At 35.1% G+C, this 144,179-nt stretch overlaps 5 protein-coding genes and 1 long non-coding RNA gene across 11 annotated transcripts in view; 2 read left to right on the plus strand and 4 right to left on the minus strand.

Annotated features, from left to right (window-relative positions):
- Positions 1-5,544: 5,544 nt before the first annotated feature.
- LOC146138153 (uncharacterized) lies at positions 5,545-20,178 on the minus strand. The gene is made up of 14 exons (XM_083393578.1): positions 20,041-20,178; positions 19,247-19,320; positions 16,938-17,034; positions 15,598-15,708; positions 11,446-11,482; positions 9,886-9,934; positions 8,688-8,862; positions 8,469-8,620; positions 8,248-8,388; positions 7,680-7,779; positions 7,482-7,535; positions 6,970-7,107; positions 6,747-6,847; positions 5,545-6,571 (listed from the first exon to the last, which is right to left on the minus strand). The coding sequence occupies exons 1-14, from the start codon at positions 20,093-20,095 to the stop codon at positions 6,086-6,088; spliced, it is 1,770 nt and encodes a 589-aa protein (XP_083249704.1). The 5' UTR covers positions 20,096-20,178; the 3' UTR covers positions 5,545-6,085.
- Positions 20,179-29,967: 9,789 nt separating this feature from the next.
- Positions 29,968-30,684, minus strand: LOC146138154 (uncharacterized). Its single transcript, XR_014501435.1, has 2 exons — positions 30,542-30,684; positions 29,968-30,402 (listed from the first exon to the last, which is right to left on the minus strand). It is a non-coding gene; the product is annotated as an uncharacterized LOC146138154 (long non-coding RNA).
- Positions 30,685-32,836: 2,152 nt separating this feature from the next.
- LOC146138155 (androglobin-like) lies at positions 32,837-57,335 on the plus strand. 6 transcript variants are annotated; one of them, XM_083393774.1, is made up of 38 exons: positions 32,837-32,875; positions 34,227-34,303; positions 34,937-35,045; positions 35,177-35,296; positions 36,720-36,806; positions 36,923-36,999; positions 37,065-37,197; positions 38,160-38,299; positions 38,629-38,724; positions 39,552-39,632; positions 39,689-39,765; positions 40,721-40,813; positions 40,872-40,981; positions 41,293-41,470; positions 41,596-41,752; positions 42,243-42,328; positions 42,388-42,452; positions 42,508-42,584; positions 42,653-42,769; positions 42,986-43,061; positions 43,429-43,579; positions 43,648-43,770; positions 45,093-45,241; positions 46,534-46,698; positions 47,290-47,416; positions 47,586-47,811; positions 48,837-48,971; positions 49,092-49,245; positions 49,381-49,568; positions 49,633-49,714; positions 49,777-49,876; positions 49,951-50,027; positions 50,095-50,257; positions 50,318-50,487; positions 50,551-50,712; positions 51,950-52,031; positions 56,727-57,019; positions 57,099-57,335. In XM_083393774.1, exons 2-38 carry the CDS (start codon positions 34,275-34,277, stop codon positions 57,267-57,269), a joined length of 4,626 nt encoding a protein of 1,541 aa, XP_083249900.1. In that variant the 5' UTR covers positions 32,837-32,875; positions 34,227-34,274; the 3' UTR covers positions 57,270-57,335. The 6 variants fall into 6 exon arrangements, with proteins under 6 accessions (XP_083249900.1, XP_083249899.1, XP_083249902.1 ...); XM_083393773.1 differs by lacking the exon at positions 32,837-32,875 and having other exon boundaries at positions 33,938-34,303; XM_083393776.1 differs by lacking the exon at positions 32,837-32,875 and having other exon boundaries at positions 33,938-34,303; positions 42,511-42,584.
- A 108-nt stretch (positions 57,336-57,443) lies between these two features.
- On the minus strand, positions 57,444-102,668 carry LOC146138156 (autophagy-related protein 2 homolog B-like). The gene is made up of 30 exons (XM_083393772.1): positions 102,511-102,668; positions 99,729-99,910; positions 98,360-98,519; positions 98,126-98,275; positions 86,499-86,697; positions 86,274-86,434; positions 82,590-82,839; positions 81,681-82,313; positions 81,295-81,518; positions 80,423-80,558; positions 79,626-79,722; positions 79,491-79,563; positions 79,238-79,424; positions 77,223-77,478; positions 76,555-76,747; positions 73,918-74,016; positions 73,755-73,842; positions 73,541-73,695; positions 72,228-72,472; positions 72,036-72,157; positions 67,044-67,255; positions 66,101-66,216; positions 65,319-65,379; positions 64,895-65,251; positions 64,410-64,827; positions 64,233-64,342; positions 63,733-64,033; positions 60,605-60,713; positions 58,977-59,133; positions 57,444-58,621 (listed from the first exon to the last, which is right to left on the minus strand). The coding sequence occupies exons 1-30, from the start codon at positions 102,592-102,594 to the stop codon at positions 58,436-58,438; spliced, it is 5,721 nt and encodes a 1,906-aa protein (XP_083249898.1). The 5' UTR covers positions 102,595-102,668; the 3' UTR covers positions 57,444-58,435.
- A 3,348-nt stretch (positions 102,669-106,016) lies between these two features.
- On the plus strand, positions 106,017-110,925 carry LOC146138157 (dnaJ homolog subfamily C member 8-like). Its single transcript, XM_083393779.1, has 6 exons — positions 106,017-106,429; positions 106,604-106,714; positions 108,117-108,231; positions 108,694-108,860; positions 108,925-109,092; positions 109,965-110,925. Exons 1-6 carry the CDS (start codon positions 106,358-106,360, stop codon positions 110,088-110,090), a joined length of 759 nt encoding a protein of 252 aa, XP_083249905.1. The 5' UTR covers positions 106,017-106,357; the 3' UTR covers positions 110,091-110,925.
- Positions 110,926-143,896: 32,971 nt separating this feature from the next.
- The window catches only part of LOC146138158 (akirin-2-like), a 9,490-nt gene continuing 9,207 nt past the window's right edge, over positions 143,897-144,179 (minus strand). The window contains exon 6 of the mRNA XM_083393941.1: positions 143,897-144,162. Coding sequence (XP_083250067.1) covers positions 144,152-144,162 — 11 coding nt within the window. The 3' untranslated portion in view covers positions 143,897-144,151. The remainder of the gene's footprint in view (positions 144,163-144,179) is intronic.

Consider the following 144,179-nt stretch of genomic DNA (forward strand, 5'->3'; position numbering starts at 1 on the left):
AATTTTTTTTATCTAGCTCGGCAACAAATCAAAGTTATACCACTGGAAGTATATATTATTGAAATAAAGAATAAAACACAACTTTTTACATACCTACAACCTAAGCTAGTTTTGCTCAAAAATTAACCAAAATTTACTAATTTAACTACAAGCTAAACAACCTGACCGGGTACAACTTCAGTTGCAGACGTACAAAATGGCGAAAATCACCGAAGCGCGAAACCACGTGGAAGCTTAACGCTCAGTTGAACTTAAAAAGTCGAATATCGGGACAATGCACTGAATGCAGTATTATGTGGGAAGTATTTGTAACTTTAAGTAAGTATAGGTGGCGCGTGGGACACATATGTCCCGAGAGTCTCGAAAGGGTTAAAGCGTGACAAAAACGAATAAAAACGATAATATCACTTGCAAAAAGGGGAATAAGAAACCCCTAACCCCTGGATACGCCACTGCGGGCAATGGATAATGTATAATATTTTTAACCTTCATTAGTAATACATATTACACTTACGAATAATACTAATAATCGCATTTTTAAATTCCAGGGGGGCAAGTGCCCTTCCTTGCCCCCTCGTGGGGGCGCCCATGGCTATAGCCGTGTTGAATATAGTGGCCTGGTTGTTCATTTTGCTTTTTAAGAAATGACGTAAATTTTGAGCGGAAATCCAAGCTGGCGAAGTGCAACAGCAATCAAATATTCACAGCAGCATTACCGTACGACACGTCGATTCAACGTTGGAACAGCATTTTGTTTTGCTGCATTGAACGTTTACAGTCTAAATTGGCTTATGTAATATTTTTATTTTGCATTTCTTTTAAATTATTTGTGCATTAAATATTTTATTTGTGTTCAAACATTTTGGGGCAAACAGAGGTAAATGCAGAATGTGACTCTGTACCTCTGTCTATAGCGTTAGCGGTTACTGTCAAACCATATTTCGGTTGCATCCTAGCAATCGCCCCTTTTTCTCGTGCCTGCTTAAATGTTTTATATCCACTCTGATAGAAAGTGATCGCCTTCATCTCTCGCCCAGGTCACAACAGCCCATATTGGTTTCCTCGCTTCCCTTCCATTATACGACCTTATGTGATGGAATATCAGTGTTTTAATGACTTGAGTCATTGACTTGACTTAAGTGCACTTAAGTCACTGTTTTCAAATGACTTGACTTGACTTAAGTCCTTTGACCAAAATGACTTGACTTGACTTAAGTCTTTTGGACAAATGACTTGACTTGAAATTAAGTCATTTTGTCAAATAACTTGGGAGTAAATTAAGTGTTTTTCATTTAAATTTATCTCAAGTTTGCACATTAAACACTCTTATTGCTGTATATTGCGTTTGTGTGTTTTTTTAGTTAAACTGTTGCTTGTAATCGAACGAGTTTACCAATTTTAATAGTTTAACAATTTACTTTTATGTTAATGACATGACTTGAAATTGACTTGCTCTCATAATGACTTGACTTGGGCAACCGATGACTTGGACTGGGACTTGACTTGTTATTTTTCAAATGACTTGACTTGGACTTAAGTTATTTCAAAATGACTTGTTTACAACACTGTGGAATATACTAAGCAAGATAACAGTAGCCTACAACGAGTGGTCGGCTATACGCAAGAGATGCCCTCATGGTTAATTATAGAGCTCCATTGTCACATTGCCAACAACAACCGGGAGTATGTAACCCGGACTTCAGCCATTAGACCGAAATTAGAACAACATAATTATAGCGTTTTAATATTATTAATGCTAACATGCGGCATGTGTGGAAGAGGTATCTACAGTATTGAGGCTTGAAGCCATATATGCTACAGCCGATACTTAGCTATAAGCATGTCATACATAGCCTATTTTTAGTAACGAAAACCATTGACATGTGTCAATCAAAATATTTCTCAGACGTAAAACTTTAGGTTGTAACAGCAATTGCTTAAGACTTGCACGCTAGCGCGATATTCAAGCAAATACGTAGTCCCGGTGCTAAACTGCGTCAAACGTGAAAAATTTGCCATTGAAAATAAAAATTGCTTACTGTCAAGCAGCTGCAATAAAGGCAATATTTTGCACTGCCTAAATTTTGCGTGGTTAAACATATTTTAAGAAGCCATTAGGCTCTGGTCAAAATTATTATCAAATTGTCCTCCGGAAGGTTGTTGTACGATATTCGTGAACGTTTTTCCAACAGTAAATTGCTTAGCCTATCCGTGACCAGTTTGCGATGATCGACGCTCCCTTAAGGTGCGCGATTTGGGTATTTCACCTTCCTGATTACAAAACGAGGAGTTTTATGTTATATTCTTTGCACTATAGTCTTTAAGACTATGTAATTCGCTTATCCCAGAAGACACTCTAGCCATAAGATAAAAATAAGAACAACCTCAACATCGGAGCAGGCTAAAACACAGTTCGGAATAAGACCAAAATAGCACTAATATCTAATAGTCGTAGTAGCCTATCGCCCAATAGGAATAAGTCCTAAAACTGTCGGAATAAGACCTTAAGGGCATGAATCATCCCTACACAACATTTAACCTAACCCCAAACCCATCCCTAAGTTCATCACTAACTTCCCTAATCCATTTTTAAATCTCACCCTTCCACACCAATAACCCCAAACAGGGTCAAAAAATCCGGTGCCAAAACAGCGGCGCCCTAATGGCGCTATTCAAATAAGGGCGCCCAAACGTTGACACTAAAACGGCCGACGCCATACCCATGGCCCCTGATCGTCCCATATACCCTCTCCCTAAAGTTTCAGTAGAGATGGCGTCACGCAGTCATGTTAAATGCAACATAACAAGGTAAGTCAAAACATGGCGACATAAAGAAGTAGGCCTAAGCTTAGAAACAACACCACGCACGGTTGGAGTGCTACATTCAATACGAAAGTTGTATTATAAAAACGGCATTTGACCCGCGCAAAGCGAAAATACGCCCTTTTTGTACCTTTTTAGATGACAATGTTCACTCTAGGTCAGTGCTTCTTAAACTTTTTTAGTTTTGTTCACCCCTAGCATCTATCACCAGATTTCATTTACCCTTGTCTCATGATATGATAAAACTATCTCGTTTATATATAACAGCACAAAATGACTTAGATTGTTTCGATTTTTGCTGGGATCAACTCAAGCTAAGTTTTACCATTGCAAATCTACGATTTTTTCAGAAAATATAAAGCAACAAACAAAGTCACCGAACTTTTGTACTTATACTAGGGCCACCATATTTTTAGCACCCAAAAAGAGGACATTTTTTTGCCTGCAAGTAAAACGAAAATAAGATTGATATGTTTGAGAAATAACGTGCCATATCCACACCTTTTTTACCAGCGGCCCCCTTTGGTAATTTTCCTATGCCCTACGAAAAGTAATTCGGCATTTTCAATGAAATATCACGCACTGAGACAACTTGAAAATAGTGAAATCTGTTGTCGGTCGCGCGAAGCGCGAACAAAAATTGGTTGAATTGGCGCTAAACTGTTAAATCAGGAGGCTTTTCGTAAAACATTTCGTCCCCCTGTTGCTATCCTGTTATCCAATTATATAAAATATGGATAAAAAATAGTTCAAACAGTGGATGACTTTTATCGTTTATAAAATAGTTAGAAAAATTTTAGTTAAATAAGGCCGTCGATGCTATAAAAACATGCAATGGCACTCAAAGAGACTTTGTGCTCAACAAAGAAAACAAAATTAGATAACAGAAGATTCGCAATTTTTTTGGGGCTGTTGTAGGCCTAATGTTAAAGTTGGCAAAAACAGAGTTTGTACCAGGGCTGGGGAGCCACCATAAAATAGCATTAGCTCCGGAGCCATCAGGCAATTATTAAATGGCTCCGGAGTCGTAAAACGCAATCCTTTGGCTCCGGAGTAGTAAAACTCATATCCTTTGGCTCCGGAACCATCAAACACACACCCAATGGCTCCGGCTCCAGCTCCGGTGCCACCAGTCACTTATTTAATGGCAAGTTTTAAAAATTTATTTTGGCTAACTAACGTTGGAGATGGAACAAAATATAATTTCTTAGCTTGAGCACCACAAATTGAAAAATGGCTCCAGCTCCACAAAAATAATGAAAAGGGCTCCGGCCTCGGCTCCAGCTCCACAAAAATAATAAAAATGGCTCCGGCTCCACAAAATTAATAACAATGGCTCCGGCGAAAATGCTTAGCTCCGGGCTCCAGCTCCGCCTCCCCAGCCCTGGTTTGTACAGCGCTGTAGGAGTGGTGTACAACCAAAGCGAAACTATTAAAATCATAGCAAAGGAATTAAATATTAACTTAGAGCTACCCCCCCCCCTACGAATTGCTTGGAGCCCCCCTAGCCTAAACGTCTTGTTAAAAGTATAAGCAACTAACTCGAAATGCGAAAAAGAGGACATTTGAACATTTTTGAGCGACCTCGGGGGACCATTCAGTTTTCTCGAGAAAAGAGGACATATGGTAGGCCTAACTTATACGCTCAGTGCAAACCAACTGAACTATTAGCCTTCAATAAGCCAAAAAAAAAACAGTTTAGTAGTCGATTTACTTCAGAAATTCATTTATTAGTGACTAGGGGTGAACCATTCACCAGTTTAAGAAACACTGCTCAGGTGATTCGATGAGACGCATTTAAATTTCGCGTGGATTGAAACAATTTTTGGATTGGCCTAACTGATTTCGGTAATAAAATAACCTTTAGGATGACACACGTTATATTATAATATTAGGCAGTCTAAGACAGAGGTGGCCAACACGCGGCTCTTCACCCAGTTATGTGCGGCTCTTACGTTCATGTTGCATTTATGATTTGGTTTCGATTTTCTTTGGTTAAGTTATGATTTTTTGTCGGTTTCGACTCCGATTTTATTTTTAGTAACACTTTTGAAACAAGACTAAATAAAAAATTTTGCATATTCAACTAAATAAAGGCAATTTTTTCGCGCGATTGCTATGTGGAGTGAGTAAAAAATGGGTGATAGGCCGATTCATTTCGTTATTATGTGTGTTAGGTGTAGCCCTTAGCAGTTAACCAAGTAACAAACGCGACTCTTGGTATCTGATTGGTTGGCAACCACTGGTCTAACAGTATGCCGTAATGGTGCAGATCCTTCAGGCAGGCTATTTACAATATGTATACCCACGAAAATGCCGTTTTTTTATATCCTGAATATTTACAATACTTATTTTATATAATTACACTGATTTTCGGTTTGCTAAGTTCTATACTTAGTTTAATCTTTATATAATTACTAATATCAAAAATATGAAAAAGTTACTGTCAGAGGGGAGTTATACTTAAAAGAGTTGGACTTGATTTTTATAGATAGGGTAGGGTTGGCGAAAGAGTGTGAGAAGGGTTGGAGAAATAATTGGAAGGCGAGTAAAAGTGGTAGTTGGAAAAAGAATTAAGAGAAGATTGGAAAGAAGAGTAGGAGAAAACGGCGTAGAGAGTTGAGGAAGAGTAATAGACGAACGGTCAGAGAAGAGTTGGAGGAAAAAAGTAGATGAGATAGAGTTACAGGAAGCTATTTGAAGCAAGAAAATAGGCCTTAAATATCCGCACCTTGTCTAAAAAAGCTCACATCCCCGTTTCACAGTATCTTGGTTGAAAAATGTATTGTAAGTTACTATTTACAGTGTGCAGTCATTTCAGTTTAGGTAGTCATATCTAAGTCTTGAAGTCCAAAACAAGCCAAATAAACTACGTGAGTTCGGCTCCAATATTTTCTTACGTCACTGAAAGCGCGTTTACATTTTTTAATAAAAACAAGGAGTTTGTCACAAACTAAAAATGCATCATCGTATCTCCAACATAGCCTACAATTTACTGATTAGTTATTTAATAATGGCAGGATCCTATTAGTTCTACTTTTAGATTATGGGCCGCGAAATTGATTAATATATTCCATTTTCCGCTGTAACCTTAAGAAGTTGATTGTTAAAAGTAATGTTAATGTGCACCACTATAAGTAGAATTAAAAAAACGCACGTTGTTGATTATAAATCCATGCCAGCAATTTGCGAATTTCTTGAAAAGTCACACAGAACATATAAAACTTTTTCCAAGTGAACTTTTATACACTATTTACCGACATCACGATGAACTTCTGTCGGAATCTGACCTACGGCGTGTCCTACTACGAGAATGTTTATTTTTACGATATTTCTTTTTAGTAGATTTTCTTTCAGGACTGTAATCGTTACGACTCGGTTTTCTTGGACGAGTTTCTTTTTCATAATGCCTTCGTTTGTGTTCCGACTTCCACTTTTTATGTTTTTGGTCGTCGGAAGAGTAATAACGTTCCGATTTCTTTTTACGGGTTGTTTCTTCATCAGACGAACGAGATTTTTTGGCGCGTTTCTGTCTTTTTGAACCATGCTCACGTTTAGGAGACTTCTTACTGATGTAAGCACTCTTGTGTTTGTTACTTTGAGATTTTCGCAATTTCTTGCTATCTGAGACGGGTTGTTCAGTGGCTAAACTTTTAGTGGTCATTGCGGGAGGTTTTGCTGAATTGGCAAACATAGGAGTGTCTTCGCTGGCGTCTCCTTCGGAGCTCATGTCATCCTTGCTAGCTATCTACAAGATAAATATCAGGCAGCAGATAAATAGTCAAGATACCAGGAGTTTCGTTACTTTGCATATAAGGGTAATGGTTACAAGCCAAAAAAGTATGCAGAAAAACTATAACGTTTTTGGTTGGTAAATATCAGATGCAGATTCCCGAAAACAAAACAAAATTAAAAATAAATACCTCTGGTATGTCGCCCTTCTGCAACAACGATTCTTTATGACTTACTTGACCTTTACTATCATGATGGGTTGCTTCTTTTTTCTCGGGGCCACAATTTCCTCCTGTAAACAAATTGCATTTTTAGTAAACGCAGCTACACATCCTTTAAATGTCCAATGGTGGACGTTTGAAACAGTAAATGGTACTATACACAACAGTATTTATATATTTGTCACTTAAAAACCTGTTTCGAAATCTCCAAGTCGTTGATTTTGTAGGTCACTGAAGGTCTTCATTTTTTTGTTAAGGTCCTCATCCTCGATTAGGCTTTCTTCCGAGTCTGACTTGTCCTCTTCATCTGAGCTGTACTCCGGCACCAAACCTGCATCATATCGACCATTAATTAGAAGTTGTTGTTTTTTCAAATTAACCTCCAGTATGACAACTTTTTTAATCCATGAGGATGAAAATTTTAAATACGGAAAACCAGGCGGACTTCTAAAAAGCGATAAATGTTGATTTTTTCGACCTTGGGCAACGTTGAACACTTACACTTTTGAATAATCTTTAGATGGAGTTCTTGGTGTGTAAACATTATATTAACAAGTCGGTATTACACTAGCAGAAACCTCTCCTAATTAAGGCACATTGCCATATAAAACTAACTTCTTCACGAAAACAATTTTTAATGCATGCTTTCATAAGACAGGTGGATTTATTAGGTCTTACTAACATAGAATAAAATATAAAACTCACCAATACCACCAATCGATGCAAGAGCAGTGGATTGCACTAAAGGCTTAGCTGGTGCTTGTTTCAAAAAAGATAATGTTAAAAGTATAATCACATATCGGATTGACTTTGTCATAATAAAAATAATTGTACCAACTTTGTATATAGGTTAAATAAAAATATTGAAAAGCAATGGATGAAATTTCAACACTTTTATACTACCTTTGGTTGCTTTTTTATAAAAATCAACACAAATTTCTAAAATTTCTTGATCCGTAACTTCAAGCAATATGCTGGTGAGCATTCGACGCATTTTCAGCACCTACCATACATATCCATTGTAAACAAAACAATGATCAAATATTAAATAACTCAAATATTCAATGTCACTGCACAAATGTCAGTCACATTTGCAAAACGAATATAAAATATTTATAAACAGAAAACCACATAAATAGATATATTTAGAACAGAAAAAAGAGAAGTTTCTAATAAAGGTCATGTTCCTTTTATACTTGCCAGTCATCACAAAAACTAAAAAAATCATAAAAAACTAATTTACAAAAAAGTCTTTAGCTCTGCACTGAAATTATTAGGCATGTGAAAATTGTATAAATACTTGCAGAAATGTGAAATTATATTAATTATATAAATACCTTGAACTTGAAAAATATTAATCTTGAACTTGAAAAATAGGATTATGGTTTTTGCTCTGCATTTATTATGCACTGATACAACTGACAAATGAACAAAAATAGATATGATCTATTAAGGGACCAAGTTGTGTTACCCTTTCTTGCTCCTTATCTTCCTCATTTTCTTCTTCTGTAGTTGGTTCTGGATCCATATTTCCAGCTTCATCTTCACCCTCATTTTCATCTTTATCTTCAGTGTGGTTTTCCTCAGGGAGTTCTGCATCCGATTCCTCTTCCTATAAGAAATTTGTATAAAAAACATTGCAGATGTTTGACAATTTTAGAATTCTACTTTAAAAATAATTTTGATTCATACATCTTTGATATCTTGTAGATTTTCCAACCTTGAACTATCAAAATTATTCTTAATATTTTCAAGTGAAGCATTCGACTTTTTTTGCTTTTCTTGTTCCATACGTTCCAAACCTTCACGAATCCAAGCAGGAAGAAGTTTTCTCTGGCGGACATCTTTATGCAAATTTAATTTACAATACACATAGTAGGTAACACAGTGGGTTTGTTAAAATCGTCTAACCTGGTGGCTTAGCACATGAAATCTGGTTCTGGTTCAAGTTAGATTCATTATGTTGCCATTGGTTTGAAAACATCCCCATATTTTGAGGAAAATGGCCATTATTTTCTGCTGTTGGCATGTTTGGAGGAGGATAATAGTTGTTCCATCCTTGATTATGGGGTATATATGGCCGTTCCTAAAAAACATAGCTGTAGGAAAGAATTTTTTTTCAAAGTAACACCGGAACAATAAATTATATATACCAGAGGCTCTCAAACTGTGCGTCAGGACACCTTGGTGCATCAGTCTACTTTATTGCAGTAATAAAATGCTTCCAGATACTATTATTCCCTAACATACACATTTAACTCTTTATACAAAACTGTAGAGTGTATCTGTTGATTATGATTTAACAAATCACATTTCTTAGTTCTAAATCACTTCGGCATGTGGCAAATAAGGGTCGAAAAAGTCAGTTATATGAGTGCCTAGACACTAGATTGTAAGCACTTGTGCTAATGTATAGTGTGTAGGTTACATATGGCTACAAAAGAGAAAGCTGATTTTGCCAAAACGCAAATATACTATTAAAGGTGATCGTCCTGAAAAGAATGGTAGCCAGTAAAATAACTTTCTTCAAATTTTGTGGTTTACATTTATTTTGAAAAAAAAGTGTGTTATTTGCATAGAGGCATAGGCCAGAAATGAATGATGCCTAACATCAATCACGATAATTCCATTAGAAATTCTTAAATAAACTCATAGTTTTTTGTTTGAATGTTTAATGCTTGATCTACATGCCACACTCTTGTGCAACACTACTTTTCACACCTAATATATGTGCTCTGAATTTGCTTCGCTATTTTTTGTATATGAATTTTTTCAATATTTTGCACACAATTAAATATACCTATTTTTTATATTCTTATCGCTGGAGGCATTGCAAGATCTACAAACTTTTAGAAGGCTATTGCAAGAAAGTAGTTTTAAGTACCACTGATATATACCAATGCAATTTAGTGATATATATTTTTTCTCCAAAATTAGAAGAAAATCAAGGGAAAAAGTAATTAATTTATCTAAGTTAACTGAGACATCAACCTGTATCATAATAAGATGTTTTTGCCAGCATTTCTCAGGGCCTTGTGTTTATGGTTTATTTTAAATCTATATTTAATTCTGGTGCCAAAAATACCAAAATATAAACCATCAATATTACCTGTTCTTCGGAAAATGGTTCAGGTGGGTTAGAGGTTTGTATGTTGTTGCTGAAAACGTAAAAATAAAGGCTTCAAATAATCAAGTAACAAGCAATAGTCCCAAAAAGAAGAACATTTAGTTCCAAATACAGTAATATTCCAGATCTTGTGCGGAAAGTGTGAAATTAGTCATTATGGAGCATAACTACAGCGTTATATGCATATAGTTAGACGATACTTTATATACTGTATAAGGCATGGGTCGGCAACCTTTTGTATGCAGTGTGCCAGTTTATGAATAATGTCAAAATATCAACAACTCGCGTGCCAAACATTTCTGTGATTGGTTTTGCACTGGCAACCAGCGCTGTGGAGTTAATTAAAAACAACCCGAGCCCGAGTCCGGACAAAATGCTTTACGTAACTAAAGTAAGATGGATATTCAGCAATCCACTCATAGGGCTCATGGAAAAATATGTCACCATATGCTATTCCACCTTAACAATTTGAAGTTTGCTGCCTTATCAGTTTTAAAATTTGCATGCGCACTCCAAGTGGTTTTACCTATATTATTACTGAAATCCCGAGTCCGACTCCGCAGCCGTGCTGTGTAGCCAGGGGGACCACAGGGACCATGCCCAGCCAAATTTATAAATATTGTACTTTTAATAATTTGTTTTGTGACATTTATGAGCAGTATCACAAGAGTCGGTCACAGGCATACAACACATTCAATTGTCATGCACTGTTACGTCACAAACGATGTAGTTATTATTACGTTTGCCTTACGTAATAATGTAGTTTTACTACTTTTTTAGTCATTTTGTTTTTACTCTTTGAATGGTTTTTGAGTATTTCGTTAATACTTAGTCAGTTGCTGCTCGAAACAGTTTGCGACGCCATTAAACCCCACTGAAAAAAAACGTCACGAACACAATACTGTGCCTGCTATTTTGTAATATACTTTTTGCCTGCTATTTTGTAATATGCTTTTTTGTAATATAGACGCTTTTCAGCCGATACCTACAAGTGTTAACTCTCAGTTTGAATAATTGTTTTATGCTGTCAGAACTTTGTAGCGTCATCCCTGAAAATAGTCATGTAACTTTAGTATGCGCTTGCTTTTTTGCTTGCGGCCCTTTTGTTCAGGTCTGCTGTACATTTCTGTGGTATAAAGTGTTAAGCGTGACACATAGGGCCCATTTCATATATGAACAATGCTTGATAATAAGTTATAACAGTAATAATCAAGTTTATTTTGATAAAGTAGTTGTGAGGGCCATATTGTAAAATCATTTTAGTTTCACACAAACATCTAAAAAGTCTAGATGGAAGGAACCAGTTAAAAAACACTACGGCAAACAGAATAAATTTTATCGGATATCTAAGTTGGCAAAAACTGAAATTTCAATTAGGTAAAATTCTTCGGCCCCCCTCCCCTAACATGCTTGATCTGCCCATGTGAACAAAATAAAACACAAATTAAGACAAGATTCATCACTCTGTATGGGTTGTGTCCTTTGTTTAGAAACCAGTACACTATTAAAATATACAATAACTTCTTAATGCACTATACTAACCTTTGATAACCATTTTTATGCTCATCTGTTATAGAATCTGAAAACAGTAAAGATTGGATTAAAAGTTGCACTTGACAAATGAGCGAGTTTCTACCAATATTGCTTTTCCAGACAAATGGTAATGTCAAAAATATCTGAAAGACATTGGCGATTTTAGTTTGCCCCCTTAGTTGTTATTTTACTATTGACTTTACTTGATTATCTAAATTAGTGTGTATACATAAGTGTGTCATCTTAAATAATAAAAAAATTATCATATTAAAAGCGGTATTTTTCGATAACATATCAGTTAGACAACATGAAAACATTAAAGCTGACTCTTAATCGCGCAAAGGGCCAAAAAATTGTGTTTATTTGGTTTGAATTGGGTAAACTTTAATGTACAGTAAGAGAGCTGACGCATTGGACATACAAAAAATTGCTTGTGCTCGATATATTAAGTTTTATCAAGAAGATTTTGACAAACGTTGTGAGGGGATTTACTCCAAACAAAGGCAGAAACGTAAAAATGTCACCCGGAGCGCAAAAACTTAACTTTGCATAAAGTGTTTCAAAAGGTGTGATGACTATGGTGATTATTTTTTGACTTGTCAAAAAAAGTCCAAAGTTGTAAAAAATATTTCAAATCCAAATTGATTAAAAATGCATATAAATTGTTAAAAATTTAAAAAACTATAGTCAGCTTTTTAAAATTGTGGATCTGTTAAAATTTTATTCAATAAATTTAGTTTTGAAATAAATTTAACTATATTTTAACTGTATTATATCTTATGTGAGACAACAGAATTAACTACCCGGGCCTAGTTTATTGAATTAGGTTCAGTTTGAACTTTAGTTATAAAATGTATTTGCTGTCTTTTTCGCTTGTGATTTGCAATTATCTCATTTTCAATTTAGATAAATCTGCTTTTTCGTTAAAATTTTGCAAATTTTTGTTACCTTGTACCTTGTACACAATTTTTTTTAAATTAAGTTATTTTAAATAATCAGCGTTCTGTTTTTCTTTGGCATTTTTATACTGGTTTATCTTTCAAAAATATCAACTACGCAATTTGTGTGTTTGACTGAAGGTCAGTAAAACATCAAAAACGTGTGGTTGGCGACACCAAGGCACTAATGTAGAACCTCAAACAACAATCAGGTGTTTTAATCAATGTATATTCATTAGGTCGAAATTTTTCCCAAAAACATAATTTTAAGTCATTTCTCATTTTTTTAGGTCAAAAAATAATCGCCCTAGTAATAACATACAAAGCAATGGCCATACTGCAAACAACATTACAAATTCGAGCATAAAGTCGGAGTTCCCCGGCGCTAACCAATAGTGGTATATAAATGACAGCTTTGCGCAAAGCGCAAAACATTTTCAAAGTTTTGTTGTTAATTGTGGAGAGGGTGGCATGGTGTCCAACCCCTTAGCACAAATTAGATCGCCATCAACTATAAATACAGTCCAAATCAGCCATAATATTAAAAACACAGTCCAAATCAGCCATAAAGTAGCAAATATAGTCCAAAAACTAAAAAATACAGTTATTTTTGATATCTTCTGTTCAGGCACGTTTCCAACTTAGGGAATTCCCCTATTTTTCGGTCTGACGTTAATGAGCAATGACGTCATAAAATAGTGATTGTAATGATGTCATAAAACATTCTAATCAGAAACAACTAAAGTCCAGCAAATGCAAACAGGTGCATCGTCGACACTCCTGCCAGGCGAAAAACTAAACCAAAGACCGTAAAATATGTGTGATTGATTTTGGAAGAATCCTAAACTATCACCAGCGCAGTTTCCTAAGTTCCATGTATGGGACTAGCGTTAAATTACAGACAAGCCTTTCGCCACGTACATTACTAAACGAAGATCGTTTTTCCGGGGTGTTATCATGCCACAATTAGCACAACATCTGCGCCAAGCAGTGTGCCAAGTCAGTTAAAATACAAGCTGCGGTTGAGGGGAAATAAGTTGTGTCAACTGCACACTAAACACGTGGTCTTAGACTTAGAATATGCTTATAGAGAATAATTTTGCGTTAACTAACATAACTTAAAAGGGCGACTTTGAAATGCGCACGACAGTCATCATTATACCACCTTTTAAGAATCTGTTTCAAAAAAAAAATAATAATCCGTTGTTAACCAATATCGAATATTAGAGCAGACAGCAAACAGAGAGGAACATTAGCTGCGCCTAAATTTGACGTTTTAGCGAGAAAAAAGAAAAACGGTTTGTCTTAGCGTTGTTAATTGTTGAATTCACACTTGATAATATAATCAGCCAACCTAAACAAATAACGAAAGAGAAAAAATATACTGCATTTTACGGTCGACCAAAAAAAAGATAAAAACGAAGTTTTGCGTTAGATTTTGGTTACGCATTAGCTTAAGACGCATGACCCAAACACATTAAGAACATTGCCGCTTCGGACAGTTCGCTAAACCCTGACCAAATCGAACAACAAACAACAATATTACTCACAAAATGGGGGTAGCAAACCCCGGCCCCCTGCATACGCCACTGTGTCACATGATCAGTAACTTAAATCACCTGGGTGGGATAGGTGGGTCTGGGTAGGTGTGTTATAAACTCCCCGGGTATGGGCGGAGCCTGAAAAATTTTACGTTTCGTGTATTCTAGACGCTAAAAACGGCGTTTAGTTATTATGAGCTTACGATAGAAAATTTGCAACACCTCGTATTCAAGTCCGAATGTCTTATTCACTTCCGATTGTCAAGTGATTTTAATTGCGCGTGAAACGCTATGGAATTGCGGTGTCAGAACAGCCTCTGTGACATATCAATCACAAACTGTTGCATTTCGTTGTCAGCAAAATTAACGATGCTTATCAACAAATTTGGTGATATTTGTAGGTTAAATTTTGCCGATGGTATGAAGCATGGCTTTAAAATCGCCCTTTTTGAACTCATAATTAGTAAATTATTCCACTGAAACTGTGCAAGAAAAACACAAACATGGCTTGTTACTGAAGTTAAGACGGCGATTTATTATCAGTTTATCGGGCAATGGTTCGTTGACATTTTAATCCACGTTTCAAAATGCGACGGTCAAGCAGTTCTTTTCGAGATTTAGGCTAATAAAAACATCAAATAGAGCGACCTGTGGTGAAGACGTTTGCTGTAGCTTACACGCTTGTTTTCTTTAGGTCGTTGAGAAGACGGTTCATTTTATCAATAAAATATATATTCGTTAACAGGCGTGCTTGAGATTACTTGAGTCGGTGACAAGCAACTGCTAAATGAAACAAACATCAATAACAAGCGTGATTAGGCGTTGGCGGCGATAAGCACCGACAACTAACATGTTTTCAATGTTTCCGATGTAACATTGCAGCAATCACGGTTTTAGTTTTGTGATAATTGTTTACTGAGATTTCAAAGGGGGGTGTCAAGACTCCTAGACAACCCCCCCCCCACGCTAGCCCCTGCTTCTGTTTTTAATAAGGCCCAAATACAATTTCAAAATTTTCCTTGGTTTGTCAGACCAATGGTGGGATGTTTGTTACAGGAGATAGATAAGAGATGCAGCTCAAGCGAGAGGCTCCAAAATACACAACGGATAGAAGTTCTATGGTCATGGCCTGAACTTTATATGTATAAAAAAGTCAAATGTCAGCTGTCTTTAAGGGCTGTGTATTGTTTTTGATGTTTTTTTTTCTGATAATTCAAATTTGACGATATATTAAAAACGTGATGCGCTAGAGAAAAACCAAAGGCATATTCAAAATCAGCGCAAAAATACATCAACGATTAAATACTCACGTTCTGGATTAAAAAAAGTGAAATTTAGTTACAAATGAAATTTGAGCATTATTTTATTGCATGTAGCTCGTAAAACTTATTTAGGCACTTAGTTAGTCGTACTTAACTTAAAAAACTAAGTTAGGATTTTTTTTTATATGTACGTAGTTAAATTGAAACTCATTTGAGAACTTTTTTGGTCGTACTTAGCTCAAATTTTGGTTGTACAAAACTCAAATAAAAGTATAAAGCAGTAAATCGGTTAAAACGATTTGTAAGAAGTGCATATATGTGTCAATACAAAATATAATGCATATATGCCTAAAATCACCTTACATTGGTAATTACTAGCTAAAAAGGGATACATAGAGAGATATAAATGAACAAAGGCACCTTCTTCTGGTGGTAGAGGGGGAAGCACAGCATTTCCACTCATGTTTGGTGCATGGAAAGCCGGTGGGTTTCCTTGATTTTGTTGCCAATATTGATGAGTTGTATGTTGCTCTAAATTATTATTTGGACATTCAAACATGTAGTGTATTACTTCTTTCTAAAATCTTAATACAGTGGTTCTCAACCTGGAGTTCGCGACCCCCAAGGGGGTTGAAAGGGGCTGTCTGGGGGGTGGCCGTGTAGAATTTCAAAAAGCAAATAGTAATAAGAATTAGGCAATATGAACTAAAAGTTTAGCAGTATAGAAGGAGAAAAAGCAACCGCCAGTCTAATATTTGTCTTTGTGTGGCTTTTGCTGCATTGAACCAGTCATGTTTATGACGTCACCATTACACTTTTCAATTAATGAATCAGGAATTGCTTCAGTCAAACAACGTCTAATAAAGATGAATGGACCCTCACACCAAGGTTGCCAGATGGCCTAAAATTCGGAACAAAATGATAAATTTGTCCTAATTTTCACTAATTTTTCAGTGTCCGACGGTTTGTAAATCTTTATGACAGTAAGCTTTCTGTCCTAATTTGGCCGTATTTATTTGAAACATTGTGGGATGAAGTAAAACCACGGGCTCATGAGGCCTTCAAACTTTATTTATACCAACTTTACCAACGTAAATCCAAAAATAGTTCACGCTTTGCGCAATTGTGATGCGTATTTCTACAATAATTATGTGCAGCACAAAAGCGTCAGGTGTAATACCGGTATAGGGCGCTTTAGTTCCAAATTAAAATTTAGGCCAACTTACAATAAAATTTGTGCTAGGTTTACAGGCAAAGTATTTCTACTTTTCAGCGGTTTCATAACCTTTTACAAAGCTTTTTCCGAAACATCCACAGAATTCCGGTAATTAAATTTTTGTGTTGTAGTTTTGGAAAAAGGAAATAGAATTTAGGGAAAGCTTTATTATTGCACTGCTGTTAACGACTAACCATTTTGTAAATTTGTAAGGAATTTTGGCCACTGACCAATAACATTTAACTCCATTAATTTCCTTTTTTATCCGAATTTTACACCAACAATGTCCTAATCCTAAACCAAGCATCTGGTAACCCTGGCTCAAACCGTAATTTTAGCTTGTTGTGCATAGTACATTTTAGCCGAATTTTAAAACAATCGTAGTCTAGATTTTTTCCCTTTAAAATGTGCTTTTATATGTACTTAAGTTTATTTATTATGCACTATAATGAGGGGGGTCGCTCAAGTTAACAAAAACCTAAAAGGGGTCGCGAGAACAAAAAGGTTGAGAACCACTGGCTTAATAGAACAAGTCAAAATTCACCTGGAATTGGAGGGCGCCATGCATTGTTGCCTTGTATAGTATTGGATTGCCAAGGAAAAGCAGTAAATCCATGGCCATCAAATTGTTGGAAGTTGGTCTAAAACAAAGTATAAATTTTTAGAAATGTTTTTAATAGCAATAAACATCATTACTGATAAAGTAAAACATCAGACCTTACAGATTTATATTCAGAGGTATTTAAAAGCACCATGTTAACGCAAAAGGTTAGTTCCGATTCGTATATATCAGGAATGGGCAAACGGCGGCAAGCGAGCCACATGCGCCGGCATGTTTTTTGTGGCTCTTCTAGTTGAATCGTAAAATTCCAAAAAAATTGTAAAGACTACAAAGATACCGTTTATGAACGTTTAACTCTTTTTCTTTTCTTTATTTAGGCCAGCATTTCATTGATGATGTAACACTAGACATAGAATCCAAAGAGTTAGTTAACAGCAAGTCAACGCAATTTTATTGCTAAGGTTTTAGAGATTAGCAAATCAAACAAAAGACTGATATTAATTAATATTGTGTGTATTATTTTGTTCTTACCATTATTATTATTGTGCTAATTAAAACAGTTTTGTAATACAGTATTACAATTTTGGTATTATTGCTGAACTTACATTATGTACCATTTTTGTATTGAAATAACTTTGAGGCTCTCTGGTACTTGTATTTTCTACAAATGGCTCTTCCATTGAATATATTTGCTCACCTCTGGTATATACATAGTCCGGTGTTTTACATTTTTTTCAGGCGACCAATTATGTTTTAATTGCGACATCACTATTTTGTGTCAATCAAATGTTATTGGGTGAGCAGATATTTTATGAACTGAAAACAAGAGTGAAGGTGACTTAAAAACATGACTGGTTCACTAAAGCAAATGTCGTGAATTTAGTTATTAGACTGGCACATTCTTTTACTCCTTACAATACTAATTTGTTTCTATTGATTTGTTTCTTGTTATTTTTTGTTCGACAAATAGTACACAGCGACCTCTCCTCTTGGAACCCCAGGTTTGGAACCACTGCTATAGGGGTAACTCATGTTAACAATATGCCTTTCAACTCAGAAAAAGAAGTTTAAAAAACAAGTGCCTTCTGTGCAAGTTCTGATTTTTAGACACTCTTATGACTGGCGAGAGAAAATTTTAATTCAAGGCCAACCCGGTGTTTGAGTTAAACATTACATTGTAGTTATGTATTACACATCTTGCAAAATGGCTTTAAACACCCATTTTTTCCCATTTTAACTGTGGATGTCTGGTAATTTTGTATTGGATAAATACCCGTGTCAAGTATTAGTATCGGTTCTAGTACAATACTAGAGTGGTACGGTGCCAATCCGATACAACAATAATATAAAAATTTCAGCTGTGAAGTGCAGTTCAACACAGTAATTTGTATGCATGGAATAGTAAATTTCTTAAAAATGGTAGGTTAACAACTACAGAGGTAACTAAACAGTGCTAAAGCAATTTTTGGCATAATAACCTATATTAAAATATTGATAGCGGATTGCAATACTTTTGTCCAAAATATTGGGTATCGTTTTCTGAATAAATGTTGGTATCGCAATACAAAAAATCAATCAGACCTAATTGTAGCGATTCATAATTAATTTTTATTACCATATCCATTTGTTATGTTAACTATATTATAATAAACCCTAGTGTATTTTGTCAGAGATTAGTTTTGTCATGGATGTTTTGGTAGTTATTATAGTATATTTATTATTATTTTATACTTCAACATGAATTTGTGGGTTTGGTTACTTATTGCTTGTTCTACGTTTCTTTTTTCAACAAGCAACTACAGATTATACATTGGCCTAATAAAAATTAAAAAAAACCTTGTTCGTTCATAAATTCAAACCTCTACTAATGTATTTTGTGTTTATTTTTTACCGGACTTCTCTCAAAAATAAAACTGTACACCGGCCAAATTTAGTTTTTTTTTATCACTTATCTCGGACACAACCCTTCCCCTCCACCAAATCAGAAAAAAAATGCTCTTGAATTATATAAGGGTATTTTTGCATAAACAAACCTGCATAGAACCACCTAATCGCTTTAAGACCCCTATTTTGGGTGTACAGCAAATCTCAATATAAATCAAAACTGTACCTAAACTCATTTCTGGGAATTTGTCTGGCTTCACTTTATACAGATTTAAATAAATGATGTGCGCCTTTTTCTCAGTTCGTTTGTTTTTCTTAGGTTTTGGTGTTGGCTTTTTAATTTGGCGCTAGCGACTAAACAACCTGTCAATTACATTAGCTAATTGAATATTAATATATACACTTACTTGTGGTTGATCTGTTGGCTCAGATGTCCTGTTTTGTATCCATGCTTGGGCCAGAGCACCCCAATCCACATTGTCTGAAAATTTTATTTACATAGTTTGGAAATGCATGATCTGATGTTCTACAGTATAACCCAAGCCACATTAAAAATAGATCTAAAATAATCTGAATAGTTTATTTAGTTCACAAATAAAGGCGGAAAATAACTTGAAGCTTAGATCTTCCAAATTATAAGTGTTACACAATTCTTAATGGAGTCAGATTTGGTAAGACAGATGGATTTTAAATGTTTAGCAATTTTGTGATTTGATATGAAATTACTCAATCGTACTTATATTGGCGAGTGGGCAAGTGCAAAATCCAAAACCTGGTCAGCAAATTGAATTTAATTACTTTTTTATTTTGTCACAAAGAGGTATATATAATTATGTTTACCTTAAAAATAGTTATTAAATATTTTATGAAAAGTATACTAATATTTGATAATCTGATTTTGTTATTCTACATTTAAAACCTCCTATTTAACAACCCCTAAGAATTTTACTTTAAGCACCCCTACTCATATTTTCAGGATTCTAATCCAAAATTTTTGTTTATTTCAGAGATTGGAAAAAATATGATTTTTACAGACACAAATTTAAGTGGAAAGTTACTCCCAATTTGTTTATTAAACAATTTGATTGCCAAGGCCAGACTTTTTGTCTAGTTATGAATGCAAATCTAATATACCAAAAGTTTTAATATACATTTTTAGGTATATATGCAAAAAAAATTACAAAAATAAACATAAACATACCACTTTGACCCTGTTGTAAAGGCCATGGTTGTTGAGATTGATCTTGATTCCACATGGGATGTAATATTTACATGTATAAAATTACACAAACAAGTCTCATACACAAAATCTCTTAAAAAATAGAACAGTTACAGAGTATAAAGTAATCTTGATCTAGAAGCGGAACAAACCATAAAATTAATAAGTGGGCACTGGTCAAGAAAAAAAAACTTTAAGAAAATCTGAAAACTATGAATTATGTTGTTATGATGTTTAAACATTTTTCACTAATTTGCTGGTGTAAAGAAACTTATTTGATTTAATTAAATTTTCTTTTAGTTTGACTTTTAGGGTAACACACAATTAGACCTATAAAACAACATTATCTAAAGCTGAATTATCTAGAACACCATAGCATTAAGACTAACAAAACAATAAAGCGAAATATGCCGTATTATGTATGAAGGAATAGGACTTAAATATCACCTAAAGAGGCTATTGGACAAATTGGCGCCTCCGACCTAGCATTGATCATTTGGTTTTTTGATTGCCATGTTATGGTAATGGACAAAGTTAGAAATCTGGTTGGGCGTTCAGGTTGGAAATATTGGAAAGTTAGTGTTGAAGTTAGGGTTAATTAAAAGGTTGTTTAGATCTTATTCCAACAGTTTAATGTTGGTTTTTCATGTATCAATTATTTTACCTTCTTATGGAAATGTGTCATAATTTTTTAGTTTAGGATTAATCTTAGTAAAACACACTTCATGCTAAAAGTTACTTTAATTATTGGTCTTCTCTTTCTACAAATCGGTTATAATTATTTTTTGTGTGAGCAGGTATCGTTTCTTGTATTATTATATCTTTGCAATAATATACGCACTTAAAATCATTCAAGCACCACCACTATTGGCCACCCTAGTTATAGGACATTATTGTAGGGACAATGTTCAGATTATTAATTTTTAAAGTAATAGTTTATGCAATATTTTCCATGGTGTAGCAAAAACAGTAATACGAAAAAAATTAGACTTGGTTTAAATTCAAGGGCTCCACAAGTCTTACCCCAAAGTGTTATCACAACATTCGGGGGGTTCTAAAGTTAGTTTGCTTTTTTGCCTATTATATGTTTCAGACCTTTCGTCCATAGCTTTTTAGAAAAGTATACATTGTAGAATTTTCATATCTTTTCGGACATGTAGGTGCCCATTAGTTTGTTCCCCTGGGCCTTTGATTTTTGGGGAACTAAACCTAAACTAGTGTGATGTCTTCGTTTTAGTTGTCTGTGGCTATGGACTACGATCTAGCAGTAGAAAAACTCCAATTTATAGAATTTGCTCATATTCGCCTGCTTTGTTCAGTTGGTGAAGCAAAGAAACAACTAGCATCATGCAGCGTGCTTTATTCACCCTGGAAAGATCAGCCGCATGTGCAACATTTACTGTGCGAAGTGGCCAAGTTAGTAAAACAGCCTATTGCTCTTACAAAATAACCTATTTAATTTTCTTTTTTGGTTGGGAGGGCTGTTAAGCAAATTTTGGGTGTTTTCTGGAGGGCAAAAGCCATAAATTAAACGTGGTATCATCCTACAAGTGCTCTATAATATCCCTATCTAGCAGTAGCAATATCTGTGTATCCTTTAGCAAACTGCCTCATTGGTATCAATAAAGTTATGGTAAAAGCGCTGGGAATTGTTCGGCCCATATATATCTGTTTTTGCTAGAAGAAACAAGTCAAGGAAAAGCTTTTTTAGGTTTTAGCTTTTTAGGGGGCGGGCTGGTAAATTTTGCATAATCTTTACAAAAAAACATAAGAGAAAATGTAACCCATGGCTAACAACCCTTTTACATAACGTCATAGGTCAAATAAGGAAATTTTCGGCCCATATGTGTTTTTGCTTGGAGAAACAAGTCAAGGGAAACTACTTTCTAGTTGGTTGTTTCAGGCCATCCTGCAGAGAAAATAAGTTGCAAAATCTTAGATGACTTGTGCAGAATTTTCTGAATTTAAAGGAAGCTTTGGCCCAGGTTTGGGATTTATTCCCCGCGCAATTTGCTTGTTATGTAAAATCAACGTAAAATGTGGTCAGCCGCAAAAAATTGCTCAAACGTGTAAAACTTTCGTCGGGCTAATGGTTTTCATTACAGAACTCCATTTTCAGCCGTACAAATCTAACAAATAACGATATAACAGCCGCGCAAATTTGGGCGGAAATGTTATTAATGCCGCGCAATTTAAAGCTGCAAAATCGTTTCACCTGGCGCAAAATCCAAAGTTTCCAATCTGGGCTTTGGTGCTGGTCTAGAATCCTACCACATAACACAATATTAGGCTTAGGCCTTAGGGTGTTGGTTAGTGTTTGGGTGAGGGTGGGTCAAGTATTATTATATTTATTAATTATTAATAATGCTTAACCACGCAAACACTAACCTGGCTAACCCACTGCACCCTAACCTAAATAATGTGCGTTGATTTAATAATTGTTTGAAGCTGTGAAAATTTCTAGACCAGCGCCGAAGCTTTCCCATCAAACTCAATTTGTCAATCAAATAACACATATCGCAAGCTGTAGAACAAGTAATAGTGTTCTTGAAGATGGCGCAAGTAAAAAAACACAATTGTCATTTCGGCGAAATATTTTTTTACGCTTTTTTTAACATTTTTTACGCCGTTTACCACAATTTCACTTTCTTTTTCCTACTATAAAACTGAACTACAATTAAATATTTTCGCGTTTTTATTCTTAACAAGATAATCATAGTCTCCCACTCTGGTCATTCAGATATTTTCAGCGAAATAGGTTTTCCGTAGCCCATTTGTGCTTAAAAACAAAAAAAATTAAAGTTTGGGGGGTACATTTGGTCGAATTTTTAAAAACTATCCGCACATTTAAATTTCATAAAAATTTACATACAACTACTAGAAAGTATTCTTAACAAGATAAGCATAGTCTCCCACTCTGGTCATTCAGATATTTTCAGCGAAATAGGTTTTCCGTAGCCCATTTTTGCTTAAAAACAAAAAAAAATTGAAGTTTGGGGGGGTACATTTGGTCGAATTTTTAAAAACTATCCGCACATTAAAATTTCCTAAAAATTTACATACAACTACTAGAAAGTATTCTTAACAAGATACGCATAGTCTCCCACTCTGGTCATTCAGATATTTTCAGCGAAATAGGTTTTCCGTAGCCCATTTGTGCTTAAAAACAAAAAAATTAAAGTTTGGGGGGGTACATTTGGTCGAATTTTTAAAAACTATCCGCACATTAAAATTTCCTAAAAATTTACATACAACTACTAGAAAGTATTCTTAACAAGATAAGTATAGTCTCCCACTCTGGTCATTCAGATATTTTCAGCGAAATAGGTTTTCCGTAGCCCATTTGTGCTTAAAAACAAAAAAAAATTAAAGGTTGGGGGGTACATTTGGTCGAATTTTTAAAAACTATCCGCACATTAAAATTTCCTAAAAATTTACATACAACTACTAGAAAGTATTCTTAACAAGATAAGCATAGTCTCCCACTCTGGTCATTCAGATATTTTCAGCGAAATAGGTTTTCCGTAGCCCATTTGTGCTTAAAAACAAAAAAAATTTAAAGTTTGGGGGGTACATTTGGTCGAATTTTTAAAAACTATCCGCACATTAAAATTTCCTAAAAATTTACATACAACTACTAGAAAGTATTCTTAACAAGATAAGCATGGTCTCCCACTCTGGTCATTCAGATATTTTCAGCGAAATAGGTTTCCGTAGCCCATTTGTGCTTAAAAACAAAAAAAAAATTAAAGTTTGGGGGGTACATTTGGTCGAATTTTTAAAAACTATCAGCATGTAGAGGTGGTTGATAATGAGAATCATTTAATTATCTTTTGTGCCTCGATGTACCAAACTCACAACTACATATAGATACTGCATTCAAATTGAATTGTTCATCTTCCGCTTCATACTTCTACTATGCTTCGTATTAAACCTTAGCTCAGAAAACAATCGCTCTGTTCATTTGCTTAGACAAGACTGGGCTGGTTCAACAGCAGAACAACTTGTAAATTGATCCGGATAACTGGACATTTTTATTTAGTATGCAATCAGTTTTATACACAAAATTCAGAAGAGAAATTTCTGTACGAGAAAAAGATTATGACGCAGCAATGACACGGCAAATTGTTATAATATTTAATAATAATTACGTCACACGGGTGTTGGTTTTCCCGCCTTTCTTTCTAAACATCTCTCCTACGAGGAAGCTAGAATTTATCCATATAAGTACACAAAAACAGCTTCTCTAACAGTAAACATAATTCTGAATCATAGTTTTGAAATATGGCGATCGTGCTAGTTCTCAAACGGCCATTTAGGTCGAACATTCGAAGACAATATAAGGACGGATGTATATGTCAATTTTGCTATTCGTCATCTGTGAACAAGTAGCCAAGCTGTTTCGCAAGGCACTCGCAATACCGGAAGTTTTCAATAAAAGTGCGCACAGTTTACGATTAGTCAAACATTGCATTTTCGATTATATTCACAGAATGCTCTTTGATAAATAGGATTATTACATTTTTGGTAAATAAGCAACAGGATGTTTTTGATAAGGATGCATTATGACATTTTTGATAAATAGACAACAGAATAAAAAAGGGTTTGATAAATAGACAACGGAATAAGAAGGGTGCACGTTTTCATCATTCGGTAATTACTTAAAACGCTTAATCAAACATCTTAAAATGACCACTGTCGTTACAGATTTACTCCCCTTTTTTGAAATCATTGAACGAGTTTGCGCAATTGTTTCTTGTGCTTCAATTCATGCTTCTTCGACATTTGTTTCATTGTTTTGTGTGCCAGGTGGCACATTTCTTTAATGTTGCAACGATGATCTTGACGCCAGCATTCGCTGATTGTTTAAGCATCGTTTGCTTGCTGTTCGAACTCAATGTTCGCCATGACAGAGCAGTGCTGCATCGCTTTGTTGTCGGAATTTGTGAAGCAGCTGGGAGAAACCCCGTTCGGTGTTCTTTTGGAAAACCGTTCTGCGCCTTGCGTCTGATCTCTGTCGCGCCCAACGCTTGTTTGTGTTTGTTTCTGAAAATTAAAATAATTATCGGTAGATATGTTGTCCAAATACTTGGGAGTACTCTGCCGCAATTTTAGGTCATTCAAACACTTTCACTTTGATTGCGAACATATTCTTTACTCTTCTTTAATTTATATATATATCAATTTTTCTTTTTGGTTTTGCATTATTTATATCTTTTTTGTTTTGTTTATATATATATAGGCGCTTTAGGTTACATTTGAATAACGCACAAATTTGTTATTGCAATTCATAATTGCTCACGTTACACATATCTTGCGATTCTATACAATAACACATATATTTTATAGCGATTACACATTTACTCAATCTCCGTTATATGCGATTAATAGGCGATAAATGCAACGATTTAGGTTATAATGATTCACACAAGTGAAACATTTGTAATTAGTGATCGTGCAACGTGTATTTTTATTGAAATTGGCTTCATAATTTGATTTCTGCGCGGCAACTCATACGGTTTTTGGAGTAAGGGAAAGCGTTGGTGGAGGTAAGTCTCCAACCATTTTGTAATTGCGGCCGCATATAGGCCTAGGCGGATAAGAGTAATTTTCTTATCATGGAAATGGTAGAATTAACCACCAATAGTAGTAATAGGTTATTAGGGTCAACGTAGCAAGAACATCACGCTAGCGATGGGGCACGTGACCAGAGCAAGCAATTTTGTGACGTGAAATACATTGGGCACTTGGTGAAAGTTAGTTTACATCATTGATGCTGTGCCATGTTTTCTTTTGAAAAGATAAGTAAAATTTATCTTGAAACATAAAAATTTTGGTTTTACGTTTCTAGGTGTGGGATTTTAGTACTAGCGTCGAAAAGCACTGTTTTACTGAAACACCGCTAATGGAGTTAGCCGGATTCGCGACTTCCGGCCTTTACCAAAAGAGATTGAGTTGGCAATTAAGCCTTGTAAGCCAGGAACGCCTTGGCGTAAGATTACAGATGAACAAGCTATTTTTTAGATAGGGTTCAGGAGTCCTTACGGGGCATTCCATGTCAAATCATCAAGCCCTTGTAACCACCCGTCTCAGATTTTCATGATATTTACGTTGTGCAAAATATAGCTCGAAAAAATGGGTTTGCAAAAAAAAATTTTGAAAAAATTCCAATCCGTTAGTAAGTTATGCTATTTTGAAATTTGGCCACTAGAGAGGGTTTTCGGACACCCCCAAAATGGAAATTTACATTTAAACGCTGTAATTTAAGTAAATATGGAAGTAAAAGTATGTTTCCTACCATTTTTGGGGTCAAGAAATCCATTTTTGGAGTCAAAATTGCATTTGAATAAAGTTTAGAGGCCTTAAGGGGCACTTGAAAAGAAAAAAAATGTTTATGTTCCAAGCGAAAAGGTGAAAGACTGCAAATATTTAGAAACCCAATTTTTTATTCGTTTATCCTTTATAGCAAGATCTGTCAAATAAGCTTAAAATGAATCTTTAGACTTATTGGAAAAAGGTTTTATAGCCAAAATGGAACTCATACTATTTTGGTTACAATTCCCCTAATAAATGTATTCATAATCTGCGCTTTTGTACTTATAAAAGCTTTGTATATAATTTGTATAATTTTTTAGAAAGGATTAACAGAATATGGCTCTTCAGGAGACACTAAAATGACTTGCAGGAAATTTGTTTGAACAATATGATTCAGATGAACAAAATGTTTCTTCTAAAACTATTATATTGGCCCACATTGTTAGAGCTGTTCAATCCTTAAGACTAACCACCGTTTTTGTCCTAGATTTTTATTTACTTCATTGGTACTATCTGTCTATTGCTTAAATGTTTTGTTTTTTTAATTCTTACTTGGTTACTTGCTGTAGCCTATTTACTGATTTGTTAACAATTGAAGATGAAACCTGCTTCGGTGATTTGCTGCATGATGCATCGGAAAAGCTACCAGGGATGACTGTCACAAGTTAACATACACTAAGTCTAAGTCACTGTTGAACATTTTGGATATTGATAAAGAAAAAGGGAAGTGATTTTGTGGAGAGCTGGGTTAAGAGGAAATAAGATCTCTGCTAAGACTGTATGTAAGGATCACCGTGTAATGTTTTACGAGTGTTTTAAAAGAAAAAAAATTCTTGTTAAAATATGGAAAGGAAGAATTTAAAAACAAAACCGGCATGGAAATTCTGTGCCACATCAAAAAATGGATTCCTTGACCCCAAAAATGGTAGGAAACATACTTTTACTTCTATATTTACTTAAATTACATCGTTTAAATGTACATTTCCATTTTGGGGGTGTCCGAAAACCCCCTCTAGTGGCCAAATTTCAAAGTGCCATAACTTCCTAACGGATTGGAATTTTTTCGAATTTTTTTTTGCAAACTTATTTTTTTGAGCTATATTTTGCACAACGTAAATATCATGAAAATCTGAGATGGGTGGTTACAAAATTTCAATTTTTGTGATGATTTGATATGGAATACCCCTTACGGTACTTGTGTATCCTTGTTAACTAGAAAGGTTCTGCGCTTACTTGCGCAGATTGGTTCATGAAATAAAGTAATATAATGCAGACGTTGCAGTGTACACTCGAGATTACTCAATTTGACTGGCTTGCTTTTTAAAAGTATTTGCGAATCCGTTTCTAGAAACGCTGTGTGTTTAAGGGTGAGAAAATGCGATTAGAAACGCGGTTAGAACACAATCGTAGAGCGCCTTAAGGAAATCGCTTGATTTCCGCTTTTTTTTTTAAATTAGGGTTGCATTCGGTGAGCACTAAAGTAAGCGATGCATTGGAATTATTTACATAAAATGTTTAAGACATTACAAAAGTGAGTAGGGTTTACTCCTAAAGTCGCGTTTAAAGACTTACACGAATTGAAACATATAGTTTGCGCGTGAATGAATTACTGATTTTACGAAGTACTTCCGACTCGCGTGTCAACGCGTGCAGCATAGCCTATACGATTTAGAGTTTCCTGAACTGAAACTCAAACGCGTGAATTGTTTAAAACAATTTGGACACTATACAAAATTAAGTCTTTTTGATATATGCATGATTTGCAAAATTCAACACATTTAAATGGTTTAAGAAAAAGTAGCATAAAAATAATTTACAGACAACGCTTGTTTATATTTTGTGTTCCTTATTCCAAGCAAATGCTTTGCTGACGAGATGGAGCGTCTTTCAACGTATCTTTCGACGAAATCAATTCTTCCAAAAGGCTTCTTGCAGGGTGTCAAACATAACAGTTTTTAGGCGGTCGTTTGTGGTTGGTCCGTACAGATTAAGGCACATCTTTTCTTGAGCTTCGTTCGTCACTCGGAGGGCATCATTTTGTAGAGGTGGTTGATAATGAGAATCATTTAATTGTCTTTTGTGCCTCGATGTACCAAACTCACAACTACAATGTAGATACTGCATTCAAATTGAATTGTTCATCATACTTGTAATATGCTTCGTATTAAACCTTAGCTCAGAAAACAATCGCTCTGTTCATTTGCTTAGACAAGACTGGTCTGGTTCAACAGCAGAACAATTTGTAAATTGATCCGAATAACTGGACATTTTTATTTAGTATGCAATCTGTTTTATACACAAAATTCAGAAGAGAAATTTCTGTACGAGAAAAAGATTATGACGCAGCAATGAAACGGCAAATTGTTATTATATTTAATAATAATTACCACGGGTGTTGGCTTTCTCGCCTTTCTTTCTAAACATCTCTCCTACGAGGAAGCTAGAATTTATCCATATAAGTAGTTAGTGGTTGTAATTCCACGTCTTGGGGAACGTTAAGCATTCGGCTATTACCTCACTTGTCAGTCCAATACTTGACATGTTAAATTATATTAAACTGACAAAATAAAGATGGATATAATTAGAAAAGTTCGTGCATTAACTGAAACGCTGAATAAAATACGCGAAAACGCGAAAAAAATACGCAGGTCAACAAACGACATGAATACTCTACCTATAATTGCCGCCGAAACCGGTGTTTTTAGTGTTACTCATGCGTGACGAGACCCAGTGAGCCTTCTATGTAATGGGATGGTTTCCACCACTAGAGGCGTTGCGTGAGTCAGATGAACAGTTGCGAGCGCCTATCTTTTCCAATGGTTATTCGTGGTTTTGAATTACGTGTTTTCGCGCTTTGTTTTTGTAGAATCTATTGTGAAGCTAATTATTCGTTTTAAGTTAACTTTAATTGATATCTAGAATCAGTTTTTATTCGCAATTTCTTCAAATACTGGTAGCGAGAAGTTGTTAAACATGTACTGTTATAACTTTAATTTTGTACTTAAAATAGGGTTTCGGTACCAGGAAACATTTGCGTCAACTTTAAATTATAAATAAAATGTAATTAGAATATTTAGGTCAGCTAGTTCCAAACAAAGCTGAAATAAGCATTTTAATGAGGGAATATTGTAGTTTTTTGTGGTACTGCTGTTTTTTAACCTACAAGTTGTTTCATTCACACTTTTTAACAGACATTTTTAATTCAAAAATATATCTTCTGTATAGTATTCTAAAGGACATTGTATTGCTTGTGCATTAACTTAAAATTTTCACCAGATATTTCTTTTGTACTCAACATTAATTTAACACCTTTTAATATAAGATACCTCACATCTTAGGAAAATATTCGAGTGATCCACATCCTTTAAAAACAACTAACTATTTATACGGTTTTGAAATAGGTGTAATTTTGTAAATGTTATCTTATTATAACCTTTCTGACAAGTGACTCCATGTGGTTTTACAAAAGTTGAATAAATATAGCCTGGAGCCCTAGAGCAGACACTATCATGCAAGCTTGTGCATTTGGCTGAAAAATCAGGCACTTGCTGAATCCCAAAGAATATTTTGGCTATAGAACTGAAATCTTACATCTTGACAAAGAAACCGTATATTTGTGGAAGAACGCCAGGACAATGAAAGAAGTTTGTCAGTTTCCAATGTTACAAACAAGTCACAACTACAATGAATCTTATCATTCTTCAAATAGTAGTCAAATCTCTAGAATAATATTGTACTGATTTTAATATGAAATTTAGTAGAATGTTTTTTACTTGTGGTTTTGCAAGCATCAATTTAATTCGCAGCGTTTAGATCAACTGTAAAATTTTGTTTCATTTCGTATCATACAAAAAATAAATGCATATTATAAAGTTTGATAAAACAAGCAAAACTGTTGACTTTTTGTTAGGTGTGAACTGTAGTATGTGACATCAAGAACATGATTAAAAGTGTTTTTTTAATGCAGGCTTGTTTACATCTCCCCTCATAGAAATTATATTTCCAGATTTGTCTGTTTTGATTCCAAACCTATAAAAAAAGTATAAATAATTTTTATGAGATAATGATTATTATTTATTTCAACTAAATCAAACACTGTTAAATAATCCCATAACTTAATAAAAAATGCATATAACAAATTAATTTAATCAGCGAGCACTAGAGGTACCTGTTAGATCACTTGGAAAGCAGCATCTGCTTAAATTGTATTCCAGTACCAGTTTCTTTAGTTCCATAAATTGTTAACCCAGGGAAAGAATGCATAGCAGATTTAATATTACCAAACAAGTATTTTCTAGAAATTTACCCAAAATTCTCACTAACTTCAGAAAATTATAAACAACATTATTAGTAAAAATTGACCAATATATCTGACTTTATTATGGTAAACCCTTTCACTTGGTAAATGCATGTTAGTTTAATGCACTTTCTGGATCAATAACTAGAAGCTTACCCCAAAACATACCACAGCCACCTTGCCAAACAAATTCTCGTGAAAGATTTTCTGAGTGTGACAACAAGCTAAAATCGTGAACTAACTTAAATAACAATCCAGTCTTTGGTTCGGGGAAAGGAAAAGGCGTAAAAGTACAACAACCTATTGCCAGGACAGTTTGATGATTGGAAAAAGCAATATTCACATACTTGTCTTTGCGATAAAAATAAAATGATGGTTTGATAGTGACTACAGGGATAAACTTATCAGTTAAACCGGAATTTTTTAATCTTTGAATTTTTTGAAAATTTTTCTTTCTTTGGCCAGGTAGGATAGTCTAAAGCGCCGTGGCGAAATTTCGTTCGATTCCATCTTGAATTGAGGATGCTACAGACGTTTAAAAATTATCGCGATATGTTATGAATATTAATATCGGTTATCGTCGATTTAAACCCTTATGCCCCATACTAGTGGCATCGAGTGTGGTATCACTGGAAAGGTGCAATCAAGGTCTACAACAATTTGTTAATTAAACGGTGCGGAATTGAAAATTTAATCTTTTTTGGGGGGTGTTTTGCTGGGAGCAAAAATCGCGATATTGTTCATATTCAGTGATAAATATGGAATTTTTTAATCTTTGAATTTTTTGAAAATTTTTCTTTCTTTGGCCAGGTAGGATAGTCTAAAGCGCCGTGGCGAAATTTCGTTCGATTCCATCTTGAATTGAGGATGCTACAGACGTTTAAAAATTATCGCGATATGTTATGAATATTAATATCGGTTATCGTCGATTTAAACCCTTATGCCCCATACTAGTGGCATCGAGTGTGGTATCACTGGAAAGGTGCAATCAAGGTCTACAACAATTTGTTAATTAAACGGTGCGGAATTGAAAATTTAATCTTTTTTGGGGGGTGTTTTGCTGGGAGCAAAAATCGCGATATTGTTCATATTCAGTGATAAATATGGAATTTTTTAATCTTTGAATTTTTTGAAAATTTTTCTTTCTTTGGCCAGGTAGGATAGTCTAAAGCGCCGTGGCGAAATTTCGTTCGATTCCATCTTGAATTGAGGATGCTACAGACGTTTAAAAATTATCGCGATATGTTATGAATATTAATATCGGTTATCGTCGATTTAAACCCTTATGCCCCATACTAGTGGCATCGAGTTTGGTATCACTGGAAAGGTACAATCAAGGTCTACAACAATTTGTTAATTAAACGGTGCGGAAATTTTTTCATCTTGTCATTTATGACGAATATTAATATTGAATATTAATATTTTTCATAATTTTTATATTTTTTTTTATATTCAGAAAGTATAGCCCAGTATTAGTATTGTGGTATAATTTTTTTTTCAAAATTTTGGTCGTAAATACGTTTATTTTTACTTTATCGTTTTTGTGCTAGCGCTTTGGTGCTGTGTAGCTTCTGGTCTTCTGGTGGTGTATATGCATCACAAAGGATCATTCACAAAAATAAAAAAGAAACAAAAATTAAAGTGAATTTTTTTTGAAGCAAAGCTGACTGTCAGTTCGCGGGCCAAAAAAGCCAAACTTGCGGGCCAACTTTGGCCCGCGGGCCTGCAGTTGGACCACACTGGTCTAACTAATTCGGGTATACGACGGACAACTTTAGTATCTTACAATTTACTGAAGCAGACCAAAGAGTTTTTATTCCAAATAAAAAAAATCTTTGAGCAGACCAAAGAGATTTAAACCAAAGAGATGTTAAAGTCTCTTTGAGCAGACGAAACATTTTATTGCAACTCTCTGAAATTTTTTCAGTGCCTGCTTTTAAACTCCCGCAAACTAAAATCCTAAATTCATCGTTGCAACATTAACCGGTATAAAACGAATTACTTCTGATAGCCCGTGACAAAATAAAGTTGGACCACAATTTGTACAGTAAACACGCAATCACTTATACCACGTGAGCCGTTGTGAAGTTAGTAGTTGTTGGTTACTACCCACTCCAGTTTTTGCCTCAAGTTTTTTAGTGCAAACACTGTTTTTCATAGGTAACGCGGAAACAGAAAATCATAAAGGCTTTAAATAGTTTATAGGTAGGGTTACCATTTCGTGCTTATTTCTAAGAGTTGTTCTTATTTTTGTACAGTGTCTTAGGAAATAATAATGGGCCTATTTCAAGAAACGTGCTTTTGAAATATTTGATATTTACGCTTAGTTTGTCTTATTTTAGCTTCTAAGAATGTTTTTTTTGTCAAATAGGACACGTTGAAAGAGGATTTAAAACTTCAGAGCAACCACTTATCTGGGTGTTAATAAGTCTATTTAAAAATAAAGCGCAAATAAGCCTGTTAAGCTATTATTCAAGACTTTGGCATTTGAAAAACGTTTAACCCATTACCTTTTCCAGAAAAATTACATAAAAAATTGCATTAAAATGTTACAGGCTTTAAACATTAAAATGTTACAGGCTTTTGTATTAGGCCTCTGTCATCACCAGGGATGGATCCAGGGGAAAATAGGCCGATGCTGCCCCAAACTATGTTTCTCACCAACTTTTATGATTTAAATACAAATATTTGTAGGTTATATATTTCAGACCTGACCTGGACTTGCCTGTGTCTTTCCCAAATCTTTATTTGTCTGTTCAAACAAATATATACCCATGAGAAACAAAACCTAACTTCAAAAAATGTACCGGTACATAAAGAGTATGCCCGCCCTATTAACAGCCACTGTGGAAAGTATGGCAAGTGCACCCGCGAGATTTTTTCAACCTTCTAAAAGTGCACCCCGAAAAAATCCGAACTGCACCCGAAATATGTAAAACTTGTCCAGAATACGTTTACAGTGCAATGTATGTAATACAGAATGCATCGGAAAATCATAAAGTGCACCCGAGGTGCACTTTTTTGGCCTTTGTTGCACCAGGTCACCTAGATTTTTTCGGCCGTGCACCCGCGAGATCTGCCATACTTTCCAGCAGTGATTAACAGTATGTAGAATTTTGCCAATATTTCGTTGAGCCTGAACAACTTCTATTTTTGTAAAGCTCTGACTCCTAACCTCGAATTTCAAATTGTTTATGTTTTGCTGATATTATATAATACTCATTCTACCTGAGTCTGTTTGGAAAGTATTTCAATATTTTGCCCTTTATTTATTTTAAAATTCTAATCTTGATACTTAAAACTATTTTTATTTAACAAAAAATTTGCATTAGTTTGTTTATTTGCATTAGTTTGTTTATTTACGTTAATTGCTTTTTAGTTGCCCAGTGCCGACCATTGTTGTACTGAAATCCAGAATTGGGTAAAAATATTAGAATAATTCTATAATTGTTTTATGTTTTTAGGTTTTGCTTGTGTGTTTACTATGATAGATACATAGTGGGATTGGCATACATCTTGGTAGAGATTGTGTCTAAAAATATATTTTATTTTATAGCTGTACTGATTTGCTAAATTGTGTCGCTCATTTTGGACAAATAGAACAATGGGCGAACCTCAAGGAAGGACTAAAAGGTAAAGTGTAATATATATGTATATAAATATATATAAAGTGCTAAATTCTCAAACCTATAATTTGAGAAAGATTGTTGTTCTCACACATATAAATTTAAATTGCTACTTTTAACTACTTTAAACAAAATTAGGCAGCTCTTATTCCCTAAAGTATTTTTAAACAATATAATCAGGTATTTAAATTTATTACTATTTGGAATTTTGTGTCTTGTTGCCAATTTTTGTCTTAAAAAAACAATATTAAATAATTTTAATTACAATATATATATGTTTTTTTTTTATATAAGTCCATGTAAAAGGAAACTCTAAACTTTTCCTTTATGCTTATCTAAACAAAATTCAGGTAGGCTTTAAATTGCGCATTATGTTACATTGTATATTTGTTTGTTTGTTTTATGCCAATGATAAAGGAATATTTTGAAACATTTCTGCATAATTAGGCTCATATACAATGTAAGAGGCTTTAGGCAATTAGGCATATTTACATATTTTTATATTTATTGAAATGTGACAGCAACCATGGTTTGATATTTATATAATTTATGTTTTAAAGATATATATTAAACCATTTAGGGCATGTTTAATGAAACCAACAATTGATAAATATGTCCATCTTTAAAATTTAATTTTAAGGGCTGCTTCTGTTGTCGGAAGTGTGGTATCTGTGGATAGCAAAAATAGAACTCGTAGCTATCCTTTGTGGGCAGAATTTAATGACATCGAAATTAATGCAGAGAAATGGGTAAGACCTTTTATTCTGTGTATATGTTTTGAAGGTAACATCTATACATAGCATTATCTATTCGCTTTATTTATAAACTTTCACACTGCTTCTAAAGCATTAAGCCAGTAGGAATAATATGAAGTTTGTAGGATGGATTATCAAAAACTAAGGATAAAGGCAAAAGTCCAAGTTTGCAATTTTTTGATGACCCAGAAGGAAAAATTGACATGCCTCCCTCTCTGAAAGTACATTCCTGGAAACGTCCTCAGGTATAAGTTTTTCAATTAAGTTTATTTTATAAGATATAATCTAGCTGGGGGTGTAGCAATGGAATCAATTTAATCCAATACGAAAGCTATGAACAAACAACATTATAAATCAGTCATGCACAACTTAGAATGGCACAAAGGTTGCAACTAGCTTTTTTTACCTAATGGAATTTAAATTTAAAACAACAGTACTAACAAAAAGTTAACATAAAATAAAGTCTTTGGGGAATGGCTGGTACTCCTGGAACTGTCCCTGTTTGTGACTATGCTTTTACAAACTCACATTAAAATCATGCTTTCAGTATTGCACCAAAATTTTGTTTTAAGGAAATTCAAGTTTTTCTTTGGCACAAATGCTTACATGTACCATGGGATTCAATAACAAATTTTGGCCAAAAATAAAATTTTAGGTTTTGACCATATTCTGCTGGCGCAAAATTCTGCACATGTTAAACCACTCTATGTGACTAATTATTTAACTAGTTAATTTAAAATTCGACTCACAAGGTGAAAAATTGGCCCAATCCAGAGTTGGTTTATCAATAAATTACTATACGCCTACAGTTACTTCAACATTATGCCCATGACTAAACTATACACTTTTTTAAATCATTTTTATATGTGGGACCCCAGGTGGGCTGCATTTGAAGGTTCGGCAAGCCTCATGTGCCATCGGGGCTGTATGTTGTGCAGGCCTGCTGTATATGTATATATATATATATATATATATATATATATATAATATGTAAACCCTTCAGGTTGAAAATATATAAAGGTTCAATATTTAATTGCCTTTGAATCTAAATTAATACTAAAAACTATTAAAATTGTTGTAAAAGTGCAAAATTCCTGTTAAAAATATGATTACACTCCCGTACTTGAGTCAAGAATCTTTAAATTATTTTGGAAAGTGAAACTATTTATTTAAGTAAGTCATGTATGTTGAGTGGTATATTTTTTTTATAACATTGCATTACTTTGGTTAAATGTTCAATACCTGTCCAACGTTATCTTCAATACCTGTCCAACTTTATCCCATAGTCAAGGTAACATTTTTTGATTTAGTCTACATAGATATATTGGACCAGACTGAGAACTTTATGAACCAGTTTATTAACTTTTTAATTTTTTTAATCAACCAGAATGTTGTTAAAACATAACTACCGAATTTCAAACAATCTTAAAACCACGGCCGAAAAAGATTAATGTTTAGACATGTGTTTGATACAGAACACATTTTTTTAACCTTTGCAATAGCTGAAAATGGTTTTGAGTTGATTAGTTGTAGTGGTTTTGATTTGATTGATTGTATTGTAATACCCAAATCACATTTTTTTTACTATTATGAAATCATTTTACATGCCATATATACATGTACATGTGATTTATAGCTTTAATAGTAAATGACTTCATTGCTTAAAAGGACATTTTGGATGGCAAGGTTCCTGTTGTGTTTGAAACTGATCAGTTTGATATTATTAGCAAAAATGAACATCTTTACAAGAGTGAGGTAAATTATGTACGATTTTTTGCCAATTGATAAAAGTACTTGTAAAAATTTGTTTATCTAAGGCAGTTCCATGTAATAGTGTCATGAAAATATGTTTTTGCCTGTTGTTTTCATAGGTGATGAGGACAATAATAGGCCAGTTTGTTACGTTATGGAATATATCTGGGCCATCTTCACTAAACGCTGCAACGAAGTCAGTGGTTATAAAAAATGGAGACTGTTTCAAAAATACTTATACAAATTTTATTTCTTTAATAGTGGCAATTCTGATACCTTGGAAGACAAATGTTGGAAACCTTGGGAACATATCTATTCCCTATGTAAAGTGGTAAAAGGACACATTCCCCTGTATAATCAATATGGAAAATATGTTGTTCGCTTGTTTTGGATGGTAAGATTTTGTCTGTGTAGCTGTCAAACAACACACATAATAACAAATCCATATTTTAAAGGACACCAGGTAAAAACCTAAAATTCATAATTTGGCTTTAAACAAGCACCTACTTAAAACAATACCCCACCCTTATGAAAACCTATTTTTCTTGATGAACAGTACCATAAAATGATTTTAAATGAGAAATGCTCCAAGACAGAGGTCGCCAAACTCTTTTCATGAAGGGCCAGATAACTGTTAATGCCTGAATATCATGGGCCAGATTACTGTAAGACAACCAGAGGCGTTAAGTGTTAGCAAGAGCCCACAAAGGACTTACTAAAATAATCTATTTTATTTTTAGTTTTAAGGTTTGCGAGTACAACTACTCTTTTAAAACTGCTGTGAATGTTACATAAACTACTATTCTGGCTGTTAAAAATCAATTTCCTGTTTCTTATATTCAGGTATAGTGACCTGAATATAGTAATATGATACCTGCTTGGCATGTACAAAATATGCAGTGTTGCCAGTTGTGCAGTTTGATGAACAATTTAGCTACACAAAGTCTTTTTTTAAACATATTATTCTAAGAGACATAAGTTTTCATGAAATATGTCAAGTAGGGCACAACCAAAAAAATTTAAGAAGATATTTGCATTCACTTCCCATTTTGTTCAAACTTCCAATGTCATTGCATTTAACGTTACTATGATCCGCCGTCAATATCATTATAGCAAATGATTTGTCTCACAGATTTAGTCTCATTTTGGTTAGCTAAATACAAATGGATTATGGCTTTGTTAGTATTTAGAATCATATGTATATTTATTCCAGTGAATTAAATGCCCAACAAAACTTGTAGTTATCTAAATGGTATTATAACAGCCAATTATTTAAAATATTACTGAAGAGGGTAAATTTTTCACTGATTGAAATTTTACTTTTTAAAAATTAAAACATACCTGTTTTGTGCCCAGGGATGCTGGAGGAAAATTGTGGTTGATGATACTATTCCTTGTGATATTGATGATAATATACTTCTGCCTTGTACCACCTGTGATTATGAATTATGGCCATTACTTTTAACAAAGGCGCTTATCAAACTTGCATCAATTGAGTTAGTTACCTTACAAGTTACATACAAGTTTTATTTAGTGTACTTATATTGCATAAGTATTGTTTACTCACACAAATATAGCATAATTACATATATAAGGTCTCTGAATTAAAAAATAATAAGTTGTGCATTCTTACAACCTCCAGATTTTCTTAATATATTTTTAAATTTTAAAAATAAACAAAAATGCTATAGTTTACCAAACTGCCTCAGACTTTTTTTCTTTTTTTTAGTAAATATAGCCTTTTTGTCACACACACAGTGTTTTAGAGCTTTAACACACACACAGTGTTTTAGAGCTTTAATTTCAAGATGTGTGTATGTTGTAGGTACAATCTAAATACTAGTAATGCATCTGAAGAGCTTGGAGATTTTTTTGTAATGCAATGTCTCATGGGATGGATACCTGAAGTACTCCCTGTTCAGTATGTTTCAGTTTGTGTTTTTGTATTAATACATTGAAATATGTTGCACTGAATATGTGATAATGGAAATCACCTTGACTTTTGCAAGATAAATGTATACCTTAATTCCTGACCAGCAACAGGAGAATAATCTAGCAAAGCTAGCAATTCCAGGTCAGATACTAGAAAATATCTTAAAAGATATATATATATATTTCGCCAACAAAGGCATCTTCAGTATATCTTATTCAAATGGAACGAAGATGTCTTTGCTGAAGAAATATGTATATATATATTTATATGTTTTAAGATCTTTTAATGGTGTCTAACCTAAATTGCTAACTTTGCTAGATTATTCTTTTGTTACATTGAAATATATGGTTAAATTTTCTCACAGCTTACAAGTCGTGACTAAAAGTGTTTTTTATATATATTTCACAGCAATGTTAGAAGCCTGTAAAAATAGATACAAAGAAAACTCACTGCTAGCAGCATTTTATCTTTCTTTTGTAACAGTTGATTCGTTTAATTGATTAAGAAGTCAGAGCAATATGTACACATATAAACTTGCATTAATGTTGTTTGGGGAATAAGGAAATGTTTGGTTGCAGCAGGCTATTCAAGCATAAAAGTTTAAAGCTCCCTGTGTAGTCCAAAATCATGTCACATTTAGCATGAATGTAGCAATACCATAAAACTAAACAAATAAGTATAAAGGCATTTATTGGATAACTCAGCCTTAGTCGATAACATTGTTATGACACTGTTTAAACTGCCTTCCACCCGATTTGTGTATGTTTTGTAATGTGTTATATATTCACTGTCTAATAAATCCTTTTTTTTTTCAGTTATAATCACAAGCAAAAGTTGTGGGAAATGTTGTCTCGGATCATGCCAGAATGGAAACTTCCTCTTTCAAATCCTAATTTGTAAGTTTTTTTTTTTGTTTTGTTTTGTGTCAATATCAAAAAATTATTTTATTTAGACCGGCGGAAAGCTTAGTAATAAAACAAACTGCAAGTTCCGACAGTTCTGAATCCCATTATGAGCAACCTGAAAAAGGTAATTTGAACATAATAACTGTACACAAGAACAAAAACCATTTGTGATTTTTGCACCAGGGCTGCGGAGTCGGTTAAAACAACTCGAGTGTCCCGAGTCCAGCTCCGACTCTACAGCCTGTATTTTACCCATTTACGCCTGTATTTTACCCATTAACTAAATTAAGGTGGATTTTCTGCAATCCACTCATATTGGTGTCATAATTGATCCACTCGCATTACATGGTTTAAAAATATTTCACATTTGCTATTACACTTTTACAACTTACATTTTGCTGCCTTAACAGTTAAAAAATTTGATACTGCGCATGTACACGTCTGACTCGGGACTCGGGTAGTTTTACGCAGGCTTACTCGAGTCCCGAGTCCTACTCCGGCAAAACAAACCGACTACGTCGAGTCCCGAGTCCCGACTCCGACTCCGCAGCCCTGTGTTGCACTGCATGGTACACAAAATATTTTTAGTAACCAATATAGCAAAAACTTGAATATATCTTTCAGTACGCTTAAGCACCCGGTTTTGGGACCACTGTCATACAAAAGGATGTACAAATCACAGCTTATGAGCCGCATGTATGTTTATGGTATCACTTCAAGCAAAGAATCATATGCAAATTGACATAGAGTTGATGAGTTTGCACTGTGACTGTTTTAAAGATTACACAAAACTTTGCCAACCTTTATTTACGCTGTGTTGCACTTTAAAATACTGGGTTTTGAAATCTGGTTTGGGTGCTAAAATTATTCGCTTGCCACTGGTTTAGCATTTTGCTGCATAATGACTGATAATTTATAATTAGTGGTTAGTAAGTTAAGTCATGTAACAAATTCATAAAAAAGAACATTATTATTTTATCTTTCCTACAGGGTTGTAACAAATAAGTAATTAAAATACAACATGGCACCATTCTTATCACTTGTGTTGTGAATATTTAACAGATTTATTGATAATTTAGAAACACCAAAACACAAAGATACGAAGAAAAAGGATGATAAAGATAAACATAAATCAAGCTCATCAGGAAGAACAACTACAGCCAGATCAAGTGGTAAATAATTTTGAACTACTTTTTTAAATTCCTGACTACTAAGGTTTATATTTTTTAGATAAGGCACCAGAAGACGTGTTATCTTCAAAAAAAAGCCCAGAAGTAGTTGTTTTTGGCATGTTTAACAAAAAATATACTTTTGGTTCATTTTCTGATTTAAGAAAACAGGTAAGAAAAAAAATTATTGTTATCTTGCCTGGCAATTTTATAATTGTTGTTGGTAGTGTTATGTATAGCCAAGTTCTTTATTTCGGCGTCATCAGGTGAAGGGAAGCATTATTTAGGGCCCAGCAAGAATATATTATTTTAATCATTGGCAAGTTAACTCAAGTATTTGTTTATTGTTTTAAAATCATAAAATGTGACAAAGTGTTGTGACTACATGTAAGAGAACCACTGCAGTGACACGCCACGCTTATTGTATACTCTTTATTTTTCTAACTTTATGTGTCTAGTATCTATTTTCTCTTTTACAATAGGCTGTTGCAAGTGAATTATTACGAAAAAATGGACTGTCTCAACTTCATCCTCATCCGATAATGATAACCAAAACTAGAGCTTGTCCACTGGAACCGCGACCTCCAACTCCTGTGGTACCAAAGTGGAAACTTATTCGGCCAATTAAGAAATCTACAGTGCCTTTTGATGAGCCGCAAAGTAATAAACCGTTTTTTTAGAATAAATTAAAGTTGAGCTATTTAAGTTAAAAAAATGTGTTACATTTTAATGTGTTTATGTCTACTATAATGTGTCAATATTTTGTTCTGTATTACACATTGCAGTGGAGGTTGAGCCCCCGAAGCCTGATCAGTGGTTGGAAATATCTTCACCTTTTATTGGACATAGAGCAGACCCTTTATCAACATTGATGTCTTCAGCAAGTCCTCACTCTCATTTGGCAACTGATGAAGTTTTTCAAGAAAATGCAGAAAACAACGGGTAGGGAACAATTCATATCTTATTTTTTTTATTAAAAAGTTATTTTCCGAAAAAGTAGAACTATTTTCTTTAATGGGTTATACTTAAGATTCCACTAAACTAAAAGTGTAATGTAATATACATTCCTAATTTATGCAAAACGCAATACAGACTCAGTTTTAACCTAATAGTAGAACACTAGCTCAAAAAAAAAAATTTACTTATTATTTCTTATGGTTTAGAAGACAGTTTTTTATATAAAAAGAATAGGTGGTTCTTTAGCAGGTGGACATTTACTAGACATCCCTGTTGTCGACCAGAAAATAAAAAAATAAATTTCTTTTATGTGACTTATTTGTACTTTTTATTTGATTTGATGAATTAGTTGAAAGTTGTGTGAATGCTTGTTAATTTAAAGAAAAAAGGTAGTTAACTCTATTACCAGATGTACAATTTTTATATTACCTTTTTCTGCTTTCATTGTTATGCATATTTTAAATTTTTGTACCAGTGATGTTGTGTTATGTCACCCGGATGAATCTGAGACTGGTATCATTGACAAAGAAACTTTAGACAACAGCAAAAGCCAAATAAAAGGTTAGTTATCAATACAAAGCTGGTTAACTTTTTTTATTGTTTGGTTTCCTTTTTTATAGTAGAGGAAAGTGGAAGTCCACAAGCTGAGAATGAACCAACCAAAGAGGCTAACATCGATCAAGTGGTATGCATTATTTATTTGATTTTGCTAAATCTTATTTTAAATATGCAATTCCTAGCAGGAACAGCAGGAACCTAAGCCGAACATTATGAAGCAAAATTGGATTGATTTTGACCAGTTTTGTGACAGCTTTAAGTAAGTTAGTGATGTATAATTTGTATTTCCAAAACAATTTTCTTATTATTTTTTATATTACTTTTCAGGAGTATTGTTATTTTCCATGTACCTTCAACCTATCCACATAGTGAAAACTCATGTGATTTTAGACAATCTGTTCTTACTGTTGCACCGAGTTCAAGTTCAGGTGGAAGCAAAAAGGGGTACGTATTAAAAAAATACATGTAGTGCTAGTAAAGTATATACTAACATTATTGTAGTATTATTTGAAAACACCAATGAAAGACGGTCAAACGACAAGCAAGGCAAATTATGTAAAAAATATTAGCCTGGCACACGGTATATAGGGCTCAGCTGATTGTATTTGAACATAGCAAATAATTGCTGCACCATCATCATCATCATATGTTGTTCTTTAGATCAGCACAGTTGGCCCAAGCTGCTTCATCCACTGCAATGAAACCCAATTATTCAGGATTACCGAAGTCTTATGAAGTATGTATAAGTTTACCTTTTTATCAGTGCCTTATGTGTTTGTCCCATATTTATTTAATAAATTTTGAATCTGTTATCAAAAACGTTTGAATGTGCAATCCATCTTTTCAAAATTTTTAATTCACATTGTATGCCACATAGCGTTTTACTGTAATGTTGATGAAATCTAACTTTAGTATAAAGGATTAATGATTGACAGAATTGCATGAAAAGGCCTGTTTTTTAGGGTGGTTATCTGTTACATAAGCAGGATAAATATCTGTCACATACAACAACTTCACTTTTTTATATTTTGTCTTGTTATGAATCTTACAAAAGTGCACTCTGTTGCCAACTAAGTTCTGTTTTATTACACTGTATTTGACAGGGGTATCCAGCGGAAGATAGAAATCCTTCATTTCTCTTTATTGACAGTGTTTCTCAAAGTGAAGTTATCATCAGTTTTTCTGTGTTGACAACCTGGCCAGGGTTAGAGGAGAAAAAAACTGACCGTGAATCCACAACTGGTTCATCAGAAGGTAGGTTAAAGAATATGTGTGTGTGTTCTTTGTACAATATAAAGTTTCAACCTATTTTTTCCCTTAAGTGGTTAGTCTAAGGCCTGAGGCTACAACAGCTTCATCTCCAAGCCTAGGACTTCTTGTTGCAGAATCCTATTCATGGAAAAAACTCGTTATTGGGGAACCTGTGCTTCAGATAAGAACATCTGGTATTTGTTGTTACATACAAAAATAACCTTGTTTATTGAGTTCTTGTTAAAATAACATTTGTTTGTAAAAATGTTCTAGCTTAATGGCTTTGTTTTTTGTAAAACTTATATAGCGTAAAGCAGTGGTTTCCAAAGTTGGTGAAACAGAGATATAATTTGGGGCAAAAACACAAAAATATGGAGGGGGCGATAGAGGACTATAGCACATACACTAAATCAGGTTGATCCAAACTAAAGAAACATCATTAACCATCTGTGACCCGTGGAGCAATTAAGTGATTCCAAACTTCTTCCACTTCTTATTAAAAATTAAGGCCAATAATTAATAAATAGCAAATGTTTCTGGACGAACTGTTAAAAACGGTTAATGTTTGTATAGCATTCAAATAGCTCACAGTCAGAAGCTAATCCACGGGAAATGGGTCTTGCTCCACAAATTTAATCTATTTAAATGTAAAAATATTCATGCTATGGGCAATCCTGCTTGTCCTGTAATGTGTTTTGCAACATTGACTGTTATAATAATGAAACAAATTGCCTTTGATGGCCCACAACATAATGTAGTTGGATCGTGCTGACCTTATATATATACAAACATATTTTCACTGAATGCAAATAATTTTTAGTCCCGAGTCATAAAAAAATCTTGAAACTGCCCGCCCATGCTTGCTGTGTTAGCCAGTTGACAATTTGCAAAGAAGATTTTCATCCCAGACTTTCAGCCGTAACGCTAATTGCTATAAAAAAGAGAATAACCTGGGTGATTTTCGATTTACCTGACCAAAATGACCTTAAATATTAAACCAATGAAGTTCGGCAAGTTCATACATCTGAGAGAAAACACCATTTTCTGTAATTAGTGTTCCAGTTTAATGTATACATATTCCACCTTTTGGTGTTGTAGGGGGGGGGGGGGGATGATGATGTATAGATTGCTTTGAGGGGCTTTATACTACATATATGTTTGAGAACCACTGGTGTAAAGCACCATCTTATAAAGGTTTTATATTAGTGATTACTTTTACCTATTTTGCGTGAATAATGCAAAAAGTTTTTTAAACACTTTGTTTGTAGTGCTTAAATGAGTAAACACGTTAAAGATTATTTATTTAGTTTACCACCTTTTTTATTAACAGTTTAAATTGGCTAGAATTCTAATTAGGGATAACTTTCGGGGGGACTTGAGAACAATTGATCTAGTTATTAGCAAAAAAAAACAATTCATTTTACCAACTTTATTAAAAGCAATGTTAGCTATTCTCAAAAATAGTAGTGTTTTCTGCGTCCTTTTTAATCAAATGCATGTAATATGTTTTATTCAGGAACCCGAGCTGCTTGCTTGCTTTTGCCTCCTGGAAGACATGTTCTAAGATTTGTTTTCAACTATCCTCTTGGTTATTATCTTAACATTTGTTCCACAACACCGTTTGTGTTTGGGGATGAGGAAACTGTGCTGACATCACTTCAACAGGTCAAAGAAATTTGTGCTGTTTTTTAAATTATAGTAAAAAACTATTCGCCAGTTTAGTATAAAAAATGATTTTGTATTTTGATTTGATTAAGACACGTTGTTTCAATTTTAATAAAAATATTTTAATTGTGTTGTGCATTTACTTATTAAAAAGGGAAATGCCATAAATTATATAAAATATCTAATGTAAGAAAGTATGATTACACTAAAATATATATCTACTTTAGGTATCTGTTAGCTATTGTAAGCTTAACATAAATGTTATTGTAATTTTATAAATCATATTGGCCCAAAATTGATTTGATAAGTTTAGATATGAGTTGTATTTATATGGCGTTATTGAGGCTGTTATTTGGGGGGTCAGCATACTTTTATACAAAAATGTAATTTATGAGAAAACTGTTGAGAAATGTTTTTTTTATTTCTTAGGTGGGGTGAGGTTTGGAGGGTTCGAATATATAGGGATTTGAAAAGCAGGGGTCAGGAATATTATTAAAATTTATTTTTAGTTTAGTTTTTAAAGAGGAGACTAACCCACAAAATATAAATAACATCAAATGCATTTTTTGATTGTAAGAAAGGTTTAAAATTTGAGAACAGAAGTTGGATTTTTGATTTAGGAACATTTTTATAGGTAGGGGAATAAAATTAAAAGATTTGTTTAGTTAAGGTTTTTGAAGGGTTAGAGGGGTTAAGAGTGTTTTTTTAATGTATATTTAAATGCTGAAGGAGAGGTGGGGGTTGGTCGAACAGGCGTAAGAATAATTTTTGACCTATATCTAATTTTGCTTACAAAAACAATTCAAGGGAAAGTATAACACACAAAGTGTAGCCAATTTCAACTAACTAAAGTGAAATGAACAATATTTGAAAATTATTCCTGATAAAGTTGCTATTTTACCCACCTACTGACACTAACCAATCACCTTGCCAAACTAGCCCCTGAAATAGGCTACGTGCCATGAACCATTTTCAAAGCTTTTGGTCTAAACAGACTCTCTCAAAGTGGGCTAAGATTTACTAAAACAGTAAATAGATTTACGATAGTTTGCATTTATTTATTAAAGTAGTAATGAACCACTGCCCTAAAGAATGCCTTATACAATGCTGTTTTTAACCTTAAAGTACATTTGCCTCTTTTGACTGCATTAATTACACAATTCAATCCATTAAAGAACAACAAGCTTGTTAAATAGTTCATCAATTCAATCCATTAATGAACAACAAGCTTTGTTAAATAGACACCTTTTTTGCACAACAAATGTTTTGAGAGTCTATTTCTTTTTCAACAGGAGAGTCACAGATTTCTCTCTTGTGCCAATAATATTGTCATGAAGCTGGGAAAATGCATGGAGCTTTTTGGAAGTAAAGATTGGAACCGGTGTAGTGTTGAATTACACAAAGCACACATGCCTTACAAATCTTCAAAAGAACATTCCATGCAGAAACATTACAAGGTATATTGCATTTTATTTAAATATATAGAAATATCACTTGGGTTTATTGTACTCTACGATTAAATGGGTTTAGATCAGGGGCGGGCTACATATGGCCCGACTGGATTTTGAGCGGCCCGCAGACAGTTTCCGGTGTTACATGATAATGTGGCTCGCGGCAACAGTCTGCCGCAATCCCCCACTACTTGCTCACTTCGTCAAATAATACTGAATGTTATTTATTCTTTAGTTCTTTGTTTTCTTGGTGTTTTAGGTTCTTTGTTCGGGCTAAAAGTAGATTTAGAATTTACATTAACTGTTTTGCCATAGGTTTTGCCAAGAAGCGTAAAGTTGACAAGGAGTGTCACAAGTTTAAAGGATTAAATGCCCAAATACCTTTTCACTCAATTCGGCAAAAAACATGTTTTGCCGTGTTTAAAGAATATAACACAATACGATTTATTCCTTGTATAGGTGGATAAATACACGCCGACTGAAGAAGTTGCCCGCCCCTTGTTTAGATGCATGTCCTTATTTTTAACAATCGTCATCACAAACATATCATTGACTTCAATTACTCAGATGTGCAATTAAACCATATCTGTTATTTAGGTGTGGAGTAAAGCTTTGTCAAATTTAATCAAGTTGTGTTTGGAGGACAATAAGTCACCTGTATCCAGTGAATTTGTTGTGAAATGCCTCACACTAATGTTTTCTGCACCAAGTGATTTAGAGGAACGTATGTCAACTTGCATAGATTTGCAATTGTAACTTATTGTTTCAGACTTGTACATAAAATGTATAAAATAATTTCTTATTAATCCTTTTCCCCTATTTGTCACATGTTTTTAGTCAGTGCTTTCAAAGTTTTACTTTATATATGTCTACACTAAACAAGTTTACTATAGCAGAACCACCCACAAATGCCATCTTGGAGGATTCAGAAATTTCCAACAGGGAACGTGATGCAGCAATCTGCATTCAAAAATATTGGCGTGGCACATCCATTAGAAAAGTGCGAAGGGCACACTTTGATAGCGAATCTACAGAACATGAAGCAGTACGCTCATTTTTAAATACTGCCTGGTCAACAATACAAGCTAATACTGCACATCATGGAACAACTCTGCTAAGGTTTGTGTGTGGATTAGTAGGTTGACATATTTGTGTGCCAGACAAGAAAAAAATCTTGGCATGTCTTCTTAGAGGTTCTTCTGTTATCCTTTTTTTGGTTTCACATGTTTGTACAACTATGAATCTACCCTTCCTGAGTTACACTGGCAAAAGATAAACTTTGGCATAACATCCTGTTTGAGTTCATTTGGATAACTAAATCAGTTGGTGTATCAAGACAATTCATACAATCAAGGCAAAGCTCTAAATATCCAACCCAGTGGTTCTTAAGTTTCTTTAGTATTCCCCCCTAACAAATCGAAATAGTGATATTTTTTACCAAACAATATTGACAAAACAAATTATTATAAACATTCCACTAATTGAATATGTTTCAAATAGTGTTTTGAAGATTTTCTCTGATTTATCAAATAAAATGAAAACCTTGATAAAGAACAAAGTTACAAAAATAATTCAAAAATTAATAAAAGGATTTTACCATTTTTAAAAAACATTTTACCAGTTTTTGCCTCCTGCTACTACACCTGGGTGACAGACAACTAACCTACAGTGAAACTGGCTGTGTAGTCCGATTAACAACAATGTTTAAAGTTTCTAAAAGGATAGCTATACAATACTGTCAAAATGAGAGATCACATCGGGCACACATTCAAAAAATTTGAGAGCAAAGCAACAATCTAACATTTAGATTTTGTGCCAAAAGTGCAAGATATTTGACATTGGCTAATCCATTATATTCTAATTTTACGTCCAGGGGCGCTTAACGAACTGTAATTCAAAACTAAACCCAAATTAATTTGTAATTTTATGTTTAAATTTGTCTTTCAAGACATACCAAGATAAGTTATACAGAAAACCGATGAAATGATAATAAAAAGAATAAAACCTATATTTTTACAATGATATTTCTTTTGACCCGAGCATATTGATTTCTTATATTGGGCAAAGTCAAAATGATAAAATTAAGTTACTGATAATTTGATAAACTACAAAATAGTAAAACAATTTACTTATTTTTCCAACAGAGAAATGGTGAAACAGTACCCATCAATAATTTCACAATATCCATTTCAAACTGATGAATGGAATAAACTGAGCTTTACAGATTATCAGGGAACATACCCTGATCAACCTCCCAGGACCTGGTTTACAATTTTCAGGTATTTGATAATTTGACGCATTTTGTACACTTGTTAGTCGTATTACTATCAAAAACTATTACTATAAATAACTTTATGTGGTTTTCACATGCTAAAGATGGTTTATGCCTGTTTCGCTAGGGACGTCTTTTTTGTTGATGATGAAGTTCTTTGCGTGCCAAAGTTGTATGTACAAGTTCCAACTTACATTCTGCATGTGATAGATAATGATACTGGTATAAGGGTTAAGCAAGTTTTTCAAAAGGTTGTTCCTCATTACTACAAGAAAAACAAGGTAATACATATAACAAACATTTAAATTTCTTATGTACATCAAGAAAATGTGATCATCTTTTTTGTGACTCTATTATGAATAAAGGTTGGATTTCAATTTGCTTTAGTAGTAAAACTTGTTTTTATGTTATCAAAGCTTGGCTACACAATGGTTGCAGAGGCAAGAACGTTGGATCAACCACTTGTTGGTGGAAAATGGAGATTAAGGATTATTGGATCAACAAATAATTTACCTACTCCAACTAATGCCAACCTCACTGCAACATTTGCTGTCAAAGAAATCAGAGATTACTACATTCCTAACAATCAGAACATTTTGTTCAGGTAAAAAAGGTATTTATTTCAAGTGCTTTTCACCTGTGTAACAATATGGCAAATTGTTTGTCAGGTATCATGTGAAACCAACTTCAGATTACATGGCCAGTTTACAGTTGGAAACTTCTAAAGAAGACGTACATATTACCTTGCAGGTATGTGCAAATGTTAAATTTAACATAACTTTTGTATATCTATTTGTTTCTATTCAAATCAGATCTTGGACAAAGAAGTGGAAGTTACATCAACAAAAGGAAAAGGTCATTGTGTTCTCCCAGCGTTTTGTTTTCTTATAAACCAAGAAGAAGAGCAGCCAAGTAAAGCCCGATTTTATATTTTAGTTAAAATATTAGTTCAGTGACCTTTTATGTTTGAACTATTTGTTATTTAGCAAAACAAGAGGTTCTTTCAGCTAAATTAACTGTTCTCGCTGGACAAGGCAAGACAAGCAACGACCACACACAAGAAGCAAGTTAAAATTTATGATTTTATCCTTATTATGTATATAACATATTATATTTCATTAACTCTTTAGATCTCAAGAAAAATGAATTTGTATGAAACGGAAAATGAAGAAGAACATTATTACATTATACAAGCAAAGATTGATCGTAAAGATTGGCCCTTGTCATCTTCACAGTGGGAGCATATTCACAAGCTTAAACAGTTAGAAAAAGAAGATCTGAAGGCTTTTGCAGGTTATTTAAAGTTATTAACAAATTGTTTTATTAATTATTAATTAATCAATGTTTAAACAGACAAAGACCGCCCTGGATCGAATTCTGTTCGTGGGACTGACAAACTGGCCGGCGTTGGTCAAAAAACTGCAGCAAATGAAAAAGGAAAGAAAGGGGGAAAGGGGTCAGACAAAGCAGGAAAAGACAAAAAGGGTCAAGATAAAGATCCGGTTTCTAGACCACAATCACAGGTAAATTACATTAACAGTTTACATTAAGGTAGGAAAATTACATTTTCCATGTCTTGTACTTAGAATGCCTTTGATGGTTCTGGGCGTGCATTTTGGACCCTTCGTTTTGTGTGTGATCTTGAACGAGCTGATGAGGTGGAAGTGAAAAAGGATTTACGTAGGCCAGAAGAAATCAGGGCTATGAAACTTGCTTGGGAATCAACTGAACCAGGGCGAGCTCTAAAGGTAAATGTTTAATGGGAAATGAATCGCGATAGGATTTTTTATAGAAAATGTTAAACTAGTCGACCAGAAAATTGTTGCCTGATCTCGCTAATTGTGGTACCCCATTATAGCCTGTAGATTGCTTTTTATCATCATGTCGTTTTCCGAAGAAAGTACCTGTACTTTTTCTCGACTTCCGCAAAGTGGGCTCGGCGCTTAATAATATCAGTTTCTCTAAGTTATACAGATCAACCAAAAAGCGTTTTATTGTCGTGCGCTGTAGGCAATAGCCCGTACCCTTAAGACGCATTGCAGGGCATCCCACCATGTGAAATCGTTGACGTCTCTTATCAATTGGTCGTTCCCGTTAAACGTAGAAATAGCGAACTGGTTCTGACAACATTTTTAGTTTTGAGTGACAATATTGTGGATTGGGTTGTTTTCCAGATCAGCTTTTGTAACCATCCGAAAACATACTTGCATATAGCCTCAACTCTTGCGATAGCCTTATTTACAAACAGAAGGTGGACCTGGTCGATTGCTGATGCGTTCGTTTATACACCTTCGTATAACTTATTTTATTTAATGAAACAAGAACACACATATGTGCATGTTAACCAGTGAGATCTAGCCCCCCTTTCTGATCCCGGCTTGACCGGAGGTCGTGAGTTCGAACCTCACTACAGGCTAGTTGTTTTTCTAGTCTACTCTGCTTGCATCATTGATCGACAGATGTGGTGAGTCTGCAATGGCTTTCGGTGTACTAACATATTTTATATATGAAACTTTGTAAAAGTTTCTCATAAACTACAGCACGTTCGGTTTTGTTTTGCAATTCACCTTGATCGAGCTTTTGATTTCTGCCATTCCATATCATATTTCAATCGGAAGGTTGATTTGTTTTAGCTAGCAGTATTGCAATATTCCTGTTTTCATAGTTCGGTTACAGTGAAATAACTAGCTTTTAATCGTACATGTTATTACATTATAACTCCACGTGAAATTTCGCATTAATTAGACCTAAAAAAACATTTGTTGCTTGAAGAATATGACTAAACAACTCTGCTTTGTTGTGCGCAACAAACTATGATAGTCAGTTTTTTTGTTTAAATGTAGTCAAAAACACTCACTTAGGTAACCATTAGTTCAAGTTATGAAGTTAATGAATTTAAAATTGATGTTCCATACTAAACACAAAACAGTTTAGCAGCATTTATCAAAAGTTATGAATATTCTAAATTAATGTTTGTAATTTCAGGCAATGCAGTCCAGGATGGCTTATACTCAAAAAAACACCGATGCTAACACACAACAATCTGCCTTGGGCGACAAAATTGCTGGTTTGTTATTTTATTTTATTCTTTATATAAAGTTGTGTAAACTTGAAAACGACCAAGTGTATTTCAATTAAATATGTTGTTTTTTCAGAACGATGAACTGAAAATGCCATGCGTATCGGTTAGTGTTTACAGAGTTAGAAGTTTCAAACATATTTTAACAAACACACTTTATCATCCAACATCTATCATTTAGCACAACTAACTCGCACAGTTGCATTTGTCATTGTTGTACCAATAACTGATCACTTTTTGTGACTCATCATATCCTTCGTATTTTTTTTCGTTGGTAAAATACGATAATGATAAGATGGGAACCCACAATAAGACATAAAAAGCAACAATAGCTAAAGCAGAAAAATCTATAAAACCACAGTATTAAAACCAACGACGTAATATAGCCAAATACGCAGTAATATCCTGTACAATAAGATCAAAATCGTCTGAATAAGACCTAAATCTGCCGGAATACGTCCTAAGATCATCCGAATAAGGCCTAAATGGCCAAAAACTCGCCTGAAATCGTAGGGAGGGGTATGGGACGATCGGGTGGCGTCGGTCTGGCTTCGGCCGTTTGGGTAACGACGTTTGGACGCCCTAGTTGACCGGCGCCGTCAGGGCGGCGTGCGTTCAGCACCGGAATTTTGGTCCTGTTCGGGGTATTGTAGGGTAATGGGTGGGGTTAGGAAAAGGGTTAGGGTTGAGATTATTAGGACTTAGTGATGTACTTATGGGGTGGGGTTCGGGTAACGGTGATGTGTTGTTTTGGTCTGATTCTTACCATTTAGGTCTTATTCCGACGGATGGTAGGACTTATTCCGATTTAAACGGCATTACAACCATTAGGGATTAGTCCTATTTTGGTCTTATTCCGAACTGTCTTTTATTCTGACGTTGATGTTGTTCTTATCTCGGTCTTATAGCTGGAGTCCGATAAGATCAACATACGAACAACTTAATATCTGTGTCTGTCTCTTTATGTGAACACATGCCGGCGACCGGACACTTTATTAAGCGGGAAAGCGGCTCGATAAGCTAAAATAGAAAAAAGGTCATGTGCTCCCAGATAGAAAAAATATTATTCTCTTTCTATGAGAGAAATACTGATCAATGACCGCGCGTCTCGAGCGAGCTTCGTCGCAATACTCTTAAACATGTTCATAGCAAATTTCACTCTTTTAAAAAAGCTTATTTACGCCTTACGGTGTGTCCAACTACGCAGAAATTTGGAAGATTTCGCAAATTATTGCCTTTATTGCAGCAATTGATAAAATAGTAATATTGTTATTTTTGTTGCTCTAGAGCAGTGCTTTTCAACCTTTTTGCTGGAGTGGAACCCTATGGAAACATTCCACTGGCTCGAGGAACCCCGGTGCAATAATTCCACTGGCTCGAGAGGAACCCCAGTGTAATAAACACACCTCAATTAGCTAAACAATTTAAAAATTGCGGAACCCTTGGACTGTACTAGCGGAACCCTAAGGTTCTCTGGACCCTGGTTGAAAACCACTGCTCTTAGAGTCTAGAGTCTGGAAACTAACGATTGTTTTCAGCAACGCCAACTGAGGTTTCCGTAGGCTACACAAATACTGACCCAAATAATCGCTGTTTAATGCCATGCTATAGCGTTAGCTACTCAAGATCAACGGGGACGTCCAGCCGCTTACGCGCGGTTTAGGATTGGTTTTAAAACAATTTTACTGTGTTACAACTGGATTTCTAAGCATCGAAAGCAATTATATGTAGGCTAATACCAAAAAGCTGTTATTTATGCAACGACCTAAACACTACTATTTGTACAACGGCCGTTTTATATTCTGCAAAATCGTTTTTTTTAACTGCAAATCAATCGCTGTATGGTTACTTTGGTAATTGCTGCTATTTTGCTGAAGTTGCGAGTTTAGAATATTAAGCTCGCTGTGCGATTTTCTGAATCAGCGGCAATCAGGCAAGGGACGAACAATCACTTATTTTAGTCGTACAATTTCAAACACATCACACAACACTGCACTTTGGCTTGGTTGCATGTTAAATTGTCATAATCCTTTTTAAACTATCCGCTGCAACAATTGGTAACACACAACATTGCTTTTTGGTTACATCAAATTTGGGCATTGTACAAAAAAACTGTATAAAGAGTCATTTCAGCTCACAAGATGAAGAATTAATTTTGATTTTTTACAGTCATTTCAATGCAGCTTCCGCACAAACCTTATGTTGTGACGATGCATTTAATATTTCAGACACAATCAGCGGCAAACAGTCAAGGGACGAACAATCACTTATTTATACATGTGAATTGCCTGCTGTTTTTTAATAGGTTACACGTAAGCGCAAAAACACATCACATGTAATGAAGTTTGTATATAGCGAACGTGTAGCTGTAGCGCCACGTAGTGCAACACATTCAAGGTTTAAGGCCCATTTACAGTACAGCTGCACTGAGCTGCGCTGGGCGTGAAGTTTTATTCACTACAGCTGCACTGGGCTTAAAGATTAGCTCCAAACGTAACGTTTTTCTATAGCTGCACGGGGCTTGAGTTTAGCAAAGCGTGAAAATCGCTCCAAAGCGTATTTTTAAGCTAGCTGCAGCTGCTGCACGGGGCTTGAGTTTAGCAAAGCTTGAAACGCTCGCCACAATAGAATTTAAATGCAAATTACGCTTTGCTCAGCTCAGCTCAGTGCAGCTGTAGTGTAAACGGGCCTTTAGACTAAAACGTTCGTTGTACACCTCAAGTCTATGCGCAGAACTCTATATGACGCAAAATTTTGGTAGTAAAACGCGTCTCCTATTTGCCCACAGTTTGAATTTACACCTTGTTGCCGAAATCACCCTGAAAGAGACAAAAAAAAATGTTGCCGAAATCCAGCAAAAGTCCAATATGTTGCCACAGTAAACTAAGGTGACGGTTTTTACACCAAGGGCAATGTGTCAAACAAATTAACTCAGTCGTACGATTTCAAATATTATGCTCACCAACTATTTGGAGCAATTAGCGCCAGTTATATTCCCAGTGCCTAAGCCAAATAACAAATAGGCCTAATTATGCGCCAATATGATGTCACACGCATAGACTTAAGTTAAAACGTAGGCTTACCAAAAGTTTTGTTAAATGTAGTAAATCGTGATATCTACAAAAACGCAATAAAGCGTGATATCTACGAAAATGTAGTAAAGCGTGATATCGGCACTGCAAAACGAGCAGTATAAATACTACACAAGACGTTTACGTACACACAAGGTCGTTAATGCTGAGTGAACTGACTAGGCTACTTATGTCATCGCAGTAAATTTGACTAAGATTACATTTTACATATTGACAGCTTAATAATCTCAGGGCTGCAAAACCATAATATACACAACGCAACTTACCAAGAATAGTCTTCCGTGTAATAAATACGAGTTCTCAAAATATCGCGTTTATTGCAGCAGTTTTGATAGAAAGCAATTTGCATTTCATACGGGTTACGGGTTTTTCTAACTTTGGGCCAGACTTGGACAACTTGATATCCCAGTTTTCTAATTCAATGAGTTTGAGCAAAATGCCCTTAATTGTTATCTAATTTGTGTAGTGGTCGTGTGCTCTAATTCTAGTTTTAATCTAATTCAGAAAAACTGTAATGCTCAAATTTTAATTCTAATCTAATTTTGAAAAAAGCTTAACTAAATCTAGTTGTCCAAGTCTGCGTTGGACGCAGATTTTTCGTGATTATTAAATTTAATTTAGAGTCATCCCTTATGCGAAGTTAAGAGCTCGGTGTTTAAAAATATTAGGCGTAATCAGTAAATTTTGCGGAATTTTTTTTTGCGCACCTTTGTTAAACCTACGTGAAAATTATCGCACGTTTTCAGGTTAGAAAGTCTATTTAACCTGGGCAACGCGGGGTGTTTTATCTAGTAATAATTAAAGTGACAATTTTATAAAGTATCTTTGAATGCAAGGTTCGGTGTTAAAATTTGAGCGGCATGGCATAGATCAGAGGTGCACAAGTTTCAGCCTTAGGCGGTCGCATTAGTAGTCTTTATTTTTTTTCACGTTCACCAGTAGAAATGTTCGATAATATCTTAATTTAGATATGACGTCCAAGTTACGTCATAATATATGTAATATCTATAAGCGTGAATTTATTTAGCGAACTGATGTGCAATTTTGCAACTAAACTAAGTTAGGATTTGAAAAACATTTTACTCGGTTTCAAGTTGGCAAAATATTTCTTGGGGGCTAAAAACTATAACATGGTTTACGAGTTTATCAGTTAACGTTTTATTTTTATGACAAGGACATGAAGTTGACTTGTTAGTTATTCGAAAAGACTTTTTACGGAGGATTGTGTCATTTCAAAATGACTTGTTTACAACACTGAACATTTTATACGGGTTATGTATTGCTAAACGCCCGGTATTGGTCATTTGTCAATGTGCCAAATTTCAGATTTGATAAACAATTCATATAAAGAAGTAGGAACTAGGATTTAGCGAGCATTTGATTTCAAAGCCCGTAATAGTTCGTGCCACGCACGGGACGAGATTACCTTTCTGAACAACGTAACACACCTTGGGTGCCAGATTCAAAGCATTTTTATATTGCAAAACATGTAGATTGTAGAGTATAACAGTGTGCTACTTTTTTTGTTATTTTACACAAAAAAATCTGTGTATTTCCCCCTATTAACAAATATATTATCATGTGATTTTAGATAAAGCACCGCATAGCGAAACCGAAGAGAAGTTCACACTTGATCCTCCAAGTTACATGACTAAGCAACCCGTAAAACCTGACTGGTCGCGCTATGAACGACCAACATCAGTTGGGAAACCACCTCAGTATTATAGTGGTGATCAGCTAAAACAATTGGAGAAAGACCAGATGAACAGAAAGTTGGCAGCTTTTAACATACAGCGGTCAACAGCATTGGAAGTAAGGGAGAACAATAAAAAATACAGAACTGCAATGAAAGATTTACAGTATGACAATCTACATGACATGCAGGTTAGCAAGCAAGCGTTTCTTGTGAGCAGTCTTATATAAATTAAGACTTATATAAATTCCGTTTACATTTATTTTCCAGTTGACCTATGACAAAGCCAGAAGCAAGTTACTTGTTCGTCATAAAGAGTTCAGAAATCAATGTTTAGAAGAAAAACAAGCCAAGGAGGAAACGGAAATGCTTTCGACTCCAATTGACAATGCCAGCCCTGAGCCAAAAGCTAAAAGTGCGGGCAAGAAGAAGGGCAAATAATTTAAGCATTTGATGTGTTGCAACACTTTCTCTTAATAAAGTATATTTTTTTATCAAGCTTCAATTATGACAGGACTGTAGCATAGCGTAGGTTAACTTTTAATTAGGTTTAGGTTCGGGCAAATAATCGTCTGCCGTTGATCTTTATACATTTTAATAACTCTGAATTACTTTAATACTCAGATTAATAACTCTGAATTACTTTTATTACTGGAAACACAACGTCAACGTTCACAGTATAATTCACGATAAGTGCATATAACCGAATGGTGAAGTATTGCAAAAGAATGTCAGTCATTAGTAATATTTCTAGCCTATTAACATTAGACGATAAAAAACTGACACAAAATAGCAAAAGGAACTCAGATACCACCAAACAGCTTCAAACAACAAGAATTTGAAACAGCGTTATTATAACTGTACAAATCAGGGGTGAAAATTGAATATATACCGGAACGATGAAAAAGTTTCTTGTCTAAACACATGAAAATTTCCAGGGCTGACGTCACAACGTACGTCCTAAACCATGCAACCTAAAAACTCTAGGCTGAGCGTTTGATGCCATACACAAATATACAACTCAAAAAAGCAAACACAGTTTTGGGACATGGCCTCGTGAAAAAAGGAATAGTTTTACTGAAACAGCGTACCGGCAACAATTCTCTTACAAGAAAGTTCCGGCTTACATTCAACACTGGTAGGAATCCTAAGAAGTTTTATTAATGGAAAACAAAAAACAAACCTTAAATTACTAAAAATGCCTACATCTTACATTGTTCACATACAAAAGAAATCGCCCCGCCTTATGCAAGATATTGTTATGACTTCAGGCAAACGCGTCCAGCACTTGCTTTGATACTGAAGTGGACTGGGACTAGACTTGCTATTTGTTAAAAATGATTTGACTGGAAATTAAGCCATTTAAAATGACTTGTTAAAACTGTATTCATAAGTTTTAAAGGCGAGAATCGGTTGTAGCATTGTTGCCTACTACTGTTTGTACAATGCTAAATTGAGAAACTAAAACGTGTTTACAATTTAAACATTTTAAAGTAGAGAGACCAAACATAAGGGTAAACATATTAATACCATATTGACAGCCTTCAGCGACTTGAAGCAGTTTAACAACAATATTTATTTCCATGGATGCAACCAACTAAAGTGTATTATTTGTTATCAGTTCGCCACTTTAGATCATCTTCTCTTTTAGCATCTGGCAAAATCTGATTGCGAATTCCACTTAGTACATTTGAAGTGGCTTCAGATGCAATGATTACAGGCCTGATTAATGTTGGTGGTATTTGACGTAAAACCCCTCCTACTGCACCTGTTATTCCATTCTCTTCATGTTCCTAAAAATGGTTTATCCGATTTTTTGTTTAAATAGCATAACAATGCAAATACTATACATAAAGAGATTACGTATGAAATTGTGAAACCTTTCAATGAAGTAATAAAGCAGTGCTCTATATAACAAACTTTGTTTGGTCTATATTGTTTAGCACGTAATGCAATTGCAATTTTTTATCGTTGTTTACAGGTTCATTTTGCTATGTTAGTCTTAACTTCATTTATTCATATTAACAGTAAAATATCCTAATTGAATAATAAGATATTATGTAAGAATCGATCAAAACGATCAGCGGTTTGTATTAGCTAAAATTTTGAAGAGCACTGTTTAAAAGGCAAAATAAAACATTAATATACCTGCTGAGCTACTCTTGCTAAAGAAACTGCTGTTTCTGTTACCCCATCACACACAACATCAAATGCATTGTTGAACCCTTCACGGGCATCTGTTGGTTGTTTTCTTCGTTTAGCTTGTAATCCAAAAGTTCTCAAGTTCAGTTGCTGGTGTTTTTGTCTTAAAAGAAAATAATTTAGCAAATAAATTTTTTTGTAACATGAAAAAGCAAACAAATTTTGATGTCTCATAATTTTTTTTAGATCTAAGTTTTGTAGGACAACGTCTATGTAAAATTAATTAATTACTGTTTGCCAAGTACTTGTAAATGACGGTTTCGTTGTTACAAATACTTCTTTTTTTAACTGCTTATTGGATAATATTTAGCGCCGAAACAAACTGTACTATTTTTCAACTAGGATTAACCACTTTAAAATTCAAACTGGCTAACATTAGCGCTGCATTGGAACATCAAGTTGACATTAGCACTACCGCAATTTATCTGACAAGGATTTATTTGCAAACAAGACAATGGCTGCTATAAAAGCTACTAGCGATGAGATTCAAACACACGATTCATGACCTTATGATTCTGGGGCCATCACTCTACTGTCTAAGCTATGTAGGCTCAGAAAAAAGGAAGTGTGGCATGCGGAGCCAAGTGTTGTGTGCCGTAGCTATTTATTCGGTCCATTTCAGCGCACAACGCATACCATTGCAATTGGGTTGCGTGTTTAACCGACACAGTCTTTTTTAAATCGTCGGGTCAGCTAATGCACGTGGCGTCGGGATGGTACAACACGTATTAGTGAGTCGGTCACAATTTTTGATAAAGTTAAACCGTGCGTACTCGCGTCTATATCCTGTTTATGATGGGCGAACTCAAGGCCGGCATTTAGTTAGACCCAATACAGACAGAACACTAATTTAACGAAACGCAAAATTTTGTGAACATTTTGAGAAATGAAGGCAAATATTTAAATTCGATTTTTTACAGTCGCGCAGATAATTGCGATAATTTATACTACCCAAGTCGAAAATTGCCGCTTCCACACATGCCGTATCTTTATAACGTGATGCTCTTATCGTGGGAAGGGTTTAGTTAACCCATTTTGGACACAGTCAGAGGCAAACAGTCAATGGACGACCAGCGACTGTTTTACAATGTAAGCTACATGTTTTTAGATCACCGCGAATGCAAAAATTCGGACCACATATGAAGTTTCTATTTACCGAACGTCTAATGCCACGTAGTGTAACTTTTAGGCATATGTAAAAACGTTATATGTCATTTTAAAAATACTTTAGCATATTTATCCCTCGGGCGAAGATGTTACGCTATTCGTAACGTTACTTTTTGGTCACATGTAAGTTGCCATATAATTTTTTCATAATCATGGGCTATAACGCGAGACTAGCAAATTTACCCGGACATGTTAGAACGTAATACGCAATAGTGATGGTTGATAAAAGCCCACAGCATGATGAATTGTTTTATTTAATTCAGGAGCCTTTCGAAAATCATTGCACTAATTGCAGTTGTGATTACCTTATATTGCCGATATAAGGCCATTAGTAGGAAACTAATTACAATTTAACTGGTAATTACTCTTTCAAAACTAGGATAAACGAGGGGGATTTTGTCTAGTACCTTCTAAAAGAAGCAGGTGATACAATGTTAAACGTTGTTTCGGCAGCTGACTGAACAAGACAAACCATTCGATTGGCAAGCTCAAGAGCAGCGGTTGATGTTGAAGTGCCTAAAAATGCCAATACATTGGTTACATGCATAAGATTGCTAAAATTTCTTGGAAATATAAGACCAAATACATAGTTTTTAACTGCAGAATATAATTTAATAGATTTTAAAAAAATCACAGGCATAAAAGAATACTATAGTATGTGCATTAAGCACATTTTCTCGACTGAATCTCTGCTACAGGCTTTATTTTATTATTGGAAAATATAAATTTTCATTGTGGGATTACACTGCGTAACAAACAAAAAATGTTCCTGGGCTTTGACACTATTTCCTAATACACTGTGGCAAGCAGTGGCGTAGCCAGCCGAAAATTTTTGGGGGGGGGGGGCCAAAAAATTTGGACTTTTTTGTTTAGCTTTTGTCATTGTATCAACTGCCGTGACGAACACAAAAACAATACTAGCAAAACGTTTAGAGCATCAACTGACTGAGTGTTAAACGCAATACTAAAAACCATATAAAGAGCAAAAACTGTCAAAAAGTTGTAAAACTACCTTAATATATAGTAAACGTAATATTAACTACATCGTTTGTGACGTAACAATGCATGACAATTAAATGTGTTGAATGCCTGTGATCGACTGATGTGGTACTGCTCATAAATGCTAAAAAACAAATTATTAAGAGTAAAATTTTTATAAATTTTGGAGGGGGGGGGGGGGGGGGCATGGCCTCAGGCCCCCCTGGCTACGCCTATGGTGGCAAGATTACTAAAAGCTTGCTTTTACACCTAAGAATGAAGTTCTTTAATTGCGGAGTTTCTTTGTTAATCTAGTCAGATGGAGCGTTAAATTTAGTTCTCAAGAGACAGCATTCTAAACGTATTTTAACTTGTATTTAGGCAAACTATTAAAAGTGCAAGCATGCGTTAGAATGTGTGAGTCATAGTAGGCATATTTTGGCAAGTCAGTCGGGAATTAGGTTAAGTACTGCAAAAAAATAGAAGGTAAGAAGAGAAAAGTTACTGATAATTTTAGTAGTTGACAAAATAAATTCCATACCATTTTTATGTAACAATTTACAATCATTTAAGTGGTTGTTAGTAAGCGCTGCTATGCTGGAAAGAATGCGTATCCAGACATTCCTTGTTTAATTGCTGCAATTTTAGCTTGGTTGTATGTAGTTACACCCCTTACGAAAAAACAAGGAAGATGCGGCAGATGGTGAACAGTTAATTGAAAAAAACACCTATTTTTAACAGTGGAACTTGTTGGATCCATCTTTCAAGTCATGCGACAGTCTTCACACATTTTTTTCGCTTTTCTAACAGAGATAAACTTTTCTCCTGTTATAATTGTTTTGATTATATTGTGAATCCTTGCATTTCACCAGTTTGGCAACTGTTCATTAAAAGCTTGAACAGTGGTCTATTACTTCATAATGACAACAGTCCTTCGATTCCGTTTGTTCAATCACTATATCTTAAACAAAACCACACAAGTGCCACTCTTCTGATAGCTTTAAAGCAGTGGTTCTCAACCTGTGGTACGCGTACCACTAGAAGTCATTTTGGGTGGTACGCAGAATGTTTTAATTAAAATAACAGTTTTACCAAAAGGATAAACGTTTTTTCTACAGTAGTAAACTGTACATTCATCGGTGATTGTATAGTTAGATATTTTATGCTTCAGTAATGATAGGAATTATTTCTTTCCAGGACATAGCAAAACAACAAAGAATCACAAAACTTGACTACAGGTATCTTGCAAAGTTAAAAAAAATACACTTTTTCGAGCCTAGTGGGCCACATTTGTTTCGAAATTTCCGGGCTAACTAATTAGCTAATCCGCCACTGTTAATAATCCAATATACATTTTGAGTAAAGCTGAGTTTTTCGTTTGTTGGTACGCAACAAGATCATAAAACCTCGAGGTGGTACGCGATGAAAAAAAGGTTGAGAACCACTGCTTTAAAGTATGGCCAATTTGACTGGCAAGTACTTTGACAAAATATGGCGTTTGTTTATGGGTCTCCAGAGGAGATTTACCAAATTTACCGTTATCTATGCCATTGGGGTAGTAAAGATACTACTGCACACCTTATAGACAAATTTGACCAAAATGAATAGACTTTTCTGTTGACCAAAGTAATAAATAGGACCTGTTAATTGACCACAGCAAAATACTTATGTCAGTGCTGCACATAAAATAAGATCTTATCAAAAAAATTGATGAAAGAATTGGAAAAATTTAGATCCCTTAGAAAAAGTTATTTCCTAAGATTCTGAAAGAAAACTTAAATAATTTTATATCCCACAGAGAAAAGATACTGAAATACAGAAACTTTTCTAAAAAAATGAACAATGAACGACAGAGTAATTTGTAACAATTTTGGTGCATAGTGACAGTTCTTTTAAACTCTAAAGTAGACAGGTAACTAGAATAGAAAACATATACTTCACTAATAACAAAACAAAAAAAATAAATACTATTCAATTTGTATGTTAGATTACATATTTTTACACTAAACCTGAATTAAAAAAAAAAAAATCATTCTCGTATTTTAGGCAGTATCTTGTCAACAGATACAATTAATCGCAAACTGGGAAAACGATGAGTGCAATAACCGTTTTACAATGTAGGCTACAATGGCAACATGTTTACCAATCACCGTGAAATACAAAAAACACCTTACCTGATATGAAATTTCTGTTTACTGAACACGAATTGTTATGTAATGCCATCTTGTGGGCAAAAATTATCGAAAAAAAAGATTTTTTTAACTAATATTTAGCACTCTAAGTAAGATGTTTGGCTTTCCTTAGCATTATTTTTTGGTTACATGTTAAATTGTCACAATTATAGGCTTCACAAAATTATACAATAGTGAATAAGAGCTTACAGTTTGATGGTAACTTATATTTTGTTTAACCACCCAAAATACATAACGAGTATTTTAACATTTATCCCAGAAAATGGTATTGAAAATGTTTTCCCAAATCAGATAGTGATAAACTTAGGTACAGCCTGCACTAATCCATGTTTATAAACAATAAAGAAACAATCCCTCCTGTTTACCAAATGCAGTAGTTCCTTTTTGTAGTCCTTTTATAATTCTGCCATCGCGTTTGTATTGCTCAACCGGCATCCATATAAGGTCACGAACTCCTTGGAAAAACTGCACCACTGAATGTAGAGGCCCAACTCCACCCAGTATGGATGGAAGCTGATTTTTCAGAATGTCATTTGCCCACTCATTCAAACAGAAACTGATAACACGGTCGACCCCTAATAATCCGTGTCGATGAACTATTTTACGCAGTTTCAACTGTGAGCAGTTCAACTGCCCAAGACCTTTCAAAAGACCGGCAACTGTTCCCTACAAAAAAACATATGACATTGCTTTGACAAGTCTATTTTATTTCCTTGCAATTTACTGAAACGCAAAAACAAAAAAACATTTTAAAATCTATTGGTCTAAAGTGTTTTTTTAATTGTAAAGCGGGGGTGTTACCGTTTTACTATTTAATTCCTTATACACTTTTTGTAAAAAGTTATTTAATCTATAACCAAGTGACCTGATCCATGTCCACATGCTTTCCATGGTAATCAAGTCTTATTGGTACATCAGGTGAAAAGATTAGTTCTTTAAAGTAAATTTGATGAGTTGTATCCATCTCTCCGTCAGCTGCCAAATATTACATTTTACATTTGCCCATAAGTTATTTACTACATAAAAAAATAAGTGAACATACTTGGTATGGATTCTGTCCTAGAAGAAATGTTATTTTCCACTGATACTGTTTTGTCATTTGAGTAGTGATTATACAAAATATCTTCATCTTCTTCTTTTGATAATGTGTGAACCATATCAAAAAAATTTGTCAAAAAGTCAAGGGTATCTTGATCAACATTTAGTTTAATAGGTTGTAAGGAAATGTAAAGGCGACATTCAGACGATTGAGAGTTTGGAAAACTTTGTGATTGTAGAGCTTTCACAAGTAACATGTTTGCATTAGATTGTTTCGGACTTGATTCACTGTGGAAGCCATACAAGAGTTTATTGATTTGAGATGTATCCAAGCGATCACGAATTTCAAAATCTGGAATGATTAAAATTGACCGAGAGGAAATAGTTTCATCATGGCTATAAATTTCATGTCGCAGGCGAATCTAGAATTTAAAGCAATACTTAGTAACTAGTCAATCAAAATAAACAGCACCATTTCACAACATGCACCTTAATCAAATGAACTTGAATAGAGCACAAAGTATCTCTTCCATTTGCATGTTTTTTTGAATATGGTGAGGATGTGGGGCTGGAACTGGACAAACTCTTGTGCTTGAAATCAAGCCCCCCAAATATCGACCATTTACAAGAAAGCTCTTTAACTGTGAACTTTTGTATAGGCAATGGAAAGTGTTCAGGAGCATCAAGTTGGTCAACTTTTCCGAAGACTGCACGGAAGTGGTTACTTGAAATCCTTATCTGGCTTGAATCCGTCAAGTATTCAATTTCTGGTTGGTCACTTTGAACATTTGGTGAATCCAGATCTGGATCGACAACGATACAAAACTCTTCATCACTAAAGGATTGCTGAAATAATGATTTGAACTTTGAAACTCATTATCATGAAATAGAAAACTATGAAAGTACAACTAACCTTTGGCGGAACTGTAGATGCTGTAATCCTTCGATTGTGACTCAGTGCCACATTTTTCTTTCTTAAAACACAAGAAATTGCCAATATTTAAATAAATAATTTTGGTATAATACTAAACTAAACTTATTTATCTATATAGGTTCCAATAGCTCTAGCATATAAGGTATGTAGTGAAGGCTAGATAATATTATTATTTTAATTAATAAGTTAAATTAGAAAACATTTCTTTAAAAAACTGGCAATGCTTTTTGTATTAGGGAGAGAATAAACAAGTAAACATATTGTAAAAAAGAAATGGATAAACAAGTAACCATAGCAGAAAATCCAAGCAAATGTGTAAACCTAGTCCCAATCAGCATACACTGGCAAAAAATCTGTAAGCCTTTTATGATTGCTTACTGTTAACTCACTGCAGTAAACTCACAGCATTACCATGTGACAATTTAATAGTGAAAATTGCTATGGTTATTATTGAAAGGATTACAAAAACACTTTCTAAAATGCACACTTATTGGCCCTTCTCTTTCACATAGAAGGAATCCTTTTTTTCTGTCTGGGAGAAAAATACTTTTGTTCTATTTATGAGTATTGCTATGACTTTTACTTGAGACCGATTTTATTAGATACATTGCTCAGTTTTTTTAGGATGCCTTAAACATCCGACTAAACATCTTTTTTCAAAGTATTAAAATGACATTGTCATACTAAATTGTTTTTTAAAAAAAAAAAGCAAAATTTAATGTAAAGAAATTAAATAATTTTGAAAATAAAAGTTTTCTTACCCGACTTTAGATACAGGAGCCGCAATATTTGTACTAGTGTCCATATCTTTCATTGCGTCCATCATCATATCACTTAGTGCATCATCATAATTACTTTTGCATGAAGTTTGCAAAGCCTACAGTAGAAGAAACAATTTTCAACTATATTTAAAGAATACCATATGGCGCTGTTTACAACTACTAAAATAACACTAGCAGTTTTAAACGAATATTTAAAACAAGATTAGTGGTATGAATGTAACTCTGGTATGAATTAAACAATAACTTGTATATTCGGAGACCCAACAGACAAATCTAATCAATCAATTATGGATTTTCATGCAAGCAAGGTTAGGTTGAATAAACTAGCCTGCCGTGAGGTTTGAACTTGAAACCTCGGCCATACCGCGACTATCCCTCTACCAACTGAGTTAAACAGGGTCACGTTCATTGCTTGCTGCATTCTGTGAGTATAAATTAAAAGGTACCATGTCAAGTCAATAAAAGATTCATACACATTCATGCACAAGAACTGTTATCTGACCCATTTGAAGTACTTTTTTTGATCGCTTAGGTATCGTAGTAGACCAGAATTAGACTACCCGAATCAGTAGATCATATAAAGATTTCCAAGCGCCAGATTAAAAAAAAGCCTGAGGTGTTTTCAAGGCCAGATTAAAAAAAGCCTGAGGTGAGGTCCAAACTCACGACCTAGTAAACAGGGACTGTGGTTATATCAACTGAACCAAACAGGCTAAGAGGGGAGCAAGTCAAGAAACAACATGACAACAATTTTTGTTGAATTCTATTAGATCAACAAAGGGGATCTACAGTACCACAAAAAGTCAATGAAAGATACATCATCATATGTGTACAACTATGTTTTGGTATACCTAATCGCCCGTAGAAAACAACAAAATAAAAAAATAAACAGAACAATAAATATGTTTTTGGAACTACCTACATTCAAATTTTGAGAGGAATCAAAAGATAAGGAGGAGTCATCAACTGCTGGGGTAGATTGACTTGTAAATGTTGTCTGAAGTAAATCACCATCTTGTGAAAGGTAAGTGATCAACCTTCCAATTTCAGCACATGAATCCGCACATGTCATTAAGTGAATTTCATTACTGGATAATGATAAATCAAATCCTTGCATTTGTTGCGAGGCAGAATCTATAAAAAGTGTAAAGCAAAAAAAAAATTAAATACAAGAGAAGTACTTGGGTACACTAGTGACTGTGCCATTTTGTTTAGTAGAAAATCTTATCAAACACTGATGGCAAAGTACTTGCTAAAATTTGTGCTACATGTTTTCCTATCCAAGTTAAATACAAAAAAACATATCACATGATGTAAAACTCCTATTAAATCAATGCCCAGCACTACTTGGTGCAACTTTTTTAGCATCGGAAAACATTGATCCATTTTAAACAAATTTTTTTGTGGCCTATAGTCAACAATTACTTTTGATGACATCCTATGCAGCGGATTTAGTTGTAATACTCTAACCTGATAAATACTCAGTTTAATCTGGGAACCCCGAATATATCACCTAGTACAGTGTTTTAGATTTGACGAATAGATTTGACGATACTACTGAAGAACAATTTAGCAAGAATATCAATTTTGTGTTTATCTAAACATACCAATGGGTACGCGTTCATGAACACATTAAGCAACTAATATCAAATCAATTTTTATATCTCAGAGTTTAAAATCATTAAGTTATTTTACAAATAGATAAATATGGTCTTAGGAAAGCACGTTGTAGCCTTCGCATATCAAAGCTTGTCTTTGGGTACATAATGTAATATTCAATGATGTAATGTTTTGCGTTTTGTTATACAGTTTCGGTTAGTGCTTGTCGCTTTAATTGCAAAATTCCCGTAGTTCAGGTCTGGAACCATGAACTTTTAAGTATAATTAAATTATCTGTACATGTTACAGCCAGTTTATGCGAGCTGGCGCTCGTCTGATCTACCATTTATCCTCTAATCTGTAAATTGTTCGTCTAACAAGCACTGGTAATTTTACATAGAAGCGAATAATCTCTCATTGGCGACTTGCAGTCTGAAAAAAGGCTCTTATCTTCAAGATTTTTTTATTACAGTGATTCTCTTTTAGGCGAGACGTTGTATTTATTTCCAAAAAAATACTGTAGACATGAAACATGCTGAATTGCTGGTTTAAAACAGGTTTTGAAACAAAGTGCCCTACCAGCCCTACCTTCTTGATTGTTATTGTAAACATTGCAACCGAAAAATGGCAACAGAACCTCACATTTAAAAAGGCACATTTATAAAGCAAAGTTATGAGTTTTGTAGGGCTAGCCTACTATCAGTGTTACTGTATGGTAAGCTATGTTCTTATTTCTTACAGAAGCTTGTCTAGTTAGTATATAGCAGCGGTTCTTAACCGGGGGCGCGAGCTCTAAGTTAATATTTAAATTTTTTGCAATGATTCTATTTCTGTTTCGTTTTGGTTGTACATCACTCCTACAGCGCTGTACAAACTCTGTTTTTGCCAAATTTAACAATAAAACTGCAAAAAAAATTTGCGCTCAGCGCGAATCTTCTGTTAAATGTAAACTTTTGTTAAATTTTTTCAGCACAAAGTCTCCTTGAGTGCAATTGCATGTTTTCATATCATCGAAGGTATAACGGCCCTACTTAACTTCAATTTTGCTAAGTTAGATAAACGATATTCATCCACTGTTCGAACTATTTTTTATCTCTACAACAGAGGGACTCAAACTTTTTGCGCGAATCGGTTATTTACAGGCCAACTAAAAAATTTTTTTTTCAAAAGGCATGATATATTAGATCGATTTAGGGGTATATCAGGGGCTCTGAGTCCGAAAATGCCATTACTTTTGCTGAGTTGGCTCTAGTTTTTGAGATATTGCTTTTTCTTACATACCATGAAAAATGTATGCTAGTGAGTAACATGAGTTTATAAAAGCTAAAGCCATGTGAAGCAGCTATTTAATTTTGCCTTAATGTTGAGATGTCTGGTACAAATGTTTCGCTTCGAAGGTAAAACAGGCATTAGATTACTTTCGGTCTACCATAAAACAGTAACAAAAGTGAGCCTAAGAATCACCATGATGGTTGATATTTTTGCATGAATGACATGTCAGGTTGGAACCGAAACAAGAAGAAGTCATGCCACTACCCCAACATTGGCTCTGCTTTACGGCCAGTTGCACACTGCCCTGAAATTCCTGTTCCCGTTTTTACGTCCCTGCCAGATTTGATTTCAGATAAAGCTGCGATGTTGGATGTAATGGAAGACGAAGATGGCAATAATAGCAACTGCAATGACACCAACATCTTCACAAATGCGAAGTAAACCAAAGCCTTTGACTTAAGATCAGCTAAACGACCTAGTTTGTGATTTAGGTTTATCTAAAGAAGCGTCTGAAGTCCTGTCTTCTCGCCTCCGTAACATTCTTGATTCGGCAACAAACATAACGTTTTACCGGGTCAGAGAAGAAATGGTAATGCAATTTTTATCCTAAAAAGATTTTTTCTGTACGGTAATAACATCGAAGGACTTTATCTATGGGTCTACTTGAACGTTTATCTATGGGTCTACTTGAATATAAACCAGAAGAATGAAGGTTATTTTCATTGACAGCTCCCCTCCAAGAAGTTTGACATGTGTGCTACTTCACAACGGAAATAAGTTTGCCTGTGTTCCAATTGGCCACTTAATCGATTTAAAGGAGCACTACCATTCTACCAAAGTGTAAAGATGCTCCTGGAGAATTTCTTATTGTGTGCATAACTGAAAGATATGCGTTGATTTGAAAATGGTCAACTTTCTCTTAGGACATTAAGGCGGCTACATCAAGTATTCCTGCTGTATTTGTCACTGGGATAGTCGGGTCACTGTTCATCACTGGATTAAAAAGGAATGGCCTATATATGTGAATAGCTTGAATTCGGTAATATCTAAAAATCTAGAGTCAATTTGCAAAAAACTAATGGCATTTTCGAGCTCAGTGCCCCTGATATACTCTAAAATCGATCTTACCTTCCATGCCAAATTTTTTTTGTTGGCCAATGTTTTTGCAATATTGCCGTTGTATTGTGTGTTGTCACATCTTTTAAAACACGATAACGCAATGTTTAATTTTTGCGCTTGACATTTTTATTTGCGTTCAACATCACAGCCTTACAAATGTGGAGTAAATGCCCTCACAACACGTTTGTCAAAATTACCTCATGCATGAGCAATTTGCTGTATTACCAATGCAAAAAGACTCCTGAATTTACAGTTTAGTGCCAATTAACTAATTTTTTTTCGACCGACAACATGCTTCACTATTTTCAAGTTGTTTTAGTGACATTTAATTGAAATTGTCGAATTGCTATTCGTAGTGCGGCGCAAGGAATAGAAAAATTCCAAACAGGGGCACGACTGAAAAAAAGGTTGTGAACCACGGTCTGGTTCTCAGCAGATACTTTAAATTTTTCTTTATTATTCTTTAAATTTAGACAACCATAAAGCAAAAAAAGCAATAAATTATAATGCTGAAGAGGAAAACTTTGTTTAATGATTAGCTACGCCAGAAGTATCCTTGTTTCATAAAAGGACATATTAATTTCGAAGCTGAATGCATTACTAGTGGATATGGCACGTTTTTCTCAAACGTAACAATTCTACTTTCGTTTTACTTGCAGGCAAGAAATGTCCTCTTTTGGGGTAACTTATATGCCTTTTTTATGCGGCTCCTTGCAAACCTTAGGTTTGAAATGCGGCTCTGGCACTAAAAAGGTTGAGAATCACTGCTCTAGGCGCATTGCAGTCGGTCAATAGCTTTACCATTAGTGTGAGAGCGTTCTTTTTTGATCGGATATTTTAATTCGATTTTTACAGGTGTCTTGGTACCTTGCTATCTACATATAATAGCAGAATTTGCATCTCAGGACAAGTGGTTAAAGTGGTACTTGGATGCTGGCAAGTTGTTGCCAAATTGCTTCAGTGTTGATTTATTAGGACAATCACATTAACTTACAAAACAAACATACATTGCTCGATGCTCTTTGACAACATTTTATTTCACATTTCAAAACAATATATTTTTGATTGGTATTTTAGTTGTGGTTTTGATAAAAGTAAACAGATTTATTTCATGCAGCCAATAAAACTCATGCGGTTGTTCCTTACTAAATAACTACGGTTAACTAATAATTTTGGCAAACAATAGGGATAAGGCGTAACACTTATCATACTAATGAAATTCTAAATGAATAAATTGTTGTTGTGTTGTTATTTTAATGCATTATTACAAATATTAATATTATTATTTCATCAACTTAAAACTTCCAGGACTGTATATACTGTTGCAGGACAACAAATGTGAACATTGTTGTATATTAGTTTAACGTTGACCTTTAGTAATCTCACAGCATCTTTTTGACATTGGCAAACACTAATGGATTGGAAATTGCAAAACGCTGCACCAAGTATTCACATAGCTGCCCATCCAAAAACATTTAGGTGACAGTTACTAAAGGTTAGAGTCAACAAATGGTATCGCCCACAAACAGTGTTAAAACCTCTTTACCTCTCCAGAAGTGTGTGTTTCATAATTTATGCAATAACTCAACGTAAAATGTATTCCTATCCCCGCAACCAATTTGTTAACGATATTTGGTAAACAAATTAAATGTTAAGTTCTGTAGGTTTTATAACAATTCACTTTTTAATCAACTTTAGTGGAGCATCCTGCAATTTTTTATGGAAACAAGATTTTTTATTGTTAACAATTGTTTAATCAATATTGGTCAAATACAAGGGGTTTACAGCTTCTATTGTCGTGCCTGACTATTTATTGCAGTTACAGTGGGTGATGAAGTTATTTTGGTCAATAACATACTGTAGTACATGCATGTATTTAACCAGCTTTCAATAAAACATTAAATCTATATGCCTATTATATTACCTTTTTCAGCATCTTGTATGTTATTTCCAACTTTTGGATTGGCCATTTTTACATTTATTTCTAAAATGTTCACGTCTAGCACACATATCAGGTCAGACAATTGGAAGCCGTTGGACAATGACCTGAACACAAAAAAAGCATAGGTAAATAGTATCAGTTTTATGGTATTCAATATTAACAAATTTTCGCTACTTTTCTGACAAATAAACGGATGCATTATCCACAACAACTTGAAGTACAAAATTAGGGGACCCAGCAACAATGTTGGATGATAAGGAGAGTGATTGAAGGTAGACCACAGAAGAAAGTGTTGGTTTCATATACAAAGGAGTGTATTGAATTGCAGAATCTTCAATATGAAGGTGAAGTTCTGTTAAGACAGCAGGAGGCTTGTATCCCAAAATAGATTCATCCAGTACATCAAAAAACTCCAAAAGCTAGAGAAACAGTAGGTTTAAAAAATAAAATATATCTTTTAAAATTTGAAATAGCTATTTTCCGAAGGCAAAATGTAATTAAACTAATTTTGGTTAAAATAGGTATAAAACACATTTTATTGTAAGGAATGTCGACCTAAGCAAATTTATTCTGAGATGATAAATGGCAGTGATTGATGAACTTTGGTTTAAACAGATAATTGGAATAATTATTTTTGAAAAAGTTTTATGAAGACCAAGAATTTTTAGAGTCATGCAGATAATGCCATAAATTAAACCACACCAGGTGATTAAATGTTGTTTCCAAATAAGCGCAATCCTTATAAGATGGTACCTTATTGTAGGGAAGCATTTAGTTAACCCATTTCAGACCTAATGAAAGGCAAACAGCAAAAAAGGGACGGCCAACGCCCCCTTGCTGTCTTACAATTCCAATAAACACAAAATGCGAAAAAAAACACAAACCTTTTTTTTTTTATTTAAAGATTGTGCAGCACCATATTAAAATTAAAAAAATTGTGTTATTTTAACAACATTTTTGCATTTTTTAGCCGCATTAAAAAAGATGTTAAGCTGTCTGTAATATTGCTTTTTAGTTACATGTTCATTGCCACATTGATATTTTTATATTCATCGGCTTTAGCATGAGGCTAATATAGCATAATGGATTCCTAAATTTGTGTTGTAAAACAAAGATTTGCAAAGAATATAAAAAAAAGAGTAGATTTTGCGAAGCATGGCGCTTATTGCAGGCATATTTAATTTACATCACCAGAAGAATGCCAGTAGCTCTTTACCAGTGAAGAATTACACTAGTAAACACTCTATAAAGTTCTTAATGTTCGTTAGTTGCCTTAAAACCTCTTGGCAGAACCTTAAATTTTCTTAGTTCTTGGTGGGTTCTGCTGTTCTTGTTAATCACAATATTGTTAACAGCTTCTGTTTTATTTATTCATGTTTGTTTAAATGTCACATACACTTAATAAAAGATATAACTAGATTGTCTTTCGTATTTTTTACAGTTAAGAAAAAAACTAAATCAAATAAAAAGATACATTTATTATAAACCTGTTCAATCCAGCTATGTCCCACTGGAACAAATATATGGTTGAGTGTAGTACGGGATAAAAGCAAAGATACCAAATATTGCTTTAGGGGTTGATCTTGATCACTTTCCATTTTAACAGCTAATGTTAGCATGTTGTTATTGTTACCCCTGCAGTCTAAAAGCAAGAAACAAAAACAGATTCATATAAATTTTCTTGTTTATAAGCACACTTACCTGTTGACTTGTAAACAAGTGCAGTTATAGCTGAGCGAAAGTTTTTGTCAGAAATATCATCCAGGCTAACATTTAAAGAATTGCCAATCTAAGGTAGAAAAAAATTATTGTTCTTTGTTAGTTTCCAGACACATTTGTAACTTTCATAAATGTCCATAATTACTTTTTGCCTTAAAGTTAACCTCTGGACATCAAAAGAAATATAGTCCAAGTTTGGGTCACCATGAAATTGAGTAGCAAAGCAAAGCATGCTGTTATTGACCTGTAATTATCAAAAATACAATGTTATTTAAAAATTTAAGTAAAATCTTCGCACCAAATGTTTAACTTAAATAGGAAACTTATATTCATTCTGTCAGTCTATAGTTTTTGGGGAATATATATTAGTAACTAAACGTTAAACAATTATTAAGTGAAACGTGTCCGACCCCCTTTTATATATATCCCATTTCAGCGTATCAAATCAGATTAAAACTATCATATACAATTTGGCAAAATGTCACATTTCTTGATAGATTGTTTCCAAATTAGCAAGAATATCCTAATTTATGCCAAGTTACTAAAGTTACTCTTTAAGGATATATTCTAGTTTCTCTGATTTGTTCAAGTGGAAAAAAATGTTGTTACAGAGAGTTCAATCGACTACAAATACTTTACATGGAGTATTATTAAATGTCGCAAACTGGATCTTTGTTGTTTAAATGGCAACGGTTCATAGATAAGGCTATTAGACTTGAGCTTCTGTCATTCAAAACCAAAAGCAATTGTAAGGCCATAAACACGACTGAACACCAGGGCAATGTTATTAACACAATTTTTAGTCTGGCAGTGGTTCTTGCTCCTTCTGCTGCAAACTTGTTAGTTCTGTTTATTTTTTCATATCTTTTCCCTTTGACAAATAATCTATGGCCCCCCGATGAGAACCTCTTGCAACCCCCATGTTGGGAACCACTGTTTTAAACAAATGATTTGGTGAACTACTAAACAATTTGTTAATTTGAGTTTGGAATATTACTATTTATATCTGTGGCATAAAAATGTTGGTCTGTATAAAATTTATTAATCGCATATGGACAGCTATCCCTGACCTCTCTGAATCCTGTTTACCTTTACTAACAACAGCCGCTCATTAACAATCCAAAATATAGTCGATATCAAAACTGCGCTTAAATGCCAGATGTTAAACTCTGTGTGAACAAATAACATTTCTCAATAAACCCAGGTGTTTGGATGTTATTTTGATGATCTAGATCAGGGTGGTCTAACTTCTTTTTATCGCGGGCCAAAAACAGGGTTTATTTTATCTTGCGGGCCAATGTTTTTAAATTGCGATTCTTGGGCTTATTGCTGGCAAATTATACATAGTCTATGGCAGTGGTCTCCAACCTTTTTTATAGGCAACCCCAATTTAAATCAAATAAAATCAGAATTTACATTGCAACACCATTTTGGAAACCGTTGCTAACAACGTGCACCAAAATGATTTATTTTAGGAAGTAAATTATGAATTTGAATTAGGCACATGAACGAACCCAAAGATTTCAATTAAGTTTAACACTAAATTGCATTCAGTGCGATGGTTGCACTTGCATGGTATCAATTCACCAGTTTTTGAAAACGCGACTTCACTTTGCATGAAATAACCGTCATGCTTTACTTCTATGCGATTTACGATGTTTTGTTTTTAATATGCACATTGCGCTGAATGTCGTTTAACACAACCATGTGCTAAAAACGGAAACAAGTACCGTAGTTTACTCACAAAATTAAACAGTCGGGTTTTAATTGCATCGAAATCAAAAAGTAAATAATTATTTGCTGAAATCTTTGTAACCTACAGTAGCAGCTCCTCAAGCTAAAAACATCTATGTTCAGTATTGAAGAAACAAAACCTTATCTTTGCTATCCACTCATTCACGTTTATTGTGTGACGTCATTGCAAAGAAAATACAAAAATCGTACCAAAACAGTAGAAACATGATGAGATATGGTGACCCCAGTAAAATTTTAGGCGACCTCATTTGGGGCCGCGACCCACAGGTTGGAGACCACTGGTCTATGGCATATATACTAACTTTATGGAATGTATACCTTTGTTCAGTTACGGTATAGTTATGAAATAATTTCAACACCAAAAAACTTAAAAAATCAAAAATTGAAGTGATATTGCCAGATTGAACCAAAGCTGACTATCAGTTCGCGGGCCAAAAAAGCTGAACTCTTTGGCCCGCGGGCCTGCAGTTGGATCACGCTGATCTAGATCTCATTGCAATGACAGGTGTATGCATTTCTGTTATGGTAATTAGTGTCTCTTTATAAATAGTTTTGGGTCATTCGTCTTAAAATGTTGATATAGATATATATTGCTGCAAAGCAAAGCTTATTACATGTTTTGTTTACTTATAGCGAAACAATTTCAAACTTATTTAGTGCAATTTATGCATTTAAAGCCACATGTTTGATGGGGAAAATTGATTCCTTGTTTATACACACATAGTGATTTTTATAATCGGTATGATATTTTTTACTTTAGACTGGTAAAATACAGCAAACTTAAAGAATTTTAAGTTGTTTGTAGCTAACAAAGGTACTACTGATAAAGTTAACTTAAAACATTTATTTTTTATTTTTTTGGCATAAAATTAAAAAGAGCAAACAACCAAGGCTTAGTAAATAATTTAGGATATTTTGTTGTTTATTCTGCTCTTTGAGGGTTGGGCAATTGGGCATCTGGACACCAAGAGTCTGTATCTTTAGTTAATTTAAAACCTTAACACATTCTGGCCTCACAAAGTGTTACCTCCAAAAGCAAATGGTTGTTAGTCAGTCCAGCTGCCATGCCAGAATCACACAGGATTGAAATTACTCCGCTACCAACTTCCAAAGATATTGTGGCAAGTGTTTTCTTTGTTCTATTGTTGATTTTGCCCAGATGACATTGTGATTCAGGTTCATCATCATCATCAGATTCAGATGGTGAAGTAAGACTTTCTCTATACAAACAGATTAAGATATCATAGCAGTAATCTAAATTCTCGACTGTAGTGTGTAATTATTGCTTGACAATTACGCTGTGTACCACTAGAATGTAACATGATAAAGTCTCACAGCAATTGTTGAAAATTTAATAAAAAATATAATTGTGATATAGTACTTTCACACTGCAAACATTTTAATAGAAACTCTGAAATCTTAACTGGAAAAAAATAAGCCTGATTTAATTAATGTTTGCACATTATCTTGTATTGTTTAAAGGCACAACAAATACATTGCTTAGCATCCAAATTACTGTCCCTAAATGGCTATAGACTTTGAACTTAAGGTATGGATCATCTCACTTTTCTTTTTTTATAAATGTTTTATGTTTTAAATCACACATATCACTAAAGCTACTAATCTTTCACCAAACAAACCTTTGAAATGGAAAGCTTAAGGCAATTATAAAATATGTTTAAAAGCAAAATTTACCTTGATTCGTTAAGAAATGGAAGAAAATTATTTTTTATGGCTAGGTTGCCTGATCGATGTTCACACAAAAACTTGTTATTTGTTTCTTTATTTAGAGGTTCCCAGAGCAGCAGGTCATTGCACAAACGGTTGTAAAGATTTTCAAACAATTTCTTTGATGGAAGGTGGATAAGAAGCATAGGAAGCTTTAGACTAACTCCAATCATTGCAGTTGAGTGAGCGTGATCAACAAAATTGGACAATTCTTCTGCATTTCCTGTTGTAATGGAAATAATTATCTTAAAACAAATAGCTCTAGTTAGTTGTTCATAATCAGGGGTCCCGAACAAGTTTTTAGTTGGCCAGCAAAAGTTTCCAAATTTGAATAATAATATTGATAAATAATGACATGTCTCATCAAAACTACACAAAGAAACCACCTCGAAATGGAGGATGATCAAAAATGTGCTCTTTCAGAATTTTTTCCTCATATGGATAATTTATTAAAAACAAACAGTGTCTAGCGTTCTATGATGACAATATTAATACCCATTGATGTGAATAAATATGTTCATTCATATGAGCCATATCTTGCATGAGACCCTTTTGCTATTATTTGGAATAGAACTTATATTTGTTGACCTTTGTTAACAAATGTAGGTAGTTTATTATAAGGCTAGTTACCATCTCATATAGGCTATACTCATGGACCCCTAGAAATGTTCCTGTGGATCCCCAGTTGGGAACCCATTGTCTATGTTTATCATAAATTACAGAATACATCAGAAAAAAATTATAGATTGAGTAGAAGAAATTTTCATTTTAGAGAGTTCCATGCTACTAGTGAATTCCACTTAGCAAGTTGTCATGAGCACGGTGCCTATGGGGTTAGTGCAGTGTTTTTCAACCTTTTTGCTGGAGTGGAACCCTATGGAAACATTCCACTGGCTCAAGGAACCCCAGTGTAACAAACACACCTCAATTAGCTAAACAATTTATAAACTGAACCCCTTGACTGTACTAGCGGAACCCTGGTTGAAAACCACTGGGTTAGTGGATTCACTCAAAATGGAATATACTTCTTAGTTAAATTAGATATGTGCAAATAGGGAACAGTTTTGTATTGACTTATTAGATCATTGTTACTAAATTTTTCAAGCCATTGAACCTTTTAATGAATAAAACAATCTTGTGCAACACCAAATTAACTGAAATTGAGTCCAAATCTATTCTCTTCATATGCGCAGAGGCAAAGAATTTAAGCAGGCAAAAACCACATAAAAATTGAAGTTAAATTATTTTATGGAACAGAATAATTTATATCGCCTATTTAGAAAAAAGTTAATAATTTCACACGGCCATGGTACTCTGGTGTTTAGAAGTTTAAATGATCTGTAAGATACGCACAAAGTGCAAAAAAGGATTTATCCTGATTTACAGTTTTTAGGATTACATTTTTCATCTTTGAAAGTAGATTTAAAAACAATTGCATTTTTAGGTGTCAAATAGTTTTGGGGCTTGCCCTTGATATTTAGATAATTTATTAGCAATTTTAATCACTTAGAATGATATCACGCCCCAAGCACGCAATAAGGTCTTGGCTAGTTAATGGGTGATAATGTCTGCACAAAATGACGGACAAAAAATCCAAACAAGATGCTTCTAAAAAGTCTAAGACAATGCTTTTCAACCTTTTTGCTGGAGTGGAACCTTATGAAAACATTTTACTAACTAGAGGAACCCCAGTGTAATAAACACACCTCAATTAGCTAAACAATCTAGAAATTGCGGAACCCCTGGTCTGTACTGGAGGAACCCTTAGGTTCTGCGGAACCCTGGTTGAAAACCACTGGTCTAAGATGTCAAACTTATTTATTACAAAAATGACAGCAAATATAATATTGTCTAACTGTGGTTTAGTATTTTTAGTGAGTTTTGTTTTTTAAGTTTTTAAATCCCTAAATTTATAATAAGTTAAAGTTATTGCACAAACGCATTATTATACTTCGGTGCAAAAAACTTATCTAATAACAAACCAGGAGCTTTAACTTCAGCATTGTTGTAGATGACTTTTCTCTGTGAAAATGGAGTAGGAATAGTTTTATCACTAGACTGAAATTCATCAGTAAAACCACAGTTCTTTTCATGGGATAAGTTCAAGACAGTTTCCGACACTGGATAATGTTCTGCCAAAGTGTCTCTTTTTGTTGAATTTAGTTTGATCTGTAAAACATTGGTGGCAAAATTGGTTCTACTTCATATATATATATTGATTATATTTACACTTACATGGATTTGAGGCAGGCACTGATCATCTTTGTTTTGATTACCCATCGTAACTTGTATTATTCCATGTGGAGCCCTGTTAGTAAATGCATGACTACATAATGTTTATACCAATAATAAAATATAATATTTACATACTTGACAGCGTTTTCAGAGTAGAATATTTTCATGTCTTCCAATGATAAATAAAAATCGTTTTCACTATATTGATGATGAATTTGACTGTATGGTGCACCTACAATAACAACATTTTGGATAAAAACTTTATTTGATTCAATTTGTACAGGCTATAATTGAAACAATATAGGCATATTGAAAAAAATAACTAGTTTAAACATATTTTACAGCCGGTTCTGTTGAAAAATGTCATATTTTTCGACAAATAAACTGATTATTTTTTGTATATACCGCGGAACTTTATTTTTGCAAAGATAAATCTAACCGGCTGAATTCCATCAGTGCTAACAGCCACACTGAAAAGAAGCAGTCGTCTCATGACTTGTACTTATGACGCAAACAATTCAATTTTAAGACAAATAATCACAAAAGGCAAATTATTACAATTATAAAAATTAACACGATGTTTAACTGTTATGTGCGCACTTGACCATTGCACATTTTGAAAAAAAAAACATGTAAGCTACTTGGATCTCTAAAATTGGTGTATTAGATAAGATTCAAAAATTAATTTGACAGTAACCAGTAATGCTAACTGGTTTGCTGGTCTCACAAAATTTTGTGAGACGGTTCTATAGCACCGGAGTAAACTGGCTGAATCCCACCACTGGCTATACCCCCAATATCCTTAAGTTCAGCCATGGCTCTATGCTAGGTCTGTTTAATTATTATTGCATGCTGTGCACATGTACTTCTGTTGGAATTTTCCAGTTAAACTTAATACAAAATTAAGAAACGGTGATAGTTTCTATTTGTACCTCCACTTGAAAAAGATGTAGACAAGTCAACATTCTGTGCCAACAAACAAAGTTGATCAGGTCGCAGCTTTTTGATAAACATATCGGAACCTTTGTTACCCAGGCGAAGATCAGGTATAGGAAAACATAAAGTCAACTATAAAACATTAATTTAGAGTTTTCCATATTGCAACTTTTACAAGGTGGGAAAGTAAAATTTGTTGTTGTAAAAATTGCCTGGCAATTCTATTTTGTGTATATTATCTACAGAGTTGTAGATATTTATCACAATTTCTTATCGTTTATCACCAGAAAAAAGTTAAAACCAAAATTGTGAAAACATTTTCTTCACTAAATTTTGCCTATGAAAAATCGGTTTGAAACTGTTGTTTACAAGTTATGAAAAGTTTATGTTTTAACTTCATTTGTCTCTTGTTAAAAGTAATGTATACAATTTTAAACTGGAAAAAGGAATAATCTTTCGGATACAATTAAAATATTTTAACTCTAAGATGATATTCCCTAATTATTCTCTTGTTTGTCCACTAAACATGACAAGGTTTATGCATTTGTTAGGCGAACACAACATTCACTTTTGAGGGTGCAAAAAACCCATGAATTTTGGGCCAAATGCTTATCACCAGAAGGCTGGCAAGATTCTGCCGACCTTGCTAACAGGTCATTTTATAAACAGACACTTCTTAGATGGGCTGGCCTTTAGCCCAGCCTGCCGCTTCTTGATAGGTGCTATTTTTTATTTTCGTCCGTATTTTCCATTTTGTTGCATAAGGGTAATAAAGTATTAATAAAATGTAAAAAAAAATAAAACAAATAAACAGAAACTTGGGCACTGGCCACAAAATAATTCTATAAGATATATACCTTGAATTTACCTTTATTAACTTTGATGCAACATTAATGTTGTAAATTTTGTTACATTCAGCCTCATCTTCCAAAAGAACATGTTGGAAAATAACCTGGCGATGCTTAATCTCTGGGTACTGAGAGTCAGTAAAAGATTCAGCGTTCATTGACTTATCCAAATTTAACATATTAACACATTGCAACAAATTTGACATTCTGTCAGTGATGCTGATATCAACTTCAATGTTGGTTTCTAGAAATGTAATATAATTATATAAATACCCTTTAAATTAATCAAGGAAAGATTTAAAACCTAATAAACTACACAAACTATTAATACCAATTTTACAATGTAAAAAAATGTAAAATAGACATAAAAATTTACCAAAATTCCTATCATTAGGCAAAATCTTACCAGGTAAAGTGCATTTTATAACAGACTCAATTGTTTCTACATATTCTGTTTGTATGACACTTATCACGCAAGATGCAGAAGAGTCATCCATTTCATTATCGCCAAATTGGAGAAGTTTGGAGTAAGTCCAGGGTTTGTTGTCTGATTGAGAATTATTATTCAAGCATTCCAAAACTTCTAGCTTTCCAATTGTTGAACTGACTTCATTGGTGGTACACATAGAATTGCAAGATGTCTTAAAATAAAAATATCCTGGGCCCCCAGCCAATCTTAAATGATGACTGCTACCACATGCTTGGGATAATATGTCTGGCTTTCTTAGAAGGTCATTCAATGAATGTTTGGTAATATTTTCATGTATAGTTGAAAAATACTTATCAGAGAAGATTTTCATGTTGCTTAACTTTTGGAACAGTGGCCCATTTTCATGAGTTGGTTCTATTGAACAAGTTCCTTCAAGGATGGGATCCTCATAAAGGATGTTGACTGTTAGTGACTTGATTCTAAATTCTCCATTAAACTCAACAGAATCTGGTGATAGTTTTCTGGTGTTGTGGTCTGTTTTACGGTTAGGTCGGCCAACATGTAGTTGATCATACATATTTTCTTTCTCAGCAACAGAAAAAAAGAAATCTAAACATAAAACATGACATAATAAGCTATCATATTTAAAACATAACTTGTGTTTTGTTATAAAAAAATTATTTGGGTTACCATACACTTTCATGAAAAAAATTCGACACTAAAGACAGTTTTTAATTTTTTTTAAATTTTGTAAAAAAATTTACAGTTAACACAATAACAATTAACTTAAAGATTAGTTTTACAATGGTAACCCATACATTAAAAGATTTTAATGATACAAAGACTGTGTGGCCTGATTATTCCGAATTAGTCATAATATAAAACCTGAAGATGTTGCATTAGAGCTGTTCATAGATTGAAACTGTTCATTTTCCATGACATCCACATTTTCAAATATTTCTTCATGTGTGTCATATACTTCGTTTCTTAAATCAGTATTTCCTGTCTGATTTAATGGAGACATAACTGTGCTTTCCATTGGCACTTGCATTGTCCTTAAAGAATTATGATTTGATTTGATATTCACACGAAGGGGGGTTGACCAAGCTGTAACAGCCTTTAGCAGCAGCGGAATCTAATAAACATACATGAAAACATATCGATGAAAATTAAGTTATATTAAGGTTAGGCAATATCCATGCACCTAGCTTATATTACCACACAAAAAAGAAATAAGTATTAGTATTGTTAAATCATTTTTTTTAATAAATACATTTGATTTTTTTCAACTCTGGGCATGAAATCATTCCCAAAAAAACATTTTATTAATGCTAAACAGGTCTGAAGTATTCACTTACAAATGTAAAACATAAATCTTATATTAAACTTTTTGTAGTTTGTCTATTGTCCTGTTTGTCAAAAGAGAATTAGAGGAGTAATGAGACAAGTGCAAATGAGCAACATCATCCAAAAAGTTAAAAGAAAATAACTTTAGCATCACAATCTATTTTTGGTGCCATTCACTATGTTTTCGTTTAAAATATGTGTGGCAATGCAGCACCTAATAAAACAGCTTTAACCAAACAAAGTGCCTTTTGGAGTAAACAATATCAACATCCTAGAAACGACAATAACCAAAGCTGTAAAGATGTAGCAGCAGCGCAAAACCTGTAAAATATAGCTTAATTGAAAACCCTTGTTTAGTGAAGTAGACTAGATGCGGCAATGAAGTTTAATGCAACAGTTTTGTAGCCAGAGAAATGAACAACAGGGACTATTTGAACTAATTATCACATGGAAAATGATCAGTGACATGATTTAATCATCGCGGTGGAGTGTGTTTGAAAGTAGTTCGGCTATCCAGAGACATTTAAATAGGAGCTCAGTTTTCTCATCAGGTTCTTAATTTACTCAAAAAAGCAGCAGAAATGTTGGCATTTTGAATTAAAGGCAAAACTGTCTTGGAAGAGAGCTTTACAAAAATTCTACAGTTGGAGAGTATTTTTGCAATTTCTTTACTGCTAAGACATCAAAGAGATTCTTAGATTTTCTGCAAATCTTAGCGATCTCATCGAAAAAACACTGAGAAAGGTTCCACCAGGACATTAAGGTCATGGGGAAGCGGTACCAGGGCAGATGGAATGTCCACATGATGGCTGACTACTATAGCAGTCTCGTTTGCTTTAGTGTTACAAAAGAAAATGGTTAAACATTGAAAATAAACTAGCCTGCGGTGAGGTTCTAACTCCCAACCTCCGCCATAACTGTTGCTCTATTAACAATAGAGCTAAACCGACTCACATGGGAGTAAGTTGATAAACGACTACAGCAGAAGTGTCTGAACAAAGGCCATACGATTTGATTTTTGCAAATTGAAAAAAAAAAAAAAAAAAAAAAAAAAAACTAGTTGGGAATGCTCTGACCCTTTTGTTATGACACAGTGACGCTTATAATTAGGGTTTGCAAGCCTGTCAATTGACCAGTCAAATACACATATTTGATTCAAATAGTGTAAATTTGTTTACGGTGTTATTTTCTGATTTGAGATTTTAATAATCGTGATTGTAACTTTTTTAGAGAACTCAAATATAAAATTGTGGGGTTTAGCTAACAAGAACACAAGTTCTGTGGTAGTAACAAACTGTTTGTAATAGAAAAGTAGATTTATTTTGTTTAGAATAAATGCATGTATGTGATGAATCATTCTTGTCATAAAAAGAAACACTAGTTGGTTCTATACCACAATCTTAGGCTACTTAGAAATTTAGAAGAACCAAATCCCTTGTCCCCAGTGGACCCTGGAGATAATATGGAAAATTCAGAGAGTGACAAAAATTGTGACGAAGAGTAAAAATATTTTTTTACTGACGCATTTACTTGTTCTTAAATTTCGTTAATAAACTTGTTGGCTTAACTTGGTAGTTGTAGTAGTGGAAAAAATTACTATACTGCTATAGTATTGCTTGCAAGATGGGCATGGTTTTGCAAAAATTATTATTGATAGTTAAAAAATAATTGTTTTTGTTTTACAAACTCTTGCACTTAAGCCAAACCATTTATATATTTATTTAAAGTTAAAATCAAGGTTTATTTTAAGTTCAATTGCATTTAAATAGTGTGTGTAGTATTTGACCTATTTGACGAGTATTTGACCAGTCAATTGACCGAATTTTATTTGACTGGTCCAATGCCCAACCCTACTTATAATACCACATTTATTCAAATTACTTTTTTTAGTTATGCATAATTGGTTAAAGTGACTGTAAGTGTTTAATAGCTTAGTAATTCAGGAGTGGGCAAACTTTTCAGCTCAGGAGTCGCAGTAGTTCGCTTATAGACTATAATAGATAAACATGTGGAGATTTTTACCACACAAAAGTATATGAGCAGTCTGTTCGGGGGCCACAACACAGTGAGTTTTAAAAACATGGTCACAAACCAGGGTAGATCTAGAGAGACCATGCCAAGGTCCACCAAACTAAATCTTTTGCCAACTTTTACTTTGTAAATCATTTGTTTTTATTTCTTTTTTTTGTGATTTTCCTATGTTTTGGCATTTAAAAAAAATCTATTCAGTATAAATGTGCTATGTATACAGTATGTTGTGCCATGTGACTAATAAACTCTACAAAGCGCAATTTCTGGTAAATTTGACTAAATTTTAAGCCATATACAAGTACCTCTTATGTGGCACATGCACACCTTGTAAATAGAAATGTTTCGCAAATTTAGGCAAATAATTGCCTTTTTTCATGCCCCAGGATATTAGACAGGATTTCAGCTGCAATTTCCGCACAAATTCGCTCTTCAACAACAAGTGTTTTAGGATTAATTGTTTTAGGACATCATGTTAAGACATAACTTTGTAACACCATCCCAGAAAAATAGTCATGCTTCCGCATACCGCCAGTGAAACTATTTTTAGCTGCTTGTTGCAGCCCCTGTACCATTTTGAGTTGTGCAGACCTGATATAGAGCAATGTGTAAAACTTTTAAATTGGCCCAATACAAAACTATCTTTCTGAAATCTAAACTAAACTTATGTATTGTTTATCCAATTTTGTTTTACACTTAGCTAAGTTACAAGTACAAACAATATCGAGGGAGATGTGGGTGGTTGGTTGACCAGAGATCTTTGGTGGGTATGCTTGTCAAAAACCATGCCAGTTTGGCATATCGCTGTGACAATGAAAAAACAGCTTCATTTGTGGAACAAATCAAAAACAGCCTTTCTGGCTTGTATATTGCAGACCTTCAGCGTAGGATTTTTTTGCAGAACCATTAACAGATGAAAAAAAACTTCATTCAATATGAAGTCCCTAATGTATGACAAAAAATAGGGAAAAACCCCAGGTTGAAAATTCAAGCTCCCTTATTTGGATTTCTGAATACACCCCTAGTCTAAGTCTATTAATAATCATACAGCCTCATACAATGCAAATAACACTGAATCCAACACTGCTCTATCTAATTTTTTAACCAACATAATGAGCAATTGGGTTTGTGAAGAGTTTCTTTCATACATTATTCACAAATCAAGTCCTAAGGAACAAACACAAATGTTCTTACCTCTGAGGGACACAAAACAATGCTGCAATCATCAAAAAAGCATTCAACATCAAATTTTGGTTCATTTTGGGATTGCGATTTTTTCATGCGACATTTAAGCTGTTGTTCACCAAACAAGCTTGCAAGTTTTGTTGATGATACACAACAGCTATTTTGATTTTCTGTGATTTATATTAAAATTATCTACATACAAAAATATATCATAGCTAAAAATTACAAACAAACCTTTGTCTACACTTGATTGGCTTGGACTTGCCATTGGCACAGTGGCATCAAATAGCTCAAGGAATATATTACAGGCTGTTATCACTAAGCATTTTGATGCCAATCCAAAAGAAAGATGTATGTTTGGTTCATCAACTTTTGTTTTTGATCTTGTTACTGCCCCTGCTTCATCAAAATATTTGATATGATCCAATTCTATCTAAAAACAATTTAAAAAGGTTATTATTTAACATAAATTCGAATTATTTTAATAAATTTAATAATAATTACTAGGCAAATATCAGGAGTTGTAAAGTATTTACTGTTGCACTAAATGCAACATGTTGCATGGTTAAACAAAGTGTGAGAAGTCATGCAGCTATGATCACTTTATTGCCATTACATATTGTGTTGTGTCATGCTACGTTTGTCATGGAAAATTGTAAAAATTTAAAATGTACCAAAAACTAATGTTACATATACCCTTGCCCAAGTTAAATGCTGTAGGGCATAGGTGGGTAACCTACTGCCCGCGGGCTAAATGCCGCCAGCCAATGAATATCTCTGGCTCGCCACCAAATGGGTAAGAGGCCATTTCTCATATATTTTAGCTATTTCAACTAGCTTAATACGAAGTTTTTTCAACCTAAAGGCGTAAACTACCCTGGTTATCAACAATCGAAATTTTGCCAACTCATTGTATCTGAGTGCATAATTGTCAGGTTAAAATGTATCATGGCCCGCAGAAAACTTTTTGGATTTTGGATTTGGCATGCGACTAGGTCAAGGTTGCCCACCCCTGCTGTATTAAGGGTATTAACAGGTTTAACAATGTCTCCGTAATTTTTAATGCTTAGACTATCGTCTGTCCTGGCAATGTAGAATAATTACTGCTGACTCTACAACAGACATTGGCAAAAAATCGAGTCTGTTGGCTGGATCAGGCCTTTATCTTGATCTGTACATTTATCAAAAACTAGTAGACTAACAAGGTGAGATAACTAAACTTTTTAACACTAAAGCAAATTTTGTCATCTTAATCCAAAAAAATACTTTTAAATATTTCAGTAGCACTTATTTTGCTTTGTTTGAGCATAGTAATGATGGCATTCGTAACGCAACGGATCAGAGACTTTTTGTTCGAAATATTACATAGTGTCTATAAAATAAAATGTCAAGTATCGGCTATCCCTAGCCTTGATACTGCCAAATCTATATTTTACTAATATAAAAAATATTCTTTTTTACTCATGTTTCAACTTTTTTATGTTTAAGCTGCATGCTCTAGTCATGTGTTCCAATCTTTTACTGTGTTGTGTGTTGATTGTATCGCAATGTAAATTAAGTGACTAATTTAGCATAAATTCTGGTAAACAATTTCTTTCATTTGGGCTCTGTTGTTGTATTGCCAAGACAACCAAAGGTTAGAAACACAACAACTTTAACTATACTGCCTATTTGACTAAGCCTTCACATATCATCTAACCCAGAGGTTCCCAACGTGGGCGGTACCGCCCCCCTGTGGGCGTTGGCGAGTTCCAAGGGGGCGTTTTGAGTCTTTTCTTGATTTGGGGGGCGCTGAACGCATATAAGGGGGCGTTACATGAAAGTACTTATATCAAAATTTTATAAAAAGCTCACTTAAAAATAGTCACAAACAGCACTGTAGGACGTAGGTAACTTTTAACCTTAAATGGCAACTTCCGTACTGCGAACTTGTAGTAGTTTCCCGCCCATTGTTACGTAATAATTGGCTTTCTTATGTAAAGCTGTTGGTTGCTGTTGCGTTTCGCCGTTTTACTTTTATACGCGGCAAAATGTTTGTATATTTTAAACAGGGGTCGCCAATCTACGGCCCTCTACCCGCCGCCTCTTTGACAACTAGACACGAGTCCATTTTAAACACTTTTTGACTAGTTTAACTTAGTACGGCGAAAAATTTTCGCGCTGCGTGCGAATGATCTTTCTACATCCAGTTTGTTTACGTTTTGATGCTGTCTTTGTACTAGATCAGCGCTTCTTTACCGTTGGGACGTGGAAGGCTGCCAAATGTGTCGCGGACAAACGGAAAACGTATTCCAAGACATATATTTTTTAACATTTTTTATTTTTTCGCCAATGTAATAAAAACTACCAGGAAATTTAAAAGAAATGCCGTTATACCCCCAAAAAATCGCGCTTGTTTCGCTCGCAAGGTGCGCCAGGACTTCAAAACATTAACAAACACTATTACACTTTTCATTATTAGTATGGATAAAAAAAATCCGAGGCCCGCCTGATTCACAGTTGTTTTAACATTTTGCGCGGCCCACAGAGACATTTATGAGTTTGGTTGGTGCCCGCGACTAGAAAAGGATTTAAAGTCTTGGTGCAGAAAGATATGAATTTTTCCTGGTAATGACATAACCTGGTGAAATAATGTATCTATAAATTCCAATAGTGAATGTAGTGAATGACAACCTAAAATACGACTGACAGCTTATCGAAACGAAAGTGAAGACAACGATTAATATAATACTTTACTGTAAAGCAAGATGAGGGGGGGCGATATGAAATAATATTGAGCCCAAGGGGGCACTAGTGTAAAAAAGGTTGGGAAACACTGATCTAACCTATATCAGCTGGATGCCTTTGGCAGCATTCTCTCAGTTCAAGGGTGTTGTTATAAATGTAATAGCTAATTTCAAACAGACCAGGAGATTTCTTAACTTATAAAACATGTAAAACTATGTAACTTACTTTGGATGTGTTGAATTTGTCTAAATTAAATCATCTGTAAAAACTTGGGGCAATAACCATTTGGCAAAGTATTATATATATTATTAGTAGTGTCTGTTTTACTAAAATCTCCCTATTATATTTCTTTACAATCATGCAATAAGAAAAAGGAAATACAAAAAATATCACCAAAAGCAGAAAGCTACTGTTACATCGCATATCTACATTTTTGTAAACTGTTCCCCTTTCCGTGTAATTTAAATGGTTAAAACCACCGCCTCATGCGGTCACGATGGCGCCTCGTTTTTTGTTGGAAACGTAGCCGTTTTGTTTGCTGAGTTTTTAAGCTGCTAATGTTTTATTGTTAATGCCTTTGCAGAAGTAATTTAAAACCTAAATTTGACCTAACTGTGTGAAGTTACATTTTCTGTGTATTTGAACGCAAGCTGATATTTTGGTAAGTGTTATCTTGACTGTTGTAAGTGTACATGTAAACATAACTCAGTGTGTAGTAATTGTAAGAATTGTCATTATTGTTCATTGTTACGGCAATTGTTTTCATTGTGCCAACAATAACTAACCTAAATATCATGCTATTATTACAGTTTGACTTCGTACCGACACATATTTAATTGAAGACCCAGGCACAAACGTTTCGGTGAGATTTGTGCTATTTGTTGTTTTGTGTTGAAATATGTATATATAATTTGCCTAGTACACCGAATATTGATACGGAAGCTATTGATACGGAAGCCGTAATCGTTAGTCATAAAGCAACTTCCGAGGGGCTAGATCACAGATGTTATTAAACACATATGTTTGTGTGTGTCTTTCATTGATTGATACGGACTGATGATCCCCCAGTGTGAAGTTGCTTGTACTAACAAAATGTGCAAGTATTGGCGCATGGTTGTTTCTCGACTCGCTCCTCTCTGAGCCTGCATAGCTCAGTTGGTAGAGCGACGGTCCCGGCTTGACCGGAGGTCGTGAGTTCGAACCTCACTGCAGGCCAGTTGTTTTTCTGGATTGCTCTGCTTGCATCATAGATCGACAGATTCGGCGAGTCTGCGATGGCTTTTCGGTGTACTATTGATACGGAAGCCGTAATCGTTGGTCATAAAGCAACTTCCGAGGGGCTAGATCACAGATGTTATTAAACACATATGTTTGTGTGTGTCTTTCATATAATTTGCCTATTCGTTGATTTTAGAAAACCGCTCACTCGCCTACATAATTGCTCGTCCTGCCATTTCAAGCCTTTAAAGTGTGTCAATAATAAAGTTTTGGTTAGATGCTTTTGTGGAGTCTTTGGGGGAGAGAACTGTGTAGGAGGGCGCGTTTTTGAATCGTCAAACCTGAAGTACCCGTTTGGGCGTCTGCGTAGGCCTGGACGCAGAAGTAGACGCTACATTCGAAGTTTTCGAAACATTTTTTGGAAACGTTTTGTACCGAAGATTTTGAAACGTTTTGAACTGAAGAACAGGCCATATTGCCCACAATACCCGGATGTGAGAGTGGACATTCCTATAGATCTTCTCCTATGCATAGGAGAACAGTACAGCTAACTAAACATGCTGTACCTTCTATGCAGGAACTTAAGCATGATAAAGATCTGTTAAATGACTGGTACAGAACGGCCGAAAATGCAATGATGTATAAGGATGCATCATTGGTTAAATCAGTTAGTAAACGTTTTGAAGAAGTTTCAGTGCGTCTAATGAATAATTATTCAAAGTTATTGGACTGGTTACCACCTGGCGAAAAACGTGATGATTTCCAGCAGCAATTAGATGGAGTCATTCATGGCAAAAAAAAGATGGAAATGGAAAATAGAAATACGCAGTTTGAACAAAAGCTGATAGATAACATTGGACATGACCTTACTTCGAGTTCCTTGACATTTCTAACATCTCCTGTTGCTCAACGAACAATTTCAGCTGGAAAGCATTTACCTGTTGCTAGTGAAAACTCACACTCTTTAAAGTCTACGCATCGTTCTGGAAGTGTTGCAAAGACCCTGTCAAGTACCTCATCCAGTACAAAGAGACTGGAAGCTAAAGTTAGACTTGAGAAGGCACGGGTAAGATCAGCACATGTTGAAAAGGAACAGAAACTTGAAACTGAAAAACAGAAACTTGAAACTGAAAGTCGGAAACTAGCAGCACAAAGGGAACTTGAAGAAGCAGAAGCTGAAGTTAAAGTGTGGGAGACAGCGTCAAGGCTGTCTGTAGAAGATCATGTTGTAACACATGTTAATACTTGTGATCTTCTTGTTTTAGAACCACCTAATAAAATCGTTTCTGAAGAGGAAGTCCGTTCTCCATTTAAACTGGTTCTGCCTCAGTCTACCGTTACACAGGAGCACAAACATGATTATGATCCCCAGCTAAGGAGGAAGTGCCACAAAGGGAAAGTAATGCTGTAGTTTGTGGAATTATGACTGCAGTTGGAGAAGCAATGTACACTCCCAAAACGGATGCTGTAAAGTTTAATGGAGAACCAATGGAATATTGGCCATTCATCAGAAGTTTTGAAACAATGATAGAGAAGAAGGCACCATCTGACCAGGTGAAATTAAATTATCTGTTGGGCGATTGTAAAGGAAAAGCATATTCTCTTATAGAGCATTGTACAGTTTTACCCCCAAGTGATGGATACAATGAGGCTCGATCCATATTATATGATAATTTTGGTAAACCTTATATTGTTTCGAGGGCGTTTGTTCGCCAGCTTACCAGCGGACCTAACCTTAAACCTGATGATTCAGATGGCTTGCAGCATTTTGCTACTTCATTGCGAAAATGCCTTTTAATTTTGAAAGGTTTAGGAAATTTCAGTGACCTAAATACTACTGATCGCCTAGTAGAGTTAGTACTCAAACTACCCTACAGTTCACAGAATCTGTGGAAGCGACGTGTGGCTACCATTCTCAGGGAGTCTGGTAAAGAAGCAAATTTCCAGCATCTGGTGGAATTTGTTGAAGAAGAATCCGAGGTTGCCAATACTGTTTTTGGAAAGCTGTTGGTTCCTCGCAAAAGAGAAGAAAAGAAGCAGACAGAAAGACAAACGAAAAAGAGCTCTGTTCACACCGTTGTAACAAAGGTGAACAGAGCGCCAAACCAGCCCGTTTTTGTTAGGCCAGTACCAAGATGCTTGTTTTGCAGTTAAGGACATTTATTTGTGAATTGTCCATATTTAAAGGCAAAGACAGTTGCGGAAAGAGCCGGCTGGCTACGTGAAAAGAATCTGTGCTTTAATTGTTTACAGAGTGGGCACATTGCAAGACTCTGTAGAGAAGCTGTTACATGTACTGTTCAAGGCTGTGGAAGAAGGCATCATGCACTGCTGCATTTGCCTACGAAAAGCATTCCTGTCTCAAGAAGTCCTGAAGCAAGAGAAAGGCACCCACCTGAAAATGATGTGCCTTCGACATCCAAAGTGAGTTGTAACAGAGTAAAGGACGGACACAGCGCCTATATGAGTGTTGTCCCTGTCAGGTTTCTCGCCAATGGCAAGGAAGTGGAGTCCTATGCTTTCCTTGATATTGGTTCAGATTCAACGTTTTGCCATACCAAACTGATAGAGACGCTTGGCTTATCTGGAAAACAAAAACGAGTACAAATGGATACACTTGGCAGAAGACCAAAGATGCTAAAAGGAATTGGAGTTGATTTACAAGTTGTGTCCATGGATGGAAAGGAAGTCATTGATATAGAAGACGCAATGTCAGTGGACCATATTCCAGTTTGTCCATACACCTATCCTACTGAAGAGCAATTACAGCATTTACCTCATTTAAAGGGACTGAATATGCCAAGAGTTGATAGCCAGGAAATAATGTTGTTAATTGGCACCGATACGCCATATGCTCACCGAACCTTAGAAATTAGAACTGGAAGAAAGAAGGAGCCATTTGCAGCTCAAACACCTCTAGGTTGGTCTCTGATCGGTCCTTCTCCAGACAAGGGATACATTAAAGCAAACCGAATTCAGACAGTGGAGCTTGATCACCAAATACAAAGATCGTGGTATCAAGATTTTCAAAAGGAACCTGGAGAACTAGAAATCCCAACTTCCAAGGAGGACAGAGAAGTTTTAAAGTTGATGAAGGAAGAAGTCCAGCATGTCAATGGACACTACTACCATGGAGGCCAGGCATGAAGGAACTAGAGAGCAATTTTATTATGGCAGAAAGAAGACTGCAGTATTTAAAGAAGCGCCTGCAAAGAGACGAAGCGCTTCGCAATAACTATGTGGATAAAATCCAAGAGTACATTGAAAAGGGCTATGTCCGCGAAGTGCCGTCCCACGAGCCTGTCATAGGACAGGAGTGGTATCTTCCTCACCACCCAGTTTACCATCCACAGAAGCCGGGCAAAGTCAGAATTGTATTTGACTGCGCGGCGAAGTACAAGGGCCTGTCTTTAAACGATGCCCTCATGCGAGGCCCTGATCTCGTTAATAGTTTGATCAGTGTTTTGACCCGATTGCGCCAAAATCCGATTGCGATTGTCGGTGATGTGGAAGCAATGTTCCACCAAGTTCGAGTCAAAGAGAGCGATGCCAATTCGCTTAGGTTTTTATGGTGGCCAGAAGGCAACATGGAAAGAAGACCCACTGTTCACCAAATGTTAGTTCATATTTTCGGAGCCACATCGTCTCCATGCTGTGCCACATCTTGCATGAAGCACACAGCCGACATGTTCGGACACGAGTTCGACAAGCATGTGTCTGACATAGTGAAAAACAATTTCTACGTAGATGATTGTTTAGCATCTGCTTCCACAGAAAAGGAAGCCATAAGCACTATATCCCAACTGAGTCAGTTGTTACAAAAAGGTGGGTTCCATCTAACAAAGTGGATTTCAAACAGTCAAGCAGTTTTGGATGCCATACCTGAAACAGAAAGGGCAAAGTCAATGAAGGAAATATTTCCACAGGAGGGAATTCAAGAGCGTGTGCTTGGTGTGTTCTGGGATGTTTTTCAAGACACATTTGGATTTCGTACAAAGGAAACTAAAGAGGAAACTACGCTTACCAGAAGGAAAATGCTATCAGTCATCAATTCGCTGTATGACCCACTTGGTTTTGCAGCACCTGTTATTCTTGTCGCCAAGAAAATCCAGCAAGAGGTCATTCAGATGAAACTAGGCTGGGATGATGCAATCCCAACGCCTCTCTTAGTAAAGTGGAAGGAATGGTGTTGTCAACTTCCAGAGCTAAAACACCTGACATTGCCAAGGTGCTTTACTCCACCCAATTTCGGCAAAGTGATAAACCGTCAAATACATTACTTCTGCGACGCATCTGTTAACGGCTATGGTTTTGTTGCTTATCTTCGTCAAAAAAATGATGCTCATGATGTTTATTGTTCATTTCTGTGTGGAAAAGCCAAGGTCACGCCACCAAAGAGTGAAAGCATTCCAAGGTTGGAACTTGTTGCAGCCGTTCTTGCAATCAAGGCTGACAAGTGGTTAAGAAACAATTTGGATGTCTCTTGAGTGTGAATCTGTTTTCTGGACAGACTCAAACACTGTTTTATTCAGCATTCGCAATGAGCGAAAGCGATTTTCAACTTTTGTGGCAAATCGATTGTCAAAAATTCACCAGCAAACTACTCCATTTCAGTGGAGGCACGTTAGGACTAAGCTAAACCCTGCTGATGAAGCATCACGTGGGGTCACCGTGAAGAGGTTGCTAGGATTCAGTACATGGCTAAAAGGTCCAGCATATTTATGGAAAAGCAAAGAGTTTTGGCCATGCACTTCTAGCTCAGAAGAAAAGATACCGGACAAATTCAAGCCCATAGAAGCAAAAACGTCAATGGCAACCTGCTGCGGTTCTATAACGCCATTGGAAACCTTTGTTCAAAGATATTCATCTCTGAATCGCCTAATTAGGGCAGTAGCGTGGCTGTTGCGCTACAAACGTTTCCTACGTTTCAAGAAAGGAGGAGTTTCACAAGGAAGACTTACAGTTCAAGAGATTAATGAAGCAGAGTTGGAAATTGTGAAGTTTGTTCAACGCTCCGCTTTTCCAGCTGCATTCAAGGCACTATCAGAGTCAAATTCAAACGCTGATAGGCAGACTCGTCGTTGTCTTAAAAAGTGCGACCAAACGAAGTGTTTAAATAAACTGAATCCCCTACTAATGAATGGTGTCACTGTCATAAGACTTGGAGGAAGATTGGACAATGCACCTACACCATTTGAGTCCAAGCATCTGATAATTCTGCCCAGCTACCATCACCTTACGAAGCTGATAATAACCTATTATCACAAAGAAGCAGGTCATTCCGGAACTGCGCACACCTGGACGTTAATTCGCCAAAAGTATTGGATTATAAAAGGCGGTGCCGCAGTTCGGAGCACTCTGGCCCATTGCATACTATGTCGCAAGGGCAATGCGCTTTTCGTTGGCGCTGAACGTGTTTTGCGCGAACTACTGGAACGAATAGATGAAAGGGGGCTGGAAACGCACCTTCAGCAACAAGGAATCAAGTGGTCGTTCAATCCGCCTGCAGCCAGCCATATGGGCGGAATATGGGAAAGGATGATCCGTTCAATTAAAAAGATTTTGAGCGGAATGTTGCATAAAGCACCTAGCATCAGCGAGGACACTCTTCACACGCTGATGATAGAAGTTGAGAATATCCTCAACTCGCGACCACTGACACCTGTCACGTTTACCCCCAGCAACGTAGAACCGCTGACACCAAATCACATTCTACTACAAAGGCCCAGTCCTGTAATGTCACCTGGGCAGTTTGATGAAAAGGATAACTACAATCGAAAGTTCAGTTTCTAGCAGACGAATTTTGGAGGAGGTAGACGAAAGAGTACCTGCCCACCATCGCTCTCCGACAGAAGTGGCCTGACAAAAGAAGAAACCTCGAAGAAGGAGATATCGTTCTCATCGTAAACGAATCCATGCCCCGCCGTGACTGGGACATGGGTCGTGTGATCAAAACCTATCCGGACAAACATGGAGTTGTCCGACATGTGGATCTAAAAACGCAATCGAGTGTCGTAAAGCGACCGATTGCAAAATTATGCCTCATCGTAGAGGCGCGCACCGGCGTGCATCCGACACGCTCCGAAAACTAGTCGTCGATTACTAGATCGGAGTGTGGTGCACAAAAGAAGGATGATATGGAAACCAACGCTCTGCTGGTTCACGCTTGCTCAAATACAGGCGTGACTATCGCGATTGCAAATGTACATACAGAGAGGCTTCGGTCTTTCGACCTTACGTTGATTTGTGCCGTTTTTTTCGATGTCAATTGAAATGTACTGTCCTGTGTCGTACATTTAGGGGGGAGAATGTTACATCGCAAATCTACATTTTTGTAAACTGTTCCCCTTTTCGTGTAATTTAAATGGTTAAAAACACCGCCTCATGCGGTCACGATGTCACCTCGTTTTTTGTTGGAAACGTAGCCGTTTTGTTTGCTGAGTTTTTAAGCTGCTAATGTTCTATTAAAAACGCCTTTGCAGAAGTAATTTAAAACCTAAATTTGACCTAACTGTATGAAGTTACATTTTCTGTGTATTTGAACGCAAGCTGATATTTTTGGTAAGCGTTGTCTTGACTGTTGTAAGTGTACATGTAAACATAACTCAGTGTGTAGTAATTGTAAGAATTGTCATTATTGTTCATTGTTACGGCAATTGTTTTCATTGTGCCAACAATAACTAACCTAAATATCATGTTATTATTACAGTTTGGCTTCGTACCGACACATATTTAATTGAAGACCCAGGCACAAACGTTTCGGTGAGATTTGTGCTATTTGTTGTTTTGTGTTGAAATATGTATATATAATTTGCCTATTCGTTGATTTTAGAAAACCGCTCACTCGCCTACATAATTGCTCGTCCTGCCATTTCAAGCCTTTAAAGCGTGTCAATAATAAAGTTTTGGTTAGATGCTTTTGTGGAGTCTTTGAGGGAGAGAACTGTGTAGGAGGGTGCGTTTTTGAATCGTCAAACCTGAAGTACCCGTTTGGGCGTCTGCGTAGGCCTGGACGCAGAAGTAGACGCTACAGCTACCTTGACATTTTCACATGTCTAATTTAATGCAACACAAATAGATACTAAAGCTACTGAATAACCTATTTCCCGGGCCATATTGATTATAAAATATTAGGGTTGGGCATTTGACCGGTCAAATAAGATCCGGTCAATTGACCGGTCAAATACTCGTCAAATAGGTCAAATATTGGTCAAATACTATAAACACTATCATAATGCAATTGAAGTTCAAAATACACCTTGATTTTAACTTTAAATAAATATGTGAAGTTTTGGCTCAAGAACAATGGTTTGTAAACAAAAAACAATAATTTTATGACTATTAATAAGAATTTTTGCAAAACCATGTCCATCTTACAAAGCAAAACCAGTTAAGCCAACAAGTTCATTAACGAAATTTAACAACAAGTAAATGCATCAGTAAAAAAATACTTTTGCGACTATCTGAATTTTCTAAATCATCACCAGGGTCCACTGGAGACAAGGGATTTGGTTCTCCTAAATTTCTAGATCCCGACTAGTATTTCCTTTTATGACAAATGCGATTCATCATATACCTGGATTTATTCTAAACAAAATAAATCTAATTTGCTATTACAAACACTTGTTATTAGCACAGAACATGTGTTTGAATCAGGTAAACCCTGCCATTTTATATATGAATTCTAAAAGTTACAATCAAGTTTATTAAAAACTCAAATCACAAAAACAAAAATTTACAACATTTGAATCCAATATGAGTATTTGACCAGTTAAATAAAGTGCGGTCAATTGACCGGCTTGCCAACCCTATAAAATATATCTATTATTTTATAATATAGAAATAATTCATAAAAGATATATAAAGTACATAATAGTATTTTTCGCTTTTATATAAATTGCATTTATAAAATATACCGTGATTGCCATGCCAAAGCTTGAGTTATCTGGAATATGCTCCAAGCGAAGTTTAGTGTTAACAAAAGATACATTTACTTTTGAAACTACAGTTTCCAGCATTTGAGCAAATAGTTCTAAACCTTCAAAAAGATTCTCTTCTGTTTCAGGCTGTGAAACAAAACATTGACAATTTAAATCTTTCTATAATGATAAACCATTTTTAAACTGCCATTTCTTTAGATGTATACATACCTCATGATCTTTAAAACATTGTTGAGCTAGTTCCATAGAAGTTGTCATATTTTGCAAGGATTGATAAAAAGAGTCACTTAACAAGTTGGACTGCTGAACAGAGTAACACTTTGGTTGTATAGTAATCTGCAGACCATGAATTTCCAATGCACAGTGATCACTGGGAAGCAAAATAATAGTTACTACAGTTATTCTGTATGTTTGGTTGCCAAAACAAAACACTATTTATGGAGGTAACATTGGCCCATATCCAGAAAAGCAAGGTACAAATATAGTTTGTTGCAGGCCTTTAAAAGTGACATGCTTCTAGTATAGCAGGACACAGGCTGACAGAATCTTGACAACCTTCTGGTGATAAGCATTTTTCGCTTAAATTCTTCGTTTTTTTGGTCGCGCTCCTAAACTTTAATGATGTGAACTAAAGAAATGTATCAACTTTGCCATGTTTGGGCAATAAACAAGTCTATTAAGAGGGTAGTTAGTTAAAAAAGTTGAGTCAAAAGTGCAATTTTTTTTGTTACATTACCAAATACATAAGGAACATGCTAAAATACAACCGGGGGCCTGGGGGGTAACATCACCATTTCCACACCCCATTTCGTCGATGATACTATTATTTTTTCTTTGTTTTTGTCAGAGTTTTACTCACCTTCCTAAGCGGCAATGTTTTTAATGTAATTAGGTCACACGTCTTAAGCTAATGCGAAACCTAAATGAAACCCAAATGCCGTTTTTCATTTCTTGTTTGGTCGACCATAAACGTAGGATTATTTTTCTCTTTCGCCTTTTGTTATTCGTTCTGTCCATGTTAATATCTCATGTTGGTGTAACAACTAACAACGGCATTTATTTTAACTTAAGCAGATTATCTTAAAAGGTGGTTAACTGTGACTTTCAAATTGGCCTTTTAAAGTAATGATTGTTAGTGCAAAATTATTCTCTATAGGCATATCCTAAGACCACATGTTTAGTGTGTAATTGACACAACTTAATATTTTCCCTCAACCGCAGCTTGCATTTTAGCTGATTCAGCAAACTGCTTGGCGCACAAGTTGCGCTAATTGTGGCATAATAACACCCAGGAAAACCGATCTTCGTTTAGAATTGCAGGTGGCTAGAGAAGTCCTTGCAATTTAATGCCGTCCCTTACATCGAACTTAGGAAAATGTGCTGCTGGTATTCTAAACATGATTCTACCAAAATCAATGACACCTACTTTACCGTCTTGGTTTAGTTTTTTGCCTGAAGTTAACAATTGCACACTAAGCGATTTTAAGCAAGAGTGAGTGAGTAAGAGTGGCCACCACTAATAAAAGGTCGAGAACCACAGGCAGGCAAAGTATTACTGTTTGTTTAAAGTTTTACTTACTTAAGTAAAGTTGACCATGGTATTGTTACTGACACACATGCAATTTGACCTTCCAATACTTCAAAGGGAATTTGAAATCTTTCCAAGGTTTCGTTGATGGTGTATATGTCCAACAAGACATTGTTAATTGACCCTTTTCCATCATACAGATCTACACTCATCTGTTCCAAATCCAGTTTCTCCTGCAGTAAATAAAGTAGTTTTATACTGTATAACAAATGTACATAAATACCGGAACTAATAAAGACATTGTGCTGCGAAAATAGGTAAAGGAATGTGTAAATTATATTTTTTTATAACATGGTTGGTTTACTTAGGCCAATGTAGTTAACATAATTCTTAGACTAGTGTAATGGTTCTTGCTCCTTCTACTGCTCATTTTTATGTTTATAACGTGTGTTTTTATGTTAATTTGCTTAATACATTGTGCTAAACAGACTCTCCCGAAATTGGCCTAACAGATTACAAGGGTTTATAAAATTTGCATGAGGCGCAGATGAAAATTTGTTATGTTTTGAATATTGTATATGCTTAAAATATAGCATATAAGATTCTCCAAAATGATCAACTAGACATGAGAAAAATGGAGCATTTCACCTCATTGACTAACTCCTGTTTGAATGTCACATTATTTCCATTAAAACGCTATAAATTGGCAGTGTCACAATTGTAGATATGACGTTTAACTCACATTTAAATGTTGTTAAACTGTTTGCTGTCACCGAAAAAGGAAATGCTTAATGATTTGGCAAATCTAAAAATCGCCAATTTTTATAGAGATATCCTTAAGAGATGTTATATTAAAAATAAATGTAATGCTACAAATGAACTGTATATCTCTATTCTCTACAAATTGTAACAAATAGTGCTTTGGATCAAAACTTTTTGAGTTTTGGGTATTTGGTGCGCTTTAAGTAGGTCATGTGTATCCATTCACTATGACTCTTTTTTGACGTTCTGATATAGAGGGGTATTTTAAATAGCAATTTCGTTAGTGCTAATGTTTCCAGGAAGATTTTTTTCGTTAATCTGTAGACGTCAGACAAAAATTCTGTATTCCCATAAATCTATTTAGTGCTTCATTTCATGAAGACACAAATAACCATAAATTGCTCACATTTTCACCAACGCAAAAATTGAAGTTAATCCAACAGACAAAGAGCGGTTGACTGGTTTGATGCTAAAAATGTGGCCCGGATATTAGGAATTTATTACTTTTTTTCATCATGCCTGTTTGATATTACTTGGCTTAATGACAAGTGAACATCTTGAGAAACAATTATAACTAGCTGTGATACTTGGAGAAGACAGCGATAAACACTGACAGGTTTTTAATGTAAGGTGCAAAGTTACCAGTGTAACCTCGCACCAATCACGTTTTTGGACTTTGTGGTCATTCTTTACTGATATTTTAAAGGGGGGTAGATCAGGGTTTCCCAAACTTTTTTTGACCACCGCCCACTATTTGTGAATCTGTTTTTTCGCGAACCACAATACATATCAAAAATAAATAAACCTGAATTTTATTTATCTACAAAACTTACAACATCAATGGGACGGAAACTTTTGCATAGGCACTAACTTTTGCGCAGGCAAACAGTTGGAATGATTTAAACAAAACCGCAAATACCAAATGATGCTAAGAATATTATTACGTCGGAACACATAAACAACTTTTGGACTAAAACGAAACGTAACAAGTAATATTTACGATACTGGATAGCAATAGCTTTCAAAATCATTAAGTTGTGAATAACTGCAGCAATTATCTTTGAAAGGGTGTGTACTGTACAACGTACATGTGTGACTTTTTAATTTCTTGTCATATCGCTACGGACCACATGTGCAGTCACCGCGGACCACAGTTTGGGAAACCCTGGGATAGATAACCCCCACGGTGGTGCCTATAGGCCATGGCCTTGCACAAAATGTGCTACAGGGTTACTGAAAGTCATCTATAGGCCCATATTAAGCGAAGTTGCGCACAGTGTTATTGTCAAGTATTGGTTCTGCATTAATGGCAGTATAGTCACTTGTAATTTTTGCAGCACAATATTTGACTACATAACAGATCACATTTGTAGTAAAACTAAAGCACAAGAATGTTTACATTTTGGAGAGGAATAACTAAATTTGACTCAAAGAAAACAATTCAAACATCGGCATTTTAGATTGTTATCACTGAAGCTCTAGGGATGATCAAAGTAAAATTCAAAGGTATTCCATGATAAATGATTTCAAATATAGATTCCAGATTATTGAATCTTAGTATAGTTTTAATCAGTTAAGTATATTTAAGAAAGTTCAATTTTAAGGGATAAAATATATAGAGGTTCACATTACCTAATGTAAAATAAATTGAATTTTTATACCTCACGATTTAAATCCTAAGGATTCAACATTCTACTTAAGCTTTCATATGTATGACTCAAACTGCGAGAAAAAATAAATCTTTATTTCTTTGTTCAGGGTGCTTATATAAATCTATAATGACTATAAATCTGAGTCTGCTTAAGCAATGAATAAATATATTGAAGGAGTGTTTATAAACACCAAGAACTGTGTACATGGGACGGTTAACCATTAAAAACAGTTTACTAGAATGAAAATTGAAATCGACATGTCAATAATTTGTCAGAGCACATGCTAATTGGTGGATAATCGCCGGGCTGTTTGGTGCAAATTTTTTTTAATATCTGTTTGGTAAAAAATAACATACAAATTTACCCTAAAAAAACAATATTTTAAAAGCTTGGTAACTTAGTATAAAAGCATATCTTACCTGAAGAAACTGTCCAAGATAATGTTGTAGTAAGTATCTGCAAGCTCTTTTTTTGATGGATGCTGGCCAAGGAAACCAAGCCATTGTATATTATATATATTACCTTTCATTAAAATGTTAAACGCTAAAAAATTCAACACATGGTAGTGCTAGTTTAGCAGCAAATCATATGGATACTAGGGACAAAAGACATTTTTTATTAGCGCATTTTCACTCAGGTTAAACCGAGCCATGCTGGATTAAAAATTTCTTCTTATATATATATATGATATATTAATACCATAAGTGCCAAACTTTTGAAATCTTAAGTTTTTTAACCAGTACAAAATGCTCACTTGGGCCAATAAAAGTTATTAAAATCATTTTTGTGGAGATAAAATGATAGTACATGAAATTATACATAAATGCTGCATGATTTTAAAATCAAACAGTGTTTTATTATTTGTTAGACAATGTTATTGTTCAAAATACGTACAACTTTTTAGCATAAGTTTGATGCTCAAAAAGAACGTCATATTTTTTAAATTTAAGTTATAAAAATACCTACTAATCACCAACAGTTCTTTGGAAAACCAATTTGTGATTCTGCAAATTATCATAAAAAAATAATGAGTTGTATCTCTTGTAATTTCGTCAAAACACATCATTCTTTTATGACCTACGCACTTCCCTGACCCTGATACAAAATATTTTAACAGGATCCAATCGTTTAAAATGGCTCTAGCTCCACGAACAAATTACAAATGGCTCCTGCTCGTTCAACACATATTCACATTTGCGGTATTCAGTAGTAAACGAAAATTCTAACATAAACATTAATACAGCCGCGCAATTTTAGTCTGCTTAAAAAGTCCCGCGCAATGCCATAAGATCCAATTTAGGAGTGTCTTATGAGCAAAAAACGCGCATACAATACTGGGCGCTCTTTCACTATTGTACGTAAAAATTAATAAAATTTTTTTTTTCTTCAAATGCCGCTTACCACAACGCATATTGTTTGGGTTAGGGTGAGGGTTAGCGTTTGGTTGAGGGTGGGTCAAGTTATTATTAATAATAAACATAATATTACTTGACCAACCCTCAACCAAACGCTAACCCGCACCCTAACCCAAACAATATGCGTTGCGGTAAGCGGTATTAATATGTTTTTTTTTGCATAACTTTTCACGTACAATAGTGAAAGAGCGCCCAATACTGTAGTTGCTCGGGTCCCACGAAGCAAACGAACGCACCGCCTAACCTTGAAAAGTTATCTCTCACTCTCATTTCAAGCTATTGGCTTACTAAAGGGGTGATGCCCACCGACTTATTACAGCTGTACAAGTTAATGCAGTCGTCATTCTCAAAAACTACAAGGCGCAATACTAACCCCCAAAACAGGTGGTGCAACACTGAACACAAACAACAACAATAACAATGACTTTTTTACTTCGTCATGCTTGACTTCCTATTAGATTATAAAGGCTAAATGGTTGACTGAGTTCTCGTTTATCGGGGTGCACTAACCTAAAATTCGAACAAAAATCGAAAAATTATCCTACATTTACCTGCCGTGTCTAGTGGTTTGTATATCTTTAGAACAGTGAGCCTTTTTTGTTTTTTTTAGACAACCCTGTTTTTGCTCCTAATAATTTGACACTAAAGATCATTTTGATGTAAATATTGTGCTTTCCATAGTGTGATAATTCCGGGCGCTCTTTCACTTATGTACGTGAAAAGTTATGCAAAAAACAAAATAATACCGCATACCACAACGCATATTGTTTGGGTTAACGTTTGGGTGAGGGTGGGTCAAGTAATATTATGTTTATTATTAATAATAACTTGACCCACCCCGGCCACCCTCGACCAAACGCTAACCCTAACCCAAACATATGCGTTGTGGTATGCGGCATTTGAAGAATTTTTTTTTTTTATTAATTTTCACGTACATAAGTGAAAGAGCGTCTACTTCCGCTGTATGTATTCTTGCTTTAAATATTTTATTAAGCCTTTTAAAAAGCCCTTGGCAACCAGATTTATGTTTGGCTCTTCGTCATTTTAAGGTTCAATAGTGCACTGGTCTGCCACTGTGGCAAGTGTACCCGCGAGTTTTTTCAACAATCCCCAACCTGCACCCCGATTTCCTCACCTTTATTTTTCGGCTGTGCACCCGCAAGGTTTCCTTTATTTTCCAGAGGTTTTGCATTCTTGACTAAGAAACTCAGAGAGCAAAAAGGGTAGCTGTAATTTTGCAGCAGCAACAGCTAAAAGACCATTAGGCTTAGAAAATTGAATTTGACAGCATTTGGACCTTCTATTAGAAAAGTCACCTTAGATTGCATATTTAGGAATTCCTGGTCAAGAATTAGATCTATACATAGCTCATACATACTACTAATTTCTGAATAGTGATACTGCCAACTAAAACAACAATGTTGGTCACAGACGCTTAATTAATGCTTGTACAGATTTGCTTTAAAAAGAAGCTTCAATCACAGCTATAGGCCCGTCATGATGCCCTCTGCAATAAATGACAATAATTAGGGTCTAGGGTCGATGACCAGTAGAAAGTTCTTTTTGGGGATCATCAGGATGTAGTGCAGCGCTTCTTAACCAGTGTGCCGCGGCGCAATGGTGCGCAGTGGATGCTGCCAAGTGCGCTGTGGGCAAACAGAAAACGTATTCAAAAATATTGAACAATTTGTTTTTATTTATTTATTCATTTTTTGGTCGGCTTAACTCACTGGTCATACAGTACTTTAAAGTTTTGCAACTATGAAGCCTATTTGATAAACTCGCAAGAAAATTAAAAGTAATACCAGTATACCAAAAAAGCTGTGCTCGGCATCTTCCACATATGGTAAAACAATGGGTGACAAGCATGCCATGCAATTATTATTCTCTTGTTTAGGGCTGTTGCTCAAGCTGCCTGTTCTTAAAACCAACGAAAATCACCCAGGAAATCAATTAAATTTGCTACTGTTCTGAAACAGAATGTATAGACAAGAGCATCTTCTGGCTCGATCAAGATTTCCTTTGACAAATGCAGCTGTTTCCATTTTAGGTTATTATGGGGGTGCACAACCCTTTAGATATTGACAGTCGCATAAACAGTCTTCATTTGCTCACAGCCCATAGGGTTGCCAGATAATCTTGGATTGGAGTCCATACCTCATGTCAAGTGATAGTATCAGTATGTTGATTAGGCAAAGGTTTTCATCAAGTAATTGTACCAATTCTATAAATGTGTCGCATAGTGACAGGCCTTAAAACAAACTTGCCACTTGGGTATGTACAATTAGGCATAACGCTGTAAAGCAAATAAATTATACCACTTCCAATTACCTGATATGAACAATGGAATTTCATTCTATTTTAGGGATCTGATATTCCAATTTAAACATCACTCGTGTGACATTTTAAAATGCATTTTTTGCTAAAAAAGGAGGCAAAATAGAGTACCAAGTGTTAAAAGCCCATGAAAGTGGGTCAGACTCTATCAAAGGTTTTGATCAATCATATGTTTGACCACTATTTCCTAAATTTAGATAGATGGCGCACCCTGGCAAGCGAAGTAGGTGTGAAAGTATACAAGTATTTCTCAAATATTTTTCATTTGCCTGCGGCGCGCCTGGTTACCTTTTATGGCACAACAGTGCTCGCTTAAGAAGCCCTGGATTAGACAATGCAATTAAAAAAATATAACATTTTGGGCCCAACAAACTAACAAGTGAATATTTTGTAAACCATGTTATGTTTGAAAACTCAATGTTGTCTATTGATTTCTTTTACTTGGTATGATATAGGTATTTGAACATTTAATGATATAGGCATTTCAACATTTTATTTAAATACCTTATATAACATGTATCAGACAACAAATACTGATGCATCCTCATCAGGAACCAATTTTGAATTTGTGAAATATATGAATGAGGTAAATTGTGATTTAAAACATCTATTGTTTCATTGCAAACAAAATTTTTGTAATGAAGAGCATACTAATAATACAATTTTTTATTTGAATTTTTTCACTACATATATAACATAAGTTTTTAAGCTTATCATTGTATTTCTAAAAATAATTTTAGCTTATCTTTGTATTTTCAAGGTAAAACAAATTGAAAAGGCTGACGCAGTTTTAACTTCATCACAGCAAATCCTACGGCTTAACAGGCCAGGATCAAAATACTTCAACCTTAACCCATTTGATGTATTACAAGTAAGTAATAATTTTATATGCAAATCTAAAAATTTGTGTATTTCTGTAAATTGTACATGATTTTTTTCAATTTTGATAACATTTACCTACCGTGCCCCCTGACCGTTTTGTGAGAAACTGGATTTTTATGAATATGTCACAGAGGCTGTTCTGACGCCACAATTCCATAGCATTTCTCGCGCAATTTAAATCACATGGCAATAGGACTTGAATACGCTAAAGAGATGTTGCATTATTCTAGAATATACGAAACATAATTTTTTTTTCATATTGGCTTCAAATTAATGTTTTTATTTTTATCCATATCAGGGTTGTTCCTAAGCAAAAATTAGCCTTACAGCTATGGGGTCAATGGTCCTCAACTTGTTGGCCATAAACTTGTGATAAATATCCTTGCATCAATCAACGTGAATATGTTTTGCATGTGTTTATAATGAAGTCTCCTTCTAAATTTAAAGTTTTGTCGGCAATTTAAGCTAATGTCTTCCAACGTTACTTTATGGCGAACTTTCGTGATGTCATTTTTAAACATTTTGCCCCGACTAAACAAAAATCCTTAATCCGCCCAGGCACGCATGTAGCATATGTAGCCTGCAACTGATATGCAAAAAATATTGTGGCCCACTATGCTGTCAACCTTGTACAACCCTGTTATACCTAATCCTTACCTCGAACCCCATAAAAACCCAGCCGTTTCTGTTTGAACTGGCCATACTTTTCAAATTTATTAGGTTAAGTGTGTCTTGGATCCTGTTGTTTGAAAAAAAAAACCTTGTGATGTTTTGGCCATAAACAAGTCTATTAAAAAGTATATACGATTACAAAACGTTGCGCCGAAAGTTAAAAATTTTTTGGGGCATCAAGCCACATAGTATGTATATTACCTTTGGAATAGATAGATTTGTTTAAAAGAAAGACACTTACACCTAGCGAAACCAAAATAAATAAATAATTTTTTTTTGCGATTGTGTAATTAAAACAATCGAAAATATACTTTAGGCCTTAGGTGGAGAAGCATAGCCTGGTACATCCTCAATATGCCGATGCGAATGTTTTTTTTCCTTAAATTTTTTTGCACCAATTTCTTCGGTTTTCTGGCTGATTCTACGGCCAACATAGTCGCCAAGTCGCCAGCATTCTGGCATACTGCACCAAGATATCATCAAATAAAAATAAACCAAATTTAAGTACCTAAGCAGGTCAAATTAAAAAAATGTTTCATTGGATCATAACTGTTATTATCATTGAACTATTTTGCTGATTTCATTTCTGTTGAAATTATCTATAACAGCCATTAATTGCACCTGTTTTTTTATTGTAAAGGTCCACAATAAGTGTTTATTAAAGTGTTGTGGCTCCCTTTAGCTCTAGTTACAATAAGGAAATTTTATTTTATATTTAGATTGACCCAGAAACTCCTACAGATGAAATCAAACAAAAATACAGAAAACTTTCCATACTTGTCCATCCAGACAAAAACCGAAGTGACCAAGAGAAAGCAAAAAAGGCATTTGATGGTACTATTTCTTTATTGTTTGAATTAATATATATTTTTAGGTGTTATGTAGTTACAACTTACAAGTCTGTTTTTTGGCTGGAGTTTTAGAGTAAGACTAGTTAAGACTCAATTTTAGAGTAAGACTAGTTAAGACTGCCAATACCAAAGTCCTGCATGCCTGCATGCCTGGGCAGTAGCAAGTTCAGAAATGATAACAAAATAAGGGTGGAATTCCACCCACATAAAGTGGGTGAGTAATTTGTATGACACAACAAGAAGTAGATTACTGTATATCCACCCTATTTTGATTATAGAGATGGGTTTAATACAGGTCTATGGAGTCATAACCCGAAGCGGGTGGAGAGTCACACTTGCCTTTTTGGTGGGATTTGAATTCTGGTTGTTTTAAGCTGACCATTTAGCGCTATTTAAAATGTATAAATCACTGGCCAACTTCTAAATCGACACAATTTTTGTTCAGCTGTAAAAAAAAGCTGGGAAACACTTAATGATGAAAAAAGTCGGACCGAATGCTTAGCAGTGGTGGATGATGCTAAGAACAGACTGGAAGCAAAACTAAAAACCAAAAGAAAAAAACTTAAAAAAGATGGAAAGCCATCTTTAATTCCAGAAGATGACCCTGAAACAGTAAGCATGGTTTAATTTCTATTGTTTCTAAGTATAACATGCAAAAATAACGCTATTTTTTCAGTATGCAGCAGAACTACACAAAGAGACCTGTAGACTCTTCGCAGATTTGGCTGTTGTGCGCCAAGAAATGGAAATCCGTGAAATGAATGAACGAAAGCGCCAAAGACAAGGAGAAATCGAAGCAGAAGAAAAGCTTAAATTAAAGAAAGAATGGGACAAAAATTATGAGGTATTTATCTAAGCTAAAAATATCATGTCAAGATATCAATCAATATCACAAATGCATTTTTAAAGTAAATCTAAAACTTATACAAAAAAATCAACTAATTTAAGTGGAAAATTAGTAGCCTTGCTTTTTGAAAGGCTTTTTGTGTTTGAGTTTAACAGCGGGGTCCAAATTAAAGAGGTTAATGCAAAGAGAGAACTCAGGTCCCGGGATTTTTTATCAAAAGTCTAGTTCAGAATTCTGCAACATGTCGATGTTGTGAAATATTTGGCTCAGCATAACATATTCGTTTAACTCGTTTTATGGATTGGCAGTACTGATGGAGTGCAACGTGGCTATTTTCAAACGGCTGATCCTGTTAGTATTTTTTTTTATCTTTGCTTTTGAGTATAACAATTTTTTTCACACTATCCAAGCTCACACGGAATTGGCAAAATTCTGTCTATTATTTAACAGTATTTAACTATTGTAAACTAAAAAGGTCAACTATGCAACTTTTTAACTCATCAAAATTTTTAACCTTAACCAAACTGATCCACAAAATATTCAATCTATCCACACTGTTTTAACAAAACAGTTAGGTAAAGTTGTCAACCTTACAATGATTATTTTGTCAAACACTTCATTTATTATATGAATCATCCTGAAGTTTTCCATTTTTAATAATTTATTTAAAGATTAACACATAACTCACCCAAAAATATTTTTATTTTTAATTACTTTATATATAATTGTCATCAGAATATTATTCTTTGGTGCAGTAAAATGCCAGTATATATAGGCATTTATTGTGCCTAAAAACATACAGTACATGTATCCAACTATTCACTATTTTTTTATTTAGCCAAACGATTTACTTTTTTGTTTAACTACAGGAAAGTCGAGAAGGAAGAGTAAGCAGTTGGCAAAGTTTTAAAAGTGGTAAAATCAAGAAGAAAAAGGGCACATCAATCAAACCAAAATTGTTCAGACCACCTAAAGTCAAAATGGAAGAGAGATAGTACAACACAATTATTGATTATTAGGTTGTGATTTTGCTTTGTAGTCGAACTGTACTACATTTTTGGATTGAATATTGGCAAAAACTGAATATTATTGTCAACTATTAGGAGAGGATGAGATGAATTATTTTCACAAATTTTATTTTGTATGTAAATGTTATATTATCACATTTTAGGTTTCGATAATTCGGATTTCAGTTTTAAGTGTGACAGGGCTTTACATGCACAGAAATTACTAGTTCAACAGTTCTTTGCTGTAAATCAGCGTGTTCCAACTATGTTTTTGTCGCTGACCAAGCAGTTTGTTTTATATAGCTGTCAATGGTGCAGGGGATTAAAGTTTGAAAGTCATGACGTGACATCGTATTTCAAGTAATCTTACGAAACGTGTTGTTACCAAAATAACTGGTATTCTAATGTGCAACTGAAGCGAAGATAAAAGATGAAAATATTATATTCCCCTTCATGCTGAAAACATTGGCATGTCATAATACATAACATTATATAACATCAAGAAATAATTAGCGTTTATTGTTAAAGTTGGTCTAAAATAAAGTTTGGTGGTCTCACAACAACGAAACAAATGTATGGCCGGGCGATTTAAAAGTGGGCAATTAAAAATACATTTTATTTTATTTCGTGAATGTCAATTAACAATAGTATGACATGCCAACAAAAAGATTCCGCAGGTGACACTTTCCCGTGGGTCTGTAGTTTGATCACGCTGCTGCAGATTATCCTAACTATTATTAACCTAAAAGCATTGGATTGAAAAATTGTTTTATTTGTAGTCAATTTCTGACTTTGGTTATAATAAAAAATTGTTTTTATTGAAGTGTTTTGGGACTGTTAAACATAAAGTAAGGTTTGAGGCAGGGCTTTGGAGCCCCGGAGCCGTGCATTTTTACCGGAGCTCTACGTGAAATTTAAACGGAGCTGGAGCAGTTGCTTATGAAATTGCTCCGACTCCGATGTATTTTATAAGATGCTATGCTACTACTAATGGCTGATTTACATAATTTGACAGAAACCCTTCACAAAATTAAGAATTGTTGCTTCTTTGGCGCCACCTTTTCTAACTAACCATTGCGACTTTTTTATTGAGGTGTTTTGTTTGTGATTATTTTGAAACGCTAGATATTGCAAATTAAGCGTTTATCCTTATTGTTGACGTAATGGAGCCGGAGCAGTGGTATCAATAAGATCTGGAGCTGGAGATAACCTATAATAAAGAGAGCTCTGGAGCCGGAGTCATTTAACATTTAGGCCTGCTCCAAAGCCCTGGTTTGAGGTGATCAACGTATTTAAAATGGTAGAAAGCTTTGGGTTAACAAAATAGCATTTAAAGCAGTGATTCTCAACCTTTTTTAAAGCCAGAGCCGCATTTCACACCTATAAAGTCGGCAAGGAGCCGCATAAAAAACAACAGTAGGCATATAATTAAAAAACATTAAGAAAGCAACAAGAAAACAACAAATACACATTACGCTAGCCTAGGCTAACTAATTAACACTGTTGAAACAGCTATTTCTTATTGCCATAGCTTGTCGATCAAGACTAAATATGTTATGACGTCACAAACCACAAAATTATTTAAAAGAGCCGGACGGAAGTAGCCCGGGAAAATTAGTACTTCGTACTCGGGAATCGGGATCCTTGCTGATCAAATTCATTCACTTTCAATTTATTTTACTTCCTTTGTTGCAATTCTGCTACTGCTAACTAATATTTCACTCCGTTAGTGAGAGCCGCAAAATTCCTAGTTTGACCCGGTATGAAGAATTTCGCTGAAAGACGCTACCATGTCTATTGTCTACACATCTTGCTTTTTCCCGAAAAGGCGAGAGCAACCGCACATGCCACCCAAAAAGCGCCGAGGCCACGTCGCAATAAAACCATAGCGTTGTCTGCTGCGGTCAGCTGTGGTTCTTTCATGACTCTTCTCTCCATTTTTAAGTTACTGTAGTTGGTTTTTGCCAAATAAGGTTGCTGAAATGAGCAAAACTCTATGCAGAATTAATCCTAACATTGGATAGGTTATTCAAATCCTTACACAAGGGTCGGCAACCTTTGTGTAGTAGTCGCGGGCCAAAACCAAACTCAGAAAGGTCTCTGCGGGCCGCACAACATATGTTAAATGAGATTTTGTGTTATTACAACTTTATAACAATTGTGAATCAGATGGGTCTCGGATTTTTCTGCACTTTAAAAACGTGTTTATAATTACTTTTAAGGAGGCAGTAAAGTCTTGGCACAAATTCGCTAAAAAAGTGTATTATTGGTTTAAAATTCGAGTCCACACGTCGTCATCCCCCTACTACTATTAAAAAAGTGTAATAAAACTACTTTAAGAAAACGCGATACATTTTATAGTTAATCTTTTTTAGTGTTTGTTAACCATTTGGGGCACACCTGGCGAGCGAAGCGAGCTCGATTTTTTTGGTATACCGGTATTTCTTTTAAATTTGTTGTTTTTGTTACATTTAAAAAAAAATGGTTAAAAAATATTTGTCGATTATGTTTAAATACGTTTTTCGTTTGTCCGCGACGCACTTGGCAGCTTTCCACGGGGCAACAGTAAAGAAGCGCTGATCTAGTTCAAAAAGAGCATCAAAACGTAAACACACTGGATGTATAAAGATCATTAGAGCGAAACGCGAAAATTTTTCACATTTACACACTTAAAATAGTCAAAAAGTATTTAAAATGGACTCGTGTCTAATTTGTCAAAGAGGCGGCGGGCCGGATGAAGTATATTGGCAGGCTGGTTCTGATACAGATTTGCATTAACAGCAACAAAGCTTTTAATTGTACCTGGATATAAGTTGGTTATTATATAGTCGGGGTCAACGTACGGTCACTTAAGCCGTCTGTGCAAATCTGAAAAATGCCGCTTTGCGCGAGTGCGCGAAACGAATTTTACCATTTTTTGAAATATTCATTATATGGCGCCATAAGCTCGTACACCACTACAAAGCTTAAAAATATGTCTTATTTTGGCGAAAATAGGCCATACTACCTAGGGAACCGCGAAAATAAGCTGCCTATTAAGTAAAAAATGAGCTATTAAGTAAAAAATGAAATATTTTTTAGTTTGGGGGGGCCATGGCCATATCGCCCCTCCCCCTAGATCCGCCCCTGGGTGCTTCCCATAACAGCGGAAACTTTGCATTTGACCAAGCTAATGTTTCATTTGACCAAGCTAATGTTATGGTAAGTTGGTTATGTAATATAAAATCTGACAAACTGAAAGACCGGCAGAGTGGTAAAGAAATTCTAAAACATATGCAAAGTTTTATGACTTAAAATGCTGTGCCCTCCTCTGCTTGCTTTAACAAGACTTTTTCAAATATAGAGTTAGCTTCATTTTTTTAACTTTGATAATTGGCGCCCCTATTTCTGACATATGGTTCACTGAAAGATTAATAATAGCGGGGGTGTTTTCTGGCCGCGAGTAGGCCAGACTGAAGATTGACAGCTAACTAAAGAATATTTTAGCTTGCAATCCCGCAGTATAAACTTCCGGCTTTCCCACAAGCCGAGCGTAGAAAACCTTTTGTATAGCGGTTTTTCAGGGGGAATTTGTGTATGAAATCGTAAATATAAGTCAATTGTTTAACGCCAGGGCCTCTGTTTTTCCAAGTTTTTAAAAACATGATAAAAGTCCGTTTACACTACAGCTGCGCTGAGCTAAGCAAAGCGTAATTTGCATTTAACTTCTATTGTTTCGAGCTTTTCACGCTTTGCTAAATTCATGCCCCACGCAGCTAGAAAACAGTTACCCCTTTGGGAGCGATTTTAACGCTTATAAGCTCCACTGCCTTCAAAGGGTGATTTATTTGCTTAGGCTGTTTGCGACATCTAAATTGATCACAGCGTGATTTTACGCAACTTTGCTGGAATAATTATTTTGTAATTCACTTGGAAAATTTGAAATTAAAAATGTAGTTAGATAAATTCAAAACAGAAGTGAAAATGAATCCCTGTATCCACGTAACGAAATTTGCGCTTTTAAAAACGCTTCTGTTAGTTGTAAAATGTGGCTGCATACTAACAATGTAGTCAATTTGTTGTCCTCGCGTCTTTGTCTAATATCAACAAAGATCATCATTATTCCTATACCAGTTATTTCAATGTACCAGTCTGCAATCAAACTGAAGGTAACAATAAACAGCTGATTATTCACGTGACTATTGTAAACAATAGGCCCAATGCAGCCATACAAACGCAACTGCACGTCCAGCCCGGCCCAGCTTAGTCCAGCCTCCAGCGCAGCTGTAGTGCAAAGGGGCCTTAAGACTGCATTTAAAGCAAGGGTGAATCAGTGAAAAAGATAGCCCGTGGTGGTCCAAATAAGAAGTGTGGCCAGGTGGCATAGGCCTAGGCATAGCCAGTGGAGGGACTGAGGGGCCATGCCACTTACAGAAATTTATAAATATTTAACTCTTAATAATTTGTTTTTTTTAGTATTTATGAGCAGTACCACAACAGTCGATCACAGACCATTGTCATTTCGGCGAAATAATTTTTTTTTTTTTTTTTTTTGATAACACGTTTACCACAATTTACTTTCGCATATCGTATATTAGCGCCCAAGAAAGGCAAAATAAACAACTTTCTGAACCGAGGAATTTTTCTATATTTTAACACAATATAGCAGGGAGTCGAACCGTTTGACTTTTTCGGTTCAGGTTCGGTTCGGGTTCAAGGATTTTTCGGAATCCGGTTTAGTTCCGGTTTCGGTTCGGAGTAATTTAAAAGTTCCGGTTCAGCTCCGGTTTAACCATCGTTATTTCAAAACCGGTTCATAAAGTTCCGGTTCAGATACAATATAATTTGCGTTAAATCTCAAAATGTGGGTCGATAGATGTAGAGAATAATCTTTGAATTGTAAGTCATTTAATTAAAGTTCCGTGACTTATTAAAAAACAGCAACTCAATATTGAAATAACTAAAAAATTAAAAAATTAACGATTTTTTAATTTAATATTCATATTTTAATCATCAGTGATGGCATTAGAAATTGCCGAAACGTTTGAAAATAAAGCATGTCGCTTTTAACGTCTATTACGGCCGTTATTTTCACCATTAAACTTATGAACAGATCCGTATATAGTGTTCCAAAATATTCATATTTTTTTCATAAAATTTCGAACATGGCGTAACTTGACTCTGTAAAATAGAACTTGTGACGTCATGCTGGAGCGAACCGCTTTTGTTTACAGGTTCGGGTTCGGTTAAGGTTCAGGTACTTTCAAATTATTCGGTTCAGTTCCGGTTCGGCTCCTTAAAATCTTATAAAAACCGGTTCAGGCTCGGTTACGGTTCGGAAAAAATTGACCCAAAACCGGTTCATAAAGTTCCGGTTCGACTCCCATGGTTGCAACAGACTTTGTTGACAACAAGCATAGCTGGCAAAGTAAACCCACAAAATTGAAACTTCAGCTTGGTGTAGAGAAATTAACATTGCCCTCAGACCTCAGTTGAGAAAATGTTTCCTAGTGATAGGGTCTATTTATTTGTTCTATTACATGATGCTTGCTTTAGCCACACCCTTGTACAGAAGTGTTGTGATGTGCAAGTTCCACTCAGTTTAAACTTCAAAGGGCAAAGTTATGCCAATAACTATAAAAGTCTTGTTAGACAGAAAAATATGCTGCAAAGGTTGACTAGGAACAGAAGACACTGTGTGATTAACCTTCAGACCTATGTCGTCCATAAATTCAGTTTTCAAAATTGTTTCATTTTTAGACAAATTTTATATAAAAAAAATTATGTTTCAACCTAATATCAAGTTGTAAATCCATTGATTTTACAATCCCGCTGTAAAAAGATGGGAAATAAAAGTTTGCTTTCAACATACACAAAGTTCTTATCTATTACCAAATTAACAAACCAATAATAGAGTCTATTCCAATAGACAACAGTGCTTTTTTTTAACGTATTATGTGTCCTTAATGCAGGCTATAAAGTGGGAAAGTTACTTTAAAATTTAAATGCTTGTTGAACCAATAGTAACAATCAAACACTTTCTTTATTTTCATTACACTTTACGTTAGTTACTGATATTTTTGTTTGCATAGTTAACTAAAGTATTGTGGACGACAAAGTATGATCCTGACATGACACGCTAATATCGAGTATATTTCGGCCATTTTTAAGCAAATTTTATTTATTCTCATCTAAAATGTTTAGTTTGACTAGTATTAATTATTGCCATTCATCCAAATGTTTTTTATTCGGCAAAATCGTTAATAAATTGCGATTTTCTGCTTTTTTGCCATAAGCGTCTATTGTCATTTGGGAAACAAGATGGCGTCCATGTCGCTATAAGTAAGAGCGAGTTAGCTGCGCAACTTGTGATTTCTATAGAGACTTTGACTTTGACAAAAGCTCAACTAAAAAGTTCAAACTCCCCCCCCCCCAAAAATTTTCGGCCAGGTGGTCTAAAGTAATTTTCAAAACATCAATAACTTGTTTCAAAAAAGATTGCGGAGCATTGTTTTTAAGTGAACAATTTAAAAAACAATTTATTTTTTAAAGAATTATTTTTAAATCAAATAAACGCACATTATTTTAAGGGGTGTTCACGACCGGATTAACCATTAGGCTAATAAGGCTATAGCCTTAGGCCCTGGAAAAAGTCGGCCCTTAGTTAGTTTTTTGTATTCAATAGTTGGAATCCAATACAGTTGTGGCGTACTCTCATATCGCGTTGACCCAAAAGTTAAGATTAAAATACATAAAACTTTCGAAAATCGTACAATGTTTGTTCTTCTTTTCAAAGCTTTAAGTTACCGATGTGTTAATTGGGGTACAACGGCCATATTGCAAAGACGATTTAAATCGAGAGAAACACACCATGGCATTAACTAATAGGTTTACAAAATGTGAATCGGTATATTTTAGAGGTTTATATTATAAGGGGAATACATTCGACGTGCAAAACATAATATTGGGCTAAGTTTGTTAAACTTTCGTGGAGAGAGTGCCACAGTGCAGAGAACGCTATTTGTCTGTAAAGCTGCAAAAAAACGTCGAACATATGAGAAAGACCGAAGAGATTCGCGTGAAGCGCGAAAACAATTTTCCGTTTTACTATTTAAAACAGGCTAAAAATCGAATTTGGCGGGATCTTCACTAGATCCGTCAACTTGCCCTTGTATTCGCTTAGCCTTAGTCCATGTATTTTAAGGAAAATAAGCCGCGGATTTTTGTACTGTGGCTCGTAACGTAAATGAACTGCCTCGTCGGAACATTTTTCATTTGTACAACTGACAGGGTTAAAGTATTCGGTGGAGCACCTAAATATTACGAAAATACAAACACACCAAGAAAACTTCGAACAGTAGGCTACAGCAGTTTGCATTAATATAATAATTTAAACTAATTGACCAGATAAGGGGTGGCCAACCTTTTAGCTGTTGACGGCCGCATTGACCGTTTTTATTAATCATGGCAGCCAATATTTTTTTTAGAGATGACGTTAAACAGTTACGTCATATAGTGACGTCATAGAACCAGTGTTGTAAACAATTCATTTTAAAATAAATTAAGTCCTAGTCAAGTCATTTGTAAAATAACTTAAGTCCAAGTCAAGTCGTTTTAAATTAATAACAAATCAAGTCCAAGTCATCAGTTGCGCAAGTCAAGTCCCAATCAAGTCATAATTAGAGAAAGTCAACTTTAAGTCACGTCCTTGTCATAAAAAATAAAACGTTGAACTATTAAAGACTCATAAGTCAAGTAATTTTGTTCAAATGACTTAAGTGAAGTAAAAAAACAGCGACTTAAGTCAAGTTATTACAACACTGCATAGAACAATTATTCATAAACATAAACTTGTTGTTCTCTAATGATCTCGTACAAAATATAGAACTGAAACAGAGTAAAATCGCGCGAAGCGCGATACAAATGCGTTTATTGGGTTAATGTGACACTTGACGCAGCTGAGTGGCTGATCGTCGAAACGGCGCGCATCGAGTTCCAGAGTGGTACCAAGTTCGTTGACCTGGGACCCCGGACCTACTGTCTGTGGTTTATGATTTAATCTTTTTTGGGTTTGGGCCTATAAATGAAATACATATTTTTTATTGTGTCTGGACAGTTAATCCTCAATGTATTTTCTTTCCATTTGCTCAATAACAGTTTAAGAACCCTCACACAACATTTGTTATTCGTTTACAATGCTTTCCATAACTATCGCTTAACCTGTCCAACAGTTTTGCCATAATTCCAATCACAACTTGCAAAACACATGCCTACTCAGCCGTTAATCATGTATCATCAATTCTTATTTTATCTTTATGTGACTTCACTATTCAGATTGTTACACATCTTCTATCATGATTTTTTTGCATCGGTCATATATATTTCTAATTTTCATTTCGCATTTCAACTATAAACGTATGCCAGGATAGGCACGGCCGCTATAACATGCTTATTGAAATTCGTATTAACGGCTGCATAACTATTTATCGACGGCCGCAGGTTGAACACCGTTGGTCTAGAATAGATGCACAGTGCAGAGCAAGGAGCAAAATGAGCGAAAAGGTTAGTTCTGCACAAGCGGCAGGCGAAAGTGTAGTGAGTGCACTGAGCAGGGCTGCGGAGTCGGAGTCGGACTCGGGACTCGGGTAAGACCACGTAAAACTACCAGAGTCCCGAGTCCGACGTGCGCATGCGCAGTGTCAAATTTTAAAACTGTTAAGGCGGCAAAATATAAGTTGTAGAAGTGTAATAGCAAATGGTGAAATATTTTTTAACCATGTAATACGGGAGGATCAATTATGACATTAATATGAGTGGATTGCAAAAAATCCACCTTCATTTAGTTGCGTAAATCGATAAAATACAGGCTGTAGAGTAGGGCTACCATATTTTCAGCACCTTAAAAGAGGACATTTACTTGCCTGCAAGTAAAACGAAACTAGAATTGTTACGTTTGAGAAAAACGTGCCATATCCAAGTATTGCATTCAGCTTCGAAATTAACACGTCCTTTTCTGAAACACGGATACTTCTGGCGTAGCTCATCAGTAAATATAGAGTTTTCCTTTTCAACATTATAATGCATAGCTTATATTTTGCTTTATTGTTGTCTAAATTTAAAGAAAGCGTCTGCTGAGAACCACCTGATGCCATAGACAAGTGGTTCTTAATCTTTTTCAGCCGTGTCCCCCTTGGTAATTTTCCCATGCCTTTTGCCCCCCCTTCTCTGCGAAAATCACTTCGGCATTTTTAATTAAATATCACTGAGACAACTTGAAAATAGTGAAGTTTTTCGTCGGTCGCGCAAAGCGCGAAAAAAATTGGATTTAATTGGCGCTAAACTGTAAATTCAGGAGGATTTTAGCATTGGACACACAATAAATTGCTCGTGCACGAGATGATTTTGACAAACGTGTCGTGAGGGCATTCACTCCACAGTTGTAAGGCTGCGATGTCAGCGCAAATAAAAATGTAAGCGCAAAAATTAAACTTTGCGTTATCGTGTTTCAAAAGATGTGATAACACACAACAGCAGCAGCAATATTGCAAAAACATTATCGATTCGCGCGAAAAAGTTTGAGTCCCCTGTTGCTAGCCTGTTATCCAGTTAAATAAAACATGGATAAAAAATAGTTCGAACGGTGGATGAATTTTATCGTTTATCTATAAGTTGGCAAAATTTTAAATAGGGCCGTTATACCTTCAATGATATGAAAACATGCAGTGGCACTCAAAGAGACTTTGTGCTAAAAGAAGTTCTAAGTAGAAAAGATTCAAAGAAATTTTTTTGCCGTTTTAATGTTAAAGTTGGAAAAACAGAGTTTGTACAGCGCTGTAGGAGTGGTGTACAACACGAATTATTGCAAAAATTAAATATTAACTTAGAGCTAGCGCAAAAAAAAAGTATGAGCAACTAATTCAAAATGCGAAAAAAGCGGACATTTGGACATTTTTGAGCGTCCTCGGAGGATCAATCAGTTTTCTTGAGGAAAGAGGACAAATCCTCCTAAAAGAGGACATATGGCAGGCCTACTGTAGAGCCAGAGCTGGACTCGGGACTCGACAAAATCTTACATTTGGCTGGAGTCGGACTCGGGTTTATTTTTTTGACGGAGTTGGACTTTTTTTTTATTGGTTGGGTACCAATTCCACTCCCAAATGAAGCTATTGAAAGCCGGATTTAAAAACAGTTTGAAGAAGTCAAAAAAATGACACACAGAAAAGACAAAGAAGGTTTGTTAACGGGAATGGGGATTGCAACAATGAATCAAGCGGATTTAGAACAAAATCCAACACCAAGTTATATACGAATGAAAGGTGGTGACTTTTATGTTACCTACCACGGACAAAAGATTACCTGCAAGTATTGCGGCGAAACTGGCCACAAACAAGCTGATTGAGCAAAGCGCAAATCTGATTACCCACAGCTTCACAGTAATTAAGGCAAACCAATCAGCAACTCAACCGCCGATAATTGTGCCAGGCCAAATTACCAGCTTATCAACGCCTCTGCGCTCAAAGGCGGGTAAAACTGCAGCGCAAACGCTTGAGAATAAAAACACCTCACTGCCCGGGGTTAATAAGAAAATAGCTCGTAAGCCGCCTTATACAATTCACTTGCTTGCTGAAAGTTTCCCTTTACATTGTGAAATTTAGCCTTTAGCAATTTACTTTCAGCAGGGAGGTTACTGACATAGTTTGGAACATAATGCTTACTCTTATAAATACTTTCCACTATTTTATTTGCCTTTTCCGCTTCTGTGAACTTTTTCACTTCGATGTAAGTTTGAGCAAGATCTAACAAGGCAACTGCTGTGTTGTGATCTGAAGTTTCATTAAAGGCCTTTTCACGACATTGAAGGAGGTATTTCTCGCCGTATTTAATACTTTTTTTGTATTCACCGATACCAGAGTAATATCGAGCGATATATAGTTGTGCACTTTTCGAAACATTGTCGTTTACAACAACAAAGCATCTTGTTTACCTTCTCATTCAAACCCTCTTTAAGACATAAACCAAACAACTGGCATTTGACCTCTCGTGTAAGCATATCTATGCTGCTGTAATGCAAAGCTTTTTCGTAGCAATTAATCGCATCCAAGTTCATTCCAAGCTTATAGTAATAACATCCCATAATAAACAACATCTCAGCCCGCATTTGATGGTGGTCTTCCTTGGAATCTAACGCATGTTGAAAGCACATTAAAGCGGGTTCATGCTGATTAAGTTTATATTGACAAAAGCCTTCGAACAAACAGATGTCTCCTTTGGCGTCTTTGAACTTAAATATGTGTTCGCTTCTACATTTTGTTATGACCTTTATTGCTCCGTTATACAAACGTAAGGATATAATCGAATAAATAACTCGAAACCAAGTTGATTCTTTTGATTCAGATTTCTTAATCGTGAAAATTTGCAAAGTGGAAGCTAATGAGAAAAATTCTACAATTCTTGATTTACCAAATAGTTCAAGCAACAAATTATTAAAAGGTTCGAATCTTGCGTCAAGATAATCGCACTGGCCGGAATATTTGAAGTAAACCCGCAACCTAACTTCACAGGCGAAAGCAAGTGCGAACATAAAACCATCCGATTGTTGCTGTGATATTTGGCTTGGAGTCAATTCCCGCAGAATATCGAAAGAAGACGACGATTTGCAATTATATCGTCTACCAAGTGCTGCTATAAACAAAGTGACGCTTCGAAAGACAATGCTTTTAATGTTAACTTAGTTTTCAGAACGCATCAAATTCAAGCACTTATCGATGTTGAATTTATCAGTATCCTCTTTAAGTTGTTTTTCAAGATTCTCATCGAAACGATGTTGTTGTAAGATGTGAATTATTTTTATTTTCATTTGATCGTAAATTGTATCATCGCCACAAACAAAGCATATTTTAGTTAAAATATCACCCAAGTGGTAACCATTTTTAAGATCAATATCACGTTCAAGATATTCAAGCATTTTAGAAACCGGTTTGATCAGCTCAGTATCCCAGGGTTTGTTCGGTGGAGCTGACCTACCAAGTGGGAACTTGCAAGCAAAAGTAACCATTCCATCAAACGAAATGCTACGAGGTGTGTGTGCATCAAAGAACCAGCTCTTACCATTATTTTCCGCAGGCTCATTAATGAAAGGCAACGAAACGTGAGGTATTATGGTTTCACCAAAGTTTACAACTACAACTTGAAACAACACAGACACCCAACGAAAATATTCCAGTATATCATCATAATCTAAACGATGTTGAACACCTTCTTCCAACAAATAGATGTGCTCGAAATCTGAATAAAGGGGGGATTTCATTTCTAGCAAGTGATCCCCTTCCAACCAAAGCATATTTACAAGGAGCTGGACCATCACAAAACTCCATGATATCTGCCATGAGCCACTTGTATTTTTCTGTGATGAATTTTTGTAAATTTTCTGTCATACTAGCTCTACGTTGATCGGTTTGTGCAAGTGAAATTGCTTTTAACGCAATATCCTTTATCCAACGCCTAAAGTCTTTCACTTTAGTGACAGATGCTTCAACTAGTTGCTTCAAATTGTTCACACCTGTGTCATGACTGCCAGCAAGTTTAAGAACACGCGAACAAAGCTCATCGAGATCTTTCTCAACCTTGGCAGCGTTGTCAGGTTTCCTCACAACAGCTGCTTTTAACAACACGGCGCTGCGAATGAGAGATATTTTCTTGTCTCCACCATCGAGAAATTCATGAGCTATTTCGTGATATGCCCGGCCGAGTTGATGGATAACTTTGGCGGATTGTTTTACATTACGTTTCTTTCCGTTTGCGTAACATAATGATTTTAATGCCTTTGCAAGTTTAAACGTTTTAGATTTGTAAATACTAGCTTTATTTTCTGAGAACATATTTACTGAATGCAAATTTATAAAGAAGCAATTGCTTTAAAGTAATGAAATACAGATTGCAATCAATCAGTATATTTATCTGTTAAATGCAATTCTGTTTTACAAACAGCCTTTAACATATTTCAACCTTTAACTTATCTGCAAGCAATCAAATACTGCCGACTGTGCTTTACTCTACATTGTAACTACAGCTCAACATTTGGCCGAACAATACATGGTGTTTGTTTCAAATATCAAGTAAATTAGAAACACATATCTATGGAAAGTTCTTGTCTTGCGACAACCAATTAATATTCTTGCGAACCCGATATAAAGCAACAACATGTGGTTTGGCGCGACTAACACTGGATATCATTAAAACCTAATTATTGAGAAAACTTGTTGGTCCAAAGCTTTTCAGCTCGACTTTCTGGTTTTCCCTATGTGCCCCACTCACAACCACAACGAGGGGAAATGGTTTCAGTGCCGAACGTAAATAATAATAAGTGTCAACAGAAATCGTGATAAGATAAGGAACTAGACGGGGTGCGGTTGTTGTCGGGGGATAATATTTACAGGGCTTGGTGTTTATTTTATTTTGTAGTTTTTCAGTTTTATTTATTTTTTATTCTAATTATTTTTTTTATTTTTTATTTTTTTCATTTACTTTTATTTTATTTTATTAAACTAAAATTTTGTGTTAGTGGGCCGTTATAAATATTGATACTTACCAGGGTTACTTTCAAATATTATTAATTTCACTTTGGTTCGTGATTTAATATATTCGTTGCATGTTCTATAGTTTCCTTAACTTGTTTCAGCAAGCAAAAACTGATAGGCCGAAAATTTCCCCTACTTAACTTATGGCTTAGATGTGAAAGGTTCAAATACGGCGAGGTATTGGGGAAATGATCGAAACATATAAATGATAAATAACGCAGTGTTCTTAAGATTTATTTTTGTATGACGCCATGTTATGACGTAGCTTTGTAACGTGGTCGCTAAAACTGCATTAAAGTTTAGCATTTTGCTTGCTGCGGCCCTAGCATTTTGCTTGCTCAGCCCTTGCACAATTTTACTTGTTTAGGCCTGTTGTTGATTTGTTTGGTTGGGGCAACAATTACAACAGGTGCTAACAGAGAGGTGTACACTGCCTTCAGAATTCGCATTTAAATTTGCGGCGGTAAAATATGTTGTGAGAAGCCTCGTTTTAAAAGGCAAGGCCCACGCGCCTAATTTTACATAGACGAGCCACTTCCACAAATACGTTGTAGGCGCGGCCGATATTAATGCGCAGCAGGATGCCAGAAGCCGATTTGTTGCTTCGCGTGCTGAATATAGCAAGCGATATTAACGCATTCTGTATTGAAGTTTTTCTGCCGCTTGATAGGAGTAGATAGCTGTAAAGAACTAAAACGATGACGTCACATTTTTGTTTATTGTCCCCCAATTACAGGCGCCTAGGCTTGCGAACTCTTAAACGTCAAATATGCACCTACATGCCACTCTACGCCATGACTGAAAATTTGAAAGTTCTACGATGTCTGCTTTTTCTATAAAGCTTCGAAAAAAGATTGGTCTGAAACATACCAAGCAAACCATAGCAAACCAAAAAAGAATAAGATGAAAAACAAGATATGTCCCAAAAATAAATTTTCGGCCCATATAATACAGGGTTACCAACGCATGCTGTGATGACACCGTCTTGTTTTTGGTGCCTTTGGGGGAAACAGTGGCTGTGTCCCAAGTGTCAGGTCAAAATGAGACCTACGCCCTGCTGTGAAAAAATATAACCGGAGTTTCGAATGGACGGCAATGTGTTCTAGTGCATCCAATGCAAAAGGTAAATAACGTGTGTGTGTGTAACACTGTAAATGCCCTTCCAAACGTTACTATGTCTAAGGAATGTTCAAATCATCTATGCAAATATAAACTGATACACTGCAGTTGCGGGAAAAAGTCCGCCGAGGTTATTGAACTGAACCGGCCATATAACTGAAGTTGCAAGTTCGAATATGAATGGGATGTTGGATTAGGAGTACAGAAGAACAGATGTGTTGTGGTAACTATTTTGGTGTATATTCTTTTTGTTGTATAATGGGCTTCAATATCGCATCATTTAATGTGGGGGATGTTTGAAATCACCGCAAACGAAAGCCAATCTTTAACTTTCTTAGAGAGAAAAAATAATATGAGCACATGGCTCTACTAAGTTGCCATTCTATTGACAAAAAATACCTCGATGTCGATTAAGAAACTAGAAATAGGCCCCAAAGAGAGGTATCTGGTTGCCTCGTTAACGGTTGAAGGCAAAGAGTTTAAATTGTGCAACGTGTACGCCCCAAACAACGACGATCCTATGTTTTTGATCGACTACTTGCGAAACTAGCATCTATGGACAACTCGGCGCGTTAAGTTTGGGGGATGATTTTAAAACAATTTTGCAGGGTAACTTAGATAAAAAAACAGAGTCCCTCTCATTCTAACTGCAACTCTCGTCCCAGAGTTGTATCGCTTATGCAATCCTACAAGTTATGTGATGTGTTTCTGTATTTGCACTCTACGTCCCGCCAATGCTCAAGGTTTCAGGTCAATCCCATGACCGCCAAGCGTATTGATTTTTTTTAATATCGTAGTCATTATTAAATTACCTAATTTCCGCAAACATCACACCAGGCATTAAATAAGATCATAAAATAGTAACCCTTCGATGACCGTCTCGAGTTATCCTCGTGGCAAAGGATACTGAAGTTAAACACAAATCTCTTGCTAAACAACGAATGTATAAAAAAACACGAGGCGCACAATACACTGTCAGAACGGTGTTTAAACTTCAACACCAAAACGGTCTAATCACGTTTAAAATCTAAACACTTAAACACCTAATTTAAACACCTTTGTGTTTAATTTGAATTTTGATGTTTAAATTCTAAACACCTGAACGATTTTATGCTAAACACCTGATATTTTGACGTGTTTAACAACGAATATTGGGAGATTTTAAGCACAATTAACGATTTTAAACATGTTGACGATTAAACACTTGATATTTTAACACGTTGATTGTTAGACATGTTTAGTTCGATACATTCTTGCAAAGTTATAGCTTAAGCCATTTATGTTGATGTGATGAGATGTTGTGTTTTACGTACGATTGCGTCTATCGATTTCGTCAAATATTTAACAAGTTAGCATATATCGCCGTAACAGATCACAATAAACAAAATGACTTAAATCATGGTTTCCTAACTTAACATCTGTTCGGCCTATTTGGCATTATGTTAAAATAATAAATATACGGGTTAGTGCGCTTAACGCGCCATTAAATCCAATATATGATTTCATTAATGTAGCTTGCCTATAGCTTTGTACCAAAGTACAAAGCGAAGCTGTGCGGTTTTGTGCCGCCATGACCTACTTAAATTGCGCCAGCAATAAAAATACGCGCGATGAAAACAATCTACGGCACGGAATTTTTCTAGAGAAAAGCTGTATCGCCATGAAGCTTGTATATTTTTCAAGAATAAATTGTTTGACATATGACGAACAGTAAGTATTCTTTATTAAGTGTTCTATTTACGATATAATTTAACTAATTATAGTAATTATCTTTTCTTTTAAAACAATTTTCTGTGTCATATAAAGTTCATTCAATAAATAAAGTTATAAGGTATTTGAAATTGATTCGGTCCGCTGAACAACGCACTGGCCTGTGACGAACGCGGGATATTGAAACGTCAAACAGAGAAAATGCTTAGAACTTTTACAAGTTATACATTACAGTTAAAGCCGGTTTTGCGTGTATTTGGCTTTCGAGTTACTAACATTTATGTTAAACAAATACTATAAAGTGTATAGTGGTGACATATATACTTTAATTTGCTTTTTGATAAATGTGTAGTAATAATGTTTTATTAGCTGTGCAAGACTGTCAGGTTTAGAATCTAAAATGTATGTTACAAAAGCCTTGTCTTGGAAAACGAAGTGACTGAATTTGGATTTTTGTTTCAGAATTTAAGGTATTTTATTCATAAATCCAAAAGCAAGGAAAGTTGTAAAAGACTATTTCGTGATGATTTGTTGCTTTACACTTTATGAAAGGATTAAATTAAATGAATCATTCAAGGTTTGTATGTTTTTTTATCCTAAATAGAAATTTAATTTTTCTGTTAAACAATCAAGTATGCTTTTAACAATTTAATAATATTAAAGATACTAAGATTACACTGCTTTGTTTCAGGGCAATCAATGACCGGCAACCGATTGCTCTTTTCGACTTCAAAAATTACTTGCTTTATGGACGATTAAGGTTAAAAATGTAAGAAAATTTTACTTACATATTTTACATTAATATAGTTTATTCACATTTGGCTTTTATTTCGTATGTAGCGGCCAGCGAGGAGAACTATTGCTTTTCAAAATTGACTAATATATAAGTTTTTGCTTAGAACCTTTCATCATAGAATATGTAAAAAAATATGGTAAACATTATTCCAACATTTTCACCAATTTTGATGTTTTTTCAATCTCTATAAAATTTCTGAGGTACTTTGATATGTGTTTTAGCTTTAATTTATCATTTCCATTGTTTATATCTTACATTGAAGCTTTAAATGTGAAATTTAATCTGAAGTACTTTGGAATGCTTCTGGCCCTTTAATAAATTATATAGTTTACATAACTTTTTTATTTATTTACAGGAATTTTAACTGCAAAGTGTAAGATGGGAAAATAAAAGTCTGTGAAAAAATTTAAGTGGAAATCAACAAAAGAGTATAGATCACAAGGTAAACAAACTCAAATTTTATTTTTCTTAATCTTAAGTTCATTTATCCAATTTTTAAATTTGTGGTAAATACATTTAATTTGCATGTGTTGTGTCTAATGTTTGGTCTGCATATCCCAGTAATGGGCAACTTTTTTGGGTTAGATTGTATATCACCAGTTTAAGCACAAATTTCAATAGCACATAATGTCCAATACAATAATCTGGAACACATATTACCTTTTTCTATGAAATTACTTAATGATTTAATTTGTTTTCAAAGTAGGGTGAACCTTTTTTTTAATTTTTGTGGGTTATGAAGATATCAATTACAATAAAAATGAACGTGTTTCGCAATCATTGCACTGTCATTCAGGTAAAGTGTAACATAAATAATACATTCCTCAATGCTATGCTTAAAGAATGCATTGCCACAAACTTAGTACAAGTCATAATAATATGTTTTTGTGGTGGTTAATGACAGACTAAAACATATTTTTATGACATGACTTGTAGTGGTTCTAGTCGGTAACTTGAAAATTTTACTATGTTTAGCAAGTAAAAAAAAAAGTTGCTCAGTGACAGTGTATAATTTAATTATTGCAGTATATTATATTGATCTAAATTTTATTTTTTAGGCAGCCATGCTCAACTCATCTTATAGAAAAGCTCTTCAAGGCCTTGATTGGGCAAACCTTTGTAGGGCACAGCAGCATTTCTGCATTTGTATATTAGTGGATGTTCCATGGACATTAAATTTGTGAAAGAACAACACTTGTTGAACAAATTGTTTAGTTATAGTTTCATTGATATTCAAGCCTGTTAATATACACAGGATTTAAGTTATCCACCCTGTTGCTCTGTGTTTATATGTTTTTAAACCACCTAATTAAGGCCCCACCTTGAAAATTTGCCAAGCATAGCAATTATAAATATTATAATAAAATATCTCCTTTTTCTGTGTTTTTTTTAACTTTTTCTGTTTTTTTTACTGTTTATCACATACACAGTTTTGTTTGCATTAACGCCTTCATTGTATTTAACATGCGATATTTATACTACTACTAAATATGGTTTTAAACAACCCACTAAAGACCCCACCTTGAAAATTTTGCCAAGTATAGAAATTATAAATATTAAAACATATATATCTTTTTTTGTTGTTTTTATTTACTTTTTCTCTTTTGTAATTTTTGTTGCAGATATATTTTTGTTTGCGTAAACACTTTCATTGTATCCAATTCCAACATGTTATTTTGTGTATTATATATGTTTTCCGTTTTCCTACTTCTTTTCATTTCTAATATAAGCTCTTCAATTTTTAATGTATAGTTTTCTTTTCCAAGTTTTGCATTTTTCGAAACTTTCACTGTGTTAAGCTTTTTGTGTTGTTTTTCACCTTTTTCGCGCAATAAAATGGTTTACCCAATGAAATTTTGTGGAATTGATTTGGAAACACTGAATACTAGCATTAAACACCTGACCGAATAAACGGCAAAACGTCTAAACACCTGAAATTTAAACACGTTTATTTTTAAACATGTTACATTTTCGCCCATTTCAGGTGTTTAATTTTGGTGTTTACGTGATTATGTGGCCAACAATCCTAAACATGAGGTGAATCCACGCATTCGGTGGGATGCTCTTAAAGCAGTAAACCATGTGGAGTTCAATAAACACAGGGGGGGAGTTCAATAAAAACCAAATGGGTGGGGGAGTTCAATAAAAACCAAAGTAAAACGAGCAACCCACAGCCAACAGTAATATTTAGAACCGGCGATGAAGGCATTGAACGGGAATTAACGATGACAAATCAAACCAACAAGGGCGACAAGTTGGCAAAAATTATAACTGGATAACGTGATTAAAAGGCGCACACAAGGTACAAATATTAGAAGCAGAGCGCGCTGGGCAGAGAAGGGTGAAAAACTTAAGTACTTTCTGAACTTAAAAAAACGCCACGTCCCAAAAAAAATTAATCAGCCGCCTAAAAGTGGGTGATCTAATCCAAACAGATCCAACGGATATTCTGAAAGAACTGGCCAATTTTTTTGAAAGTCTTTACAAACATTGCGATTCGAAATACAATAAGACACAAATTAACGTACACTCATCGACACTAAATCTGCTAAGGCAATACAGAAAGAATCGACCGAGCGCCCAATCACGCTTGAGGAAATTCTAGCGGCAATTACCACTATGCCGAGGAATAAGTCCCTGGGCCTTGATGGATTGCCGGTAGAATTTTATCAGACTTTTTCGCATGAGATAAAAACCTTGTTTTACGACGCTTGGATGTTTACTGAAGAAACCGGTAAATTTAGCCAAAGTCAAGCGCAACGTGTGGTAACGTTGAACCCTAAGCCACATAAAGACCCTTCGCTGATAACTAATCACCAATCACCGCCCTATCTCTTTGCTTAATGTAGATTATAAATTTATGTCAAAAGTTATAAACAACAGAATTAAAGCCAATATCGAGTTCCTAATTAGTCGAGACCAAAATGGCTTTATGAAGGGTAGATATATTGGGGATAATCTCCGCCTGCTCTTTGATATTATCGATTCCTCCGGTTTTTATAAAATTCCGGGTTCCATACTTTCTTTGGACATTTACAAAGCGTTTGACACTGTCGGATGGGATTTTATTTACGCAGCATAAGGAAATTTTGGCTTTGGAAATAACCTAATAAACTGGATAAAATGTTGTGTTGTGGAACCTACCTGTAAAATAACAAACAACAACTTTATGTCGCGCGAGTTTAAAATCGAAAGAGGCAAGGCGACCAATTATCTCCGACGCTTTTTTCTGCTATGTATCGAATGTCTAGCAAAGGCGTTGCGAAAAGACAAATTTGTAGAACTACAACTGAATGAAGTCGAATTTAAAGTATCTCTACTCGCTGATGATAGGGGAAAGTTGCCCATGATGGGACACGTTTTTTCCAAATGATTGTAGTTCTCAGTTATAACAATAATTTTGAATAATATCATGCCTACTTGATACCTCTGCCCTTAACGCCTAAAAAACACTCATAACTTTGCCTCACAAGCATTAAAAACAACTTTAAACCCACCTGCTACACTTACGTAAGTTTAAAACTAGTCTGTTTAGAACAATTTCACAGAATCTTACAACGAATTTGCTGTGGTAAGCGAAAATTAATATTTTTGAATTAACAGGACAAGTGCGTGGCAAAAAGTGACTGTCTGGGAACTTTATATTTGTTGTGTCTATATTTTTACATTTAATACATTATACAAATATTTTGCCTGTGTTGATTGCTGCCTGTGTTGATGGCTCTCAACACACACGACCTAGGCCAAATCTTGTCTGTTTGCACGTTTGTTTTTTAGTGGAATTTTAAACAATAATTTTGTTTTAATTTGAATCGGTATGGTTTTTGTTAATTGAAGTTTTACTTGTATTTGCAATATTTCTTACAAACATGTTGATACGGTGATCCATTTTAACCAGGTGCATTTCTTAACATATTTTATGGATAAGGAAACCGTATAAAATGTTTAACGTCACACATCAAAAATTTAAAACTAACTATATTAAAATTTGTTAGTTGAAAACTTTTGAACAATAACAAAATGTTAGCTTCTTAAAAACAGGTAATGGCAAGTCCATATTTTGTCACAATAGCCCAAAATGTAGGTTGTAACAAATAGTTTCTCACTTGGGAACGCCCTGTCCCATCTTACGCACCCCACATCACCATATACAGAAGATATACTGGCTGCTTATAGGTACAAGATAATATGAAAAACTTACCTGTATAAGTAAGCCTGGTAAATTACCCATATATTAGTAAAAAATGGATTTTATACAACTTTAACAAATATGAAATAACTCAGATATAAAAATAATAAAACCAGCAAAATAACACTCCTATTTTCTTTAGATTGATATGCTGTAAAAACGCCGTCAGTCTACTGAAATGTTTTTGTGCTAAAATGATGGCTACCATTGGGTGCTTCAAAAAATAATTACGAATTGGCGCTACCTAATGGCACGTCGATGTAATCCCCAAGTCCCGACTCAGACAACGTCCCATCTAGGGCAACCTTCCCCTACGTTAGTCTTTTCAATAGGCGAACAAATTGATTTCGAACGAATATGTGTTGTACTAGATAAATTTGGAGACATGTCCGGATGTAAAATTGATATGCAAAAATCGCTTGCAGTCCATGTAGGAGCCAATCGTTCTTCGACAGAAAAACCTTACGCTAACAAAGGCCTCGAGTAGCCAGAACACTCAGTTAAGTACTTAGGTATACAAATTCCACTAAAAAACAAAACGATCTGTTTACGTTTAACTTTGGTGAAGTTATAAATAAAATTAGTGCAGTTTTAAATATTTGGTCCTCTCGACTAACTTTTCTGGGACGAATTAGTATCCTAAAAAGCTTAGTGATTCCTACACTAATTCACAAAATTAGTGTTCTCCTGGTCAACTTGCCCGAATCATGGGTGCGTAAACTTAAAACGAAACTATTTCAGTTTATATGGGGATCTAGATGGGAGAGAGTTAAGCGAACGAAAATATGCGCAAATACTGAACACGAAGGAGCAAATATGTTGGACGTTGACACATTTATCATGTCGCTGAATACTAAATGGGTGTGAAATCTTTTTGACGACGAGAGGCTTGAAAAAGGCGTTCTGACAGACAAAGCATTCAAATGCTTGCTGCGAGGAGACTTTTCTGCCGCATCGAGGCAATGTTCTCAAAAACAATTCTGCAGACCGGTGGACCTTTAAAAATCAAAATCAACCCTAAATGTGATTACGATAAAAGTATGCAACTCGAAAGCAAATATTGGAAACTTAAATTTAATGAACAATATGCTGCTGTCGTTTTGATATCATACGTGTTATTTTTCACATACAACTGGTCTTAAAGTTTTTCACATACAACTGGTCTTAAAGTTCAGGATTTAAACGAGTTGTAGCCTACTTTCAAACAGTTGGGCACAACACTTGCAGCACGTACGATAAGGTCCAAAGTAGACGATTCACTCTATGTAACGGCACAATGCTACAAATTACGGAGCTGGCGGAGTTCTAAATTTGATGGACAAGCTATCAACATTTTGCAATTAAGATATAAAATTTTAATGTATTTGGCGGACCGACAGGAAAGTTGTCGTGGACCGGCGGTTAAGAACCACTGTTCTAAACTAATACCTTTACGCCAGGGGCTCCCGACCTTTTTACGATCTCGTACCACTTAGACGCTCTGTAGTGCCACGCCTACCACTTCTTTTAGAATAGTGGTTCTTTACCTTTTTTCTACCGCACCCCCTTTGGTAATTGTCCTGTGCCTTGCGCCCCCTAAGATATTAAACAATAATAAAAGAAAATCGGTATTTTTAAAATACATATCAATCAGGCTGCATGTAAATAAAAAAGTTAACTGTTTATCGCGCAAAGCGCAAAAAAATTTGCGTTTATTTAGTTTGTTTTGGCTAAACTTTAATTTGGGAGACACATAAACGTAGCTCGTGCTCGATATACAGGTTTACATCGAGCTGATTTTGACAGACATTTTGTGAAAATATAAAACATTGCGGTAATCGTGTTTAAAAAGTGTTATGACACACAATGGAAAGGCTATAACTGCAAATAACATTGCAAATTGGCGCAAAAAAGTCTAAGTTCCCCCCAATTAGTCATGCGCAAAAAAAAGTATGTCGTAGTTTTGTTGTTAAAATTGACAATACACAGTTTGTGGAGAGGGTGGCATGGTGCACAACCTAGATCTTTATCAACCATATTATACTGTTCTGACTAAACCCAACCCAATTGGGGTCGAAAAACTATATTAAAACACAAAATTATGAATCATTTTTCTTCAGTTACTTTTCCAAACATGTGTAATTTTGATGTTATGCATAGGGTAGCATAGAAGCATATTTAATAACTAACGCAAAATGGAACTGATAAAATCATTATAAAAAGTTAAACATTGGAGTAGAGCTTTCGACCACCTAAGAATTGCCTGGCGCTCCCCTTGGGGGGCTCGCCCCCGGATAAGAACCAATGTATGTAGAACAATTATTTTGATCAAATCAGATTTTTATATATTTTTAGCGTACAACTAGTATTATTCAATGCTATTTGTAGATTATGTTATAAAACAGTAGATGATATCTATCAAGAGCAACCATTTGGCAAAATTAACGCCCACTGTCCCACAACGTTGTACGGCTTCAAAGCAACTGTGGTCCTTGTTGACAAATTACATGACCTGTAATTTGAAGATCGTAATGGTACGAAATAACTGGTATAGTTACGTAACAATGAATAGGCTTCGGAATTAAAAAAAAAATAGATAAACAAAATATAAAAGTTGTGAATCCTACTCGCGTACCACCTGAAAAACCTTCGCGTACCACAGGTTGGGAACCCCTTATATAGGGCTACCATATTTTCAGCACCCAAAATGAGGACATTTTTTTGCCTGTAAATAAAACGAAAATATAATTGTTACGTTTGAGAAAAACGTGCCCCCCTTTGGTAATTTTCCTATTCCTTGCGCCCCGCCTAAGAAAAGCAGTTCGGCGTTTTTAATCACTGAGACACCTGAAAATAGTGAAGTATGAGAAAAAAATCGGATTTAATTGGTTGAATTGGCGCTAAACTGTAAATTAAGGAGGCTTTTCGCATTGGGCACACAACAAATTACTCGTGCACGAGGTGATTTTGACAAACGTGTTGTGAGGGCATTTACTTTATAGTTGTAAGGCTGTGATGTCGAGCGCAAATAAAAAAGTCAAGCACAAAAATTCACGCAAAAAAGTTTGAGTCCCCCTGTTGCTAGCCTGTTATCTAATTATATAAAATGGATAAAAAATAGTTCAAACGGTTGATGACTTTTCATTGTTTTATCTATAAGTTAGCAAAATTAGAATTAAATAGGGCCGTTATACCTTCGATGATATGAAAACATGCAGTGGCACTCAAAGAGACTTTTGTGCTAAAACAAGTTAACAATTAGAAAACAGAAGAAGATTCGCAGTTTTAATGTTTAGGTTGTCAAAAAGAGAGTTTGTACAGCACTGTAGGAGTGGTGTACAACCAAAACGAAACCATTAGAATCGTTGCGAAAAAAAATAAATAATAACTTAGGATCTTGCGCCCCCTAAGAGTTGCTTGGAGCCCCCCGGTTAAGAACCGCTGCTGTAGACTAACTAGACAAGCGTCTGTATGAAATAAGAACACTTATCAATGCGGGAGTTATTGACCACATTGATCTACTAAACGATATGACCTATGGCCAGGGTTGTCATACCGTGCTTATTACTAAGATTTGTGCTTGTTTTGGGGGGAAGTGTCTTAGAAAACACTAATGTCCTCATTTTTAAGAAACGTGCTTATTTTAGAGTTGTGTGCTTAGTTTGTCTTATTTTCGTTTCTTAAAGTGTTCTTTATCAATTCTTTCACTTTGACCAAAGAGTATTAAATAACTCCTTTTTTATTTTAAAAACTATTTGCTTTGACGAAGGATTGTGAGACTTTCTTTATTTATATTTACCAAGTTCTTTGAACCAGATTATAACAACAATACATTATATTTTTTCTAAAAAGTACATTGCCTTTTCTAAAAAGTACATTGTAACCTATATAAAGTGTACTAGTTTGCTATTAGTAGTCAAGTTAACTTTCGGTTTGACGCAGGGAGTCGAACCGTTTGACTTTTCCGGTTCAGGTTCGGTTCGGGTTCAAGGATTTTTTCGGAATCCGGTTCAGTGCCGGTTTCGGTTTCGAGCATTTTAAAAGTTCCGGTTCAGCTCCGGTTCGACTAAATTTATTTTCAAAACCGGTTTATAAAGTTCCGGTTCGGATGCAATATGAGATGAAAATGTGGGTCAATAAATGTAGAGCTACGCGACGTAAACAAGCTGCTCGTTATTCAAATATCTAAAAAAAAAAAAATAACGTTTTATGTAACACTATTTATTATTTTTCATAAAATTTTGAACAGTGCATAGATTAACTATGTAAAATAGAGGTTATGACGTCATGCTGGAGTGAACCGCTTTTATTGACAGGTTCGGGTTCGGTTAAGGTCAGGTTTATACAAAATATTGGGTTCAGTTCTGGTTCGGCTCCTCAGAATCTTACATAAAACGGTTCAGGTTCGGTTACGGTTCGACTCCCTGGTTTGACGTGAGGGTACGTCATCACAGAAGAGCGTGTTTATTTTTGGTCTTCGTAGATGCCAGTATGTCTATCTGCAAAACCAAAAATATAATGTCTAATATTACAAAAAGTTTCGCGGTATACTTAAAGAATCTCCAGAGGCACACTCTTGTAGCGCGGGACACTGTTTGAGAATCAGTGGCCGATAGGTTAGGGTTCACCAAATTACGGCCCGCCGCCGGGATACGGGTTAAGTACCGTTGAAATGTTGTCGTATGCGTTTCAGAACTAAGATTGGATAACAGTTTAAACTGCACGACAATTTATTAAGGCTAACTACAGTTTTTATTCCATAGTTCAGTGTTTCTCAACCTTTTTGTTCTCGCGACCCCTTTTAAGTTTTCAATAACTTGCGCGACCCCCAATTATAGTGTATCATAAAATTGGGACAGAAAGCTTAATGTCCTAATGATTGACAAACCGTCGGACACAGCAGTTGAAATTAGGACATTTATCGTTTTTGGTTCGAAATTTAGGCCATCTGGCAACCCTGGTTTGAGCGTTCATTCATTTTTATTAGACATTGGTTGACTGAAGCTACGCTTGATTCTTAATTGAAAAGTGCAATAGTGACGCCATAAACGCGACAGGTTCACTGCAGCAAAAGCCACACAAAGACAAATGTTAGACTGGCGATTGCTTTTGCTTCTCCTATACTGCTGAACTTTTAGTTCATGTTGCCTAATTCTTATGATTATTTTCTTTTTGAAATTCTACACGGCGACCCCCCCAGACAACCCCTTGCGACCCCCTTGGGGGTCGCGACTCCCAGGTTGAGAACCACTGCCATAGTTTCTTATATTTTTCGTTAACTGAAATTTATAATTCAAGTTAAGTAAGTTCGAAAAAAATTGTAATACTTGGCCCCCGATGGTTAGCACTTACAATTATCTGGCCCTTTATAGTGCCCCTGGCCTAAGGCGTCACGTCCAGGGCCGGATTAAGGGTCCTATAGGCCTAAGGCTATTTACCTGGAAAGGGCCTAATTTTGCAAACGAATCTACAAAAGGTAGTAAAATACATACATGAGAAATTGAAAGTATTTACGGCAAAATAACATAAACATAACATAAAAACACATGTTAAATGCAACTAAGTGTTATAGACTCATAGTGTAGGGGAGATGTGGGACCATTGGGTCACTTTTGACGTTTTTGCATCTGCAGGTTTTATTTGCGTCGTAAGATAGGATTTACAGGTCGTAACGTGAAGTTTATTCTACCTTTCAACATACCAAAGCATTTAAACCAAAATGTAAGAAGAGGAAAGTTGAATAAATGCACCTACTTTCTAATTATTTACCAAATCAGTCATTTTAAATTAAACTAACTTAGTTAGTCTTTGCAAAGCTTGTTTTTGGACTTTGCCGAGGTATTTTTTGTATTCGACTCTGTTTTGTCACTACATTCGCCGAGATGATTCCTAGATTTTTATTTTAATAATGCGTTACTATTATTTGCCAAATACGCTGTACAAGCCTCAAAGTTGACCTCGAGTAACCCCGTAGCATACCTTGCGCGTTTCACGATGGTATGTTCCTTTGTAAACTGTATAAGGAGATTGGGGAATCTCTGCACCAGGCATTATAAGTTAGTTACGTGCCCAACAGCATTTGACGGAAACTTAAAGAAGAGGCGATGGTTATCGTTAAGTAATTGTTTGCCCGAAAAAACGCTGACGCCGCACAACAGGTACATATATAAAGCAGCACAATATTTGTTACGCCACAGCGACAGGCCTTTATCCAATCCACTCGCAGATGTACGATTAGGCGTAAAACTTTGCAATAAAACGTGATACAATATTCTACTTTGAACATCCCTACTTACGAATAAATCAAAGAACGTGTCAGAAAAATGAGTTACAATACGTTGCAAATTTTATAAATAAAGACACTTGTACAGTTGGGTTTTGCAAACTACGACCTAGCTAGAGAGTTGTGTCTGTGGCCCCCCAATGAACTCTCCGTGAGCCGAGGGCCACGGTTGAGACACCCTGTTCTTGATTCTAGAACAAAATACAAATTCAATTAATAACATAATTTTACTTTTTTGCCTCAAAAATCGTTTTAATGTCTCAAATCTTTAAATACCTATTTTAAATGGAAAGACGAAAAAAGCTCGTCACTGGTCCCACATCTCCCCTATTACAATGTAGCCTATATTTATAATTACATTTTCCTTGTCTTACAGCTAACATACGTATATAGGTTGTTTCACACCAGACTAGGCTTGCCATACGTCCCGGTTTAGCCGGGACAGTCCTGGTGTCCCTCCCGGTTAACCAATTTGTCCCGGATTTTTCAATTGGAGATTTACAAAAAAAATTAGGCTAAAAAATGTAAAAACTCTTGAGTTAGCCATTTCAGCAATTCTTTCTCAAAACTAAGTAATACTTTTTACTTTTAATTTTTGATTGGTAAGGCTATCTAGCAAAGTTTTTTAACATAAATTAATTATTTTTCCAGCAAGTGTTAAGAAATATTTTTCTGGGGTGAGGTTGCTGGCGCTATAGTTTCTTTTTATGTGGGGTGAGTAAACAAAGTTAAATGGATATTATCCGGCCGGTGCCGGGAGGTATCTTTTAAAGGAAGGTAAGCGAGCGCTGTCGCAAACCGGTCACCGTTAAGTAATTTTTATTTTCAAGGATTTTTTTTTCACGTATGACGCAGTTTGGTATCGGTATTATTTACTTAAATATTACGCAAGTCTAACCAATTGCTGTTACAACTAAAAGTTTAACGTTTGTTAGTAATTCTGGATCGATAAATGTCGCGGGTTTTCAGCATAACAAATCAAATTAAAGTCATAACATATCGATTGCCTTAATAAAAATAAGTTTTAATGTTTCCAACTTAAGACTTATATGTATAAAAACTTCTTGATGTCTGTTACCGCGCTAAATTTAAGTAGAGTTCGCAAAATTTCGCATTTAATGCGGTGGTTTTAATAGAAACCAATTTTCATTTTCGAACAAGATTTTACTTAAGTTCGACGCACTATGGTACCAGAATTACGTATTGGCTGAATGTCGCGCAATGCGAACCATGGCTGCTATACAACTTTAAGGTTTTACGTAAGTGAGTATTGATATAGGTTTATGTAACTGGTTTTCGTTACGTAAAAGATGTTTGACGTGCTTCTGTTGGGTATTTAGTCGTTTCATTTCAAATAAGCGCAAATTATTTGCAATTTTGTTTCAACAAATGTAAAATTTTAGTTTGCGAAGACGAACAATTAGAAGTTTCACAGTCACGCAGATAAATGCGTTAATTAATAACACGCCATCCGATTAAATGCTGCTTCCACACAGGCTAAAGAATGTGACTTCATTTGTGGGGAAGCATTTAGTAAACCCATTTCAGGCACTAAGGAAAAAAAATAGTCAAGGGACGACCAAACATATATGCTGTATAGCAATTAACGATTAAAAAAATTAAAATGTTTTATTTAGAAAAAACTAAAATGTTTACCACTTTACACATTATAAAGTACAACATAATATGTAATAGTTTTAAGAGGCCAGCTTGATAAAATCTTACACTTTGTTTAACCTATGCTTGAGAATGATTTGGTCCGGGGAATACGTATTTGTTTGGACACAGCGCCTTTGCCAACATGTACGGCCTATATTGTTGCTGCTTTCACGAGGGCCGCATCCTACTTGAATTGTAGAAAGTAGAGGCCTATTTACCCGACTCATTTTTTTCATAATAAAAAAAATGTCTTTCGGTTACAATTTAAATTACTTAGCCTAGAGTCGTGGACAAACCACCCTTAAAAATAGGGCCCGGAAAAATACCTCCTGAAAAAATATAAAACAACCGCAACCCCGTTAAGTTAATTATCTGTTTTAAATCTTTTGTATTAGGTCTACATTAAGTTTATTTGCAGTTTTCAATATGCGTCCCGGATTTACGTTTCTAAAAAATGGCAAGCCTACACCAGACGCGTTTTGCTTCTCGAGTTAGCGTCTGGCGTAAAACGCCAGCGACACTTAAAGGGTTGCCAGCATTAACGGCAAATTTCCTAACCGAAAGCGTTTTTTAAAGAACGTTTTTACGTTAACGCCAGACGCGTCTAGTGTAAACTAACTTTATGAATAATGTCATCTACATTCAAAGCTCTAACAACATCACTATCTATGCTTAAAAGGGACTCCAGCCATAAGACCGAAATAAGCAAAACATCAACGTCGCAATAAAACACACTTCTGAATAAGACCAAAATAGGACCAATACCTAATACTCGTATTACCGTCTAAATTGAAATAAGTCCAAAACCCGTCAGAATAAAACCTAAATAACTTTACCTAACCCCAAACCTCACACCCCTTTTGGGCATATAGGCAATATTACGGTGAGTTTCTTATTCAGACGATTTTGATCTTATTCTGTACTGGCAGTAATCTGCGTATTCGGCTTTATTATGTCATACTATGGCTTTATAGATATTCTGCTTTAGGTATTGTTGCTTTTTAGGTTTTATTGTGTGTTCCCCTTAAAAGTGATAGCACAGAAAGTAGATAGTTCTTAACTCGTTGGCAGCATAAATGAAACGATTTATTTATCTACTCACATACAAGGCACATATTGACTCGACTCAGTCATTCATTTTTCTAAAAAAACTGTACTGCACTGGTACTGAATCTGTATCACTATCAGCCTTACAAAAATTTAACCTTAAAAAAAATTGAGGGCCGAATTTTTCCAGGGCCTAAGGCTATAGCCTTATTAGCCTATTGGTTAATCCGGCCCTGGTCACGTCCCTCTTAAATAAATGGTTTTGCCAATTTTAACCAAACAAACGCATTTTTTCGCGCTTCGCGCGATTAAGCTACGTTTTGCGCATACAAAAATAGGTGTTTTAAGTTTATATTTTAATTTCTGACGCTATTCCCGAAAGCTTGGATTTCACCCCCGGAATCTTGGATCTGCCCCTGATCTTTAGTAGCGTGCTTATTTATTTGGAGTACCGGTAGCGTGCTTATTTTTTGGTCTGAGCAGACGGTAACCCTGCCTATGACCAACTGGCAGTTAAGTGCAAATTCCACCCAAACAGTATAGCTTTTAAAACCTTTATTAAAATGATCGCTGCTCCCACCCGAGTGGGACCACTCCATGGCAGGCTCGCCACCCGATACTAATTAAACTAGTCACCACCTTAAGGCAGATATTTCAGGTACATAACTCATGAAAAGCTTTATACCAGGGGTGTTCAAATGATTTCTGTCATGATCCACCACAGCCAAACCTGACAACATGATGATCCACCAAAAACGAATAGTAAACATATTGGACACGCTTTAATTAATATGGTGCTTTATTTATGTAAATGTAATCTACAACACTTTGATAAATTTGTAAAACCCAAAAGTGAAGTGTGCTATACAGCACCAAGATTTGAGTGAGAAAAATGATAGGTTGGTTTAAACCAGGGACGGCAATCTTTTTCTAGTCGCGGGTCAACACTAAACTCAGAAAGGTCTTTGTGGCCACACAAAATGTTAAATGAGAAAAATTGTGTTTTTTCACTTTAAAACGTGTTTAATTACATTTAAGAAGGCAGTAAAGTGTTGGTGCCCAGCGCGAAAAAAGGCGAGCTCAAACGTCGTCATACTACAAATGAAAAATGTGATAAAACTACTTTGAAGAAACGCGATAACTTTAATAGTTAATCTTGTTCAGTGTTTGTTAAGCTTTTCAAATGAGGGCGCACGTGGCGAGCGAAGCGATCGCGATTTTTTTAGGTATACCGGCATTTATTTAAATTTCTTGCAAGATTTTATTACCTTGGCAAAAATAAAAAATGTTAAAAAACTATTTTTGAATACGTTTTCCGTTAACGGTAACGAGCGCTGATCTAGTTCAAAAGACCGCATTAAAACGTAAACAAGCCGGGCGTAGAAAGATGATTCGCTCGAAGCGAGAAAATTTTTCGCACTTACATAGTTAAATAGTCAAAAAGTATTTGAAATGGACTCGTATCCAGTTTGTCGATGAGGTGGCGGACCGAATGAATTACATTGGCAGGGCGCATCTGGTCCGCGGGCCGTAGGTTGCCGACTCCTGTTTTAGACTTTAGGTCTTACAATAGCATCGAATTGGGGCTTCCCTGTCGCTTAAATACTGATATCCTCAAACGCTCACAAAGATTAGCAATTGGGAGTCTCGTTCTATGCTTGATTTTTTTTACAAAATTCATCAACACTGACAATTGGTATTCACATGAAAACACTGTTGAAAGTTTATTTTTTCAAGACTACATTAGAAGATCCGCACAAAACGCTGAAAAGATCCGGAACCGGATTGCGATCCGCCATTTGAACATGACCGCTTTATACAATAAGATAAAAACACACACTAATGATCGTCCGCATAAATAACAACGCAAGTGGGAACGGGAATTAAATCTTGTACCGAACAGTGAACACAACTCCTTGGGGCAAAGTTAACACTTGTAAAGCCACAATTTGAACTAAACTGCGATCCTTTCAAATTAAACTTAATCTTCGTGCGATTGTGACCAATGATGCGCTATTCTCTTTTGATATAACTGAAACCAACCGGTGTGTTTTCTGCAATTTAAATGTTAAAACAATTTCTCATGTGTTTTTCTATTGCGAACATGTTGCAAAGTTTTGGGAAGAAGTCACTGCTTGGATTTCTTATTATCGCGTAATAAAAAAACAACAAAAATAATATTAGTAGGGCGATTATTTTTGACGTCAAATTCGTTTGCAAAATTAGCCTAAATAAAACTGCGGTGAGCAATTTTTTGAAAATGATGTTCAATTTAAAAGTTTATGGAAATTTGTTTTTTTAATTACTTCCAACAACATTTTGATTTATAAATGTATTGAACCGTATTTGACGTGTAGGCCTATTTATTTAGTGATGATTTGCAATTAGGCTATCCCGTTTCCTATTTTTTTGTAATTGGTTTTACTTTGAATTTCAAATAAACTGTTTATTCTTTTAAAAGAACCTGCTTCATATTTTTTGGCTTTTTTATAGCTGTCTGTCATCTTGGTATACCAAAAATAACAAGTAGGCATTTGTAAAGGATTTTGCATTAACCACACCAAAATAACTGATTTGAGTTCGATTGGCTGTCAGGAAAACATTAAAAACAATTGACTGACGTGCCCTAACAAAGTAGGCTATTTCATACATGATGCGTTGTGTAAATCAATATATTTCCAATAGGTCAAAATTTTCCTAAATAAAATATTTTTGTATTAGATACTGCAGCGAACAAAAAACAATTTTTTTTTTCAAACTTGTTAAAATCCCCTATAAAAGTAATATGGGCCTAAAAACACTTAAGAGTTCTATCTGCCAGTTTTTTTTTGGTGTTACAACATCAATCGAAGTGTACTATATATGGGTGCCGTTATCGTTGCTGAAATACGGGCTGTTGATCCCTCTCGATTGTTGTGGTATGTACAAACAGAATACAGTAGGTAATAGTGCCATGGCTGTTTCTCGACCTGACCACAGGCTAGTTGTTTTTCTAGCCTGGCCTTGCTTGCACTACAATCCTGATCAGGCTGACTGATTTCGGTAAACCTTTTCGAAGGCATCTTGTGTACTATGTAATATGGGTGCCGTTATCGTTGGCAAGTAGGGCCTACGACTCCAGAAAGGCTTGATATAAACTACACATTGTGTATAATGTATGTTTCAGTTGCTAAAATACGGGCTGTTATCCCTTCCGTTTGATGTTGTATGTACGAATAAGATGCAGCAGGAGATGGTGCTATGGTTGTTTCTCGACTCGCTCCCTTCTGAGCCTAGGAAGCTAAGTTGGTAGAGCGACGGTCTCGGAAGTCGTGAGTTCGAACCTCACCGCAGGCTAGTTGTGTAGCCTGGTCTTGCTTGCCGTAAAATCCTGATCAGGCATTTCCGTAAACCTGACCGAATGCGTCTGATGCAAATGGCAACTATATTGAATTATATTTAGCCATCTTTCTCCGGTATTATTTTTTTGTATTTCTTTTATTTACATGCACTTGCAGAAAACTTCACTGGTTGTAAAAAACGATAAAATAAACAGGGCATTGCAAAGCTCTACCGAGTAACAACAAAAAACAATGTTAAACCGGCAATGTTGTCATACCACTTTTTAACTCTTAAAAAAGGTTAGATAAAATAGGATAGTTGCAGCAGCGAAAGTAACACAAAAACAACTACAAACCAAGTGTACAACACAAATCCTGGCCAACTTCCTTGTCAAGACACATCTACAAACAAAAATACA

Source organism: Ascidiella aspersa, chromosome 7 (genome assembly GCF_963924565.1).
Source record: "Ascidiella aspersa chromosome 7, kaAscAspe10.2, whole genome shotgun sequence".
Classification (NCBI taxonomy): Eukaryota; Metazoa; Chordata; class Ascidiacea; order Phlebobranchia; family Ascidiidae; genus Ascidiella; species Ascidiella aspersa.

Excerpts from the sequence above, each read along its gene's own strand:
- LOC146138155 (XM_083393774.1), top strand. The coding sequence starts at position 34,275 with ATGGGCGAACCTCAAGGAAGGACTAAAAG. Across the intron at positions 40,814-40,871 it reads AACTACAGCCAGATCAAGTG|ATAAGGCACCAGAAGACGTG; the intron begins GTAAATAATTTT and ends TATATTTTTTAG. Across the intron at positions 46,699-47,289 it reads CCATGCAGAAACATTACAAG|GTGTGGAGTAAAGCTTTGTC; the intron begins GTATATTGCATT and ends TCTGTTATTTAG.
- LOC146138156 (XM_083393772.1), bottom strand. The coding sequence starts at position 102,594 with ATGGCTTGGTTTCCTTGGCCAGCATCCATCAAAAAAAGAGCTTGCAGA. Across the intron at positions 82,840-86,273 it reads TTGTTTTGTGTCCCTCAGAG|ATTCCGCTGCTGCTAAAGGC; the intron begins GTAAGAACATTT and ends TATGTTTATTAG. Across the intron at positions 79,723-80,422 it reads TACATCTTTTTCAAGTGGAG|GTGCACCATACAGTCAAATT; the intron begins GTACAAATAGAA and ends TTGTTATTGTAG.
- LOC146138157 (XM_083393779.1), top strand. The coding sequence starts at position 106,358 with ATGTATCAGACAACAAATACTGATGCATCCTCATCAGGAACCAATTTT. Across the intron at positions 108,232-108,693 it reads AGCAAAAAAGGCATTTGATG|CTGTAAAAAAAAGCTGGGAA; the intron begins GTACTATTTCTT and ends ATTTTTGTTCAG. Across the intron at positions 109,093-109,964 it reads AATGGGACAAAAATTATGAG|GAAAGTCGAGAAGGAAGAGT; the intron begins GTATTTATCTAA and ends GTTTAACTACAG.
- LOC146138153 (XM_083393578.1), bottom strand. The coding sequence starts at position 20,095 with ATGTGGAATCAAGATCAATCTCAACAACCATGGCCTTTACAACAGGGT. Across the intron at positions 17,035-19,246 it reads AGCCAACAGATCAACCACAA|ACCAACTTCCAACAATTTGA; the intron begins GTAAGTGTATAT and ends ACTTTGTTTTAG. Across the intron at positions 6,848-6,969 it reads ACTTGGAGATTTCGAAACAG|GAGGAAATTGTGGCCCCGAG; the intron begins GTTTTTAAGTGA and ends ATTTGTTTACAG.